The sequence below is a fragment of the Cupressus sempervirens genome, chromosome 5 (genome assembly GCF_028749045.1).
Source record: "Cupressus sempervirens isolate cs-2001-9-10 chromosome 5, ASM2874904v1, whole genome shotgun sequence".
Classification (NCBI taxonomy): domain Eukaryota; kingdom Viridiplantae; phylum Streptophyta; class Pinopsida; order Cupressales; family Cupressaceae; genus Cupressus; species Cupressus sempervirens.
In genome coordinates, this window is record NC_143122.1 from 217,025,108 (window position 1) to 217,169,286 (window position 144,179).

Here is a 144,179-nt window from a genome sequence, read left to right on the forward strand (position 1 = left end):
TTGATGAAACAATGCAAGTAAAATTCACCATACCACGCAAAAATGCAGGGCTCAGAGTTCAAGAGATGCCTCACAGAAGATGATAAGAGAATTGACTTCCAACAAGGCTATAGAGTCGTGGCTGAACGGCTATGAGTTGAAATTAGTGTCAAAGGTTCTAATACTGATGCATCTCAGCCACAGGTAAATAAGCTAAATGAAATTTATTTCAAATTGAATACTTTACCAATTAGTCTATTTGATGTTAAGTTCCAATATAAAGTGAGTATATCTATTTTAAGCAAGCAATGATAACAATGCGTAGGATGTTGGAATGCAGCTTGACAATCCTTCTACACAATCTGTGGATGTCGAAGGTTCGCATGATGTGCATCCCAGTGGTGGAGGTATACATTTGCTATTAAATTTTTTATATGTAATTGAAATTGGTGTTTGGATTAACGTAACATTTTGTATAGCAGCTGTAGAGGATCGAGGGGTCGATGTTCATGACCGTGTTGATGTTGAGTCCAGACAAAATGATGTGGTCAGATTAGGTAAAGAGACACAGTTATGTTATTTAAAATAATTAAATACTTGTAACAATTATAATAAATTATTTTTAATTTAACTCTTTTATTTGTTATTGCAGAGGACCCCCCTTTGCAACAGAATAGGAATTTGAGATCATCAAGAACAGAGAACAGAACAATTGATGAGGGGGGAATTGATGATGACACTGATGCTCCTCTTAGAGCTTACATAGAAAAAAGAAATAGAAAGAAAAAAAAGAAATGATTGTCACTACATACCTTAATTGATAATGGTTGTATTTTATGTCTCAATTAATTTAATTATGTGCTAATGAATGTTCATGAATTATGTGTTAATGCAGAATATTGATGAATGTTGCATGTTAACAAATCTAATGTGTTAATGAATGTTATCATGTGATATTGATTGAATGTTATCATGTGATATTGATTGAATGTTACATTTTATTAATGGTTGAAAGAATGAATGAATGTTAGATGTTAACGGGGAATGTAGAGTGATATTAGGGGGAGGGGGTGGGGCCAAATGAGCTTCCACCTTCACGTGGTTGGCCCTGTTTAGTAGAGAATATTAAACTATTCTCGAAACAAAGTGAAGCTCAATAAGATGTAAGTGAAGCTCAAATTGGCACAAATAGGGAGTCTATATGATGTAAGGGGTCATTTGAAGTCCTAGGTTGTCCTAGGAAGAGTTATGGGTGGATGGTAGTGTTTACATGATGTAATAGGCTATTAAAGCCCCTAAATGATGTAAAATGCACTCAAAGTGCAAGATCTGTTATTTCTTGCTCCTTCCCCAATATCAAATGCTTTAATTTTGATCTCCCTGAAGTCATGTCGGAGGCTCCCAATTACATCGATACATGGATGCAAGAACATTGGCAACAACCTCATGTGTTAATAGGATATGGCATAAAGCTGCACAAGATAGATATTTTTGTTCTGAATAAGATATCATAGATAGACTTGAGACTTGATACATATTCCAAATTGAAATAAGTCACCATCTTTTCCTGAAGTAACCAAATTGCATAAATATGTTACCTTGGATATTTTAGTCTTACAATTTATGTACATATTATTTTATAGTATGATTAAGTATTGTTAACTGCGTATATTTACTATTTAGTTGTATAGGATACTTAATGAAATAAATTAATGTAACTTTTATGTTTTTTTTTTTTTTGTATGGAGTTACCCAGCCCCAAAAAACATTGTTGTATTGGTATGTTGTATGCAACTACCCATTCCCAATTATGATTCCAATTTGGCAACTTAGGAGTTGTGAGAGCAGTTCAAATCACTCACTGGGGAAGATGGTTCATAATCATTTCCCCACTTGCTTCCTTGTATTGTCATAATTGGAACATAGGCATCTCTCTCTAATTAATGCTTACCTTTGATTTATTAACCATATTGTTACTATGGATATAACACAATTAAATTTAAATCTCTTGATATCTGGATCATCAATCCAAGCATGGCTGTAGAGAATCGTAGCTGTGTAGACACCAAATTTGAATAGTCCACTTACAATTGAGAAATAGATTATTGGTAGTGTCCTCATCTACTTGACAGATTGAGCATGCAGAAGCTTGGTAGGTGCCTCAAACCTAGCCCTAGTTTCATTGCCAACCATAAATTTGGTGTATACACGAAAGCTGTTTTGATCTTGTGAGCATTGAATACCAGGATCTCCATTTGACTTCTCGTTATTAATGCCTTGACTCGCTACTGCTGGATAAACAACCTAGTTGAAGTCCAGTGCAAAGAGGTTGCTGGCTACCAAAGATTTGATAAGTGTTACGAAAATATTCACTGTAACAATCTCCTTCTAAATTGAACTCCCAATGAATATTAATCTGGAATTCTTTTGGAACCATCTTTTTTATTTGTTTTTTAATATTCTAAATTCCTACTCTAGCCTCATTGTTCTATTTTTGTTTTTATTCTATTTAATTATATATGTAATATTACAATGTGAAATTCAATGTTTAGATATTTGTGGATGAAGTAATGGAACTTGTGGAGCTCACTTCTTTGAGAGGTACCTTGGTTGGGCTTCCTGGACTGAATGGCCTATCTACTGAATAGCGTAAGCGGTTAACAATAGCAGTAGAGCTTGTGGCTAATCCTTCAATTATATTCATGGATGAGCCAACTTCAGGCTTGGATGCTCGGGCAGCAGCTATAATTATGAGAATAGTAAGAAATATAGTTGACATGGGGAGAACTATTGTTTGCACAATCCATCAGCCTAGTATTGATATCTTTGAGGTATTTGACGAGGTAAAGATTTGGTTTTCTTAAAATAGCTTTGTGAAGCATTTGAAATTGGCATCTTCTTAAAGCTAAATGAAATATGTTGCAGCTATTCTTAATGAAGCGAGGAGGTCAGCTTATCTATGCAGGTCCACTTGGTCACAATTCTAACAAACTCATAGAATATTTTTCGGTAAGATGCCATCCACTACGGTTTTATTCTGTTGAGAGATTTAGATCTAAATTTGGTACCTTTTGATGAGAAGTTTGAATTTTGGAGTTGTAAGTAGTCATAGTTTATTGTACTAGAACCAATAGGAAGTTGATTTTATATACAAGGAATTGGTCATGCCGAATAGTGTTGACCACTAAGCTTTTAGCAAACATTCTCAATACGTTGAGCTTGAGCTAATTGAAAATGATTCATGTAGGCCATTGAGGGGGTTCCACAGATCAAGGAAGGTTATAATCCAGCTACGTGGATGCTGGAAGTAACTTCTATGTCAGAAGAGCACCGTCTAGGTGTCAACTTTAGTGAAATCTATAAATCATCAGACCAGCTTAAAGCATGAAATTTTTTTATTTTTTTTTGTTTTACTCCTTCTACCGTCACAATTGCGATGGTGTTTCCGTCGCACCTACAGTAACCCCGTCGTAATTGGAGGGGTTGGCGTCGCAATTGTGACGCGGTTGCCGTCACACATGCCCTCCAATTGTGATAGGGTAGCTATAGGTGCGACAAAAATCTCGTCGCAATTGCGACAAAAAACACAAGAATTGCGACGACGATGACGGGACAACATGGTGGCTACATAGCGATGGATAGGCATTGCAATTGCGACGGTGAGGGTAGACGTCGTAAATTGTGACTAAATAACTATGACGTCTATGTCTGTCATAGTGGCAACACATTGCTGTCGTACTTGTGACACATAGCCATTGCAAATCGATGCCAAATCTATTAGTGCTTGTTATCGTCATCCTCTAAAATGGTTATTGTGTGTCACTTTTTTCTCCTTGAGGTTGATCTATGGAAGAACATTGTATTTTTGTCTCACTCCTCCAACCATTAGACTCTAGATCTCTATTTCTAGAAGACTCCCTCCTTGTTCATGAGGGAGTTCCATTTGTGTTGACACTAGCTCTCATCCTATTGTTGCATAACCAAGGCTTCACTTAGCATGATTTGGTTTTGGAGCTCAACTAGCTTCTTTTCTATCTTCTACTCTTCTTTGAATAAATTTTTGAATGATGATTTACACATTCCTTAACCTCCTTTTGGATTTGCTCTAGTTTTCTAGCGATTCAGAAAATGGTCATTCCTTCCATTGAGTCCTTCCATGAATGAACAAAAAAGTCTCTAAAATCCTTATGCAAATGCCACATAATCTCATATTTTAAAGGCCTCCATCTACTTAAACTTTGTGACCATGAGAAAAGAATCCTAGAATGATCTAAGATGGTCCTAGGATAAAATTTTAGGTAAGTATATTGGAGAATGTTCCATCTAGCTGAGATAAGAGCCCTATCAAGCCTAACTTGGATCAGGTTTTCCCCAACTTTGTTGCTAGACTAGGTGAAGGTCAAACCCTAGAGATCAATATCTACGAGGTTGTTTCTTCTTATGAAATCCTCCAGATCCTACATATTGTCTAAAAAGTCCTCTAGGCCCCCTATCTTCTCTAAGGGGTACAAAGGGGTCTTAAAATCCCCCATACACAAGATATTTCCCAGTCTTATGGATTATGCAATAGTGGTTGCCTCATTCCAAATAGAAAGCCTACCATTATGACTATTAAGGGCATAAAAATTAAAAATAGACCAGCTTCTAGACTAGATGGTGAATTTAATGACCAATTAATGGGCATTGGTAGAAATATCCTCTCCCAACAACTTATCCATATACCACATCATGGAAATCCCTCCAGAAGCACCATTAGGCTCACAGTAAGTGTAGCTAGCATCAGGCTAGATATAACTGGCCACTCTTGAGAAGACCTCCATCATTTTAAGTTCTCGTGAAAGAATCATATCAACCACGAGTTCAATGATCCTTTATTTGATTTTGTACTATTTCATAGGACTATTCAGCCCCCTCACATTCTAGGTTATGACCTTCATCTTTTATGGTTCTAGATTTCTTTCAGGGTCCTTTGTTTCCCCTAAGCAATCTCCTTTTGTGTTTCCTTTTGGTGGATGATCCTAGTCAAAGGTTAGCTAACCCTCTTGGTTGATCCAATATCCACTTTATTCCGTCCTCTATTCTTTCCCCTCGGGACCATCCATCCCACATCTGGGTCCTCCAAAGTAGCTGAAAGAACTTCAATAATGTCTGGCAGGAAGACCACAAGAGTTCCATTTTTGAAAAGTGAACTAACTCCCACATCACGGAAAGGGCTACATGCATTCCCTTATCCCAACGAAATCATTTCTTTGCCTAATAGAACCTCACCCAGCTATGGCATTTCAACTGTTTGAATATTTAAAATCTCCCCCTATCTATGGATAACCATCACCAAAAGCTTAGTCAGCTTGCCTGTGTTCTCCTCTCCTTGCCTCTTATCCTAGGCTTTCACAGGGGTTTTGGATTTCCCCTCAACATCTAGGGTTACATTTATCTGGGGATCCCCTAAGCCAAATAGTTTCATACTTTTAAGGTTTCATTGGTAACAACCATCTCAATTCTTTTTAAATTTTTTACCACCTTGATACCTAGGGTTCAAACCTAATTCTTGAGTTTCTCACTTGTTGGGCAATCAACAAAGAGATGGCCAAAATTGTTACACTTTTAGTAGAAGGGCACAACATTCTCATAAACAAGTGATTATGACTAGGTACACCATTTAGATTTTAGGCCCACTATGGTGGGGAGGGATTTATTCAACCCTACATTAACACAAATTTTGGTGTATCCAAGCTTAACCTTTGAGGAAGTCATCGAATCAACTTTAATGAACTTCCCAAATGAGTTCCCAATTCATTTGAAAACCCACTCATCTAAATACTCCAAGGGCAACCTAGGGAGGCATATCTAGAATAGGCAAAACGTAAATAGATTGCAATTAGGATTAAATCCAAGTTTCCACTTGGCTAGCATCAGGTGGTGTTTTCCAAAACTCCAAGACCTAGCATGATCGAATCTCGATCCAACTTAGCCATAAATCGAAATAAAAAGAGGGCACCTGCCATCAATGAGATGGAAACAAAATCCATTAGTTTCCATCTAGTGGAGCACCATTTCCAAACCATGTCCACTATAGGCTAGAAAGAAGCAAACTTTCCAACAAGGCTTAGGGTGAATCCCAAGGAGATCAAATCTACCAGTGAATTTGGAGTAAAATTTGGGGTCCAGTGGGTCCTAAGAAAATTGTGGGTTTAGCATCAGAAACCACAGGGATCTTGGATCCCACAACAACCCCTAAACAATTTGGTTTGTGGATTGGCAATGAAGTGGTAGCAACAAAGGGGGACACATTGGGGTTTGGGGCCCAAGTAGGTGCAATCCTTAGGGATGGGGCTTGGGTCCACCAAGATAGCACCATCCTCAAGAAGAGGAAGGCAGCTATTAAGGGATTTTGCCACCTGTTCCAAGTTTGGGCAGGCAAGGTCATGATCCAAAGGGGAGCTGTGGGTTGGGGGGATCCATCCCTCTCAAGATTCAAAGGGCATGCAAGGATGATGAGGGAAACACATCAAAGTTGTAGGCAATAGAAAAGGTGGCAAGTTGCAAAGCACAAGTTGTAGTTATAAGTTTTGTTATCCAAACATTGTTAGTCCCTGCAAAGGTAAGGATTATATTTTTTAATGTGTTCATTAGTCTTAATTTCTATCTTGATAATTGTGCATGCATCTATATTTCTCTTTTATCCTATGGTCAGCCAAAATTATTTCATTAAAGAAAATTATTTCTTTTTATTTTTGATTTTTTGATCAACCATGTTGATTTTTCCTAGAAGTCTTTTTAATTTATAAGAAGGACAAATCAAACAATTGAAGACATCCTTTTGGTAGCTTGTTTTGTTCCACTTGTTATGTGCATGCTATGAATAGGTGACATTATTTTTCACAAACATATGTCTAAAAATACCAGATGTGTAGGATTGATGCTTGACTTCAATTATTTCATGTGGTCATTTCCTTCCTCACTATATTTTCTCTTTGAACTTTCTACTTTTCTTCTATGGACAACAACTCAGCAAAAAGTAACACCTTTAGTGGTAGGTTTTCTTTCAATTTATAAATATTGTTCTAATGGCGTGATACTAGGCTAATAAATTCTTCAATGTTTTTTTTGTTCCAATAGTTGAGTAAGTTTTAATCCCAAAAATTAGTTAATTTTTTTGGTCCTAAATCCATGGTAGTCTATGGACAAGGGCAAAGAAATGATTCAATAAGCTTTTTTTTTTCAATGGGTCAACGCTTTTTCATCGATGGCTCATTAGTATTTTTTTCCCAATGGCTTCATGGAAATGTGAATGAGGGAAGAATGCAAAGGAATGGCTCGATAAGTTATTTTTTCCTATGCAATTGTTTATTGCATTTGGAACAGTTGAAACTATTGTTGGTATGCCTAGAATTTGATGGCCACCCCTCCCTGTCATATAGTTTTTTAATGACAACTAAAAAAATTCCATGTCTTTCATTTTATTGTTTAAGAGAAAAATTGATTGTCAATTTTTTTGTTTTTAAGATAATTTAAGAAATCATTTTAAATTTAAATATTTTATAAATGAAAATAATAAATTATTATTAATAATATGTGTAAAATTCTTAATGAAGATCTTAAAATTATAAATTAGTAATATATATGAAAATCTCAAATAAAAAAAAAGTTTCTAAGTTCATATTACTTTAAGAGATTTTTAAATTAATAAAATTATGTAATAAGTAATATAAAAATACGTTTTCAAAATTCATTATATTCTTATTTCAACAAAGATTCTAAATTAATATAAATATACAATCATCAAAATAGAAACATATCTAAATAGAAATAGACAAATAATAGAAACATATATAAACCTAGCACTCGCATGCTAGCACTTGCATTCTTTTATACATGCAATGAGTGCACTGATAGGACATGTGATTTTAAATTAGAAAATTTAATGAGTATTAATAATGTAAATATGAATCTTATTTAAAGTTAAAATAAAAATAAAAGATTGAGATGAATTTTAAAATATTTTAGGAAATATAAATATTAATTTAGAAACATGTTTGAAATTTTTACAAATATTACTAATTTATGTCATGTTTTATTGTGTTTTATTCTAAGTAGAGTACTTTTATTGGGTAAAATATTTCTCCATTTTAACTCAAACCATTTTCCTTACGGAACCCACTAAACTTACAATGCCCAAACATAAAATCATGGATAACTCCATCAGCTGAACTGAGATGGTTGAGAAGCCCATATTTTAATACTCCTGACCATAAATTTTGATTAATTCCATCAAGTAAAAGGGATATGTAGCACAAATGCAATAAAATCTTGCTCACAACTTCACTGCAAAGTGTATCGATTGATGTACACATGCAAGAACCTCACAAAAACTAATGAACATTAGACTTCCCATAACTACCCTAGGAAAGTATTTTCCTTATATGCCATCATTGTCTAGATTGCATACATAAAACCATAAGCAGTGAATGAAAACTTATAACATACCACTAAACTGTTGACAAACATGAACATCATCTTTTTCTCTGTGGTAAGTTGTGAGCTCATTTCCCACATTATGCAAACAAAAAGAGATAGAAAGAAGGCTATGTAGTAGAAAATAATGAAAAGTTTAAAATAAGTGATGGCTATAAGAAGAGGGAAAGGCAAGGAAGTTTCCCAACACATTTAGAGTAAGAAGAGGAAGAGAAAAGTTTCCCAAAGTTATTTTAGAAACAACTAAATTCATATAGAATTTTCTCCTTTTAATAGCTTATCCACTAGTTACAGTGTTTAAAAAGTGTAAGATTAAATTGTAAAAGATTTTCTTATTTCTTATTTTTAATAAAAAAAAGTGACGAATAACTGGAAGAGATAATTATAAGGGAAGAGTCTTACAACTTTTTCGACAACAAAATATATTTTTATCATGCATGCTTTGCTATATTATTAAATATAATATTAAGTTACCTATAACAATTATTGATGGTTTACTAATAAATTTATTTGTCATATTGATAGTTCTCTGAAATTTTATCCTATCAATTCACATATGGTCAAAATGTGCAAAAAAACGGCCAATACGGCCATCAAATTCCAGGCCCGAGATTCATTGGTATCATCCTATGCAAGTATATATAGACATAGCCATTCCTAACTTTAACAAGTAGCTTTTTCTTCCCTATTCTTTCTCAGGTATTCCATTCCCCTGTGCTTTTCTTCTTTTTCTCTTTAGTGGAATTCACTTTCCCTAACCTTTGCTTTTGTATTTTTAGGTCCTCATGAAATAAAGAAAGCCGTCAAAACATTTATTTAAACCCAACTTTAATCTCCATGTCTCTTTTTTGTACATTGCAGCCTAAATGTTCTAACTTTCATCGTAACCCTATCTCTATTTTGCACATTGCAGGTCAAACTCAACACTTATATTTAAGTTTTTCTCATAAGATCATAGACTGCCTTGGATATCATTACACTTCTAGTGACATTTCTAGTGACACTTCTAGTGAATTATATTAATAAAACAGTTTTATTGGTATATTTATAGATTTTATTTTTCCCTAAGCCCATGTCCTATTTCAAAACTCTGCGTGGGGTATCTCTAGCCTTCGCTACTCAATAATTTCGCTACCAAAGGCACATCCAAGAGATGACACACTCTCAGCCAAAAAGAAAACCTGGAGAATTTTGAGACGGTCAACAAGGACACGCGTCACCTGTATTGCAATGCATATTACCCCTTCAGTAACAGCAATACAATGTGTCCAAAGTCTCTCTTGTACAGGCCGTTCCAACATAAGCAATATCGCCTCTATAATAAGTCTATAACTCAGAAGTAATAAGCAATCTACCATTCATTGCTATTCATGTGGGCTCGTCTCTCTATCTCATTAAGGTTATATGTCAGCAACTTTAATACCTTACAATGGTAAGATAGATTGGCCACAATTCATATAAGCTATTCCTTTCTAGGCCTATTTTTGTTTTTCTTAATCTTTTAATCATGGATTTCGGATGCATAAGATCTTATCCAAGAAGACCTTTATCAGAGGAGGTAGAAATTGGAGTTGAAATCAGTACAGAGAAAACCTCCTTTGGAAGAGACCTCGGAGATGGATGTTGAAGTATGGAGTAAGCTACCTAAAGATTTCATGATTAGTTGTAAATCGTGGAGAGGCGCTTGGCGCTACAAACAAGGCGTACATACACTACCCCCAGTGGAATTTGAACTTGTGACCTCTCTTTCAAGAGTACAAGTTCTCCACCACTAGACCAACTCAGTGAACCTAGTCTTTGTTTATGCCCAACTTTTCTTATTGAAGGTCCTATCCATCATTCATACTTACTTCAATCGATGCCAGCTTACCCTCTGTGCAAAGTATCATTAGATTTCATGGGGACCTGCGGCCATATAATGACCACCGTCAAGGGCCTCCTCGGCTATCGTCATTACCCCAGAGTTTTTAAGCCAGGTGGCAGTAAATCCAATTTGTTTTTCCATCTGCAATCAAATTACAAGGACACTAATAAGGCTGCCCCCTATCCAATTCTATCCCCACTTCATTGCCATGTCATTTGTGTTGGGATTTGAAGTCCAACAGTCACATGACTGATTTGAAGTCCAACAGTCACATGACTGTCCGTTCTCCCTCTTGACTTTTTGCATTTATAGAGTTCTATATAATGGTTGTGTGCAACCTCTGTAATGTATCAATTAATTAATACAAGTAATTCTCTGCTGGAGTATGAGCATAGACAAGTTTACTGAACCACAATAAAAAGTTGTGCCATTATATTTTATCTTCTTCATTGATTGATTTAATCTGCTCGTTTAATAATTTACAATTTGACCCTTGTGAAAAGAGATTCATGCTAGTTGTAGGGGTAAACAACAACGCAGGAGGCAACAGAAACCAGATGCTTATAGAGATCTTTGATTCACAAGTTTCTACATGGATCAAATTAGAAATGGATGTGCCCCTATCAGTTTTCCCAAAAGGAGAAGGTTTGTTTTCTAGAGGGAGCTTCTACTCGATTAATTACACCCCGTTCGATCAGAACAGCCAACCTAATTTCCGATTTGATGTTGTAGCATACGATGTTGCAGAAAAACGTTGGGATGTTGTTAGGAGACCAGAGAGAGGGACAGATATGCCTGAATTTGAGTACCATTGCTGCTGGAAATTAACTGGGTACGATGGGAACCTTGTTTTGGTGGATGAAATAGATATGTCTCTATGGAAGCTGAATATAGGAGGATGTGAAGGGCCCAGCTGGTCAGAATTGAAGGTGTTTCCGAGAAGCCCATATGAAGAAACAGTGAGGCTTGGAAATAAACGTAGAGAGAACGGGTGACCCAATTTCAGCTATACACATCCACATATAGTAATTAATAGTTGTGGGTGGGTTTCGCTGTGCCATTCTTCCAAACATTGGGCTGTTTTTGATAGAGAAGGAAGAATGATGAGAAGCATTGAAGGTAACCTGCTCAAAGCAATAAAACACGAGTCATCTCGACTTCTCGTATATGCGTATGAGATCAATAATGGTGGCCTTAAATCTGATTTTGTGCCGTCTTATAATCAGTGCTTCAAAATTACTCTTCAGTTACTTCTTTCGTGATGGAAGAATGTTAGTCCAAAAAATCGGGCATGCCTGAAATTGGAAACGTGATAGTAAGTCGGATGTTTTTTGCTTTGTGATATTACTCTGGAGTGTTTTGTCAACTGGTTAGTGTTTTTCGTTAATGGTTTTATCTTATTCTATTATTTATAATTATTTATTTTGGATTATCTTCATATTCACAACTCTTTCACAACTCTTTACACTAGACTATAAGGAGAAAATTACAAAACAAATCCTATTTTATTATAAGAAAAGATATTTGGTTTTCTATGAATGTATTTTATTATAAGAAAAGATATTTGGTTTTCTATGAATGTAGGTTGCCAACTTTTCTGTGAAAATTAATACTATTGCAGTCACTGATTCTTAATCTCTTATTCTAAATAATTATTAAACTACTGAAAATAAACTCTCAAATAATATAAAAAAAAGAACACAATTACAACTTCACTAATAAAATATGGAAAATAATTCAGATTACAAAGAACACAATATTTTCGAACAAATTGTCCCTAGATAAATCACTAAGGGAAAACTAGTTCTGCAGATGGAATATATATTAAATTTAGCAAATCAAGAGATACAAAATTTCTTGCCTCCTAATTTCTTCTATTGATATTCTCCACTACTATCCCCAGCACTATCATGGCACCCTTGCTAACACTCCAAGACTATTTTCTATCACTGCAAACTCATTTGCTAACACTGCAAATGCTTCTACAACTCTTTTTGTTCTCTATTATGTTGTGTTATCCATATGCCTCCCTTGAACCCCTTTTATACTACTTAACCAAGAGGTTTCTAGTTGCTTCTTGATCAAGACAATTCAACCAAGAAGTTTCTAGTTGCTTCTCGATTAAAACAACCTAACCAATAGAGTACTAGTAACTTCTAGATGGAGTCAATTAATTAATTAATATTTTTTGTAACTCTAACAATTATTTTCCAATTAATCACATATGGACAAATAGTTGTCCAAGCTACCTAAAACTAACATTTTTAGCTATCAATGGCATTTTTGGAAATCCTAATTTCACAAAAAAAGGACATAAAAAACAACATTATTTTGTGTTACCATTGAATGTCATGAATATGCTGATTAATAACATTGATGCTAGCTAGCACAGAAATAATTTGATAGATGATATCCATTGTAACCATATCTTTTTTGAATCACATGGCTTTAAATATGTATAAAGAGGACAACAAATTAGTATATTAATGATTGTGATCTTTAGGATAATGCATCCTCTCTTACAGCCCCTTGCACTTGTATATCATCAATCTTACTTTATATTATTTTGGATAGTTGAAATAGTACTTTCCTAAGAGAATTCACTAATATTAAACACTTAGTATAGTAAAGAATCTCTAAACTATAAGACCAATTCCACTATTCACTCTTCCTTTCGTCACCCTAGTTACTTCTCCATATCCATATTTTCTTTCCCCTCTCAAAGAAGAATCTATGGAGTTGGAATACATGCCTATTTTATAAACCTATCAAGAAGTCGTACATCTCTTGCTTTAAGATCCAACAAAAGTTAAAGGAAACATATAGGGTATTCTAAAGTCATATGAAACAAGATCAACCAAATGTAAGATTCTCTCAAGGAGTCATGAAAAGCATAACTTTATTGGCTAAAAAATTATGGAGATATTTTAAGGAAAATAATTAGTGACAAGAATTGCTTAAAGTAAATATATATTTTCTTAAGACACTTATAGATGCATGCATGTTTTACCATGTGGCACTTTATCTCTACCTCAAAATCTTTAGCTCAAAAGGTCTTTAAATAGGTTATGGAGATAGTTCTAATATCCAATTTTTGGATGATTGGGTTAGAGTGGATTACTTTCTTGCATGTTCCTCTTGGGAGGTGCACTTCAAAGGGATCTTCTTACAAAACTTTGGTTGTTCGGAGGAAAACTTTATTAGTGATAGAAAGTTAGTTAATTTGGTTTAGTTTGATCTACATCTCAAACCAATTTAGAAAATGCTTTCCAAAGTAAATATCCCTTGTACTCTTTTTGAAAATTATGTTTTTGGCTTGCTCCTTCAAATGATGAATTATACTAAGATTCCAAATATTTCTTGTCTTATTTTGGTTCAGTTTTGCCTTAGTTTCTATATGTCTTGGTCTAAAATGCTTGCATTGTTCCTAAGGTTAATATATTGTTTGGGTTGATTGCTCAAGATAAAGTTCTTGGCCTTGATAATTCAAGAAAAATATATGTTTTTCTTTGATATAGATTCTTTCTCTTTGACTCTAATGTCAAAAGTTCTTTTTACTACTTCTCTTGATCTTTCTCTTGGGATATTTATGTTTATTTTTTGGAAATTTTACAATTTTCATATGTTGTCCAAAACTTTCTCTCACAATGCATGCCCAAGTGGAAATCCTTTTCTAATTATTCTATTATCATCCTTTTGTAAATGGTAATGCCACATATACTATTAGAGATGTTCAAAATGAAAAATAATTGAATACTTCGACAAGATACTTACCATTCTAAAGTGATAGCCTTGAACACGCATTCTTCCATAAAGGTAAACTTCTTTATTTCTTGCCTAACTTTGTAGACTTAAGTTCATCCTTAAATTATTCTATTTTCATAAAGAAATTTATTCAATGGAAAATTTGATAAAACTTTTAAAGATATTTAAGTAAAAGTAAGAGAGCAAGAAGGGAAATTTTACTAAAAATACCTCCTTAGGCATGGATTAAATTCAAAAGAGATGGGGAGAAATAAGGGAATCATAAATTTATGGGTTGTACGGAGTGGTCCATAATCATCAAGGCAAGTTTGTCTCAGTAGTGGCGCTCACTTTTGGGAATTTACCAAATGCACCATGTGGTGGCATTTTGCACCATAGTGTAGTCTCATGTTAGTGGCATCAAAATGATTCATGAAGCCCAAGATGGAGACTAGCTCTATGAATATTTATGAATGGTCTTAACGTATATAAAAATCCTAGTTTGAATATTAAGAATATATTGTGACAATATTTCAAAAATATTATTTCTTTCAAATTGTTTAAAATTAAGCCATATTTATGGAGAAGGGAACTCTATGGTAGATGGATTTTTTGGCATGGGTGTCAACATTCCTAGGGAAAATCATTAGTGAATGAGTGAACCCATTCTTTATGATGTAAACTATCTAATCCAAAATGATGGAAAATCTATCAATTTGATGTTTTATTTGAAAAAGTATGATTGGCACATTTAGATTCATGTGATTTGAGCTTGCAAAAAGACCAATAATTAATGAGGCACCCTATTACATGCTCTACTATTTTCACTTTGGAAATTACTATTGGGTTTTTATTCTACTTTACATTTTTGAGATCTTTTTAAAAAAACATGGGGCATAAAAAATTAAAGTTGAACCCATCATCTATGATAGATAATAGAATGATGAAGATGTATGTAGTGACCTCTCTAGTGATGACTTTATCCATTTACTGAGAGGATTATTTAGAGTTACTTACAACCCATAGAGGTATTTGTGAATAACTAGGATGATGGTGTGATATAATTCTTCAACATTAACTTGTTTTTCCATAGAAATGTATTGTTAAAGTTTCACAAACTCTTATTAAAGAAAATAAATTCTTCAAAGATAAGAAGAGAATTGATAAAGAATTAAGTATTTTCTTCACTAGTGGGGAGATGGAGAAATTTAAGAGGAACTTAGATGATTTCTATGTTATAGACATAATTCTCTCCCTTTGGAATAAACTTACTAGAATCATCATTTGGTATCTTACTTTGGACGGTGAGGTCACTAGCCTAAAACACTACACATATTTTTATTTGAAATAACTTTAGGAAAAGTAAATGTTTTTCCATTCCAATATTTTTATTTTCCTTTTTATATCATAGTATCAAAGCCCATAGAAAAAACCTTCTTATCTTATACTTCATGAAGGACAAATCCTTGTCATTAAAGAATTTCTTAAAGTAGCTTTCATAGTATAACAATCTTGTATAACCAAAAAAGGGAGATGCCCATAACTTTCTAACTCTAAGGGGTCATGTTGTGGGGCCTAAAGTGGATTATAATGAAGATGTTTGGAGGATTTATAAAATTAAACTATTGACAACTAAGTGGGAATGTGAGGCCCATTCAATTTGTATTTTTTCTTTTAACAAACAATTTAACTACTCCCCCTTTGGTGAATGTAGTCTAAATTCTTTTAGCACTAATAGGGATACTAAAGATATAAGTAAAGTCAGGGCCTTCTCTTCAATCCAAACATAAGCCAAAGGCCTGATCTATTGCACATCATTACATGATAAAGAAACTTAAGAAAGGTCACATTACTAAAGGGAACTCCCCCAACACCCTCTTCCAACTAATGAGATGAATGTAGATTTGCATGTTTATATTCTTGATGAAAAATATAATCCATAAATATAGGGTCTTTAGTGTATTATAGTGATAATATTGAGAATATTTTCAAGTGTGCTATCAATGGTTATTGATCCATATTCATGTGGATTATATCCTATCTAAATAAAGCTAAAGGAAAAAGGAAGATGACTCCCCTATTATCAATCTTAGTGAGAGTGGGAGTGATTTAATAGAGGGTGAGATTGTAATCAAGACAAGATATGACTTGGTTGATATGATGGAAGATTTAACGGAGACTAGGGATCCCAAGAATTCTTGGAAAGATGATCCAAAGGGTATGGAAATTAACATTGAGTTAGAGGAGAAAGATGCCTATATTTCTTAGAGAATGGGTAAATGTACTTCACTTGTTAAGAAGACTACACCTCTAAAATGTAAGGAGGGGGAAACAATAAGCATATTCTAAAGAGTAAAAAAAAATCCCCCTCTTATTGATATTATTGATGACTTTGTTATTGGGTTTGAAGGAGATCACTCAGGTGGGTAAGTGTAGGATCATGGTGTACCAATAAGTGGCAATTTAAAAAAAATGTAGTTCTGAAATGCTTCAAAGCATTTCAAAATCTATTCAATTCTTTTTCCCACCAATCCTAATACCATGAAAAATATTAATACCTTTATAAAGCCTAGTATATATTTGGATGCCAACCCTACATGGTCAACTTTAAAAACATCCCAAACATGTATTTTGGCCAATTCTTATGTGTTATTTTTTATGAAAAACATGTAGCCGATGACTTTTTTCATCCAAATTTGATGAAATGAAAAGATTTTCTTAAGAATGTTCTTAGCTTTTTGTAAATATAAGTTTTGTCAAATTATGAGCTTAGTAGGTAATTATTACTTATTTTCCAATGGAGTTATGCATAAAGTGTTGATTGACACACTAATTGAAAAACAATTGTAACTTTAAAATAGAACAACATTTTCAAAATAAAAAAGATGCATCACATTATAAGCTTCTTCAATATAAGGGAATATGAATAAAAACTAAATTTTGTTGGGTTTTTAATTAGTTAAGATGATCAGACACAAGAGTTTTTTATTCCAAAAATACTATAGTAGAAAATTCATGTAATTAATCATTTATTTAGAATAAAAAATTTCAAAAAATATGTTTCACATCCAGACATGAGCCTACTTATTATATCTATAATATTATTTAAAAATATTATCATTTGGTTTTGATTAAGGTGGTTAGACATATGTCTACTTCTAATTTTTTTCCTAAAATTTTTGTACTATTGCATTAAAATTAAATAATATGACTGATTAATTTTATTTTATTTTCAACAAATGCCTAGTAGTTTAGAAAATAAATTTAGTTTTCTAGAGATTTATTTGTCTCAACATTTTTATATAAAGTTTATAACAAGTTGAAATTTGCATGTAAATTTGACATAACCGTAATTTGATGATTTTTATTGCCACTTAAGAGCATAATTTGGTTGACAATGATCCTACACATACCTTGGCCACAATAATGAAACCCATGCAATGGAGAAAGACAATGTCCAAAATAATTTTTCTCCTTCCTCCTTGGAATTATTGTATAATGCTAAAGAAAAAATGGATATATTTGTTGCTATGGATAGTTTCTATTAGAATTGTTTAGAATAACTAATAGGAGGGTGAATTAATTATCCAAGGATTTTCATAGCTTAGCAAACCCATATCCATAAAACATTTTCAGCATGCATGTATCCATTAGATTATGCAATCACTCAAACTTGTAGGTTACTATCGATTCAATTTGATGAAATGTAAACATGAAATATAACATATTTAATGACACATTTGATATAATCATTTAATAAATAAACCTAGCTTGGGAAAAGCCACAGTAACACGCTACCCATTTTCACTCTTCTAAAGTTATGCCTTATGAAAGGCCAACCCTATTAAAGGTTACACTTCACACTGACCTAGTTAAAGGATTTCAATCACCCTATTAGGAGTGAGCCTTGTTAGAGGACTTTTTCATTGACTTGGAATTTCACCCAATTAAAGGATTTACAAATAACTATTGGGTCAACCTTAATCCAAAATGATTTACCCTAGACTGATACAATGATTAGAGAGTGACAGTAAGGCTTGATTTGATAACAACTTACAACACACTTGAAGATTATAGATCCCTATTTTAGTCCTTCACTCTACTTGGCTATCACACTCTTCAACTCTGATAACTTGTTCACCCTTTAAGCATCCATGCCCTTAAGCCTTCTTTCTTTTCTTGCCAACGTAGTCTCTTCTCTTAGGTCACTGAATGGAGCATTACCCTGGACTCCTTGTCTTCCTTACATTCTCACACATGACAACCCTTGCTTCTAACTTGACATCTCTATAAATAGAGAATCAAGATATTTTGTCTTTCATCCTCCATCATTTGTTTTAGGGTTAGTTCTAAATAGGTAGGATTCAATGAATCTACCCCTTATTTCATTTCATTCCCTTCTAGAAATTTATCCTTAAATTCTCTTTGAATTCACCCTAAAAATGATTCACCATGAATTTTGTACCCCCATCTCATATACCTTATCTTCCACATGGTTTACATAATCCAAGAAATCAAACTTGCCAGCTCATATTCATTGAATTCTTGATCTTTCTCATAATATTGACACTTGGCATTAACTAACTTCATATGCTTGAAACATACTATGTTGCTCGACATGCATTATCAAAACATTTGGCACAAACTAAAGTTTACTACTGCTCAACATCAACTAAACTTTACTTAGGTTACACTGAAATTGACTTTGGTCAGCTCCAACTAATTTTTTGCTTGGCTTGCACTGGCTTTTCTTGGCACCTACTATCCACTCGGTCAAGCTTGAAAAAAAACTTTTTTTAACTTGTTCTTCTGAACTTACTTGTGTAACCAATCTTTGCAACCTTAAGTAGATTATCAATGCACTACAATATCATTGTCTTAACTGATTCTTGTACTCCTTTTCATATAAAACTTAACCTTTCCTCTAGGTGCTATTGTTACCTCATTTGATCAAATCCTCTTCATCAATCAAACAAATGATAGTACTTAAATTATATAACTAGTTATCCTACCAACAAATAGTAGGTTTGACATCAATGACAAAACAATGATTGAAACACATTTCCACAATTATATCAATTTATTTTCAATAGTTGTGTATATAATGAAATCAATGCCCTTAGAAATATGGTTAATGTTCTAGAGAAGAGGTTCAACGAAGAAATAAATATCATAAATAAGTTGGAAGAAATACTTAATAAATCCTAATCTACTTCAATGTCTACGAGGGTAATCTAAGGAGTATCCTTAAGAAGAGTAAAAAGAGGATTAATTCTTATGTTTAGAAATTATAGATATCACGAGCAAGGCCAATATGGAAGGTATTGAGCTTAATGTGTAATTGCAAAGGAATGACAAGGAGGTGATTTCTATTGAGAAACTAGGAAAGAGAGCTTGGGAAAGTCTTAACATGAAAGTGGTAGGTTTCTTGAAGGTCATGAAGTGGTTGAACAATACCATGGGTCAGGTGAGTGCAATGAGGATCCTAGTTTTAATGCTCATAAGGAAATGGTTTGATTTTAGGTTGTGTCTATTTCTATCTAGTTAGTCATTTGTTTTTTATTTTTTTGTTTTCTACAAGATGCAAGCTAGTTTTTTGGTCAATCTATCCTTGGACATTATCTCAAACTATAGTTTTATTTTCATTATCTTTTGTAATATTTTGGATTAGGCTTTTGAGTCCCCTTTAAAACCCATTTTTACCTTAATCCACCACAAAAAAGAGCAAAATCGAGGGTGATCTCTATAATGGAGAACTAGACAAAATCTTATGAAGACCTAAAATTTCTCATAGGGGATTTAGAAGCTTAAACATAATCATAAGAAAAAAACTAAATGCAAATAAGATGATATCATAAAAATAGCATGATAAACTTAATGTTGTGTATGTAATGATCCACTTGACCATGGACTATAGCACATATGGGATCAAATGATTGAATAAGGAAGCTAAAAGATGGCATGATTAACAAAAAGTACTTTTGGTTTTCCTAGTGAGATAAACAGGTCAAATACTTTTGTTGAAGAACATGATGCTAGAATTTATTAAATTCTTTGTCCTATTGTTAGTGTTTTTCAATTACCAAGTAACAAGATCCTTGATACCAAGAAGGTAAAGATCAAAACAACTTAAGACTTAGCTATTTCCCATGATTAGCTAGATGGTCTTTAGATCTAGACCCAACTTCAACAAGATCATAAAAGATTTTCTACTCTTTTAGCTCTACAAAACCAAGGTGGCTACACCTAAGGGATAAAAATATTTCAAAGCTTGATATTACATTAACATTTTATTCATTCCATGTCATTTAATTATAATATTTATCCCCTTACAAAATATTGGTACAATTCTTCATAGATCTACAAGTAATTCTAGGTAATTGCAGCTAACTAAAACATAGAGATAAAATGTAAACAAGCATTGACCAGCTCTATGATACTCTTCATACATTTAAGGTAAAATTGATTTTGATTTTAAGATTGTGCTTGATTATCATCTGTGATTTCTTCATATGCAAACTAAACTAATTGATCAATGCCTGATTCATTGGGATTCAAAATCTATCCAACCTTTTGACCTAATTGAGTATATTACAATCAATAATATCAGTAATTCTAACTAAAAATCATTCTTTATGCAAATCCTACTTCTTTCCTAGAGATCCTATCATATTCACTAAAGCACTTACTTAATCTTGATCCATTAAATTAAAGGCAATAGTGAACTCATATACAACCTATCCTAGTTGCACTCAATTGAGAAAGGCTTTACCTACACAACCTCAAAAAAACCTATCAATAAAAATGGAGACAAGATTCAAAGAGAAAATATATGGTGATAGTTCATCTTTGTATTAATTCTCTTTGAAAATTATGTAACATTGAAATAGAACTCAAAGCAACTCAAGACAAGATACCATGATTGTGGGAAATCAATGTATTCTCATATTTGTTGAGAAAATACATCATAAAACTTGCATCAAGTATTAGTCCAAATAAAATGTAGAAAACTAAAAGCTATACAATTACTTGGACCCTTTCTCTAGCCTTGGAACCTCACTTATGTAATGTTAGATAGAACAAGGTTTTGGCATAGAAAAAACAAAAAGCTATCATTAAGACAGAAAGATATTTACAAGGTTGCTATCATAAAAAATAAAATTGGTGCAATAGAATATTTTTGATCATGAATATTCTCTTGTAGGACTACTTCTACTGCACTTTTCATTGCTAAAGAGTCTATGATTGGCTTTTCTATTGTTGTTCTTCCTCAAAGTGTGTGACCATTGGACTTGCATGTGGTGGGCCTTGTTCTGGTACTTGAAAGATAAGATGAACCTAGGGTTCTCCATCCACGTCATCTTTGTACTAAAAGATTTATACTCACATTTGGTTGTCCTATTGCCAAGTCTATTTTGGTTTCTATGCTTGTAACTGTAATTGGTTTCTTACCTCTATCCTCTTCTACTTCTACTGGTGTGTTGATTATTTATACTTCATCTTGTTCTATTTCATCATCATCAATTTCATCAAGTTCCAACTATTTTTGCATTATCAAAATCTTCCATCCACTTATCAAAAAGTGTGTCATTTGAAAAATTATAATTTTAGAATCTCATGCTACTTCTTCATCACATATTCCCCTAATTCATCATTTTCAATTAAATCTATTCTCAAAGAATCATAAAATAATTGTACTTTTATGACTTCCTCAGTTTTATTTTTCCACATGCATTTCTCTTCTCATTTATGACCTTATTCATTCTAAGGAATAATAGGTCATCCAATTCATAGACTTATTCCTCTTTATTTTCAATTTATCCTTTTTATCTATGGCATGTGGGAAGATTTCAAAGTAAATGCTCTTATATTTGTCAATATAATTTATGATCCTCTTTTGCAATGCAATTCTTTTATCATCAAACTCTAATAGATCATTGTTCAAGTCATAAGTCTTTTCTATATACTCACAGGTTAAACTGATGACTGAATAACATAGAAGAGTAACATTTTTATCACTTCTACTCCATTTAATGACAATTAGCTTTAGGACATCATCGCTTTGATTCTCCTCATCCCATATGTTTACAATTTTTGCTAATTTCTCATAGAATTTTGGCCAATCAATTTTATCAACTAAATACATGATAGCTCTCCTTAGTCTATCCTCATACTAAATATCTAGTTCGACATGGAATGCATGCAATTTGCTCTTTTCTTCTTCAAAATCATCTACAGTGTAATACTGAGGTCTCTATGGTGTGTTTGGAATTTCAATAAGAGGGGTGGATTTAAAAGGCTCCACTAGTGGATAATGATAAGTGATTCTAGGCCTACTATATTTCCTTTAGTGCCCTATCAACTTATTCTCAAGTTCTATCCTCTTTTGGATATCTTTATTATATGTTGCTAGGACCTTCTCATACATTTCATGTAGCTCTAATCTGTCCCTTTTATCCCTTAGGGTTGTGGCTAGGGTGAAGTTGGATGTTTCAACACCTAGCTCTATAGCCTCTTCACTTGTAGTATCCTCTACCCTTTTTACAATCAAATTTCCTATCAATCTGATATCATTGGGATGGGAAGAGCTGGTTCTGGATCCTTTTCTCATTGACTAGATCACTAATGCAACATGATCCTCAATAAAACTTGGCACCTTTTAATTCTTTCTTCACCTTCTCATCTGCATTTAATATTTTGGTGCTAGAATTAAAAACTATTACATTAGCATTGTCCCAATTTGGTAGCAACAAGACCCTAAATGATTTTATCATTTTTCTTTCCTCTTCATGGGTCAAGCTTTTCAATTCTTTAATCATTTCCTCCTCTATTTAGTTCTATAGATCTTCCTTGTCCATCTCAAGAATCTTTGTTTTCATCTTATTACACCTTTCTTCAAAGAATTGAATATTAGTCCTCCATGCACACTAATAAAAGGCTCTACATTTAACAAAACTGTCATTAGAAATAAATTCATGGCTAGGTTGTTCTATAACAGGGTCTAACTCTATTCCTGTATAGTCAGCAATAGTTAACTCAAGGCTTGGCATGGGAGGTTCTCGAGGATTCCCCTCTTCTAATTCTGTGCTACTAATAAAGACTCCCCCTTGGGAACCCAATTGTTCCATCTACTCCTTGGTGAACTGTTCATCTCCTATATGTAGTGGACACTAAGTTGGTGAATACTCCTTTGTTTAAGACACATGTTTTTCTTCTATCTCCTACCTCTTAGGCATGGGCTCATCAGACCTCTCCTCTAAAATAGCACTGGTTGACCCAATTATTTGTTTTCCCTTGTCCACTATAGGCCTCTTATTCTGAATTATATTACATAACAATGTCTTCTTTGAATAACTATCTACCTTGATCCTACAATAGGAGTGAAAGACAATTTTCTCATGACCTCTTTGGCCTAATCTAGATTAGAATTAATAAAGAATAATTTCTTCTCATTGACAGTCTCAATAATCTCTAGAAAAGTGATCATTAATTTATTTAACTTGTCTTCCTCTATTTTGGCATCATTTAGAGGTATCCTTTATCCTCTACAAGGATATTGTTCTTATCCTTATGATTTCATTCCTCTTGCAATCATCATATCACACATACATTTGTCACTCTTTTATCTTTTCAAATTCTCAACTTGACCTTTTATTTATATCTTTCATTTTCTCAAGTTAGCTCATATACAACTTAGAATAATTAATATTCATCCTCTTAGTTCACTAGAACTAATAGGTAAATCAACTAAACTCAATATGCCATGATAAGAAAATCCTTCTTTGGCTGACCCTACTTGGTAGAAACTAATTTAGAAATGATTTCTTCTGTTAACCAAATAAAGCTCTATGAACAGTACATACTTGCACAAATCCTTTGGGAGCTGATTGATCTCAATTAACATTGGTTCCATCCAACATTTCCTTCATTAACCAAGTGAGCTTAGTTAACATTCATCTTCTGCAAACTTTCCTTTGACACTCAAGTGAACTTGATAGACACTCCCTTCTAAACTTGAAAAACTTGAGATTACTCAGTAGCAATAGAAAACTATCTTCAATGCCTATGTGAGCTCACAATATACTAACTAATAATGATATGACATTTGTGTAACATCAAAGATAATACACAATTAATCAATTGTATCCAACATTCACTATATATAACTTTACAGAAGTTTGAAATTTAAGATCATTCAACCTTACATCTAAATCCTTTTAAATTCTCATATCAAACTATTGTATAATTTAATAATAAAAATATTTTAGTAATGAATTGACCAAGATCATACTATACTAGGCACAACTAGTCCAATTTTTATAATATTCTCAATCCTCGTTGTATCTCAAACTATTTACCTTTTTACCATACTTTAAAAATCATTATAAGTCACAAGTAGCATCACTATAGAAATGGCGCATAGGAACTAGGCTATTTGCATTACTTCACTTGTGACAAAATACTTTAGGATATGGTAAATGAGAGAAAGTTATAACATTTATTGCAAAGGTTAAAATGAAAGTAGTCACACAATAATGAATGAGAGGTCAATTTTAGTAAGTGTATTTCACAATCTTGTGAATTTTAAAACATTTGTAGCTACTCCTTTACTAAAATGTCATGCTTTGATTTAAGAAAAGTACTAAAAGTGCACCTATTTTTGAAAACCAATGTATTCTTCCAATTGTGTAAGAATAAAGAATCCTCACATTTATTAAAGAAGATAAAAAGAAAGTAGTCACTTAAATCATGAGTGAGAAACTAGTTTCATGAAGAGGATTTTATGATCTTCAGGTAATCCCTAAAGAAAAACCAAATTAGTTAGGTTAAGTATTTAAGAGTGTGAGGCTTTAAAATTTGATATATATTCTTTTACTAAAATGTCAAGCTTTTGTCTAAGATCAACACTCAAACAGCACATAATTTAACAAATCTATATGCTCTTTCATTTTTTTAACTAGAACAATTAAAGAAAGATTATCTAACTTCTTCTACTTTTAAAAAAGATTACAAATTTCACTCATAAATGAAACACCAAAGAGAATCAATATCAAACTTTAAAATAAAAATATATATTAAAAAATGTCTTAATAAATATGAATAATTTGCATCAAGAATTTAAGAATGCACTCACCTTGATTAGGAAGTATTTTGCATCTAATTAGCAAACTAGAATAGAGACGTCCCTCTTCACAAATAAAATCAAAAGAACAATATCAATTTAACTTCATGCATAAAATATACAAATTTAAGAATAACATGCATAAAATATACAAATTTAAGAATAATCGAAACACGGTTAATCGAAACTTTGAAGGCCAATTTTTGCTACCTAAGGCACTTCGAAGAGAAAATGCTCGTACCAGCGAAAACTTATAAGTGAAACATAATACAAAGTGTGCTCCAACTCTCAACACGCCTTTTAGGGAAACTTCTTCGTACTTTCCTTCCTTTCCTCATCCTGCCTATACATAAATCCCACTGATATTCCTCTGCAATCAACATTCACATCTTTAACACTCTCAATATATCTACTTTTTACATTCGTGTCTTCCATTCCCAATGGTCCATCTTATTCTATGTATCCTCTTCAGCTTTGCAAATTTTATAATGACTTTGGCATCACATGGGGAAATGATCATACTAAAAATACTTGAAAATGGTCAAAATTTGCATCTTACTTTCGATCAATCCTTAGGTACTTCATCTCATTTGTTTACTGCTTGTGTATATATTTGTACCTTTTACAGTGAACTGAGAGCAGCAATTCTATCTCTGGTTTGACCCCACCGCAGACTTCCACACTTACTCCCACCTCTTGAACCCCCAAAAATCATCTAAGTTAATAATGTCCCTGCAACTTCAAATCAGATTGTAGGAGCCCTCTTCGACCTAGCCCTCTACTTTGAACAATAATGCCCAAACACTTTAGGATATGTTATATTAGAGAAGATTATTACATTCTTTACAGATGATAAAATGAAAGAAGATATTCAATATTTAATGAGAGGTTAATTTTAGGAAGGTTATTTCTTGATTTTTCTAAATTTCATATTTTTTTTCATTGTTTATTCAACAATGATCTTTGAAATTTAAAACACTTATTCTTTTATTTAAAAATAATAATGTATACTTTTAGTTGTGTAAGAATAAAGAATCCTCTTACATTTTTAAAGGTTAAAAAGAAAGTAGTCAAATTGGAGATGGATGTGCCCCAATCAGTTTTACCCAAAGGAGGTGGTCTATTTTCTAGAGGAAGGTTTTATTGGATTAATTGCACCCCATCTGATAAGGTTTTATTAGGAGACCAGAGAGAGGGATAGATATACCTGAGTTTGAGTACCATTGCTGCTGGAAATTAACTTGGTATGATGGGAACATTGTTTTGGTGGATGAAATAGATGTGTCTCTATGGAAGCTTAATATAGGAGGGTGCGAAGGGCCCAGCTCATTGTGAAATATTAAATCACAAGTTAAAAAATTTCACTCGGCACTAACTATTGCCGAGTGCCAATTTTGCTCGACACCTTAATGAGCCAAGTGGTAGGAGTGTGTCGAGTGAGCTCGACACATGAAGGAGCCAAGTAAGCTCAACACTCAAAGGGCAACTCGGCATCAATGGATGCTAAGTGAGCTCAGCCACCACTAAAGGATAGTGCTCGATAGAAGTAGATGCGGAGAAAGCTCTGCAATAACTATAGAGTTAAAACACAAACAAAGACCAATCCGACTGATAGAATTCAAACATGAATGTTACCACCACTAAAAACTAGAGATTGAAAACTTGAAACATTCAACAATAATCTTCTTAAATGGAATATATAAAGGAAAAACAATGGATTCACGTATGCCTGCTTGCTTACTATTTAACTTTGATTCAAACTATTACAAAATCTAGGAGCATTCAGCTTTAACCAGAAAACTCTAAAATAACTCTAAAATTTCAAACTAATAAACAACTTAAAATTTTGAAGTTGTAGCTCTAATGGCTACATACAATAACCCCTAGAGCAATCACTATTTCACAAGTTGAATCTAATAAACCATGAACTTATAGAATAATACAAAGAAGCATGTGCAACTACAGGCACTAAATAAACTTCCTTCTATCTTTGCACTTGACTTGATCTCCTGATCAACTTCTTTCTTCTTTAATCTTCTTTGCATTTTCTTAATCTACTCAATTGAGAGAGAGAGAGAGAGAGAGAGAGAGAGAGAGAGAGAGAGAGAGAGATATTCCATTTTTTCTTCTGCTAAATATTTTTTTCCCCTCATTTCCAAATTTGAAAACTCACCTACCCATATTAAATCTTCTAAATATTGTGTAAGTCATCAAAGGTGGTAGGTGGGCATTTGGCTCCAAGGAAAAACAAGCGATGCCTTAAATATTTCAACACTCCCCCTTTGTCCTGAGCCAAACAAATAAGGATCACTGTTGATCCAAATAAACTACACCAAGAAGCTCTCTTAGGTGTACAAAACTTCCAATGCCTAATGGCTTGGTAAAAATGTCTACTAGCTACTGCTCAGACTTACAAAATTCCATCTTGATATCCCCATTCTCCACCAACTCTCTAATGAATTGATATCTGATCTCAATATGCTTGCTTCTCCCATGGAAGACTGTATTCTTGGACAATGCAATTGAGGAGATGTTTTCATAATAAATTGTGGTTCCATCCTCTTGCATTTCATTCAAATCTATCTAGATCCTCCTTAACCAAATAGCTTGACATGCTGCTACATTTGCTACTATGTATTAAGCCTCTGTTGTAGCTTGAGCAACAATAGGTTGCTTCTTGGATGCCCATGAAATTGTACCTGATCCTATATGATATACATATCCGAAAGTGCTCTTCCTATCATCTATATTTCTAGCTCAATCACTATCTATATAACCTACCAACTTGAATTCATTTGCTATAGTATACAAAATTTCAAATCCCTTGATACCTTTCACATACCTTAGGATCCTCTTTCCCACTTGCTAATGGGAATCCTTTGGTGTTTTCATAAATCTAAAAGTCAAACTTACTGCATGCATTAGTTCTGGCCAAGTTGCAATCAAATACATTAAACTTCCAACCATACTCTTGTATAGTATTGGATCCACTCTCTTGCTAGATTCTTCCTTGCTCAACGTTAGACCTATTTTTGTTGGTGTAGGGGCTGACTTACTGTTCTACATTTTGAATCTCTCCAAGATCCGGCCTACATATTTTTGTTGAGAGATGAAGATGCCATCAGTATTTTTTTTACTTCTATGCCTAGAAAGTACTTCAAGAGACCAAGGTCTATCATCTCAAATTCATTTTTCATGGCCTCTTTGAACTCACCAATTAGAGCCTTTTTATTACCAGTAAAAATCAAATCATCTACATATAAGACAACAATCAACACATTTCCATTTGCTACCTTAACATAGAGAGTAGGCTCACCATTGCTTTTGCTAAAGCCATTTCTCATCAAATATGAGTCAATCCTACTGTGCCATGCCCTTGGAACTTGCTTGAGCCCATAAAGAGCTCTCTTCAATCTATATACTTTGTGTTCTTCACCTACAACTTCATAACTAGGTGGCTGCTTCATATAGGCTTCTTCCTTTAATACACCATTCACAAAAGCAGACTTCACATCCATTTTAAATACCTTCCATTTGTGCTAAGCTATAATTGCTATGATAGCACGCACAGTTTCCATTCTTACAACTACGGCATATGTCTTATCATAATCTCTGCCATACTATTGTTTGTAGCCCTTGACTACTAGCCTTACCTTATGCCTATCAACATTGCATTTAGTCTTGTAGACCCATTTCACTCCAATCACTTATTTTTTTGGAGGCAACTCAATTAGCTCCCATGTCTCATTCCTTTCTATAGCATCTATCTCCTCATCCATGGCTTGACACCATTTTTTCTCTTTAACAACTTCTTCAAAATATATTGGATCGCTATGAGAAAATGATGCAAAGTTACCACTCTCATCATAATCTTCATACCTTTTACCTTGGTATATCTCCCTAAGACTCTTGTTCTTTCTTGGTAATAGGGAGGAGAGTGTGGGATTAGAATCTTCACTTCTACTACTTTGCTGACTAGCTTGGTCTTTTGGGTCAGACAATCTCACACCTTTGTCTTCCAATTTTTTCCTTTGCTCTTTAGGCACATGTGCATATGCAACACATCCAAACACCCTTAGGTGTTCAACTGTCCATCTTCTTTGTGACCATGCCTCCATTGGAATTCTATCATGGACTGTCTTTGTAGGACACCTATTAATTGGGTAAACTACTATTGCCACAACTTCTCCTCAAAATTTAGTTCAGAGACCTTTCTCTTTCATCATGTTCCTTGCCATTTCAACAATGGTCCTATTCTTTCTTTCAACCACTTCATTTTGCTGTGGTGTATAACTGGTTGTGAGCTCTTTCTTTATGCCATGTTTCCTATAAAAATTTATAAAAGAAATTAGAGGTATACTCCCCTCCTCTATCTGATCTTAGGACCTTGATATAGTGTCCACATTCTCTTTCAGCTTAGGCTTTGACCTCAAGAAACTTATCAAATGCTTCAGATTTAGATTTCAATAAATAAACTCATATCCTACAATTGAAATCATTAATAAATGACATGAAATAAGTACTCCCCCCAATAGAAGTAACTTGCATAGGCCTGACTAGGTCAGTATGCACTAACTCTAATGGATATCTAGCCCTCCTAGAATTTTCAGAATTAAAGGGAAGCCTATGTTGCTTACCCAAAATACAAGCCTCGCACTTGTCACATGAATTTCCTATTCATGGAAAACCTTCTACCATTCTTTTATTTGACAACAAATTTTACCCAACATAGCCAAGATGACCATACCTGAGGTGCCATAGCCGTGAAGGGTCTTCAATCACACTCTTTAGAGCTGATTGTGTAGGAGGTGCAACACCAACTTGAGATGAGAAACATGTCTCTATCCTCAAGGGAAAAATTTTGTTCTTTTTCATTTAAACTGCTGCAAGTAAGTTCTTGTTGCCATCCTTTTCATGAATGACACAACTATCATTCTCCATCAGCAGTTTGTATCCATTTTGAATGAATTGACCAATGCTCATCAAATTGTGCTTCATATTAGGGGCAAAATACACATTTTTTTATTTCTTTCTTCTCACCTTGCTTGGTGTAGACCATAATAGATCCTTTGCCCACAACTGGTAGGGTTCCATTATTACCCATTTTAATCTCAGATTTGAAGCTCTTGTCAATAAATGAAAACAAGGTTTTATTAGCACTCATGTGGTTGCTACATCTACTGTCAAGGTACCAGACTTCAAGTCTTCCTTCTTCACCAACATTACAAATGATGAAGACAGTGGCATTGTTTCCACTTCCCATGTTCACATCAGCCACATTTGCTTGTCCTAATTGATCATTTTGCTTCTTCCAGGATTCACTTGCATAATGCCCATATTTAAGATAGTAGTAGCATTCTACATTTCTTCTATTTGAGTTGTAATTTTTCTTACCTCCTCTTGAAGTATTTTGTGAGCTTCTTGCTCTATCTACTCTTCCTAAGCTTTTTTTTTGTAGCATTTCTTTGTCCTCCATTACCTCAACCTCTACCTTTGGAGTTTCTACCTAAGCCATTTCTTTCTCTCTCCCTTCCTCTTGGATTTGACTGAGCCTTGAATGGTTGCTCTTAGAAAGAAAAAGAGGTAGATCTTTTGATCCTATGCTCATGGGTTTGAAGAATACCCATCAACTCATCCATTGTCAAAATAGTGAGGTCTTTTACTTGTTCTATGGTCATGACCAAATTGTCATATTTATGAGGTAAACTCCTCAATATCTTTTCTACTATCCTTTGCTCTTGATAGTCTTCTCCATTTTACTTCAGTTGGTTAATCACATTAGAGGTCCTTAAACTAAAATCTGCAACTAATTCATTTTCTTTCATCTGAAGGTTCTCAAAATCCCTCCTTATATTATGTAGCTTTACTATACAGACTTTATCAGTCCCCTTGAAGTTTGTCTCAAGGATATCCCATGCTTCCTTTGCATAATTTGTGCTACAATTTTGAGAAAAATTGTCTCTGTTATTGCTGCCTCAATCAAACTTAATGCCTTAACATCCTTTCTCCTTAACTCTTTTAGCCAAGTCTTCTATGCATTTGTGAGAGCAACATACTGAGTTGGGTCTGTCACATCATTGAACTTATTAATCACAAACTCCCATAAATCATTTGCAACCATTATGGTCTTCATCTTCTTTGCCCATGTATCATAATTTTGTCCATTGAAGGGTGGTGGTTCCTACCATATCTTTCCTACATCTCTTACCATGTTAATTATCCCAAGGAAAAAATGCCCTAACTCACTATGGATGTGGGGCCTCAAAGCTCCGATACCATATGAAATATTAAATCACAACTTTCAAAATTTCACTCGGCACTAACTATTACTGAGTGCTAGTTTTTCTTGGCACTTTAATGAGCCAAGTGGTAGGAGTGTGCTGAGTGAGCTCGATACATGAAGGAGCTGAGTGAGCTTGACACTCAAAGGGAAACTTGGCACCAATGGATGTTGAGTAAGCTCGGTCACCACTACAGGGTGGTTCTCTGTAGAAGTAGATGTCGAGCAAGCTTAGCAATAAATATAGAGTTAAAATACAAACAAAGACCAAGCCAAGTGACAAAATTCCAACATGAATGTTACCCACAATAAAAACCAAAGATTCAAAACTTGAAACATTCAACAATAATCTTCTTAAATTGAATATATAGACGAAAAATAATGGATTCATGTATGCCTTCTTGCTTACCATTTAACTTTGATTCAAACTATTATAAAATTTAGGAGCATTTGGCTTCAACCAAAAAATTCTAAAATAACCCTAAAATTTCAAACTAATAAACAACTTTGAACTTTGAACTTGTAGCTCTAATGGCTGCATACAATAACCCTTGGAGCAATCACTGCTTCACAGGTCGAATCCAATAAACCATGAACTTATAGAATAACTTGAAGAAGCACATGCAACTGCATGCACTAAATGAACTTCCTTCTATCTCTACACTCAACTTGATCTGCTAATCAGCTTCTTTCTTCTCTAATCTTCTCTACAACTTCTTAGTCTGCTCAACTGACTGATAGAGAGAGAGAGAGAGAGAGAGAGAGAGAGAGAGAGAGAGAGAGAGAGAGTCATTCCATTTTTGTCTTCTACCAAATATTTGTTCCCCCTCATTTCCAAATTTGAAAACTCACATACTCATATTAAATCTTCTAAACATTGTACAGGTCATCAAAAGTGGTAGGTGGGCATTTGGCTCTAGGGAAAGATAGGCTATGCATTAAATATTTCAACACTCATTAGAATTGGAAGCATATTCTCTAGTCAATGGTTGATTAATACTTTCAGTACTATCTAAATGGTATGGTGGACTCCTTCCACTCAAAGCCTGCCCTCGTCATGTGGAAAGCACCACTTAGAATTGTTAATAGGTTTTATTTAATTTATATTCTGAAAAACTCCTTAGCATATGGCTCATGAAAATCTTCCATAAATAGAAACATAATTGCAGCTTGTGATATACTGTAGTCACATATATTTTTCAATAAAATTAGTTCTATTTCTCTGTTCTATTCTTCTTCCCATTTAGCTCTATGATTCAATAGTGTATTATTTTATAAATTATTCCAACAAATAGTGAGGCTTGGAAATAAATGTAGAGAGAATGAGTGCCCCAATTTCAGCTATGTAAAACCACATATAGTAATTAATAGTTGTGGGTGGGTTTCAGTGTACCATTCTTCCAAACATTTGGCTGTTTTTTATCGAGAAGGACGAATAATGAGAGGCATTGAAGGTAATCTGCTCAATGCAATAAATGATGAACCATCTCGACTTCCAATATATGCATATGAGACCAACAATGTTTGGTCGCCTTAATCTGATTTTGTGACCTGTCTCATAATCAGTGCTTTGAAATTACTCTTCAGTTACTTTCGTGATGGAAAAATGTTAGTTTGAAAATCGGGCATGACTGAAATTGGAGACATTATAGTAAGTCGGATATTTTTTGCTTTGTGATATAATGTTTTATGTCGACTGGTTAGTGCTTTTCATTAATGTTTTTATCTTATTTGATTATTGATAATTTATTTCTATTGGATTATCTTCATATTTACAACTCATTACAGTAGAGTATAAGGAGAAAACTAAAAAACAAAATGTATTCCGTTATAGTAAAAGTTATTTGGTTTGCTATGAATGTAGGTTGCCAACTTGTCCGCTGTCAATGATATTTTAGAAAATCCTAATTTTACAAAACAAGGACATCAAAAATATCATCATTGGGTATTGCCATTGAATGCCACTAATATTGCTGATTAATAAGACTGATGCTAGCTAGCACACAAATAATTTGATGGATAATATCCACTCTCACATCTTTTTTGAATCACATGGTTTTAAATATGGATAAAGAGGACAATAGATTAGTAAATCTTAATGCAAATTTCGTAACTTCAATTAATGATTGTAATCCTTGGGATAATGCATCCTCTCTTTCACCCCTTTTCACTTGTATATAATCAATAGTACTTTATATTATAATGAAAGATTGAAATAATACTTTCATAATAGTTTCCTAAGCCTCTAGAGAATTCCCTTAGACTAAACACTTAGCATATTAAAGAATCTCTAAACTATAAGACCAATTCTACTATTCAATCTTCCTTTCTTCACCCTAGTGACTTCCTAATATCCACATCTTCTTTCCCCCCTCATGGAAGGATATATGGAGCTAGAGTAGGTGCCCTTTCTATAAACCTATCGAGAAGTAGTACATCTTGTGTATTACGATTCAACAAAAGTTGAAGGAAATATGCAAGGATTTCCAAAGTTATATTAAAGAAAATTAACGAACCATATGTAAGATGCTCTTAAGGAATGATGAAAAACATGACTTTATTGACTAAGCAATAATGAAGATCCTTTAAGGAAAGTAACTAGTGAAAAGAATTGCTCAAAGGAAATATATATTTTCTTAAGATGGCTATAGATGCATTTTTGCTCTATTATGTGGAACTTTACCTCTACCCCAAAATCCTTGCTTCAAAAAGTCTTTAAATGGCTTATGTAGATAGCAAGAAGATCCCTTTTTTGTATGATTGGGGGGTAGTGGATTATCCTTTTGCCTTTTCCTCTTGGGAGATGCACTCCAAAGAGATTTTTTAAGAGAGGTTTGGTTGTTGGGAGGAAAACTATATTAGCTATAGGAAGTAAGTACATTTGGTATAGATGAATGCATTTCTCAAAGGCCTTCAGGAAATTCTTTCCAAAGTGAATATCTATTGTACTCTTTTTGAATATTCATTTTTTGGGGCAATTAGAAATGATGGATTATACTTAGATTAAATATTTATTGTCTTATTTGTCCTTGTTATCTAAGGTTGGGACTAAAGTTTTTGAGTCTCCATTTTTCAATGTAGTTGCCACCTCGGTCACTATGGTTGTTGGTTCATGTTTATTAAATTATATTTTTTTCTCAAAAGTTCCTTTTTTTTCCCATTGATTCAACAGTTTTTTTTGGGCAATCTTTTTGATTTTTCACTTAGAAATTTAAGCATAAATTTGACTTGTAGAGTCATGGAAAATGTTGGATGTAGTAGCAAGTCATGGCAAGTAGGGGGAGAGTCATGTATAGTTTTCTCTCATGTCCACCTACTTAATATGAAAAAAATGTTGTTTGGTGGATTTCTAAAGCATGTGTACACATTCTTCTCAAAGTGTGTTTGGTGGCACTTCTAAAATACACAGAGTCTAAAATAATTTCTCCATTTCCCATCAAACTTCAGCCCCAAAATGAATGTAACAATTCTAAAAGAGGTTCAACAATGGTCTGAAATGGAATCATACACATTTAATCTATGGACCACTGCCATTATTGAGCAGATCATATTGGCTCCAATATAGAGTAGATTTTAGATGTGATTCTTGTGTAGGAGTGTCACTCAGAATTTTAGGGGAGGTGGAATGTGTATGCCTAAAATGTGAGCACACTTTTATGAGTCATTATATCCAAGATTGCTCAAGAATGAGGTCTCAAATGATAGCTAATAGCTCACTATTCATGGAGTGCAAAAGTTTGTAACTGATGCCTTCAATTTGACCTAGTTTGTACCCATGCAACTACACCATAAAATGAGAGATTCAAAGATGAAAATATGAATGCAAATGAAGATGAAAACTAATCTAAATGATTATAATGAAAAGCAATGCAAGAAAGGAAATTTAATCTATGAAAGGAAATAACAATGCAAGATTAATCTATGAAAGCAAATGTGGATATAAGCTAATATGAAAATGTAAGGAAGGACCATGATGATACAAGCCATGGGTGCATGAGAGAAGAAGACAAGAAGATAGAAGTTCTCCACAAAAAGCTTTAATGCTCAAACTCCTCCAAAAATTGCTCTCCAAACCTACATCATAACAATAGCGTAATTGTGGATGTCAAAAATGAGGGGAGGGCTCTCTTTTATAAAGAAGAATGGAGCTCTCCCTTATAAAGAAGAATGTACAATTAATATTTAATCAAGGGTGGAGAAAGAATGATCCATGTGAGACAAAAATTTCACCAATTAGAAAAGAGGAGGAAAATTAAATGGAATTCCACTTAGAAATATGTGCATTTAAGTGTAGAGGAAAAATGAATTTATTTAATGTTTATTTATTTGATTTCCTTTTTAAGAGGAATTTTATTTAATTGAAAGGGAGAAAGTTCTTTAAATTAAATAAAAAATTATTTAATTAAATTAAAAGAGGGTTTTTCCCTTAATTAATTAAATGTGGATTAATTATTTAATTAAAAGAGAGGTTTTATTTTAGTTAAATAAGACTTGGGATAAAATGATCAAACCTTAGGAAATGTTGAAATAATTTAATTAATTATAATTTGATCGAAGAAATTGAATTGAATGGATTTAATCAAATATTGCAAACCGTTAATTCAAGAATTTTGATAAATTTAATAATGGGGTCCCATAGTCTAAGCGACCATTTTAAGGTGCACACATTTGACCCTCTTTGACTAATGTGTGATCGATTTGGGAACACATGTAGTCAAAGAAAGAAATTGAAGTGTGAAATCGATTTGGGATCACAAAACAACCCAAATGTGTGGTCGATTTGGGAACACATTAGGATAAATAATACAAATAAATTTTGACTTTAAAAAGTCAAGGGTAAAATTGATAAAATAGAATCAAGGATTGAAGTTGATAAATGCTGCTCTCTCATGATCAAAATCAAAATTGAGATAGAGCAGAAACAACAAATTGATAAATTTGATCAAATCAAACAAAAGATAAAGTTCTTGATGTAAGATGAAATATATAAGAATCATAGAACCAAGGTAGATCATCAAGCATGAAATATTATGCCTCAAAGTTGAACTAGATGAAAAGAAGTGGGGTGATAGCAAATGGGAGGTAAAATTTTGGAATATATGGAATGAAATAGAAAGAAGAAAAGAAAATTTTCCATAAGAAATAGAATACCACAAAATGAATCAAAATTTTAAGATAGAAATTTTGATTGAGATCACAAAAGAAGATAAGGAAATGAAGATCAAAACATGACCAGAGTTGATTAAAAGTCCAAAAGAAAGATGAAGGGAAAACTCTCTCAAACTCATAATGTAGCCTAAACATGCAAACTAACATGAAGTCTAATAATGCAAGCTACATGAGAATGCAAAGGTGTACTTGCAATAGAGCAACTATAACATAGCATTTTGTGTTCATCATTTATTAGAAAATGTTAAGACTTATTTTCATCCCTAGACCATTATTAATGGACATCAAAAAGCCACACAATCATCACTATAAAGATATGAATGTGATTTATATTGGATTGAAAGTTGGAAAGATTCTAACATAAGCATCAAAGATATAAAGGTCAAGATGACTTCGATATTAGCTTACCCAATTTAATATAGAAACTATTAGAATTGGTCTAGAATAACTCAGAGGGGGGGTGAATTAGTTATTCAAGGTCCAAATGTCCTATTCAAACTTTTCACTAAGTGTATTGAACCAATTCAACCATTTATTCATCCAAGCTTTGACTTATCTTATCAGTAAGTTATCGTAAATACACATGCAAGTCTAACACATAAGAAATCAACACATGACATAGTGATTTACATGAAAACCTAATTTGAGAAAAACCACTAGTAACATGCTACTCAATTTTAACTCTTCTAAAGTGATGCCCTATGAAAGGCTTGCCTTGTCAAAGGCTTATAGCACACTATTAAATGTGACCTTGTTAGAGAATTTAACCACCTTGTAAGAAGTGGGCCTAGTTAGAGGACTTTAGAACATTCACTTTGAATACCACCTTGTCAAAGGATTTACAAATGGCTATTAGGCCAACCTAAGTCCATAAGATTTTAAGATCTAATACAATTGCTAGAGAGTATTAGGAAATCTTGACCTAACTACAACATACAACTTATCTTGTAGATCTCAGATCATTGCTCAACTCATACCCTTGCTTGGCCTTCAATCTCTACAACTCTTAATAGCTTGCCCTTTCTCTCAAGCTTTGTCTCCTTGAGTCACCATACTCAATGTATTAGTGAAATCATCTCTCCATGACCACTTGTAGAACTAGAGCCTATGTGCTCTTCCTTCTCCTAGATCTCTAATTCTTGACACCCTTTCAACTACTTCGTAGATTCGGTACTTTAGCAGCAACAATATTAGTGACTCTCTGCTTGTTGGTCTATGACTTCTTAAATAGAAGTCTTGGAGTACCTTTTCCCACTCGATTCTTCCATTTTTCAATTTCAATTTGCATGGATTAGGTAAGATTCATTGTATCTAACCCATATTCTATTTCCTCTAAAAAATTCTTGAGAAATCCTTTAGAATTTGCCCAAAAATAATTTACATAAGATTTTGGGCCAACAACTCATCGTTCTTATCTCCCAACTCATTCACAAAATTCAATGCAACCACTATGTCTGCTCAAATTTGGAAAATCTTTATCATTTAAAATAATGCAGTAGCTCGACACTATTGAAATATTGGTGTTCATCACGTACTATGTTACTTGGAATCAACTATGTTTTTCCTAATGCTCGGCACCGGAAGATCACTTGGCACCAACCAAAATTTTTTTGATGCTTAACACCTGATCTTTACTTAGCACTTGAAGATTACTCAACACACATTAGAAATGTTTGTTACTCGGCTTCTACTAAGAATTTTCTTGGCTTCAAATAACTTTCTCAACACTTACTGATAATCTTAGTTAAAGCTTTGTAGTCAACCTTATTACAATTTCTTCTTCCAATGTATCTAAGTGTGACAAACCTCTGTATCTTTGAGTATGTCATCAATACATTACTTAACCATTGTCTTAACTGATCCTTGCACTTCATTACAACATCATAGCTCAACCTTTCCTTTAGGTGCTCTTGTTACACCTTGTTGATAAAATCCTCTTCATCAATCAACTAAGTGATAGTTCTTGGATGTTATAAGAAAATATCATCTCTAGAAATACCAAGTTTGACATCAATGCCAAAAAAATGATTGAAAACATTCTTTTACAATAATCTCCCTCTTTGATCTTCAACAATAATGTGTTTTTTAATCAGATTTCCAACAATCTCCCTCTTTGGCATTGATGGCAAACCAAACTGATCAACCATTAGACTAAACTATTTTTCGAAAAGCTTACTAGGTTAGAACAATAAGTCAAATGCCAAAACGTAAGTTGTAACATCACAACTCCTACTACTATTCTAATTATTTCATTTCAATTCTCCCTCTTTTTTGTTGTATCCTTTATCTTTATCTTTCTCCCTCTATATTATTCATCTTCTATTGTTCTAATCAACCCCTGAAATCTCCCTCTAATTTTATTGTTGTATCCTTTATCTTCAACAGTTGTTGATCAGTTGTTCACTTCTCCCTCTTTGACAACAATGCCAAAGACACACTAGCATCTTAATATGCAAATGTATCTCTCAAAGGTTCATTTAATGTCTCCCTTTGTCACCTTACTTGTGACTAATTTTAAGTTTCATTACTTCTACTACTTTAGGCATGAATCCAAAAGTAAAAATCCTCTGCATCAATGTGTAAAATCTTCAACATTTTTCTTATTTGATGCAGGGCATACTTGTTTTTTTCATTCAAGTAGCCTTAGCTAGGGTTATCACCCCTAACTTACCTCTAAGATACTCAAAAGCATCTTTAGGTAGTGCTTTTGTGAGGATATTAGCAATCTATTCCTTTGAGTTGACATATTCCATCTTCACTTGTTTGTCTTCCACCAGCTCTCTTACATAGTGATACTTGATTGCAATATCCTTACTTTTAGCATGCATTACTGGGTTCTTTGATATATTGATAGCACTTGTATTCTCACAATAAAGTGTCATAGGCTCAATTACTTCTTCCTTCATACCTTGTAGCAAATGTTTGATCCATAAAATATTGGTACAATTTATAGTAGCTGCCACATATTCAACTTTAGTAGTAGACTATGAGGTGCAACTTTACTTTATGCTTGTCCATGTAATCAACCTCTTTCCTAAGAAAAGTGGGCCTCCACTAGTGCTTTTTCTATATCCAATGTTACCTCCCCAATCTACATTAGTGTAAGCTTTCAGTTCAAACTTCTCACTCTTTTTGAAGTATAAACCAAAGTCATCAGTTCCTTTTAGGTATCTCAGTATTCTTTTCAATGCCATTAAGTGATTTTCTCTTGAATTGGTAGAAAACCTTGCTCCTATTCCAATAGCTAATGCAATGTTTGGTCTACTATATACAACATATGTAGCTTTCCAATCATTGATCTATACAATGTCTGATTTACTTTAGCAGATTCATCATTCTTGGATAGTTTATGGCTTGTTGCCATTGGTGTGCTAACTAGTTTTGAGTCTTTTAGCCCAAATGTTTTGAGTACTTCCTTGATGTATTTGGATTGGGTCATAGATATGCCATGCTTCAACTGATGTACTTGTAATCCAACAAAGAATTTTATTTATTCAAACATTGACATCTCAAATTCATGCTTCATTTGATCAGAAAAATCTTTGCATAAGACATCTTTTCCTCCAAATATTATGTCATCAACAAAGATTTCTAATATCAAAATGCCTTTACCTTCCTCAAATTTGATGTACAAGTTGCTATTGTCATCTATTCTTTCAAATCCTATCTTCACAAGATATTTGTGCAACCTTTTATACCATGCTCTACGTGCTTGCTTCAATCCATAAAGTGCTTTATATAGCTTGCAGACCATGTCCATATTTTTCTCATCAACAAATCCCTCTGGTTGTTCTATGTAGACTTTCTCTTCTAGTATACCATTCAGAAAAATAGACTTGACATCGATCTGGTAGACTGTGAAACCTTTATATATAGCATATGCAAGTAATGTTCTTACTCCTTCCATTCTTGTAACAGGGGAAAATCTCTCTCCATAATCTAGTCCTTCTTATGCATAGCCTTTGCAAACTAATCTGGCTTGTTTCTTGTTATTTCACCTTTCTCATCAAGTTTGTTTCTAAACACCCATTAGGTACCAATCACATTCTTATCAGCTAGTCTGGGAACTAGAGACCAAGTTTTGTTCTTTTCAATCTGATCTATCTCTTCTTTCATGACCTTATACTAGTCATTATTTTGTAGTGCATCTTTGATTATTTTGGGTTCAACCTTGCTCAGTAGACATGATTCATTCCTTAGTCTATTCTTTGTCATTTTTCTTTCATCCTCATCACCAATGATTTGATCTGTAGGGTGATGTCTTCTTACATACTTGGCTAATCTGGGTTCAATCCTTCTTTCCACATTTGATCCTTAAGCTTTAGAGTCATTTCATTCTTCTTCATCTAGCATTTCATCATTTCTTTCTTGCATATTATTTTCAGAATTAGAATGTTCATTTTCTATATTCTGCAACTCGACTTTTGAATGCAACTTGGCATTCACTAGTTGAGACTTGGTAGATATTGAAGTTTGTTATTGATTCCCAAATTGATTTGCAGCATTGTCTTCCACTGTCATTCCTTCGTAGAAGTATACAAAGGATCTATATTCCTCTATTTTCTTTGACTTATAAACTTTAACTTCTGCATGCTCATCAAAATTTATATTTGCACTCCCCACAACTTTGTTAGTGTTAGTATTCAAACACTTATATGCCATACTTCTGGTGGAGTATCCAAGAAATATGCCTTCATCACTTTTTGCATCAAACTTTCCATTTTTAGTGTCTTTTAGAATATAGCATTTACAACCAAACACTTTGAAATATTTAACATTAAGTGAATGAACATACCAAAATTCAAAGGGTGTTGCATTTATACCTTTCTTGACTTGAACTCTATTAATTGTGTAGACTGTAGTACTTACAGCTTCTTTATAGTACTTTAGTACAACATTTTTCTCCATCATCAAGGTTCTAGCACAATCAATCACTGACCTATTTATCCTTTCAGCAATACCATTCTATTGTGGAGTTCTTGGTGCTGATGTTTTCCTTTTGATACCTTTTTCATTGCAAAATATTTCAAACTCTCTTGATGTGAACTCACCTCCTCTGTCTGACCTTAGGAATTTTAGGTTCTTTCTTGTTTCCTTCTCAACTGTAGCCAAATACCACTTGAACATTTGGAATGCATCTGATTTTTGCTTTAAGAACATATCAGTCATCATCCTAGAATAATCATCTACAAATAGAATTATGTAACTATCTCTTAGGTATCTTTGCACTTCTATTGGGCCACATAAGTCTGCATGAACTAACTCTAGTACTTCTTTGGAAGTGTATGCTTTTCTTTTCAAACTAGACTTAGTCATTTTCTCTAGTTAACATTGTTTACACATTGTGTTTTCAGGTTTCTTCAACTTGGGCAATCCTCTAACTTTCTTTTTCTTGTTGATGCTAATCAAATGATCAAAGTTAACATGACACAATCTTCTATGCAATAACCATACATCATCAAGTCTAACAACAAGACATGTTGCGTTTTCCATATCTAGGTAAAATAGATTACTCCTAGTTTGTTCACCGTTTCCTATCATATTTCCATTAGTGTCATAAATCTTGGTAGTTTTGTTTCCAAATTCAACTTTACAGCCTACATTGCCTAATTGTGATACACTTAACAAGATGTAGTTTAATCCTTCAACATAGTATGCATTATCACATGAAATTTTCTCTATAAGTTTGATAGATCCTTTTCCTTTGATTTGACATGGAGTATCATTACCAAATCTAACACTATTTCCATCATATTGAGTAAAACTAATGAACTTACTTTTAACTCCTATCACGTGATGTGAGCATCCACTATCTATGATCCACATGTCATTCTTGTTCACATAGGTAACTAATGTTGTCGCTTCATCTTTATCTTTGTCTGATTCATCCTTCATTTCTACATAGACTACCTCATCATCATTTTCATCAAAGTCTTCTTCAACAACATAGCATCTCTTGCCTTTCTCCTTGTAATCTTTGTTGTCATCTTCTCTTTTGTTCCTAAACTTGTTTTCCTTCTTTATAGTTTTTCTTCCATGGACATCTCGTAGCTATATGACCTACTTTATTCCAATTGAAACATATGATAGGGAGCTTACCTTTGAATTTTCCTTTACCTCTATGGAATCTCCTAGCCAGTAGTGCTTCTAACTATTCCACATCTTCCTCATCGATGTTGCTATCACTAGATGCATGTTTTTCTTTTCTTCTTCTCTTTCTTTATGTGTCCTCCTCAGTATCTTTTATTTTCATCTTGGCCTTGAAAGAAAATTCAAGGTTCTCAGGTCTGTAGTTGTCAAAATTGGATAGCTCAAATATAGTAAGTCTTCCAGCTATTTCTTCAAAGGTTAGTGTGTTCCCTTGTACACAACTTAGCTCTTGGATGGCTATAATCTTATAGCATAGATAGGGAGTAGAGTTCTTAAGTATTTTTTGATGGATGTTTCTTCTTCTAGATGTCCACCTAAACTTCTTATTGCACTCACCACTTCTTTTATTCTTGTAGGATACTGAGAAACATTTTCACCTTCCTCCATCTTCATATCATCAAACTTTCCTCTTAGGCTTTGTCTCTTTACTCCATGGAAATTCTAATCACCTCCATAAATATCTAATAATGTTTTTCACATTTTGAATGTAGTTTGATAGTCTTTAACATCATCATATTTAGCATATCTAAGTGTAGATGCAATCTCCAACATTACTTGGTTATGCTCCTTCTTTTTGTTTAAGTCATCTACAGTAAGAAGTCTTACTGGAGCTACATGCTCTATTCCAATTGAGGTTTCTGCATAATCACCTATTGATCCAAGGTGCAATTTTATCAAACTTTTCCATGTAGCAAACTTGTCTTTATTGAGCTGAGGAACTTCTCTCTTGGACATCCTGATTTTCCTACTTCTAGTACCTTGAAACTAAATCAGTAGATGGCTCTGATACCAATTGTTAGAATTGCTTTAGAATAACTCAGAGGGGGGATGAATCATTTATTCAAGGTCCAAATGTCCTACTCAAAATTTTCACTGAGTGTAGTGAACTAATTCAACCATTGATTCATCCAACCTTTCACTTATCTAATCAGCAAGTTATTATAAATCAACATGCAAGTATAACACATAAGAAATCAACACATGACATAGTGATTAACATGGAAACTCAATTTGGGAAAAACCTCTAGTAACATGCTACTCAATTTTCACCCTTTTGAAGTGATGCCTTGTGAAAGGCCTGCCCTATCAAAGGCTTACAACATACTATTAAATGTGACCTTATTAGAGGATTTAACCACCCTATTAGAAGTGGGCCTAGTTAGAGGACTTTAGAACATTCACTTAGAATGTTGCCCTATTATAGGATTTACAAATGCCTATTAGGCCAACCTAACTCCATAAGATTTTTAAATCTAATACAATTGCTAGAGAGTATTAGGAAATCTTTACCTGACTACAACATACAACTTATCTTGCATAACTTAGATCACTTCTCAGCTCATACCCTTGTCTGGCCTTCAATCTTTGCAACTCTTAACAGCTTGCCCTTTCTATCAAGATTTGTCTCCTTGAGTCTCCATACCTAATGTACTAGTGCAATCATCTCTCCATGACCACTTGTAGAAGTAGAGCCTCTATGCTCTTCCTTCTTGACACCCTTTCAATCACTTCACAAATTTGGCACTTTAGCAGCAACAATATCAACAACTCTCTACTTCTTGGTCTATGACTTCTTAAATAGAAGTCTTGGAGTGTTTTTTCCTACTTGATTCTTCGATTTTTTAATTTCAATTCACATGGATTAGGTAAGATTCATTGTATCTAACCCATATTCTATTTCCTCTTGAGACTTCTTGAATAATCCTTTAGAATTCACCCAAAAATAGTTTACATAAGATTCTATGCCAACAACTCATCATCCTTATCTTCCAACTCATTCACAAAATTCAATGCAACCACTATGTTGGCTCAAATTTGGTGAATCTTCATCATTTAAAATAATGCAGTAGTTCGGCACTATTGAAATACTAGTGCTGAGCACATACGGTGTTAGTCAGCATCAACTATGTTTTACCTAATGCTCAACACTTGAACATCACTCGGCACCAACTAAATTTTTTTTGATGCTCGGTACCTAATCTTTACTCAACACTTGAAGATCACTTAGTACACATTATAAATTTTTGTCACTTGGCTTCTACTAAAAATTTGCAAGGCTTCAAATAACTTGCTCAACACCTATTGATGATCTTAGTTAAAGCTTTGTCGTCAACCTTATTACAACTTCTTCTTCCAATATATCCAAGTGTGACCAACCTCTGTGTCTTTGAGTATGTCATCAATACATTACTTAACCATTGTCTTAACTAATCATTGTACTTCATTACAACATCATAACTCAACCTTTACTTTAGGTGCTCTTGTTACATCTTGTTGATCAAATCCTTTTCATTAATCAACTAAGTGATAGTGCTTGGATGTTATAGGAAAATATCATCCCTACAAATAGTAGGTTTGACATTAATGCAAAAAAAATGATTGAAAACATTCTTTTACAATAATCTCCCTCTTTGATCTTCAACAAAAATGATTTTTTCAATTAGATTTCCAACAGCAACACCATGCTTGCATCAAGTAATAGATTCTAGGATGACAGTAAGAATGTTTGTGCAAAAATAGTCATGGATGATGCCTCAAATCCCCTAAATATTTCAATGGGATAACAAGAGACACTCTAGAGTTTGAAGAGCACACCCACAAGAAAAAAATAAATAAAAAACATGCCCCATGCCCCAAGTCCTCTAACCTTGCATCCTAGAGAGACTTATTAGACAAGGACACTTAACAAAATCAATAACAATCAGCATACAAAGAAAAGATCATGACATAGGTCAAGCATTAAGTGTCTATGTTTAAAAGTTAAGTGTGCTAACTGATACTGAGTTCCAAGGATAAGGATCAAATTCTTGCAAGTAGGTAAGATCACATGACTAAACTGGGTATGACCAAACCAATAAGTGTTGAAATAAACTAGATGTCAAATGTTGTATTGAAAATAAAGTTGGGGTGGTGTTGAAAACCACCATTTGTGATGTGTCCTAAAAATTGGCACAGCCAAGGGACCAAAGCTAACATAGTTATGCCCCCTAGACAAAGACCAATTCCAAATCAAGGCAATAAGGACAATGCATGATAGAGAAAGGTCGACTGTCAAGGACACATGCTAAGAAATAGTGATGTAAAGGCCTCAAGTAGCACCAGTTTCTAGGTTTTCACCAGTTGGATTTTTTTTTTTTGGAATATATAATTGTTTTGGAGGTACATCAAAGTTCTTATTATGAAAATGATTATTTTTCCAAGACATTTTCGAATTTTGATAGTATATCATTTTTTTGTATTTTTGAAATATATCATTTTTTTTGTTTTTTGTTTTTTCAAGATCAATAAATATGTACAAAGATGCCCCTAGATAGAATGGGCATCATGGATAGAACTTCTTCAAGTGCAAGACATTGATAGGATTAGGGAGCTACTCTCCCTCTATTATAGATAGTAAATAGGCACCATACCCAAAAGTTGCTGTAATAATGTGGTCCAAGCCAATTAGGTTCATATTTACTCTTTTGATCTCTATTCTATTGATTCTTAAGATTTTCATGAAGGACAAGTTCTCCCATTTAGAATTCTTTAGGGTGAAACCTTTTGCTGAATGCTTTTGACATGCACTTTTGATAGACCCCCATATGGTCAAATGATGAAAGTTCTAACTCTTAAAGTCTCATGGCATGGTAGCCTTCATATATAACTAGATCTTTAAGGGAAACTTTGAGTGAAGGAATCATAACCTCTAAAGGTAACACTACTTCAAAACCATATGTAAGGGCAAAAGGAGTAGCCCTAGTAGGAGTACGAATACTCATTCTGTAGGCCCATAAAGCTAAGTTTACCTATAAGTACCAATCTCTACAATTATTATGAACTATTCTATGTAAGATTTTGAGAATAGTTTTAGTTGATGCTTCTACTTGACCATTTCCTTGTGGGAAGCGAATAGATGACCAATGTTTGTTTACCTTGAATTTCTTACAATGTTGTTTAAGGTCCTTATTTTTAAAATAGCCTCCATTGTTAGTAATAATCTTGGAAGGAACTCCATATCTACAAATAATATGATTCAAAATAAATAGAGAAGTTGTCTTACCAAAGGCAACAGAGAGTGGGATAGCTTCTACCATTTAGTGAAGTAATCAATAGTAGTGATAATAAAATTATACCTAGATGATGAGTTGGGATGAATTTTCCTAAAAGGTCAAAGGCCCAACACTGAAATGGCCAATGAGAGATAGAAGGAATGAGTTCCATATCTATAGCATGTATCAAGTTACCATGTTTTTGACACTTTTCAAATAACTTTGCGAAATCTATTGCATCAATCTACATCATGGACCAATAGTACCCCACCCTAAGCAATGATCAAGCCATGGAAAGACCATTGGAATGTCCCCCATAGATGCCCTAATTGATGTCAACTAATGCTTGATCAAATTCTTCCTTTTCTAAGCATATAAGAAGTATTCCATCTAGAACCCTCCTATACAAATCTCCAAAGATAAGGGAATGATGAGAGGCTTTTTGAATAAAGTTTCTATGTTCAGATCAATTAAAGGGGTCATGGATAATGCTATCACAAAGGTATGAATAAATGGCATCATAATGGAATGACTCATGACCAACAAGGGTAAAAATAACATGACTTTCTTGGGAATCATAGATAGGGTGATGTAGCTCTTCCACCAGGAATTCAAATCTTGATCCATGTTGCTCTAATTTAATAAGTATAGAAAGTGCAGCCATAGCATCAATGGCTTTGTTTTCTACTCTATGGATTTGCTAAAATGAGACAAATATGAAGTAATATCTGAAGGAATAAACCATTTTCTTATAAGGCACCAATTTCTCATTTTTTGTAAAATAACTACTCTTGGTTTGGTTGAGTATCAACTATGAATCCCCATAGATGTGTAACTTTTTAATTCTCCATTCTATATCCATCCTAAGTCCATTTGTTAAAGCTTCATCCATACCCAAATTGACTACTTGTGTTGGTTCAATGAGCACTAAAGATATATCTTGATAATAACTAGGGAGACAATCAAGTGCCTCATCCTTAGGCATCTTAGAGGGGTTTTCACCATTGGATATGTCCTTTCTTTTTTAGTTTTTCTTGGTTCTGACACCACCAAATAGTGTTTTTCATTGTCAAAAATCCTATTCTTTTAATTTTCTTTTCTTTTTATTTTGTGACTAAGGTACTTGATGTCTAGCTATGTCATTTTGGTAGCCGGTTCACTAATGGAAGGGACTACATGTTCAATGGAATTCAAATAGTGAGCTATCTCATAATCATTTTGAAATATTAAAAGATCAGGTTTGTGATTGCGTTCTGACCACTAAATCAAATAATGATCGCCAAGGGGTAAATAAATGATTGGTTCAAGGTTATGAATATGAATGATATCTCTAATGACTAAAGAGTCATAGTCTATTGAGAAAATTCTTAAACTACCCAAATCAGGATTCATCCTAACAAGAAAAGAATCATCCACTAAGGTAACATGTGAGTTCAAATCATCCGATCCTACACACAAATTGTCAACTAACTCAGGTTGAGAACTATATGTATGAACAACATCAATTTCCATATCAAGAATAGAAGGATTTGAGAGGGAGTTCCATTCATACTAATTGGAATCTATTTCTGAATCTTAACTAGGATGCTTAAACACCATGAAGGCTTGGGATGCCTAGATGTTGAAGCCTCACTATCATCAAGGATCATACTCTTTTTTTCTAAATTTTTAACTATCTCATAAGATACTAGACTATTTGAATCTCCCCAAAGGAGATTAGTAGAAAGGACCCAATCTTCACACATATATTGTTGCTTTTCCAAATTAGGTATGTACTCTTGTTCTTTTTCACTATCTAACTTTACAAGGATAGGAGAAACATTCTTATTGTGATTCACATATCCTAGGCCAACTAACTTCTTAGACTTACATCCAAAAAGACCATGATTAAGGGGTTTGGCTCTAGCATCCAATCTATTACTATGAGGGCCATTTCGAGGATAGCCCATCTTCTTGAAAAAATTATATCTTCTTCCATAAGCTTTAGGAGAGGGAGTGAAGTTCTCATTGTGCATACACTTCTCTTCTCTATAAATCCAATCTCTAACAGCCATGTCTTCTTTCTCATCTTGAATAGGAACTGATTACTGTACAAATGTGTTAAATAATGTCATAGCTAAAGAGAAAGATTTCATCTCTTGTGAAGGTTTACCATAATATCTAGGTGAAATTGGTAATGCTACAAGGGAGTTGAGTTGATATTCCCCCATACCAAAGTATATAGATTTGAACTTGTCTTTACATTCAGGTAAAGTTCCATCAAAATCATTTTCTTCTTTATTGAGGGGAACATGAGTACTTGGTGAAATCAAGTTAATAGACAAAGTATTATCCCCAAGTATGCAAATATATGTTCCATTACAAGGGAACTTAACACAATAATGATAGGTAGATGACATTGCTTGCATATCATGAATTCATGGTCTACCAAGTAAAATATTGTATGCAAGGGGTCCAATATCAACTATTTGGAATAAAACATCTTTTTCAAAAGGACCAATCCTAATAGGAAGGATGACCAACCCCTTTGAACTTCTCTTTGCCTCATCATGGGCTTTGATAATAACCTTCCTTCTAGTATCAATAACTTGTTCAAAATAACCTAATATCTTTAAAAAGACTCAAAGAACAAATATTATGCCCAACACCCCCATCTATCAACACATGCCTAACATGGGTTGTATGGATCATTACCTTGATGTGAAGGGAAATATTGTGTGGATGGCTCAAAGATTTATCATCTTCCTCCAAGGAAAGGTAATGAGGGCTAGCAATATGACTAACCATATTCTAGAATTCATCAACATCTATATTTTTGGAAACATTTGCCATGTGCAAAGCATCCTCAAGGACTTCTTTGTGTCCTGGAGACAACTATGAAAGATCAAAGATACAAATTCGAGTGGGGGTTCTTTGCAATTGATCAACAAGAATATAATTCACCTAGGATTAACCACTAGTTTTGGACTAACATACTTGGGTTGCACTTGTTTTTCTTACTTATTTGGTTTTAACTAGGTCCTTTGATGGTCTTGACTTTGTATAACAACATTAAGACTTTGTGAAGACACTTGCTTAGGTTTATTTGACTGGTTTGAATTGGGTCCTCTAACAACAAGGGACCTTGAGATGACTCTCTAGAGTGAGCACCCCTTACCACCAAAATAGCTTTTTCACCAAGGATAGGAGAGCTCAAATTTAAATCATAACCACTAGTATCTTTATCTTCCATCATGTTGACACTTTCATCTACAACCTCAAGCATACTGACAACATTTTCAGCATTTGCATAAGTGTAATTGATTGCATCTTTTCCATTCTTAGGCTGGGAAGCTTCCCCTTTTGCATACTTGGGCAAAGGCACTTTGAATGTTGTGTGATCAACATTAGTATTTAATCCATATATTTCAATTTTTCCATTCTCAATAAGATCTTGAACAATATGCTTAAATATCTCATAGTTTTCGATATCGTGTCCAATTCCATTGTGAAATTTGCAATAGGCCTTCTCATCCCACCACCATGGCTTAACTTTAGGTATATTGAACTTTGCAGCATCATAAGGGTGCAAAAGATTACGAGCAAGGAGCTTGATGAATATTTCTTCATATGACTCACCCAATTGTGTAAAGTTATGCTTCTCTCCTTTAGGGCTTTCTTGTTATCTTGGCTTGTTACTTTGTTAATTAGCACTAGCCAAATGGAGAATAGCTTGGTCTTTAGGATTAGAGGAATTTAGAGCTCCATCATTAAAAAATTGTTTTTTCTTATTAAAATATGTGTTCTTTCCTTTATTTGTGTTATTGTTGTTGTTATTTTGACCATTGTCATTGTTGCTTCCAATTTTTGTTAAAATACCTTGCTCTCTGAAAACATCTTCAATTCTAAATGCAGCTTCAACCATGGTATCAAAGGACTCAAAAACCATGTTCTTAACTTGATACTTCATCTCAAGAACCATTTTACTAATGAGGATTTCAATCTTTTCTTTCTTAGGAATGGTTTTAGAATAGTGAGAGAACTGTCATCTCCATCTTTTCAAGAAAGTAATCCAATAGCAAGACAGATCATGAAAGATTGTATGCAAAGTCTCCAAAAAATCTCTAAATTAATTAAGGGAACTTCTTAGCAAGAGGAGTTATATTGTTAAACAATTCCATTAATTGACACTTAAGACTCCTTCAAAATAATCTCATGAGTCCTCATGATGAAACTCAAAACTCATACTATAGAACTAATGCACATGATCATTCATATCCCCATTTCCATCATATTTTTCATATTGAGAGATCTCAAATTTTCTAGGAAAATCTTTCATGTCAACACTCTTATCTAAAGGATTAGGACAAATTGAATCAAGTAAAAAAGAACTCTTGGGTGTCGATATTTGCTTTAGCTATTTTTTCAACTAGTCAATTTTATAGAGGGATCATTCTTTTGAATATTTTTGTCTAAATCAAAGTTTTAAGGGACCTTAGAACCGTTGTTGATTAAATGTTGAAAGTATGCATCTCTGTTTTGGTCCATATATGCTTCTATATGTTGCTGAAAATGTGTTTCTAGTTGCATAGCCATGAAATCATAAGAATTAAAGTCAAAGTTTGAGCTACCATCTCCATATTTTGAAGCATGATGAGCTTGTTGTGAAGGTTGTATTGAAACTCTAGGAGGTGTTGGTCTCCTATAATCATCATGTCTTGAAGCTCTCCTTCGTCTAAGGCTAGGAGATCATGAAGGTGTTCTTGAATGTCTTCCACTTCATGGAGTCTTGGGAGGGGTGGATGGAAGAGAGTTGTTTCCACCACCAATGTGCACATAACTATCTCAATCATAACTTGCATTTCTTCCTCTAGGTGGCTAAATTGTTCTTCCTTCATAGGTTGTTCTTATAAAAGGGGTTTTCTCTCATGCTCAAGTACTTTGAGTCAACCACTCACATAACATAAAGGTATCATAAGTGGTGTACATGGTCTTGACTATCTAAACTAGTTACTAGTAAATGTTGCATTCACACAAGCAATAGAAAGCTCACTAATTTGATCATCGGATAGGGATTTATCTTCTTGATAGGCATAATGCTTACCTTTCTTAGCCCTTTGGTGTGCACCCAAATATCTATCTTCAATATGGGGTGAGGTTAGTCTATTTTCATGAGTGGGACCACCACTCAAAAGGTCAATATAGTGTTCATCACTTTGATTCTTCTTTTGTGAAGCTTTTGTAAAATCCATATCCATATCCAAGTGCAGAGATGCCAAGGGTGTACTCAACTAAATAAGATCACTATTAGCGTCAAAAAAAAATCTAGAATATTCTTAGGAAATTGAACAAACACAAGTTCTTTTCCCTTAGGTATTTGATGATTTTGAACTAAAGGTAATTGTTTAAAGATGACTTGAGGTCACTTTCCTTGATCTACTTGATATCTTGTTGTAATTGGCATGAAAGAAAAAGGTACTAGGTGATAGGATAACCCTAAGAAACATTGGTACCAAACTAGGATTGTAAAAATAATCACTTGTCCAAAAGAGATGTGATAAGATAGAATTTTGTAATAGGCATAAACCAACACTGCCATAGTGGTACCAACAACTTTGGGTGAATACCCTAGCACATATGGACTAGGAGGATGATTTACCCAAATTATAAATAATTAAAATTATTATTTTATGAAAGTGGATGGATAAGAAATTACCAAGACTCTCCAAGCATAATATCAAAGAATCCAAAGTTATATCTTTTTTAACAAGGATGGTCTCTAACTCATCAACTCCAAACAAGGTCACTTGTGAAATCAAAGATCACTAATTCAAGGGGTCAAAGCATAATAATGCAAGGTGCAGACAAGCTTCTAACAATGGGGTAAGTAGCCTAATCTAAACCAAATCAACCTAGGGAGATTGAAAACAATAGTATAGTTAAGCAATTTGATCATAAAGTCTTGATTCAGGAACATGAATTTTATTTGTTTTAAATATACAAGTAGGTGTGATAAATTTTGAATCATAAACTAGGCACGCAAGATAAAAATTAGGAATTTCAAGTAAACATCTTCAAATAATGAGCAAAGGACAAAGTAACCTTGCACTAGAACAAGAATAGTGTCGTAGTATCTGTCTAATCCCTAGAACCACCATTGTGTATGTTCTCAAAATATTTCCCAATCACGCACATAGTCTTAGAAAAGAAAATTTGTTAGTACTATGGTTCTTAGTAATATTCAACTCTATGGCTCTTGCAATCTAGAGTGGGTGAAATCCAATTCTGATGCACCATGGTTTGGCATATTCTGAGAATTCAATCAATTAGAGATACTAAAAAGATCCAACAACCCAACAAAAGACTACACTCATGAAGATTTCCCCTACAAGGATAGTTATATAGTGGTTGCTACTATCATGTCAAAAATAGCTATTTCCACTTGAGGTTTCATCCACATGTTTGACACAATAAAGGGAATGTTAGCTATGGTTAACCCTCTCTAATCAAAGAAGACTCACAAATTTGTACCACATGTGGACTTGGTTTGGATTTAAGGGTTCTAACATTTTGATGTGCCCAAAAGGGAACATAAAATACTCCTCTAGCCTCTTCACCTTACCCAAACATAGAAAACAAGATTCTTTGATATGCTAATTCAAAATCACATAACCAATTTTTTGGAAAAGCTGAAAACACACATTACCAATCTCAAAAGAAAAAGTACTAATGGATGTTGAGGACAAATTCAAGTGGAATAGTGAGATAATAACAAATATCCTTCCCTACCTACAAGGGGATCTATTGTCAAGAAGAGCTTCTCATTAAGGCAAAAAAATGATGCATATTCTCTCAAGAACTCCACAAATAGTGTTCATAGGGCCTATCTACTATGTGAAACACATATACATGAAAGTAAATCTAGATCCAATTTTAGAGCACCAAATGAAATGTGAATCTATAAAAGCATGTAAAAGCACTCAAGCCAAACACATGAGAGGGTTCATTTCATCTATAAATTCAAATATTATAGAGATCCAAAAAAGTACCTAGCAATACTTGCTATGCATCTTTTCTCTATTATACCTTTCATTTACGCTTGAATGCTCACCCACAATGAACAAAGTGACAAGCAAACACAAGCAAATACAAGATATGCAATATATATCCAACTTATCCAAAACTAGGATTTGATCTAAAATTATGATTTTCAAGAGTGATGATAACTAGAAAATGACCCAAATGAAGTCTCACATCATGCATTGATCTATGTGAAAATCAAATGCAAGCTATTCATTAAATGCCCTTTTTAAAATATTAGTTTTTAACCTAGTCAACAAGATTGGACCTATATGATATGACTTTGGCTCCAAAACCTTAAATATAGAACATAGGCTCCTAAAAAAATTAGAGAGCTTTTCAAAAAATTTAGAATTTTGAAAAGATCTTTTTATTTGTGCCCTAGAGAGCCATTTTGTCAAAACAAACTAATTTTTGCAAATTGAATTATTGAGACTTAGTATGATCTTTAAAATAAAAACATAAAGAACAAACCCTATTTATAATTCAGAGCCCATTTAAAAAATGTAGAATTCTTCAAAAAATTCACTAATTTACAGCCTAAAATATTTTTTCTTGAAAAATTAGGAAAAAATTATAAAAAATAGAAAATACCACAAACAAATTTGAAAATTTCACTAAAGCTTTTCTATTATATTACCACCCTAAAAAAAAGAATTCAAACCAAAACACAAAGCCATTTAGTAGATATGATCAAATCTTTTAGATCTAGAATTTTTTTGTCTGCAAACAAATCCGTATAAGGGGGTCAACTCAAAAAATATCTAAAACCAACAAGTAAAGGTGGGTTGGCCCATGTTGCACACCAAAGAATATATGCATAAAATGTGAGCACACTTCTATGAGTCATTATATCCAAGATTGCTCAAGAATGAGGTCTTGAATGATGACTCATAAAGGCCCTCAGTTTGACCTAGTTTGTGCCCATGCAAGTAGACCATAAAATGAGAGATTCAAAGATTAGAATATGAATGAAAATAAAGATGCAAACTAATCTAAATGATGTCAATGCAAAGCAATACAAGAAATAAAATCTAATCTATGAAAGGAAATAAGAATGCAAAATTAATCTATGAAAGCAAATATGGATCTAATCTAATATGAAAATGCAAGGATGGATCATGATGATGGAAGCCATGGATAAAAGAAGACAAGAAGATAGAAGTTCTCCAAAAAAATATTTAATTCTCAAACACCTTCAAAAATTGCTCTCCAAACCTGCAACATTGCAATAGCATAATCATGGATGTCAAAAATGAGGAGAGGGCTCTCCCTTCTAAAGAAGAATGGATGATAAAAATTAAGAGGCAATAAAATTTCATCAAGGGTGGAGAAAGAATTATTCATGGGAGACAAAATTCTACCAATGAGGAAAGATGAGGAAAATTAAAAGAAATTCCACTTAAAAATATGTACATTTAAGTGAAAGAAAAAAAATTTTATTTAACTTTTATTTCCTTTTTCAAGAAGGATTTTATTTAATTAAAAGAGAACAAGTTCTTTTAATTAGATAAGAAATATTTAATTCAATTAAAGGAGGGGGTTTTATTTTAATTAATTAAACGTGGATTAATTATTTAATTAAAAGAGAGGTTTTCTTTTAATTAAATAAGATTTAGGAAATGTTTAAATAATTGAATTAATTATAATTTGATCAAACAAATTGATATGATTGATTTAATAAAATATTGCAAACCATTGATTCAGGACTTTTGATAAATTGAATAATAAGGGCTCATAGTTTAGGCAACCATTTTAGGTTGCATATAGAATGAACATACACCTCACCTCACTTGTTGTCTTTCATGGCCTTACTTTTGTAGTATAGCTCAAATTCATCCATTTTCTAATTATATATTATGTGTTGTTAGTTGTTGGGAGAGGTGTTTAGTTATTGTGCATTTATATATTAAAGCTCAGTTTGTCATTCATTATTATAGGGGAAAATAAGGTTTTAGTGTTGTGTTAGTTTGTGCTTCATAATTGGAAATTTATATTTTCCACCACTCAAATTTACCAATTTAATCTCCTTTTCATTACTATGTAAATGTTTAACCCTCCTACCTATTCGAGCATGTACATGTTCTATTACAACTAGATTTTATTCCTTCTCATGCAGGGTAAACTTTAACAAATCCCCTCCACAAATTGGAGATTATTTTAGAATCATAATTTTTATGTAGATTACATTATATTTTAAAACAATAATGAAAACTAAATATTGCTCATTTATCCCTAAATAACTAATTATTATGATAATTATTTATGAATTAATTTTAATTTCTCCAATAATATATAATATTTAAATCTAATAAAAAAATCAAATATGATAACAATTAGCAATTTTTTTCTAAAATTGGTCAATTTAAAATTACCTTGTTCCTATATTTATTTTTCCAAATTCATTTTTGACCTCAAAATATGAATCTGGAAAGACTTCTTGGTCATGATGCATAGACAACATTCTTGGAAACTTTTTCGTGGTGAACGTTAAGGGCGCTGAAGAGTAGTCAACATAGACATATATCTTCAAGATAAAGTGTATGAAGTTGGGATCCAAACCAGACATATTTCAAATGGAGTAAATTCAGGTTAGCAATTATCACGCTAGAGTTATAAAAATAACTTTCGACTACATATATGGTGATAGACAAGACTTCATATGGGCTCAAGACCAATATTGAGGGGAAAATTGCCCAACTGTGGAGATTCTGGAGCTCTCCTAGTAGAGGAGGATGTGGTGCATTGAATTCTGCGAAGCAAAGGCTCCTTTAGTTTAGCAATATTATCAACGATGTTGAAAGTATGTACTTCTCTATTGATTTTCAAATAGGAAATTAGCTGCAATGTTCCACGTTGTTACGTCAATAATGATATTTGATGGTAGAATTGCTTTGGCTCACATTTTTTAATATTTTCGACGTTCTTAAATAGGGTAATTACCTACAGAGTATAAAGAGGCGAGATAAAATTGAAAGAGGCCCTGCAGTTTAAAGCATAAAATTCTGAAGCCATACAACAATATTTGGGATTTTCTCATGAACTTTAAAATATAGTGGCTTTCCAGAAATTTTATCCTACATCAGAAGTCCTTAAAAATATTCTCCTTAGAAATACTTGCATGGCTCTTGTTTCTTGAGACTCCTAGGCTTGATAACTATACAACCTTAATCATCATCTATTTTTGTTAATTTGATAACCTAAATGATCTCCTATTTCATGAGAGGATAGGCACAAAGAAGAAACGAAGAAGATAAAGCTTTTTGAATTTCGACAAAATTATAGCGATTGCTTTGCAATCTGTATCTATCTGGTATGTCTCCTGAGCTCTATTTTTGTCTCTCATAATGGCTCAATTTTAAATGTTAAAAATCCCAAGATTCATGATCATAGACTATAGATTAGATTTATTCAATGTCAATGACTATGAGAAACCTATCAAATGGGCAAATCAGAGTCAATGTAGCAATTGCAAATTCTTGCAATGGCACTAGCTCTGGCATGAAATGAAATATGGATAAGAGAAAGATAATCCTTTTGAAATATTTGATTCAATTAAACAGTTCAAAAGTTGTAATTCCTCAAGTACTCTCCTGAGACACTTACTATGCGATCTAATCTGTGCACTTCACTAGTAGAAATTCAAATCATTGATTCATCCTGAGTTGTCCATTTATGCAGGTTCCAATAAGAGAAATCTGAAAATGACGATAACAGTATGGAAAGTTGTCAAAATATAGTAAACATAGAGTCACAATATCTTCAAAATAATCATCTATATCTGAACATAATCATCTATTTATGAACTCAGAGATAATGGTCATGTAACATTTTGTGAAATCAGAACTGGTTGAGCAAAAAGAGCCTTCTTTGCCTCCAAGTGAATCAGTTTCATCATCTCTATGGTGTCTCTTAGTTAGTTGAATTGCAACCACATTTTTTGTTTCTATTATTTTCAAATCAGAGTAATATGCTGCACTTATTTCATTTCATTCTTTTCGGTGGCATCTGTTTGAGATTTTCAGTAAATTAATTAATTTGATTTTGATGTTCATCAATACTTTGCAATACATATGGATTAATCAATCAAATGGTTTAAGTGACGTTTGTGATTCCATGCGACATACACTGAGAATTGGGTGAAATATTTTATGGGTACTGTTTATGTTTCCACCTTTAACATGCATGTCCACCGGGACAAAATTCTCCCTTCTACCCTGTTTTGATTAATGCCAATAACCTTGCAGAGCAATTCCATGTTGCATGTTGTATACTTATTTACATACGTATAGCTCTAATATTTCTATTATATTTTTAATAATATACTTACTCTAATATTTTCAACTCACTATATTTTTGCGTTGGTATTTAGTCAAATTAGAAACAAATCCTGTTTATATTATAGTCTTAAGTCATATTTTTTCTTATTAACTGGATTTTTTTAATTTCAAATCTTGTTTTTGATTGATTTCCTTCTATTTGCCTTATAGTATTTTTAATTTATGCTTTAGAAAATTTGAACAAAAAATAGGGGATCGGCAACATATGTTTAATATGGACATGTCTAGTTTAAGCAATACTTACTAGAGTTTTTAATGTGGACATGTCTAGTTTAAGCAGTAGTAGGGTTTTTTCTCGGCAACTTGCAAAGACAGGATGCATTTTGAAAACATTTTCTGATGTATTTACTAGCTTTTGTACATTGTAGTATATTTTATTGGAAGGGCTTGATCAGACAACTGTCTAAGTTAAAAAAATCCAAGTGCCTCGCTTATGCTTCTAGATTTTGCATGAATTCGTTATAGAGTTAGTCACATAAGTGCTTTCTTAGATTGACTATACATACAACAAGAAATGATATTCTCTCAAAAGATCTCATATTTGCAAAACATCGTCTTGAAGCATTTCTAAAAGGGTTGGTCGGACAGCAGCAAATTTGGCCTATGTAATACCTCGTATGTAGTTCCACATTTTTCTTACATGTCTGGCAGGTAGTTGCATGGATAATATGACAATGCCTTGCAATAGTTGCCAAAAAGAATATAAAAATAATGATTATTCTTTATGTTGGCACTAGTGTCATAGCTATTTTTGGGCTAGTGGTAAGTGTTGTTTCGAGGTAAGTGCTGTTTCTAAGAGGGATGTATTTCTTGAATGTGAATTGTCTTTTTACAAACAACCTGAATTCTCCTTTAAATCCTATTCAATTCAAAAACCCTGACAAATTTCTCTGCGTTGACTTATCTCTATTCTTTTATCAATCTTTTGTTGTGAAGCTTTTCTTAGGAAAACAATGAACTAGAATAAATGCCCTCTATCTTAGCTATCTTTTGTCAATATTGTGTTGGTGGACGAAATAGATATGTCTCTATGGAACCTTGATGTAGGAGGGTGTGAAGGGCCTACCTGGTCAGAATTGAAGGTGTTTTGGAGGAGTACATATGAAGAAATAGCAAGCTAGGGTAATAAATTTAGGGTTTGTTTGGCTACGGGAATATAAAAATAGGAATAGGAATACTTATTTTCAAATAAAATTGATGCGGGATTCACAAACTTAAAAATTTATGTTTTCTAAAATCAAAACAATTTGAAAAGGTATCCGTATTTCAATTCCACCTATTTAGGTGGAATAGCAAATGCTCATTTTTGGGCCAAAATTGGAATACATACTCCAATTTTATTCCTATTCCAATTGATTTGGTGCATCCAAATAGAGAATTCAAAATTTTAAGAATATACATATGCCTATTTCACTTGTATTTTAGTTGCCAAATAGGCCCTTAGAGAAAACAAGAGCCCAAATGCTAGCTTTGGACATGTACATATAGTAATTAATAGTTGTGGCTGGGTTTCAGTGTACCATTATTCCAAACATTTGGTTGTTTTTGATCCAGAGGGAAGAATGATGAGAAGCATTGAAGGTAATCTACTCAAAGTAATTCAAGGTGAGGCATCTCAACTTTTGGTATATGGATATGAGATCATAAATCTTTGGTGGCCTTAATCTGATTTGGTGACCTATTTCCTATTCACTACTTCAAAATAAATCTTCAATTACCTCTTTCATGTTGGATGAATATTCATTGAAATAATAGGCATGACTTAAATTGGAAACATGATAACAAGAGTCTTTGTTGTAGTTGTGTGATATCATTTTTGAGTTTTCTATCGACTCTTTATTACTTTTCATAAATAAAAATTTTCATACTATTACTCATCATTTATTTCCATTTGATATAAACTTATTACAATGCAATCTCCTCCAATTGATATGATTTACTAATGATCTTATTGTTTTTCCTTTATCAAAATATCGACCTTTCATCCTTGAAAAAGAGAGAAACCCCACATATAAGTGTATCAATAAAATATACAGGTCCCTCTAAAAAAGGATTATTTATTTATTTATTTCATCTAATTTTAAGAGTGCATGTTGATTAAACTTCTTAGCAAATAGGCTTTAAGAGTAAGCTAATACTAATAAAATAAAATAATTAATAGATTTTCATAATAATACATAAAATTTACCATTTCTATATATATATATATATATATATATATATATATATATATATAAACCCGATATATAAGTGTATCAATAAGATATATAGGTCCCTCCAAAAAAAGCTTATTTATTTATTTATTTCATCTAATTTTAAGAGTACATGTTGATTAAACTTCTTAGCAAATAGGCTTTAAGAATAAGCTAATACTAATAAAATAAAATTATTAATAGATTTTCATAATAATGCATAAAATTTACCATTTCTAGCCCAAGCCTACAAAAGTGTGTTTCTATAAAAATAACCACAACACAAAGACACACACACACACACTTCTTTTAGTTGGTGACAAAATTTCTTGTAAATATAGTTATACTAATATGTTATAAAAAAAATTCCTATATGTAGTGAAAATATATGATTTATGCATAAATTTGTGCAACATAGGAAAACTGATAATATATTCAAATTACTAATCATGTAGTTGAATTCAATTATTTTTTAATTTAGTGTGTATCTAGTACACATCTAATTCATGTCATTGACAGCTAAACCATGTTACCTTTAAAACTAAGAATCTTACCCTCCATTTAGTGTAAGTAGATATTTATTATTTTGTTCAAGATGAATATTAAAAAGTTATTATATCATTCATAGAAGGAGGAGTGGTTTTAAAGTCTTTCTTGAATTGAGACTATTTGGATAATTATCTAAATGCTCAAGGATTCATGGGTAGAATGATCACTGGAATATGTTATGACTATGTTGTCATTAATGTGAAGGCATAAGAAGCCCACCCAATTTTTTTATGAAACCACAAATGGAAAGATGCATTAATCTTGTTTCTATACAAGTCTAGATCATGAAGGTGGTGAAATTAAGGTGAAGGGAAATCCTAACAGTGGTGATGGAAAAAGGATATCTACTTACATGGATTTTTACTACATTCAAAGTGAGAACATATAGAAGGCTATCATGTAAGAAAGGAAGTGAGAATGTCTAGTGAAGATATAGGACTTGACTTGACCAAGTTAGAAAGGAAAGCATGAAGAAGGATACCTATCACTACCACAATATGAAGTAGGTATAAGTATACTCATATTTACACTTAATTGTCACAGAGTTATCATATTGAAGAAAAATCAATGGAAATAAAATTTTAATTACCTCCAGCAATGATAGTTATGGAGGTAAGAAAATATCTATTACTCTCATATGACCATACTACATTTGACAAGACTAGTGCATGCCAACAATGAGATTTCAAGCAAAGATTCAACTTAATGATTAAAATTTTGAATTTATATACTTGGGTTTCAAAGCCCAATTAGAAGATATACTAAAAGGAGACAATGTCAAAAGAGAAAAGGTTAGATTGCTCAACATTTAGCCATAGAGCCAAGAGATTTTCAAAGTTAAGTTTAATCTTGAAGTGAGAATAAGTGATAGAGAAAAATTACAAATAAGGAGTTTGTGTTTTAAAGAGAAGCTGATGAGCCCAAACAACAAAAGTGCGATCATGTGCAAGAGTGAGCAATGCCAAGCATGCAAGTGATCATGTCTAAAATTGTAAACCTAAGAGGTGGAAAAACATAGTAGTAGACTAGCAAAAATAGGAGTTAAGTGATATATATTCAAACTAAATGTAGTAGCTATTTCTTTAGGTTCTTTTAAATAAATCCCCATTGAGGGTGGATACTAATAGGTTATTTTTAACTAAATCCCCTAATAGGGTGACACTTTAACTTGTGTTCTAAATTCCTTTCAATCAAGGATTCTCCCAACAAGGTAAGACTTGAATAGGTTTTATTCAAATATCTTAATTGAGTGGCACCTAAAAGTTTTTGGAATACTTTAGATTAACTGAGTCAGGGGTGAATTAATTATCCAAGGTCCTAATGTGCCAATAAAAAATTTCACCACTTAACAAAGCTCATACATATATGTCCTTATCATATATCTTGTATGCATCCAATAGATCATCCAATACTTAAAATTGTAGGTTATTGTCCTAGGTCAGAGTTACTTTATAGAAATGTAAACATGAAATATAATATAATCATTCACACATTTGACACAACGATTTACATGGAAACTCAATTTGGGAAAAACCACCAGTAACATGCTACTAATTCTCACTCTTCTGAAGTGATGCCCTATGAAAGGCCAACCCTCTTAAAAGTTGCAATACACACTATTAAATGTAACCTAGTTAAAGGATTTCAATCACCCTTTTAGGAGTGAGCCATGTTAGAAGACTTTAGAACATTCCATTAGAGTGTCACCTAGTTAAATGATTTACAAATGACTATTAGGTCAACCTTATTCCAAAGGATTTATCCTAAATTGATACAATGATTAGAAAGTAACAGTAGGACTTGATCTAATAATAAATTACAGATCACTTGCAAATTATAGATCTTAGTTTTAGTTCTCCATTTTGTTTGGCTTACACACTTCACCTTTGATAGCTTGTTCACCCTTCAAGAATTCATCCTCTTAAAGCTTCTTCATTTGAATGCCAATTGCAAACTCTTCTATTTGGCCACCATATGAAGCAACACCCTAGACTCCTTGTCTTCCTTGGGTTCTCATACATGCCAATGGTTGCTTTAGGCCTTGTATCCCCTTATAAAGAGAATTTAGCTTGATTTTTTCTCTAAGAAGAGTGGAGAAAAAATGAAGAAAGAACTAGAAGATTGCAAATAGTTTGAATATATTCCATTAAATGATATAGTAGAGATAGTAATTATTAGAGTAGAATTTTTACAAGAAGTTACCATCTTAATTTTTTTAGGCTTAAGTATAAAGAGAGAAATTACCAAAAGGGGAATCGATGTTAGTAAAGTATGTAGGAAGACACCAATCAACCAATTCTAGATAACTAGAGGTAAAGATGATAGAGTTGTGACAAGGAGAAAGGTGAGAGATATAGCATAACTAATCTCACACATAACAACCAAAGTTACAAGGGACACACTCAAGGATGAAGACTACATAAAGGTAATTAAGGAACAAATAGATTAAATAATAAAGAATTGCACATGAACCTTGGTAACCCCAATAGATTACAAGAAAATAGGAATTCTAGGAATCTCATTTTCACATCACAAGAAATAAAAAAATATCAATTAACATCAAGATTTAGTAAAGAAATTTTAAGAATTCATGCATTAAAGAAAGAATAATTTCATCAAGAATAGAAGGCATTAAAGATTCAAGGATACTTTGTAGGGTAGAAGCAAGAAGTTGGGTCTCAATTATGTTGAAGTCCAAGGATTGAGATCATGAAATTTTAGAAATAGGTACCCATTTTAAAAAAATGAGCACCCATATTAGGTTTAGATGCTTGATTTGAAATTCAAAAAATTGGCACATATTTCTTGAAAAATCAGGTGCTTGTTTAAAAAAATTCAATTTTAAATTTTTTTTTTTGGGGGATTTTAAATGAGTTTTAAATGCCAATTTCACTTTTTCAAAATGGACCTCCCTTTTTCAAATTTCAAATAGCAGATGTCCATTTCTTACAACATGGGGCGAGAGTTTTTGCTCCTACCTTATATTTTGGATCAGGATAAGCTTGGTGAGATCAAGCCTATGACTTGACCTCTCAAGTTTTGGCTATGGCATTGAACTAACAAATTCACATCTTTCCATAATGTTTAGAGTGTCTTCACGGTAAAATTCTTTTAGGGAAAAAAAACCATCAAAGTTCTCACTATCTTGATCTAAGAAATATATATTTTACAATTTTATGGTTTTATTTACTATTCTTTAATTATTTTTAAATCAAAGGTTAAATCAAAATGTAAAATACCAAGGTTCACTAAAACTTTAATAACTTTTTTTAAAAATATTTTTTCTTAAATTAATTTATATGTCATTACTCTACATACAATTATTTTGAAGTTAACAAAATATAAATTTGAAAAAAAATGTGATTTCAATCAAATTATGTTGTTTGTATGAGAGGTTTAAAAGTTACCATTATAGACAATTAAAAATAAAAAATAAAAAACTATTCAACAAAAAATTAAGGAAAATTAATATCATCAATCTTTGGTGTGTTAGGTAACTTCCTTTAAATGGATTTACAAAAAATCATTTATTTGTATCAAATTATGGTGTCCGTATAGTAGTGTGTTATGGTCCTCAAATAGGTATTTTGAGAAAGTGGTTTTTTAAAACAATTTATACCAAAAAAAATCTATTGAATATTTGTACACAAATAAATTACATATTAAAAAAGAAGATTTCAGACATCACAATTTTTATTTTGAGTTTCTTTTATATTCAATCTCTAAATGCCTCAAATTTTGACATCGATTAATGAGAAATTTCAAAAATATGAAAAATGCTTCCACTTTTTGCCCAAAAGTGAGACTTAACTTCTTGCACTTACCCTGTAAGCATTAATTTTTCAAGATCTAGTACTTTGATGTCCATTATGGTATGATGTCTACATTAAGGAATTCACTATCTTGTTAATTATAAAGAGTTAAAGTATCTAAAGGGGAACCAATGCTAGTAAAGTATGTAAGAAGACACCAATCAACCAATTAGATCATTGGAGTTAAAGATAATAGAGTGATGACAATGAGAAAGATGAGACATATAGCATGTTTGATCTCACACATAACATCCAAAGCTACAATTTAATCACTCAAGGGTGAAGACTAGAGAAAGGTCATGCAGGAAGAGATAGATCAAATAATAAAGAATGATACACGAAGCTTGGTGACGACACCACAAGACAAGAAAATAGGAACCCTAGGTACCTCATTTTAACATCACTAGAAATCAAAATATATCCATTAACATCAAGATACATCATATTAATTTTAAGAATGTGAACATTAAAGAAAGAATAAATTTATTAAGAATTGAAGGCATTCAAGATTCAAGGATCCTTTGTGAGAATTTATTTTTCAAGATCTAGTACTTCGCTATCCATTAAGGAAAGATATCTACATTAAAGAATTCACCATCTTCTTAATTTATGCACATCTACATCCATGGATCCATGATGTAGTTTAGTAGACCCATTGCATTTATTGATATTTCCTACATAGTCCATTGCAAATTCAACATCTATAACACACCAAAATTGTGAAATATCTATGTATTTTCTTCTCTTCAATTCAAATTTTACATTTCAACATCAAGGTTGATTCCTATATCTAGCATTTTACCAATGAAATCCCTCATAAAATGAAAAAAAAGGGTTTTACTATGTACATGAGTAGGATAACTAAATTGCAACCAAAGATCTAAAAACTAATTGTCAAAGAAATTTCAAAAGAAGCTGGGTCAAAATATACTTTTGTGTCTTGATAACATGTACATCTTCCAATTAAATGTTGAAACACTTTACCACAAGGTTAACATCTTCCTTGAATTTTGAGAAAAATAACATTTTTTTAGTTTTATAATGTGATAAAAAATTGATAGTTAGAAGTTCTAGCACAAGTTCAAATTCATTATCTTTAGAGTAAAATAAATATCCTCTTGCACATTTAGAGGTGAGTACTTTATCATTAATCTGAATTTTTTTTCTAGACCTATTTCCATATTTTACTTGGGTTGATTGCATATATTTAACACCTAGGTCTATCATACTCTTCACATTAAATACATTTGTTTGACTTCACATTTACATTTACTTATCCTTAATCAAACTTACATTTCATGAAATATGACATGTTTGCATGCATATTTGATATAATTTGGATTTAATATTAGCATGCTTCAACAATTTTTAATTATACTAATCTAACTCATATTATGTTGAGATTTATGTTTGGAAGCACCTCTTTCTATTGTATTTTGAAAGTTAGTGTGGAAGTGGTTAATTAATGAATACCTCTCAAATATTTTATATGTTAAATTAATTAGGCTCTATTTCAACCCTAAAAGACCCATTATTTGTTTCTAAAGTGAATAGAAACTTCATCAATGGGTAAATCCCTTAAGCAGGCAAATAAAAACTTTATTGATTTGGAACTTTAATGGAGTAAATAAAATTATTGGCTTCTAAAAATATTTAGGAGTTGATCAAATAACCATAAGAGTTAGGAATTGTTTAAAATAAATATACCTATATCATAAAAGAGATAATTTTTTTTATAAAAATGATCTATAACCTTATTTGTATGGATTGATCAATGAAACTAATTTTGGGAGTGAGAAACATTAGAATAAACAAATGACCAGATTTAAGGAAAGAAATCTTACAAAAAATCTAAAAAATCTATCTTTTAACGTATATAGTAATCTAGAGCTAAGATATGCAAACTAGAAGTACATATGAACAATATCAAACTAATATCTTCACTAGAATAGAATAACCCAAATTTAGGGTAATTAAGTGAACTAAGTTAGAACATGAATGTGGAAATATGTTCTTAATTTTGCATAGTATTATGAATGAAAATATTCGTGAGAATGCTTAACTGAAGTACATTCTCTAATACAATTGTATTTGAAATGAAGTAAATCCGCTTGTCACAAGGGATAGGAGATATATGAAAGATTTGAGCAATACAGATCTAAAGAGCCTCAAGAATACCTACATGTAAAAACCTATCAAGGAGAAGAAAATAATAAGAGGAGGCAAGGGTTTTGCTCTAAAAATATGCAAATTGTATTCCCAGAAATGAAAAAGATAAATTATAGTTACAAATGATCTATCCTTATAGAAGGAGATCAAAACCCGAAAAGGGTAACCTAACAGATAAAAGGGTAACCTAAAAGGTAAATGCTATTTAATAATTACTAATCAATTATTAAATGAGAATGAAAAAGGTACATAAAGTGAAATCTTAAGAAGTGAGAAAAGGTAATTTAATAAATAAAATAAAATAAACCTTTTTCTATAACAGCTTCCTTAAGATGAGCAACAATGCAAATACAAACAATGCAAAAGGAGTAGGGAAACTACAATGCAATGTAGAAAGAAAAATTAGGTCCTGGCAACAAGGCCTAATGAGGTACCCAATCACAATCAAATCTCTTTGAAATGAAGAAATAGGGAAAACCTAGTGGGAAAAAATCTACTAAAAAAAGAGATAGAGAAGAATGCACAAATGAAACATCTAAGGAGAATATCTCAAGAGAATAAGTATAATGAAAACCTCCATGATAGAATCTTGAGACTCCAGAGCCCCTCCAGAATGGCAAAACTGCTATGTTGATAAACATACCAATGTGGCTCCAATTTGAAGGAAACAAAGGAAGTGGTCAAGGATGATAAAACCCATATATGTAAGGTGCAACTCAAAGTCCTAGTAGATGCTCAAAGGAGAAATCATGAAGATACTAGAATGGAATCTCCAAGGATGTGGAATAATAGCTTTGTTCAATTTTTCATCTGAGAGGACATGTGTGTCCTCTAATATATCTTCAACAAATATAGTAGGTGGCTTAATGATTGAAGCTGCAATAGTAGACAATGCTAAAGAGTAATCCTATGCAAGAGATGGAATCTGAATAGAAGGTGGAGGCATAGATGGCACAACATTTTTTTGACAAACAACACACAAGTTTAAGTGACTTGACTTCACCTTAGTAAACTCTCTTGAAAAAAGAGAATGAGTGTCTAATAGTGGAGATAGTGGACCAAAATGTGAGAAAGAATATAAGTAGGAAGCATGATCAACAGTCCCTGTAGCAATACTATTACATGTCTCACTATGCTTAATGTGCATTGAATCATGTGTAAACTCAACTGTCTTACCTATCCCACTTTGTGTAATTTGATAAATAGAGAGAAGGTTAGAGGACAAAGATAGAACACAAAGTGCATCATGAAATGTATGATTATAAATGTCAATAGAACCTTTCCCACATATAGTAATAATTTTCTTGTTCCCTATCATAATGTGCCAAGTAGGAGAAGCCTCAAAAGAAGGAAAAAAATCCTAAGATGATGACATATGGTGTGAAGCACCTTAATCTAGTAACTATCTAGAAGAATGAGGAATAGTAGTTGCAAAGAGTACATGACCCTTTCCTGTATCTTTACCATTAGACTAAAATGATGATAATGAAGAAGCTCTATGAGAAGTAGAAGGAATATCATTGTTCCTCTCCTAAAGGAGAGCTGTCAAATTAGAAATTTTTTTTGCATAGCCATCTAACTTCTTCTCATAGAAATGTGACTCATCATGATTAGGCTTATTAAAATAAGCACACTTCATTCTTCTAGCTTTGATTTACCCCCCTTAGGAGGAGGTAACTTTGATGAACTGTGAGTGCTAGAATCAATCCGAGACTCTATAGAAAGATATTTTTGTGTCTTCTCCTTCATCCCTAAAGATGGTAAATATACCAATGCATAAGGCTATGAGCCTATGAGAGAATCCAACTAAGACAGATTAGCCTTCTCCTGAATCAAAAAATTATAGAAAACCTCAAAGGATGGCATGGTAAATTCGTTGTGCAAAGCATCTTTGGTAGACTAGAAGGTAGAAACAAAAATCTAAAAGTTTCCATGAAGCTTGGAAAGAATCAGATAGATACACTCAATGTCAATCTTGGTTTCCCACAACCCTACAATAAATATCTTAGTTGTTTGAATTTCATCAAGAAGTCATCAATGGAGAGAAAATAATCTAGTATAAGTGAAGTAAGCTCTACCTCAATTTGAGGTTCCATAAACTCATTCACTATACAAAACAAGCCTTCAAGCTTGGTCCACATAGCTAGAGAGGTATTGCACCCATCAAGATGAAACTGTAGATTATTGGAGACCTGGAAGTCAATCAATCCTATTGCCTCATCCATCTCGTTGCTATGTTCCATGACCTCAAAAGGCCTTTGTAAAATTGAGTGCACTACATCTAAACAAGACCACAATCCTTATGGCTAGAGAAACTGTGTCATGAAGGTCTTCCATCTGTGATAATTATGAGGGGTTAGAAGTTCTAGACAAGAAGAGGTCCTAGATATTGTTTTAAAACATGCTGAATTTTTTTTTAATGTAGTTCTAGTTTATGTAAGTAAATAATAGAAACAATATGAAAAAAGACCCCCCACAATGGAAAAATTTGAACCCCAACTACTAGAAGGAATGTGTAAATGAGAGAAGAACAAAAAAAATCAGATATAAATCAAAAATACCTATTTTTTTTAGGCCAAAAAATAACCAAATGCTGAAAGTACTCTATCCACTCAATATTGCTCCAAACTGATATGGGATCTAGAAAGTAGGCAACAAATCATGGACTTAAAAAAAATATAACACCTAAATATGTGTTCATATGAGCCTAAATAAATCCTTTGAAGTTGCAAAAATTAGGATTTGATATTTTTAGAAAAAATTAGAAATAAAGATCATAAACAACTCGTACAAATGTGTAGATCATGAAATTCTACCCTCAAACAAAAAAAATTGTTCAGAAAAAGGAGCCTATATGAGTGAGATATTTGAAGGGGAATGAGAGCACCTTAGAAAGTCATCTGAGATCAATATGTACATCTTGTATCCAATAGTTCCTTGAATAAATTCTAATAAGAAAATACAAGTGCATACTACTATGCCATAGAAGTAGAAACATACATAGTTGATTTCCCACAATTAAAACCTTAGAGGAAAGTGATTGCAATTTACCGATCTACATAAATTTTAGTAGCATTATGACATATAGACTATTATTATACAATCACGAAACTAAAAGAGTGTGATAGAATAGAAAACATAGATATATGCAAGGAAAACTTTTCTAGGTTAAAACCCCACCCTCCAAACCATTAAGATAGTGTATTATTTAGCAACAAGTTACAATACATTTTCAGCCTCCACATGGATATTTAAATCATGCTCCATTATAGAGAAAATTTGGTAGCATAGCCATGTGCAAATAACAATCTCTCTTGATTCTCTACAACAATGCTTTTTACTTATAGAGTTTTCATACAAGAGGAAACAGTTTCAAAAGCATCTACACTCAATGTATCCACAAATTATTTTACAAACTTCCTTATGCACAACCCTTGCATAAAACAAAGCATAAGAGAATAAATTTCCAAAAAACAAAAGCTTTCTATTTTTCTACTACAAGTGTTTTCTTGTGAAAGAATCTAGCTTCATTTAGTAACTTTCGAAAAAGCACAAATCAAGCAATAAATCATAGTAAGGCTAAGTCACCTTATCCCAACAATCTCCCACTTGATGAAGACCTTACAAGATTCAAAATGATGAAACTATATCATCACAACCATCCATGAAACAACATAATCATAACATATTCTCTTGTGGTCAAACTAGACACCTTTCTAAATAACACAAGCATAAGATCCATGTGATAACAAAGGATACACACTTCTGCTACCACTCCACTGTACTCATGAGCTACACAAAAGTATAAAAATGACATCAAATTCTTAGCCCAACAAAATTGTGAATTCTTCCTCTAGAAAACAAGATAAAACATCAGTTGGAACAATAACCAAATTGATTGGTCCAATCCAACTAATAAACCCACAAGATTGAAAATAACATCCACAAAAGATGCTAACCCACCCAATCACCCATACCTAAGAGGTATCCAACACTAGAAAACTCATGCCAAAAACATAACTAACCCATAAACTACAACCTCAAGCTCTATGTGCAAACTGGTCGATGAAGACCAAACACATACATAGGTAATGTGAAATCTAAGCAATAAAAAGCATATTGATTCTACTAAAAACAATGCAAAGAAAGTGCAACCATGTAGTACCAAGGACCATCCACAAACACATGAAAATCTTGTGTCAAAAACACTACAAGAAACATCTCTCTCATCCAATCTCCACAACTCTCTCGTGTTCTCCACATCCAACAAAGAAAAGAGATAAATGATCCACCTTGTTATCACAAAAAAAAATGAAGTACAAGTGATAAAAATGATCACAAAGGAGTGACCACCATAGCTCCAACAAATCTAAAATAAATGTTATGAGAACCAAAACATCCAAGAAGATAACCAAGACCAAAGAATGAAATTGTAAATCATAAGCATGTAGCATGTCCTTCTACAAACACTTCTAAATGTAAACTATACCAAGTGTGATCTCCTTCAAAACCCAAGGAGAATAGCCACAACAACATCCAAAATTTGTCAACCTCAAGAGATCAAACATAGCGTGAAATCATGAATCTACATGGATGTAAGCCTCTCAAAGAAGATCAAACAACTCCATTCCCATTTTAGGAAATCAGCACACTACCATCTCTTATTTTCATCATAAATGAAAATACACCTCAAGGAGATAATCATGTTATCCATCTCTCATAATGAATCCTCCAAAGCCATCTCACTACAACTCAAGATCCATGAATATGAAAGAAAAGATAAAGCACTTGAAAGTAACATTGGGAAATACCTCTCAAGTGATAAACTACAAAGTTGACCAAGAGTGGGGAATGAGAATGCTCCTCAAAGATATGCAAGTCACCCTGTGACTTATCCAAGAACAATCTCCTGATAAGTCTCTATTGAACTCATGTCCAACAAAGGTGTAGCCTCCTTAGAATTTCTATTGAAATCTCATCAAGAATATATATCTAAACAAGATGTCTCTCATCTCAAGAGAACTCTAGCCTCACTTAATTATCCAAGTATCCACAACCACCTATAATCAATCACTCCATGCAAAAATCCACTACAACATAGCATTTTCATGAAGTATCAAGCAAATGATCAAAGTACTCAATACCAAGGAACTAAAAAATGATCAATGTCAAAGCTCCAATGATGGAATTAGGAACATAAACATGACATCATGATCTAAACCATCTCCTCCAAAGAGATAACATGCTTCATGTGATCATATCAAATAACCATATCATGTCACATTTCTAAACTGGTAATAAAGAGAAAACAATGACATAAAAATGACCATAATAATAGATCAAATAAATGTGTAAAAAACATCGTTACCAAGGACTCCTTGAATCCTAAAGATGTCAACATCTCTAATCACATGAAGATACCATCTCGAACTAGTGAACCAACAACTATGAAAGACCCTTTTGCAACAATAGGATCTAAGGCATCCTTGAACATATGCAACACTAAAGTAGATCATCCATTACCATATTATTAAGAAAAAAGCCACTTCTAAAGCTCCCAGTAAAACATGATACCAAGCTATCTAAGCATATGATAGACCATCCTCCAAATCTAAAAATCATCTAGGCCCACACATCATAGTGAGTGAAACCAAGATGTCCACACTAAGGAAATTCACCATGCTATAGGACTCCATAACTGACCATTCAAGTACTCAAATATCATCCATCCTCTCATCCTAAAGCAATCACACAAATGCACAAATGACCACAAACAAGGCTAGCTAATTGGTCTGCACCAGCATTAAATCAAATCTGGTGGATATAGATAGTCCACATCCAAGTTATCCCACTATAATTAAATGGGTAGCCTACCCACCTAACTGCATAACTTGTAGATCTATTCATTGCAACATGGAAACCCACTATCACAATAGTTACATGTACAGATGAGATCAAAGAGAATTCATGTAGACAACATGACTCAAACACCAGATCAAGCACAAACCTAATTTTCCAATCATGTCCACCTCAAGCACCATAGTAAAGGAATTCAACAAAGAATCACAATAGAAATGATGAGTGACTGATCACATACCAACATCTACATGCATAGAAATAAAAACACCTCTGCATGCATGTAGAACTACAACTATCTCATTTGATACCACTCTAAAGGAACAAGAGTCAAGAAAATAGCTCTTCAGTAGATCCACAAAAAACCACAAGTCTTTATGTCAACATGCAAAACTTGAAAAAAACATTGTGTTTAAGAACACCCATGAACATCCACACCCACTTCTCATTTGGAAGACTCAAAGTCTGAAAAAAATACCAAACAATTGAACCAAAAATAATGGATTATCACAGATAAGCATCACCATATTGTTTTTATGGAAAATATATAAACCCCTTAGATCCAACAAACAATAATACAAGCCATGCATGTATAAGCATCCAAGAGGATAATGTAGTAGTGGAACTCTAGGTCCACTTGTCGACCAATTCCACAACAACTACTAGTACATGCATCTAAGAGAGATAGGCTATCCTGAAGCTTCTAGATCATCCAATGATCAACTCCATAACCTCTATTCATTATAGGTTACAAAAGAGACATCTTTTAATACCAATGCATTAGGAATAATTCTACTATCAACTAAGAGCTCTAAATCAACGTCATTTCAATATGACCAACTCTATTTTCTCTAGCTTTACCATCCTTCAAGAAATATCTTTTGTCTTCTAAAAAATAAATCAACTACAAGACTTCCATTTGTCCAAGGATAAATTATTAGCCAATTTCTTCAAAAATATCTTTAAGCTTGCAAAAGAAATACCTAGAACAAGAAACATTGTGAATCTTCACATGCAAGTAACATACAATTCATAAAACTGAGCTTTGATACCATCTAAAGGGAAATGAGAGCACCTTAGAAAGTCATATGAGATCATTATGCACATCTTATATCCAATATTTCCTTGAACAACATCTAATAACCAAATACAAGTGCACACTACTATGCCATAGAAGCAGAAACAAACATAGTTCATTTCCTACTATTAAAACCTTAAAGGAAAGTGATTGTAATTTACCAATCTACTTAAATTTCCTCTTTAATGTGACATATAGATTATTATTCTACAATCATGAAACTAGAAGAATGAGATAGAATAGAGAACAAAAATATATGTGGGGAAAACCTTTCTAGGTAAAAGTTGCACCCTCCAAACCATCAAGCTAATGTATTATTTAACAACAAGTTATAATAAATTTTCAGCCTTCACATCGAGATTTACTTCTTTTTCCATTCTAGAGAAAATTTGGTAGCATAACCTTGTACAAATAACTTCTAATCTTTCTTAATTCTGTACAACAATGCTTTGTACTTATAGAGTTTTCATATAAGAGAAAATAGTTTCTAAAACTTATACATTCAACACATCTACAAATTATTTTAGAAACTTCCTTTTGCACAACCCTTGCTTAAAACAAAGCATAAGAGAATAAAATTGCCAAAAAACAAAAGTTTTCTATTTTTCTACTCCAAGTCTTTTCTTGTCGAAGAATCCAACCTCAACAAGCAACTTTCCAAGAAAGCACAAATAAATAAATAAATTGTGGTAAGGCTAAGCGACCTTATCCCAACAATATCATTTTTTGAAATGAACCTCTATAATTATTTCTTTTAAATTGGTGTCCTTGCAACTCCAAAAATCAAATAAAAGTGCATGGAAAATGTTTGATCTATTCTATTAAATCTTCTTTCTCTATTTTCTCCAAATACTAAAGAACCTACAATAGATTTGGCTCTGGTACCATGAAGGATTCGAGCAATACAAATCTATAATGCCTGAAGAATACCTACATGTAAAAACTTGTAACAAAGAAGGAAAACACAAGAGGAGAAAATGGTTTTTTTTTGAAAATATACAAATTGTATTATTAGAAATGAAAAAGATAAATGATAATTACGAATGATCTATCCTTATACAAGGAGATCAAAACTTGAAAAGAGTAACCAAAACATAAATTCTATTTAATAATTACTAATTAATTATTAAATGGAAATGCAAAAGGTGCATAAAGTGAAATCTTAAGAAGAGAGAAAAGGTAATTTAATAAATAAAATAAAATAAACATTTTTCTCCAACAATATAGTGAAACTATAAGTCTCTTTTTTATTCAAAATGTTACTAAAAATATTTAGGGTGAATAATTTGTGTAGGACTAAAGATGAGAAAATGAATGGTTTATTCTACACATATTTATAGAAACAACATACGTGGACAAAAAAGAAAAAGAAACAAATGGTAGAAAATGACCAACTTCTGTGTTTTCAGTCAGAATTGGGTAGATTAGTTCTAAGGGTCATCTAGCCTTATGAACACTGGATGAAAATAAAAATTGTAAATATATGATCAAGATGTTCCTTAAAAATCTTCATTACAAGATGTTGATACTATATTTAATAGGATAAAATAGACTTTTCTTTTACAAATTTGTTACATTATGATAGGTAGGTCTCTATCTTCCTGATCTAAATTTAAAAGATTTTCTTTACATCATACTGATAGTAGACATAAATAGACAAAGTGATTAGGTTGATGGAGGTTTTCCAAGGTAAAATCTATCTTTTGGAATTAGGTATGAAATATAATTGAGGATAAAGTCTATTATAGTATAGAATATAATATCACTATAAATGAAGGTATTCTTGGTATTGCTTTGCTAGGGTTTCATTCACCCCCTATTTACAACTCTCTATCTAAGATTTTCTTATGTCATCTCAATCTATCAAAATTCATTTAGTGTGGGAGTTTTTAGGGCTAGTTTATAATGGCCCCAACTAGATGTGACCCAATAGTTGATACTTGTGTTCACATTGCTATTTTGGATGGCCATGACTCCTCCATTGAGTAAACATCCTCACAAGTTTGTCTTGAAGGTCTTCCATGAGGTAATCCTACTATTATCCCTCCTTTACAAGAATTTGATGTTGCATGTGAATGGTTAGAACAACATACGTTGATAGGGTATTTTGTGGGTAAGACTCCTCCTGAAGCCATGCTTAGAGAATGGGTTACCAAGAGCTAAACTCCTCACGTAGTCTACCTTGAAGTTGTGCAAAACCTTACCAAAGGTTTTTTTATTTTTCTTTACTAACATGTCATAGGCCAATGTGGTCTTTGGCAATGGCCCTTAGTCGATTCATTCCTCCTTGCTTGTGTTCCAAAGGTGGTTATGAGACTTTATAGTCTCTGATGACAAAAATCTTGGAGTTCCTATTTGGGTTGAGTTTTCTAGTCTTCCTATACCATGATGGCCTTTTATTGAGTCCATTGCCAACACTCTTGGAAAAGTTGTTACTAGGGAAGATGATAATTTTTTCAAAACTCGCCCTTAGAAACACATTTTCATTTAGGTTGATCTCTCCAAGGATCTCAAGGATTCTATGGAGATTTAGATTGGTTCCCACACATTCTCTTAGAAGGTGCTTTATTTGAACTTGTCAAACACTTGGTATAGATGTGAATCGATAGAACACAAGATCTAGAATTCTACTTTGGCGATTCAAAGGGTTAAATCCTCACCCATGAATGCTCCTATTGAGCTAGAAGAAGGGAAAAAAGAGGAATGGACCATAGTTGGGGGCAAGGAAAAGGTTTCCTCAGCCCCCAAATAGTCGAATGGTGCTTCAACTTCTGCTCCTTCTTTGTAGAATGGAGCACAAACCTCAACCATTACAAATTCTATGACTATTTTACTAGACTCAATTCTTATTATTTTACAAAATTCAAACCTTGTGTTTTACTAGGGATCAAGGAATATGCGAGGGATACCACTCCTATAGTGGTTCACACTCTTCTTTTTGCATCCTCCATTTAGATTCAAAATGTGTGGCATTCTCAAAGTCCTCTTGGATATGTAGAGAAACTAGGTGAAAAGTGGTGGCTCATCACTCCTAGAGGGTTTCCCTCTAGTTTCAACCCTATTTCTACATTTTTGCAAAATAGCTACTCCTCCCTTGAGGACGAAGAAGATATGGAAGAGTTTTCATGATTTTTTAATCATGGAATGTATGAGGTCTTACAAACCTCTTTAGATTTCCTTTGTTTGAATGAAGTTAAAATGTCTTGTTTCAAGCTTTCTTCTACATGTTTCCTCATTTGGCTAGATGACATTTTCTTTTCTTCTTAGCATGAAACTAGTAGAGGTGGTGTAGTTACTCTTCTATCAACTTGTCTTCATTTTTTTCTTATTTCACATGGTTCTAACCCCATGAATATAATTATTTAGATTTTTCATTCTATAAATAATCATTCCTTTAGTATAGTCAACATTTATGCTCCCAATGATGTTGTAGAAAGACCTCAACTTTGGTGTTGGATGGCTGACAACTTGCCTCTAGCTACTTGGGTTATGTGTGACAATTTTAAGATGGTCAAGTTGGCTTCTGACAAGGAAGGTATTTTTCTTTTTCACTTTATAGCTTGGGAAAGGAAAGCATGGTACTTTATATGTAATAAATTGGGCCTTTTTTAATCCCAATGCTAATAGCCACTAGAAGAGTGGGATCTAGCACACTTGGTCTAATTTTTGAGCTAGCTCTGACTACATTTTAAAATGTCTTGATTATGCTATAATTACCGCATTATATTGTTTCTCCTTTTTTGAAATTTGAGAGTTACATGTGATTCTTGGTTTGCCTCACAATAGGTGTATCATAGTCATTCTCTAGGTCGTGCTTAGGAATAATATATTCAAACTAAGGACTATTTTTCCCACCATGAGGTACATTTAATCTTGTCAACCAAAGGATGTATACTTGAAATGGTTGGCACAATATGTACACTAGGTCTCTTAATGAGTCACTAAGCTTATGCTATAGGAAAGTAAAATGCAAGGAAAATAACTTACACTATTGTTGCAAGAAACTAACACACTTAACTCTATGAATACTAGGAATAAAATAAAAAGATAAAAAATATTCCAACTCAGCTCATCCACTATAATTCTTCTCACATATGCTGGAAGAACATTCACAAAATGTGATGCTACAGGAAGGAATTTACAACTTCTACTTATGAAACTAAGAATGCTTGGAAATAAATCTATTCTATCCTAATCTAATCCAACTTCCAAGTGGTCCCCCTTGGTCAGCTTCACTAAACTACTAACACAAGATACAAGCCAAAAACAATTTCATTAGATTTTAGAAATTCATTACATAACACAAAACTAGGAAAACACAACTGTAAAAGTTAATAATTTGTTCTTATAAACTATTTCTTCTATTTTCTAAAAACTAACACACTTAGGTTGATTCCTATATATATATATATATATATATATATATATATATATATAGAGAGAGAGAGAGAGAGAGAGAGAGAGAGAGAGAGAGAGAGAGAGAGAGAGAGATCAACACTTATTTCATAACAGAAAAATAAATGCCCTAACTTTAAATTTGTAGGAGAGAAAATAGGAAGATAACAATTGAAGATAGGAAGAAGGAATAACGGCTTGAGGCAAGAATAATAAAATTTGAACATCTGCTTGCCATAGAATAAATGAAAAGAAGGGAATAAGTCTTCACAGCTCCTCCTTACTTATTGCTATGTCTTCTAGAATCATTGTGACTTCCCTCTAATGTGGCTACTCCTTAACATTCTCTTCTCCTGTGAATGTTGTTGGCACTCAACTTTTGAATTCTTCCAATCATCTTTTAGTCTTCATTAGTAGGTTAGTTTCAATACAAAGACATGTTTGCAAATAAACATTTATCAAAGTAAATTCAAATATAAGAATGCACATTTTAATAACTATATGAAATGTTGCATACTATATATAATACTAGCAAAAAGGTGACATAGTTTCTACCCATAGGTTTATCACAAGTTTGGTAAAAACAGGTCCACAAATTTTTTGACAAAGATAAAATAGAGTATCAACAAATTATCTTAAAACTATTATGAAATAAAGACAAATTTTGGTCTCATCATCTACCCCCTGCTAAACTACTGCTTGTCCTCAAGCATTGCACTTCCTTGACAATGACCTGAACTCTCCAATTTTTGTCTTACCTTTCTTATTGCTCTTGAAAGTGTAATAAAATCCCCTAGTTCTCTCCAACACTTCCCTTCTATGGTCTTTCTATAGCTTGTCAAGTCTATTGGCATTAATGTCATATAATGACCATAGAAGCATTAGAGGTTGCATGGTTAGGGGACACCACAATTTAGGTTTGATCTACTTTCCTAACTCTAAATATTTTGGAACCCTTTTAAGTGCTACTTCCAAGTTAATGGGATTGTGTGGTTCTAACTTTTTAAGAGATTTAAGCAATCTGGCCCATCTACTCCTTGCACCTGTCATGGCTCTCTAAAAAACAAAGCAGGGCAGATTTTTGTAATTAGCATAAACTTTAGCTCTAGTAGTAAAGATCCTATCCCTTACTTCTGGATTCTTCCTTCCATAGGTTAATGTGAACCAATCCCTAAGAAATTCATTTGGTTTGCTACTCTGTACTCTTAAAGGAAAAGGTTCTATCCTCTCCTCATCCCTATAATTATTCAGTTGCTTGTCATAATTTTCTTCATTACACATCAAGAACATGAGGGCTCTTAAGTGTATATCTCCTATGTAAAACAAGGGATTCCATTGAGTTTCTTAAGGGATACTAAAATTATGAACATATAATTCACAAAGTAAATTATGCTACTAAGGTGGTAGAGTCTGATATAGTCCATAAAATTCTTATGCTGATTTGAACTCTACATTAACATTCTTAAGAGTTAATATTATTTGAAACAAAAGGAATTTCTCTTTCAAATAGAGAGCATAAACTCTTGGTGGTGGTCTACAAGCAAGGGCCTAATCAGCCAGCTTGAAGGCATGGTCCATTCATTGTTTTTGGCTTGCTAACTATTCCTTTAAATCTGCAATTTCTTGACCTTGAGATACTATAACCTTTTTCATATTTTTCTTCTCCTCTTTCCACAAGGCTTTAGTAAATAGATGCTATCCATACAACTAAAAAAGGAGTTTCTGCAATGTGATAGAACCACTGACTTCTTCATAATCTCTTTTCCTTTTTCTCTTTTCCTACCATAAATGTTCTACAATACCTATAATCCATGTTTACTTATGAGGAACAAGAGTAGTGTTTGGATCAACATATTTAGGAACTAGTTCATCTCTATAGCTAGAAGTACCTAGTACGTTTGCTGGGGCATTATCTAGTCTTTCTTCAACTCCATCCCTACATTCCTTAGTAGGATTTTTGGGAATACTTGTAATCTCAGGATGGGGAGGAAAGTGATCTAAAATAATTTGCATGGGGGATTCCCTAGTAGATGTTTTAGATGGAGTGGAATCTTTAGAAACTTTCCCTCTCATCCTAGGGCTTCTGCTTATGGTGGTTTCTTCTTGCAACACAACCTTTTGCCTAATTTTTGCTTTGGGTGTCTCTACTATAGGAGTGGTTGCTACAAGACATTTCTTTGTTCTCTTTTGCCTTACAATTGTAGGGTTTGGCTCTTCCTTTTCCTAAATAGAGGTTTCTTCTAGCAATTTTAATTTCCTCTTGGCTTTGCTAGTAGTAGGAATTGTGGTCTCTTGCACAAGTGAAGGCACATTTTCTTGGGTCTTTTTGGCTTTAGCCTCTTGGGTATTTTGTTTAGCAAGCTCATTGGTAGGGACATTTTCCACGCTAGGTTGTTCACAGGGGTGGCTTGGGGTTGCAAATTTTTGGCTTGTACAAATTCATCCCATGTCATGGGAGACATATCCCTAAGTGACCTCTCTATCAATAACTTGATTAAAGCATGATGAGTAACATAATTATCTTTTCCTTTCTAAGTCTCTTCTACACTAATACAAACCATATTATACAAGAAATTTGGAATATTTACTGCAAGATTATGGCTTACACAACTAAGTAATTTGAAATGGTGTGCATGAAAGTATAAGAATTTTCCTTCACATGTAAAATACCTAATTTTGTCATGGATAATTCATTGTAGGGTGGTAGCAGTGACATTCTCTTGCAACCTTGCTTTGTTATGTCCATTTGAGGATCAGGTGGTCTAGTAAATTGAGCTCTTGTTGACCTCGCATCATGTGTGCTGGGGTAATGTTCTCCAACTATAGGCAACCCAATCACTTCAGCAATGCATTCTTCTATTGCAATTACTTTTAAACCCCAAATGGAAGCTTCACCCCTGTCAAATGCCCTTGTAAATTATGCAACTACCTCCTCATCAAATGTGATCAAACTCAAAAAATACTGTAGCCATTCGCATGTATTAGACCTTCTCATAGCTTCTATGTCTGAGAGTAACATAGTGTGTTCCATTGGTTCTCTCCTCTACAACTATCTACCCATTCTCTTAGCACTTCCTCTGTTTACTCTATTTGCCATTTTTCAATTCAAGTTTCAAACTGCTTCGTTATTTTACAAACTTAACTCACACTTCTTTGTTTAAAATAGGCAATTAATGTCATAACAAATTGTTATGAATAATATGAAATTTAATGAAGGAAAATCATGAATATGTGTGAGAATTATTTGAAAATGGGGTTCAGATCACTAAAATTTTAAACATAAGTCACATCACAACTTGACACAGAAAATTAATAAAAAATAGAAATTATGTCACCTCACTTGTGTACTTATCGAAATTAATTTTAATTAATGAAGGGAATGCAAAGATTTGGAAAAATATTAATGGGTAACTAAAAATGTGATTGGATATTAGTCACCTTCCCTACCCCCTGCTAAATTTGGACAAGTGTCCATACTTGTTAGGCATAGTATGGGTAAGGGACTAGCATAACATCGCCATCATATAAATTATGCAATATTAAATATATTTAATTAAATAAAAAGACTATAAGTGAATGATAATTTGAAAATGTTACACCTATCATTCTAATTATCAAACGTACCAAAAAAGTTGCAAAAGTGATATTAGGATTTGCAGTGTCCATCAACATCTCATAGGGCTTATTGAAAGAATGAAAAATTGATGACATGGAAAGTGGATGGATGGAAGATAAAGAAATGAGATGAGGTGGATGGGTGGAAGGTAGAGAGATGATATGGAAAGAAAGGTGAATAGAAAAGTGAACTTTATGTGAATATAAAGTCTTTCTTGTGAGTATGAACAAAGAAACTAATGTTGAAGGGTGTCAATTGGAAGGTTGACACCTTTAGCTCTAGGACGAGTTACTTGATTTATTTTTGAATCTGGCTATTGAAACTGCTATAGGAAGTCATCTTTTGTTTGAGGCCTTTTGTATAATTTTAATTGGTGACCATTGACTAACAACTTGAAAGGTACCAGATTAATGGTAGTTAGTTGAAAAACTCCATTAAATCAAAGACATGACTAATTTCATATGGTCCCATCCATATTTTCTATAGTTTTCTTGGTATATCTTTAAATCTAGAATCATATAGTAGTGCCCAATCACAAACTTGAAATTTTTTCCTAATAATATAAGAATCATGCCATTGTTTCCTTTTTTTTGTATTAGTTTAGTCTATTCCAAAGTAGCTTTGTGCATCTCATCCAGAGAATTAAGATGTGGAAGATGATCTCTTTGTGCTACAAGAAGTTCAATATCTAATGCTAATGCTATCCTTAGAGTTTTATGTTAAAATTTAATTGGAAGCATTGCTACCTTAGCATATTAGAGATCAAATGGTGCAAATCCTATAGTAGTCTTCCAGGTTGTTCTATAAGCCCAAACAACTTCTTGTAATCTACTGGTCCAATCCCTTTGGTGCAAATGGACTATTTTTGTTAAGATGTTCTCCAACTCATGGTTTGTGATCTCTAGTTGTCCATTAGCTTGAGGATGATAAGGACTGGATTTCTAGTGCCTAATGTTATATTGTTTCATCAATTTTGAGATTAGATCAGAGGTGAATTGTGCACCTTGGTCAGTGACTAGCTCTTTGAGTACACCATACTAAGAAAAGATATCTTCATATAGAAATTCAACAACTTTTTCATCACAAGCATGCTTCATAGCCTTAACTTCAACCCATTTTGTTAGATAATCAGTGCACAAAAGAATATAGGATTTTCTATTAGATGGAGGATCAATTAGACCAATGAAGTCCATTTCCCATTTGTCAAATGGTGCTAATGCCATCTGAGGATTAAGAGGCATCTCATCTATTCTTGTTGGATGGCCATCCTTTGACACTTGTCACATTTCCTTGTATAGTCGATTGCATCCTTGTGAAGTGTAGGCCAATAATAACCAATTGTCAAGATTTTGAAAGCTATTCTTTTTGATGCAAAATGTCCTCTGCATGGTGCATTATGACATGCATGTAGAATTTCATATGTCCCATCTTCTCTTACACATCTTTTCATAACTTGATTTGGTCCTGTGTAGAATAAGAGATATTCTGTCCATGAGAAACATAAACTTTTCTCCACAAGAAACTTATTTTCCTTGTACCAAACATGTTATAGTATATTATTGGCTACAATGTAGTTAGCAATGCCTGCATACCATGGAGTTTGAACAGCAATATGAAAAAAATGCTCATTCGGAAATGCATCATCTACCAAGGTAGTGCCAGTATCATCATGATGGATTCTTGATAAATAATCAGCTACAACATTGGCTTTTTCAAGCTTATCAATAATAGTTATATCAATTTCTTGCAACAATAGTAACCATCTTGCTAACCTACCTGTTATAGTAGGTTTGTTAATGAGATATTTAATTGCTACATGATCAATATGAACAAATATGGAATAGCCAGTTATGTAATGTTGAAATTTGTAGAGGGCATAAACTACTAATAACAATTCTTTTTTAGTCATAGTGTAGTTTAGCTCTGGTCCACGAAGGTTGTTACTAATAGAATATATTGTTGTGCTAAGATTGCACCTATGGCATAATCAGAGGCATATATATATATATATATATATATATATATATATATATATATATATATATATATATATATATATATATATATATATATATATATATATATATATATATATATATATATATATATATATATATATATATATATATATATATATATATATATATATATGAAAAGGTAAGTTCCAATTAGGCCTTGTAAGACTAGGGCTATAGTCAAAAGTTTCTTAAGCTACATGAAGGCTTCATTGCATTCAGATGTCCAACTAAATTTAGTTTTCTTTTGAGTAACTTATACAAGGGACTAGCTATTTTGATGAAATATTTTATAGAACATCTATAATATCTAGCATGACCTAGAAAAGATCTTACATCTTTTGACTTTGTAGGTATGGCCAATGTTTGGATTACCTCTATCTTAGCTAGATCCACTTGTATTCCTACAGTGAATATGAAATGACCAAGTACTACACCTTCCTACATGAGCATGAAATACTTTTCATTGTTAAGTGCCAAATTATGTTCTTGACATCTTACCAAAACCTTTTCAATATTCACCATTGCTTCTTCAAAAGTGACTCCAAATGTTGTGAAGTCATCTATGTAGATTTCCATACAATCATGTGCTATATTAGCAAAGATGCTAATGACTACTCTTTGAAATGTTGCAAGAGCATTACATAGACCAAATGGTAAAATGAAGTATGCAAAAGTACCCCATGGACACATAAATGTGGTTTTATATTGATCATTAGGAGCAATAATGATTTGGTTATAACCACTATATTCATATAGAAAAGAAAAATACTTCTTTCCAACTAGTGTGTCTAGAACTTGGTCTATGAATCATAAAGGAAAGTCATCCTTCTTCGTAGCTTTGTTCAACCCTCTGTAATCTACACAAATTTCCCATTTTCCTCCTTTTTTAGGCACTATGACTAGGGTTAACACCCATCTACTATTAGATAAAGGATAAATAAAACCAAAATCAAGCAATTTTTACAATTTAGTCTTAACTATCTCTCTAAGGGTTGGATTTATCCTTCTCTAAGGTTGACAGAGTGGTAGAAAACATTCATTGATATATATTCTATGAGCACACAATGTAGGACTCAATCATTTCATATCACTATAGTCCCATGCAAAGGCCTTTTCATGCCTTTGAAGCAACTCTTTAAATTTTTCTATCTGTGTGGGCATTAATTTGGGATTAACATGGAGATCATGACCTTTAGTCAGTTCAATAGTGGTGGTGGAGCCTATCATAGAAACTTTAGAGATTGGGCTTGCTTATAATTCACAAGGTAAAAGTGGATAAAGAATTTTAGGATCTTTGAGAAATGTACAATTCTTATCACACTCTTTATATGTGATTAATTCCAACATAGAATTTTTAGATACATCTTTTCCTACCACACAACTATTAGTGAGGATACTCTGAATTATTGAATCTTCCTCTTGCATTTTTAGAAAATAATATCTATGTAACATCATGAGCTATACTATGGAGTTTAACTCTTCTTCTTCATCTCCTAAATCTAGCCAAATAAATGTACTTAGATCTAGTAATAGTTGGGCTAGAGGATATAAATCAAATTTCTTTGTTGCTTGGCCATTTGAGATGGTCATATTCCCTGATCTACAACTTATGTTTGCATTAGTTGTGGCTAACCATGGTCTACCTAAGATGATGGGGTAATCAAATAGATTAACTTTGGGAGATAAAATCATGAAGTCTATAGGATATTCTAGAGAATCTAGGGTTACAACTATGTTTTCTATCATCCCATCAGGGATAATAGTAGAACTATCTGCAAGTTACAGAATTGTTAGCATAGCCCTTAGTCCTTCTATTTGTAAATTCTTTATGGTATCCTTGGTCATGACATTTATAGCAGCTATAATATCTATTAAAGCATTTTTAACAGACTAACCATTTATATTGGCATTCAATATTGAACTTCCTAGATCAGAATATTTTGGTGCAATCAATTTCCCTAGCATGATGTCAGCCAATTATCCCACAACATGGACTGTGCTGGGGTCCTTTTTCTTCCTTACAGGCTTCTTTAAGTAGGCTTCTATAATAGCTTTTCCATAAAATGGAACATCCCTAATGACTTGAAACAAGGGTATTTGGACATGTATATTTTTTAGCTGATCAACAATATTAAAAGGCTATTCCTTTGTTTGTTTAGGTTTCTTTTGTATTAGCTTTTCTAGAAAATGAGGTTCCACTACTGGTTGAGCTGGGGTTCGCATAGAAACATTGATTGAGTCAATAGTTCTAGCAACTAAGGCTTCTAATGATGTAGGAGAGTCTGGTATCTTATTTATAAGAGGAAGTTTAGGTGCTGGTAAAGTCATACCAGATCTTAGGTGTATATCTGCAACACCTAAAGCATAAGCAAAATACTTTTGAGCATCAACACTACACATGGGATGTTATGGCTATTGGCTATTTGGGTTTGGTTGAGGTTGTGTAGTTAATCGTGTTTGCATTTGAGGTCTAGGATTTGTAGGTGGTGGCATTGAAGCAGGTTGCTAAATTGGAGGTGGTAATTGTGGATCACCAGTATTTTGGTTAGGCCATTGTTGGGATCCCCTCCATTAGTTTATAGATTTCCAATTCCCTTGGGGTGGTTGCCATTGTTTCTGCTAGTTTTGCCAGTAGTTCTATTGGTTTTTCCATTGGTTACTCTATTGGTTAGGCCAAGATGGTTGGGAATTCTGAGGCCATTAGGATTGTTGTGAGTTATTTTTTCTAGCATTGTTCCAATTGGGTTGATTTTGTGGAGGACCTTGGGGATTATGGTTTTGTCATTGATTACCATATGAATTTGAATTTCGCAAGTGATCTTGAGGCATACCTTGATGTTGGGCCCATGATCAGCATTGAGAAATGAAGAATACTTGCTCTTCATCTCCATCTATCTTGATGTATTTAGTTGGAAGATGCTGGTTCTCCATGCTTGCAACCAGTTTACATTGGAAATCTTTCTTTTGCTTCTAGAAATGAGGGTAGTATTTAGCTAGTTGTAACTCAACTTCAGCTTTCTTTTTTTGTGTAGTCATTGTGTCCAAATGTGTAGTGACATCATTGATGATGTCTTGTTTGAAATCTAACAATAGGTTATATATCTTTAGCTTTGAAATGCCTTGACTGATTCCTTTAGTGACTATGGAATGAGGTCCTTCACCTTTCTTCATGGTTGACCTTGAATAGTTCTAATAGATCTTCTTGAGGTCATCCCAAGAAGCTTGATAGACATCACCACTAGCCATCAGGTCCAACGCTTCTAGACAGTCATCATTCACAGCTCTCAAAAAGGCTAGCTTTTTTGAATCCTTGGACAACACATGTTGAGGGTTCTTCTATAGTGTATACAAAAAATGAGAAACATAGTCTTCCAATGTTTCTTCTTCCTTCTAGATATGCTGTAGACATCATCTCCTCTTGAACTAGATGCTTTGCAATACTCTTTGTACTTATGCAAAAACATGGTTTGCATCTTGTCCCAACTTCCTACTGCATTGGCTCTTAAGCCCATGAACCATCATAGAGCTGATTCTTTCAATGTTGCTAGAAACAATTTAACTTGTGGGCATAAGTGTTTTTGTCAAAACTATGATAAAGTATGTCAAATTTGAACAAGAAAGTATCAAGGTCTTCAGTTGCAAGGCCATAGAACTTTGGAAGAGTAGCTCTAGGTATATTCTTGAGATTATCAGTAGTTACAAGGCTTGGAAGAGGAAATGGAAAAGTAGGTTGTTCCATAAGTGGAGGTATTATATTATTAGGTTGGTGTTGAAAAGGGACATTGGGTACTTGATGATTATCAACTAATGGATTTAGAGCAGTGTTATCAAGAAAACTAGCCAATACTTCAGTGAAAGGTTGAAGACCACTTGTATATATTGGTTCAAGTCTTGATGATGATTCTATGGGAAAAATAGGGTTTGCATCTTCAAAATGTAACTCAAATTCTTCTTCTTCAATTTCTTCATTCAAATTAATAGACTCCCATGGAATCTGCCATGTTCATCTTGTTGTCTTCCTCTTTGACGCATGCAATTAAATTTTTCACACTCGGTGTAAGAAACTTTAAATTGGGGATTTCTAAAATTTTTTTATCTAAGAACTATGACTCAAAAATTCTCCTAGCTTGACACCATCCCTGACAATGGCACCAAAAAAGGTCCACCTCACAATAGGTGTATCACAGTCATGCTCTAGGCCATGCTTAGGAATAATATATTCAAACTAAGGACTATTTCTCCAACCATGAGTTGCATTTAATTTTTTCAACCCAGGGATGTATACTTGAAATGGTTGGCATAGTATGTGCACTAGGTCTCTTAATGAGTCACTAAGCTTATGCTATAGGAAAGTGAAATTCAAGGAAAAGAACTTACACTATTGCTATTGGAAACTAACACACTTAACTCTATGAATACTAGGATTAAAATAAAAAGATAACAAATATTCCAACTCGGTTCATCCACTATAATTGTTCTCACATATGCTACATGAACATTCACAAAGTGTGATGCTATAGGAAGGAATTTACAACTTCTACTTACCAAACTAAGAATGCTTGGAAATAAATTTATTCTATCCTAATCTAATCCACCTTCCAAGTGGGTCCCCTTGGTTAGCTTCACTAAACTACTAACACAAGATAAAAGCCAAAAACTTTTTCATTAGATTTCAAAAATTTATTCCATAACACAAAACTAGAAAAACACAATTGTAAAAGTCAATAGTCTATTCTAAGAAACTATTTCTTCTATCTACTAAAAACTAACACACTTAGGTCAATTCCTATATATATAGGAGATCAACACTTATTTCATTATAGAAAAGTAAATGCTCTAACTTTAAATCCGTGGGAGAGAAAATAGGAAGATAACAACTAAAGGTGGGAAGAAGGAATACCGGCTTGAGGCGAGAATAATATTGTTTGAACATATGATTTTAATAGAATAAATGCAAATAAGGGAATAAGTCTTCATACCTCCTCCTTACTCATTGTCATGTCTTCTAGATTCATTTTAACTTCCCTCTATTGTGGTTGCTCCTTAGCATTCTCTTCTCCTTTGAATGTTGTTGGTGCTCAACTTTTGAATTGCTCCAATCATCTATTAGTCCTCATTAATTGGTTAGTTTAAAAAAAAAGACATGTTTGCAAATAAACGTTTATCAAATTAAATTCAAATATAAGAATACATATTTTGATAACTATATGAAATATTGCATACTATATAATACTAGCAAAAAGGTGACATAGTTTCTACCCATAGGTTTATCACAAGTTTGGTAAGCATAGGTCCACAAATGTTTTGACAAAGATAAAATAGAGTATCAACAAAGTATCTTAAAACTATTATGAAATAAAGACAAGTTTTAGTCCCATCAATTCCTCTGTTGGATGTGACATTATCAGACCAATATCCCATTTATTTTACAATTTCTTGGAAAATAGTTGTCCAATGATCTATTAGAACTCAAATTTTCCTAAACATGTCAATGTTGATAGATGCTTCCACTATTTCTCACATCTTACATTTCTAGAATTTGGAGCCATATCCCCATTCTCAAATACTACAGATTCAATGGTGGAATGATATTGTTCCTGGAACTGCTAGGTTACTTTACATCTATGGGTGAGAATTGGTTTTTTTTAGAAAAAGATCTTATGAAGCCAATACCAAGCTTGTTAGGAAGGCTTCTAAAGCTCTTACCCTAAACCCATTTGATTTTGATTTTCAAGTCCAACTTACCAAGCTTTGGTGTGAGAAATAGATTGCTGATAACTATTTTTCTTGAGGTGCCCAAATCAAAGCTCGACTCCACTAGTTGGAGGTTGGCGATAATGCTTCTAAATATTTCTTCTAGGCTCTTAGAGACCCTCATACCAAATTTGGGATTAAAAATATTAAATAGGGAAATTTTATTAGTTCCAATCTCCTTGATATTCTATAAGCCTTTATTCATCATTGTGAAAATGTATTTGCTTTGCAGGGAAATTTGGTTTCCTAGAACAAATCTCTATGAAAGTATATTTTTGTTACTCCAAACCACTTAGCGGTCAAGCAACAAGCTTTCTATGAACATCTTCTCATCATTAGGGACCTAAAGGAGGTTGAATTTTCTATGGTAGATGAAAAGTCCCCTAGGTGTGATGGATTTCCTTATGAATTTTACAAACACCTCTAGAAGCCTATTAGTCTAGACCTGTACAAAGCCTATCTTGAAGCCTACCACACTAAGAGTCTAGGATCCATCATTAACAAAGGAAAAATTAAATTCATACCTAAAGTTGGTGACCCTAGGGATATTCTCAATTAGTGGCCCATCACCTTGCTTAATGTGTCATACAAGATCATTGTTAAGGCTTTATCTCTCAAGAGTCAACATCTTCTTCCCTTAATTGTGTTCCCAAAATAAACAAGTTTTATCAAGTCTTGGTACATTCTTGAAAAAATCATTGTTTTTTGGGAAGGCATATAGTGGGCTAGCAAGTCCAATCAATAGACTATTTTTTAAAATTTGATTTTTCCAAAGCTTATGATTGAATTGAATGGTCCTTCATTTTGGCTATGCTCTAGGCTTTGGGTTTCAGCCCTAAATTTTTTCAATCTATGGAAAAAAAAATTTGTGATGCTAATTCTTGTATTATCATTAACAACTCACAATTTGAAGCCTTTGGGAATTTTTATCTATCAGATAGGTTTTCCCTTTGGCTCCAACTTTATATGTTCTTCCTACTAAAGGGTTTGGTTACTTACTTTCCCACTCTATTTTTTTTGGTTCAGTTCATGGAATTTTGTTTCACAATTCTTCTTCTTAGCTTATTAATGGCCACTTTGAAAATGGCTCTTTCCTCACTCTCTTGGATGCCAAGAAAAATATCACTAATGTCTTGCAATTGTTGTACGCTTTTTGTCAAGCTTCTAGTTTAGCTAGTCAATAGCACAAGACACTCTATTTTAGGTAAAATTTCCTTATGGTGTCAACTTGGCTTGCTCAATTCGAGTTGAAATGGGTTTCCCATAGTGAGATTTTCCACTTTCTAGGTATCCCCTTTGCCTTTCAAGCTTCTCTAATAGAATTATGGAATGGTGTGCTCATAAAAATGGAGAAAAAGCTTGATTATTTGATTAGTAAACCCCTTTCTCTTGCAAGGCAATTCAAAGTTTTATCTAAGGTGTTTATGACTACTCATGTGTATTACTCTTCTTGTTGGGCTCCTTCCAAAGTCTCCTATCTCAAGCTGGAGTATTTACTTCATGAATTTCTTTGGTATTTTTAGTCTAATCATCATGGTTTTTATAGGGTTGCTTAGAATTTTTGTTGTCTCCCCAAAGAGTCTAAAGACCTTGGTGTTCTTTCCACAAAGAAGCAAGGGCTTGGTCTTTGTGCTAAATGGATTATCCATGCTTTAACAGGTGATGAGGCTAATTAGAAAGTGATGGTTTATCATTGTATCTCTTCTGGTTTCCCTATTAACAGTCCTATACAGAAGGAGATTCATCTTTAGACCCTTTTAATCATGTAGTAACATATCCAGGGCTTCTTTTTTATCAAAAGCATGTGGAAAGCTTGGGAAGTTGTTTGGCGTTAGCTTCACTAGGATGGTGATAGTTTTCATGATGGAATTTATTTGAATTAGCATAACCTTTTGTGGTCACCATTATTTTCCATTAAGGGTGTTCTTCTAGTCAAGACCCAAGGTGCTAGTTCTCTGCATTTTTTCAAACATGGCATCAAGAATCCTAAGAATCTGTTTTCCAAGAAATTTATTAATCTTGGATCTTTGGAGGATATTTGGGTCTAGTTCTATCTTTCTCATCTAGATTGATAAAATTTTAATCTTTTTCTCTCTTCCCTTCTAGATAATTTGATCCACAAGGTGGGCATTTGGTCTATTCAACCCTGGTGGAAAGACTGGAATTGGTATCATGCTATGCCCTTCATCATTTACAAGCCTACCTTAGGATACCATTGTCTTTCTCACCATTTTCCTATGGTGGATACTCTAAACCAATGTAGGCATCTTTAGTCTTCTACTTATCATTGGAGAATGTGATTTGACACTATCTAGAGAAATGTCACTATGTTGAAGATTGCCCATACTTCCTACTGCTTTCTATTTTAGGGGCTTCCCCTTGGACCATGGCTCAAGCATCTTGGTGTTTTGGATCCTTGCTATCTTTTTTGTGGGCATACTAATCCTCCTTTGCATATTTATTGGTTTCTTAGGTGTGCTTAGAATTACTGGAATTAGGTTCATGATTTTTTCAAGCCCTTCAGGCTATAACCATTTTCTTGGCACATGATAGTGTTGGATGATTGCCCCAGGATCCCAAGGAATTTTTTTTGCAGATCTAGCATACTTTTAGGATGGAGATTTTGTTTAATTTATGGAAGGATAAGAATGTTTTTCTTTTCACTCATGGATTTCTTGATATCAATGTTGACCTATGTACACTAAAGCATGCATTTGTAAAAATGTCATGTTGTAGATACAGGTCCAAGCCAACCAGGTGGCTCTAGAGGTGGCCCATCTTTAGGAGCTACTCAAACACCTAAGTAATACACCTTGCATATTCACTAGAGTGTCTCTTAATTCCTCAACTAACCATACTCGATGTAAAGACCATCATCAGGATCATAGTTCTTTTGCTCACTACATGCATATGCCCCAGTTATAGGCTTCGTGCCACAAATCTCCTAGTGGTGATGATGACTTTTAGCAGTGCCAATTGGCTTCTCTATTTCATCACAGCTTTGGCTGGTCCCCAGTTCCTGTGGCTTTCCCTCCTATTGCTCTTCCTAGTGATGTTAGCTCCAAATGGCCTTTCCTCCTAAATCTATCTATTTCTCCACCATAGGTGGAGGGGAAAGACAAAGAACAAGATGGTGATGATGTTGCTGATGGATGGACCATTCCTAGTCCACCTTCCTATCCAAGGGATAGTTGAGGTTTTAATGATCATGATGAACCACCTTCCTCAGCTACAACTACTCTCGTGGCCTAAGGCAATAATCAAATGCCAAGATCTAAAAACTCAAGAGATAGCACAATAGAGACAAGATATGATCAAATGAAAATGGATTAATTAGATAATTGTATGAATACATCATAGAAGTGCCTTGTATATAAAGGAAATCAAGATGACTAGGAGTCATGCAAAGAGATAAGAAACAACTAAGCACATGTTCACCAACAGTGGATTATGATCCATTGTGCATGAATTTATGTGCAACAATGAGAGCATAAGAATATAAAGGTATATCTCATAAAGAGATGTAGTAGAAAACATGTGCTCAATTAGAGTGCAAACTACAATATCTACATGACAACTAATATGAAAATGCATTAACCTAAGTAAACTTAAGTAAATTGTAAATAGTAAATAGTCTTTAACACCAACACCTCCCCTTAAGTGCAACTTTACAAAATGTACTAAAGCTCAAAAAAGCTATATAATAATGCAATATGGGTCCTAGCTACTAGGCCATATTAGGTACCCATGCACAATATGCAAGTGCAAAAGATAGATGCAATGCAATCTCTCATAAAGAAAAGAAAGAGGGAAAAGCACATGGGAAACACCCCCCCCCCCTGAAAAAGAGATATTAGTACAATACAAGAAAATGAGAGAGAAGAAGACCTCATGTGAGGAAAAGATCCCCCCATAAGAGAGAATAAGAGAAAGATAGACCAACTAACCTCCCCTCAATGTAGAATGTATGTCTATTGTAGATGTAAAAGGCTCAATATAGAAACTCCTCCATGAGTGTAGAATAACATTCCTCCACTTAGGAAGAAACAAAAGTATGTATCAATGAAGCCTCTCCCATATGTAGGAAGAAACCTCAAAATGTATGGAATCTTTGAAACCTACTCAAGTGTCCCCATGTAAATACTAAAAGGTGCCTCCTATAAATCATGTGTACTATGTCAGTCTGGTAAAAAAGACAAATCAAGATCAACTAAGGATGAATGTAGAACATGTATCAAAGGCTCAAATGTCTCCTTTGAAGATAAAGTGAGCTCCTCTAACTACTTTACCAAAGTATCCACCATCATGTCAACCTCAGAAGACTGATCATGTAGAGAATTAAGATGGGGGTCAGAGTGTTCCCTCACAACAATTGAAAAAGGATCATCTTCACCAAAGAGAAGATAAATGTCATCAATGATGTCTCCCAAATCTACAATGTAGGACTCCATAAACAAACTTGCAATGCTTTTCAAGTAGTCATCTCATGGAAGTGATTCTAGAAGACAATGAATATCCTACTACACTAAATCATGTGAATCCACAAATGCATGAATACAAGAATCATCAGGAATAGCAGTAGATGAAATATCAATATGAGAATTAGTAATTGTAGGTAGAGTCTTTAGATCATCAAGCCTCTCAATATCAACAAAATTTTGAATCTTCCATAAGGTATCCTCATCATAGTGAATGTTATCAATGTCATCAAGTGGAAGGAGACAATCTACAACTAGAGCTTTTGGTAATGGAAGAACATGAGGATCTCCAAAGTGTTCCCAAATAATACTCCAATGTGTGCATAGGCACTTAATACCTTCTATCTTACTATCAACTTCAAAGAAGAAAGATGGACCAAGGCTATAAGCAATTAATCCCCTTCTATGCATATTCCTATCACACCAAGCTAACTTTTTGAACTTTGACATGGGCTTAGGAATACATCCATAAAGATTAGGAGAGAATTTTAATCCATCTACAATATGTAATGATTCCATTTTCCCATGATGCATAATTATCCTAGTAAAAAGTACAACTCTAAAAAATGCAACGAAAGAACCTCCCCCCACCCAAAAAAAAATAAAAATGCTTTGGCACTTTATAGTTAGTGTATGTACATTTTCCACTTGCAAAAATGAATGAAAGCGGACTTCTTAATTTGATTTTTACAACAATTATGAAGCTATGTATGACTCCACAAGATAAGACAAAAGACTTCTCAAGGATCTACTTAATTACAAGTGCCAAAATAGACCAAAATGACCACATGTTAAAACTATTATGTCTACTCAAAATTACTCCAAACTAAAACCAAATTTGGAAAGTACACAAAAAATCATGCACTTTCAAAACAAATAGCACCTAAATATGTGTCCAGATGAGCTCAAACTAAGCCTTTGAAGTTGCAAAAATTAGGATTTGCAAATTTCGAAAAAAATCAAGAATAGGAATTACAAACAACCTACATCAATGTATAGATCATGAAATTCTATCTCAAAAGAAAAAAAAAATTCTCAAAAAAAGGAGTCCATATGAGGGAGATATCGTTGTTTAAAAATCACCTCTATAATTATTTTTCCTGAATCACTACCATCACACCTCCAAAAATCAAATGACTCTATATTTCAACTTAGATGTCCAATTTTGATGAAACAAAAGTTGATTTAGGGTGTTTCTTGACCTTCTAAATGTGATGCCAACATCTAATTTGCACTAGCAAGCTCCAATCTTGACCTGCAAATGTTTTTTCTCTCCAACTGCTTTTTAATGACACTCCTATGGCTTTGATACCATTTAAGAAGTTGGTATAGCTCTGATACCATATAACAATTTTCCTAAGGAAAGAATGAAATGCCAAGATCTAGAAGCTCAAGAGATAGCACAAGAGAGACAAGATATAATCAAATAAAAATGGATTAATTAGATAATTGGATGAATACATCATAGAAGTGCCTTCTGTATAAAGGCAATCAAGATGACTAGGAGTTAGGCAAAGAGATAAGCAACAACTAAAAACATGTCCACTAAGAGTTGATTATTCTCCATTGTGCATGAATTTATGTGCAAAAATGAGAGGATAAGAATGCTAAGGTATATCTCATAAAAAGATGTAGTAGACAACATGTGCTCAATTAGAGTGCAAACCACTATAATGTCTACATGAAAACTGATATGAATATGAAAACTCCTAGGTGTCTACATGACAACTAATATGAAATTGCATTAACCTAAGTAAACTTAAGTAAAGTGTAAATAGTAAATACTTATTTACACCAACAATTTTTTTTGATGAATATATTTTGATTCTAGATTCAATAGTGTGAACTCTATGGGGTGATCTTGTATCCCCTGACCCCATTTTTGTGAATTTGTAACTTGTATATTAATTTATGAATAGAAAGGAACTATTCGTCAAAAGATATAAACTTTGTACCTTTTCCAATTTAATTCCCTCTCAATGTTAAAATAAATCATGAAGATATGCTTGCAAGGATATTTGTTTAGCTTTTGAAAATGATTTAAATGCAATAACATGGTGAGATAAAATTACCTTTTGAGTGACCACATCCTACCACACCAAATGGGGTGCATGACTAGAGTTTTAAACTTGACAAAAATGTGAGCACTTGAAAACTTGAGTATGATACTATTAGAATAAATTCTTATGGAATTTCTTTGGGGAGTATCATAATCATTGGAGAGTATTGACATGTTGATTTCATGATTGTGTTTGTCATTTGTGTCAACATAGCTATAATTTTGTGAAGGCCATAGAGTACCAAACAAAGATCTTAGTTGTACAGACAATGTTTTAATTATTTGGTGATACACAGTCATGGACATGTTCTATACTATGTCTTAATGTCATAGTTCAATGCATAGCAAGTAATTCAAACACAAATGGAAGATATGCCTAGTTTATAGAGAGTAGTGTAGGGACAGAGTACCTAAGAAGTAGTTTCTAGTGTTTATATTATATCTTCTAATACAGATATAATCTAGAGTTGCACAGTCAGTCAGTGACATAAGACAACTTGAGGATGATATCATCAAATGCACAAGGCCTAATTTCATATGTATGAGAAGTTGTATAGATTGTGAGCTGACAGTGCTATTATAATTGTAAATGAGTTAATTATCTTATTATAATTAATTGGGAAAGACTAAAGGGAGACTTAAGGATTTATTTTGAAGATACGGTATAAAGGAAATATGTTTTCCTTTTTTTTATAAAGTGTATCAAATGTATTGATCAAGTATCAAGTATGAAAAGGAATAGAGTGTTTCATAAATACAAGTAAGCAATCCAAGTGATTATTGGATGTGACATTCTAATCTAATTATAAGATTAGAAGGAACAAAAATCTAGTTGACAGGATAGAAAAGATGAAGAAGTAGTAGTATGAAATTATATTATTCTATAATGAATAATACAAAGATCATTTGGATAGTGGATTCATTGGTCTTTCCCTTGAAGTTATTTTTACAATGGGTCCATCTATCTTCTACAACTCCTAATAGGTTTGGAACAACTCTAAAAGCATTGGAATCTCCTAAAAGGGTTTCAAAGTCTCCTTATAGGGACTGATATGTATTGAATGTTGTTATAGACTCCTAATAGGGTCCATCCTCTAACAAGGAATATTAATATTAGTGCATCATCTTATGGGTACCATCCCCACTAGGGTTTTTGCTGTAATCAAGGTTGTCCCTAGTTAACACACTTGGCGTATTGTGCATGAGTACCTTATAGTGGTTTCTAATTATATTGCTCATATATTTAAAGTTTATTAAGGTTGAAGATTGTGATATTAGCTAGAAAACTAATTCACCCCCTCCCACTCTCATTTATATTGGTTGATTATGTATTATAAGAATTGGTATCAAAGCATCAGGTCCTTGAAGGAAAATCTTAACAACATTGGGAGATCAATGACAAATATTTTTAGAAAGGATAGTCCTAGATGTGATGGGGCCAATTGTGAATGTTGGAAGGAGGAGATGAAGACTCATCTACTATGTATGGGTCTAAGTTAGTGGCTTCTAGGAAAAAGTGAAAAGGAAATTGTAAAAGAAGAGAAAATTGATGAATGCAGTGAAGCATAGAGATATATTCATGTCTAACATGAGAGCCAGAGAAGCTTTACTATCAACTCTTCCTAAGATCAAATATTGTAAGGTAAAGTCACTTTAAACATCTCATAAGATTTGGATAGCATTGAAGTCTATTTTTGAAGTTAACACACACACACAAGGGCAAGACTATAGAACTGGATATGTTCATTTTAAGATGTTGAAATGATGGAATATGAATGCATAAGAAGCTATAGTTATAGAATATCATATATTGTTACAAGAATTAAATTTTATGGTGGAACCAAAGAAGAAGATGAAGTTGTATGGAAGATCCTAAAAGCTTTAACACCACCATTCAAGCAAGTAGCTCAGTTGATTGAACTACTTATACCCTATACTAAGGAGTTTCCAAGAGAAACATTTCTTTAAAATTTTGAAGTAGTAGAAGGAGGTCTAAGATAGTTTAGAGATCTAACAAGAGTCAAGACAATTTTTTGAGTCTTAAATGTTTGGCAAATCTTATCTAGAAGTGTGAGAAAACATGGAGATTCTACTAATAGTAGTATAACCAGATCTGATGATGATAAGAAGATTGAAGAAGGTATGTCACTTCTTATTAGAAGAGAAAAAGATGGCAATATTATCTTTAAATGTTAGACTTGTAATGAGTTTTGTTATTGTGCATCTAAATTTCCTAAAAGAGAGAAAATGTATAAAGGAAAGTTTAATCCTAGGAGACCTAGGAATTGTTTGTATGTAAATTGAGAAGAAGAATCCAGTGAAAAAGCTGAAAGTGAAAGTGGTGATGAGCTAGGATTCATAGCTATTAAAGAAGATGATCTTGGCAAAGAAATTAGAGAAGAAAAAGCTCTAGTTTCCCAAGTTGAAAAGAAATCTGATTGAATAATAGATAGTGGATGTTCACATCACATGAATGATGATATGAACAAGTTTGTTAAATTTAGGAATCATGATGGAGGGATTGTTAGTGTTGGTAATAATGTAGCCTATCACATTACATGAGTATGATTCATTACTTTAGATTGAAAGACTAACACTAATGATGTTTACTTTGCTGATGGATTAAAGCATAATTTTTTGAGTGTTGGACGATTGGTAGACAAAGGGTATCAATTGCAATTCAGAAAAAATACTTGCACTATCAAGGATAAAGATTGTAAGATGATTACAACAAGGTCTAGATGTAATGTATTTCAGTTCAATCCCACTAAAATGACATGTCTACTTGCAAAAGTGGATAACAATTGGTTATGCCATTGGAGATTTTAGTAGATAAAACTTTTATAATATTGTGAAAGTCAGTAGTATGTTTGTAGTTGGAGACTTGCCTAAAATAATAAAGCCTACTAATGTTGTTTACAAAATGTATCTTGGCTAAGAAGAATAAGGTATCATTTCCAAGCAAGAAGTTCACTAAAATAGGAAGCTAGAAATTGTTCACATAGATTTGAGTTGTCCTACAAGACAAGATGATTCTATGGTGAAAGGTATTTTATGATTCATGTTGATGATTTCACTATAATGATGTGGGTAGCATTTCTTAAAGGAAAATTTGGAGCATTTGAGAAGTTTAAGATATTTAAGAATAGAGTTAAGAATGAATCTAGTGTTGAGATATAATGTTTGAGATCAGATAGAGGAGGAGAGTTCACCTCTAGAGAGTTTAACATGTTTTTTTGAAGAGAATGGAATTATGAGAGAACTATTTTCACCCAAGAATTTTGAGTAAAATGGTATTATAGAAAGAAGAAACAAATCAGTTTCGTAGGAAACAAGAGCAATTTTTTTTGAAAATTATGTGTCCAAAACATTTTGGATAGAAATAGTCAATACATTACTATACACTATGAATAGAGTAAAAATTAGGAAAGGTATGAACAAAACCCTTCATGAATTGTGGTTTGGTCATTCACCATTAGTTAAATATTTTAGAATATTTGGAAGCAAGTGTTACATTAAGAGAGATAATGGTATTATTAACTTTAATCCAAGAAGTGGTCAAGGTATGTTTCTTAGTTATTCATTGAAAACAAAATCATATGGATATTTTAATCATAGAACCAAGACAATAGTTGAATGCACAAATCTAAAGATTCATGAAAATTTTAGAACTAAGGAAAAAATGTTAGATTACAATTCTGATGAAGAAGATTATACTAAAATTTTTAGAAATGATGTTGAATTTTTCTTTCAAACATCTACTACCATTGTCAAATTACAGATGTGGGCATCTAGAATATTATAAACAATCTAATTTTTTCTAACATCCCATCTTAAGATTGGCCAGAATAATACAAAAGAGGAGGACTGTTAGTCTTAGAATGGTTTTGACATTTCAGTGCCAACACACTTAACCACTTTCTACATTGAAGCCGAGTACACTATGTATGCCGAGCCAAAGCTTGTGCTGAGTCAAGAAATCCATCAAGTGTCGAGTGATCTTCAAGTGCCGAGTAAAGATCAAGTGTCAAGTGACTTCATTTGTCGAGCATGATACAAGTTCCAAGTAATATTAGGTTTTGAGTCATAAATGATGCCAAGAAAAATAGAAACACAACAAGAAGCCGAGTGAGCCAATTTTTAATATGTGTCGAGCATCAGGAATTAGTACATGCTGAGTAACACAGAATGCACATATGAGTTTGTAACTTCACTAATTCAGATTTAAACTATTTTCATGGTCAACATATGATGAATCTTGAAGGATTTAAGTGATAGGATCAAATCTTTTATATTTCCTATGCAATCTACATGCAGCCAATAAGAAAAATGGAGAAGGAATGTAACCAATAATAAATGTGCAAGGTATGAGTGGGAAACAAAGATTCAATATAGATCATAGATCCATTTCTAACCCTAAGTCTTCAAATGTCTTTATAAGGAAGACAAAATCTCATTGAATCATGTGGATGGAAAAAGGAGTGAAAGGAAAACTCTAGTGGAGTTTAGAGTGAAGAGTAAAAGACTTAGAGGAAGAGAGCAGTAGTTAAATATTTAGTTGATCAGAACTAAGCAAGGAATATGAATAGACATCAGATCTCAGAAGATCAAGATTAGAAGAAAGTAGATCAAGTGCCTATATTCAACAATCAAGGATTGTAAGCTATCAGGTTTATTATACCTAATACTCTTTAGCCATTGTATTAGAAAGGAAATCCTATGATGATAAGATAGCTTAATAGCTATTTTTCATATCCTTTAAATAGGTGATTAAATCCTTTAACAGGGTAACACTTCATGTACATTGTTTGCAAATCCTTTAACCAGGTCACTATTGATACAATGTAAAGCCTTTAACAGGGTAGACCATCAGAAGTGGTCAAACATTATTGCTATAGTGATTTTGTGGGTATCATCCCCACCCTAGTTTTACCTTCTTATTCCTGGAGGGTTTTTGGGTTACGAAAATATCAAGTGTTATGTGGTGATGCATATTTGTTTCTCATGATTGCTTAATGTTCATATGCATGCATGTTCATTTCAAAGATATGTTATTAAGGATTTAAAAATAGCTCAAAAGCTAGTACTTCTAATTCACCTCGCCCTCTCAGAAGCATTCTTTCCATTAAGATATTTCAACAATTGGTATCAGAGCTAAGTTCTCTTAAGAAGAAGCCTAACAGCTTGGAGGAAAAGATCTAAAGATGGAAGTTTTAAAATTGTGAAAGATCATTGAGAACCAGGTGATAGATGTGCATCTTGCTCTACACAAGGTAGAGGAAGCTAGAGAGGAATTAAGAAAATTCTTGAAAAGAAGAAAGGAGATAGCCATAGCTGAAAATGATATAAACTACAAGGATATTGATACCACACTAGTATTTTCCAATGGAGACACCAAAGAGTTTGATGCAGCAATAGTAGAACTGATGGAGAAAAACAAAGTTCAAGTAGATGAGATAAGATCTCTCAAGATGGAACATGAATCATAGGCCATAATGTTATGTGAAATCACTGAACAAAAGAAAAGAGCAGTTGAGGATAGAGTCATGATGGAAGATGACAAAAGAAAACTTACAAACAGACTTGAGGAAAAATGTACCGAATTGACAAGGATCTCAAACATGTAGATGGATACACTTGCCCAAATGATGAACCTTCATCATGAACTTAATATGAAAGATATTGAGATCTCTACTTTTAAGATGTAGAATGAATTGAATAGAGAAAAAGAGATAGCAAAAAATCTCAACAAGTCAAGTGAAGCCATCAAGTACTTTGAACAATTAATGAAATTCCCAAGATTAGCCCATGATAGATCAAGACTTGGATACAACAGCACTAGAGTAGGAGAATCATCAAAGAGTGTTGAGCAAAGAAGTGACAAAGGTAAGGATTCTAAACCCACTTGTCATTACTATAATAAAAAGGGGCATACTGCTAATGTTTGCAGGACTAGAAGAATGAATAAGCTAAACACACCCAAAAGCAAGAGTTACTATCAAAAGTGCCACGTGCAAGGACATATGACACAAGATTGTAGGTCCAAAGTCACGAGGACACAAATATTTGATGGACATTGCCGTAATTGTCAAAAATATGGACATAGAGCATTTGAATGTAGATCAAAGCCTATGTGGACATTAAATCAACCAACAAAAACAAAAGGGAATGAAAGTCACTACCACTGGGATTATAACACTAGGTATAGTTGTCATTATTGTTAGGAATATGGACATATACCCAAAACTATAGAAGAACACATTTCAAAGCGAACTATAAAAGATGGTTGAGCCAAACCACATGTTTCAATTTCTTGAAAACTAGTTATATCAGCAGAAACTATCCTACAAGGTCCAAAGCATTGAATGCTGAAGCCAACAAAGGAAAAAAAAAGATTGATGTCAAGAAAATAAGAGGACAAATCAATAAGACTTGGAAGAAGAAAGATGAGTGCAGCACATCAAGTAAAGGGATCACTTCACCCAATGGGTCAAGTGATCACACTTCATCAAACTAAGCATAAGAGAGGTGTATGGGACTAAGATACAAAGTTACATCATACATCAGTCCCAAGACAAATAAGTACTAAAAAGAAGAAATAAGCATGAGACAAGATGCCAAGACAAAATTTTAAATGATGATGCTAAGTTGTCCTCATATGACAAGTAGACCTCTAATACATGTTGAGTTCCTAATAGCGACTGAGTTGATAACTGATGCCGAGTTGGTTAACTTCAATGAAAGCTAAGTGAGCTGGAAATGTAGTGCAAGCCGAGTAATGTTGAAAATCCTTAAGAAGCCAAGTGTGTAGTTGAGCATTTAATGCAATGGAAATAGGGTATATTATCACAATTTTAATCACTTTTCTTCATCGTGAACCAGAAGCAAAGGAGAAGAAAAGAGCAAAGTGACTTCATAGTGGAGAATCCAATGTTACAAATAGATTTCAACTTCTTTCAACAATGATTAAGCATAAATCTCATTGATCAAAGGTATTTCATTCAAGTGCCAAGCTACGTAAAGTTTGAAAGCTTGTTTATATTTTAAACCCTAGTTTGGAAACAATAGCATCTGGCTCAAGAACCACTAAAGGGAAGGAAAGTCATGAAGTACAACTGGTTAGTAATGAAGTTGAACAACCTGAATTCAAGCCCATTCCAAAAGTCGCCTACAAAAAAGACCCTGTCGGTGCATTATCCATTATTCCATCCAAAGTAGCTATGGTATAGGATGTAACGAAGTGTTATAAATGTAAAATTGGTGCCATAGGTGATCTTGAAATTTTCCAAGCCTATGAAAAATTGTGCAAGAATAAGATTTTGAAGGATGAATACAAGATAGTCGAGAAAAAGGGTTTGACCAATGCCCTAGTTTATCCTATAGTATTCAAAATTGAATAGATATGGATTATTTTAAGCAGAATCCATAATGGATGTTTATGGTTGGAAACAGGTCCAATTAAGATTACAAAAGGGATAGTACATAGGGTTATGGGTTTCCCAACCCTAGATCAGACTAAGACCCTATGCAGTGATTCCAAAGAGATCATTGAAAGAAATACAGGGGCAAAATGGAATAAGAGGGGTATGACTATTGATACCATCACTGATTGTCAGCTAGATTTTTCTGTGAGAATAATATCCCACAAATTCTATCAATCTAGTTGATTGAACAGTGTGCCATGCATAGTTGTTGATGTAGCATAGAAACTGGTAAAGAAAGATCACACATATGATTTGTCAGAACTTATGTTGGAATAGATAAATAAAAACCTAGGAGCTATAAGGAAATCAAAAGGTGCTCAATGCAAATTTGGTTCAGTTCTTATGTGTATGTTCTTTTATGTTATGGAAGAGTTTCCTTCTATAGGAAAGGTGAATTGGGACCCTAAAAAAATTGCAATAACACAAATCAATGAGTTCATTGATCAGATGGGTGATCGCTTTGAAGCCCAAATGACAAGTTATTTTGAGGATTTCAAGAAATCCATGAAGCAAAGGGTAAGAATACCAGTTTCCTTAGTGGAAAAGCACATCACTGACATATGTTTCCTAGTTGATATTGATTTCACCTATATCCAAGAAGCAGTTCCAAGGGTGAGATGGCTAAGGCCATTTGGTTATGAACTAAATGTGGATGAAGCATCTACAACTATCACTGCTTTGCTTGTAGAGGAAATAGACAAGTCTGCCAAGTCTTTTGGCACATATGATATGGTTAAATCCAAGATTGAAACAGAGTTGTAGACTCCCTTTGTAATTAAGAAGAAAGATAAAATGGTGAAGAAAATAAAGAAGAAATTTGGTAAAGGAATTGAGGCAGAAGAAGAAGAAGATGAAGAAGATGATGATGATAATGATGATAAACAAGAACAAGGCCCAATGGAATTAACTCAAGGTCTGGGTGAGGAGAAGGAGGAAGGTGCTGAGGAAGAAGAAGCCAAGGAAGCACCATCTCAAGCCGATCCAAAGAAAAGAAAGGAAATAGTATAGCCTCCAGCCCAACCTAAACCAAAGAAAACTCCCATGCCATCACCCCAAAAGCCAACAACCATAGCTACAACAAGAGCCTCCACACAAAAAACTAAAGAGGAAGATACAAAGAAGAAAACAATCAAGAAGGCACAAGAAGAGCCAAGGAAAAGAAGAAAATATGTGGCTCAACTTGATACTGATGAGGAAGATCAATCTGAAAAGGTAAGCCATTCTCCTAAGTCTTTAGTTAATACATTATGTGAAAAGATTGGAAATGGAGACTTAAGTAACATGAATAAAGTTGATTTCAATAAGCTCACTAAAGAGGAACAAAATAGAATAGAAGAGTCAGTTTATGAAATAATGGCACAATTCAAGTATACTCCTCTTGAATTAGATGGACGATTGCCAAAGGGACTGTCTAAAATTGTAGAAGACATATGGCATTTTTGTTTGAAAATGGAGAAGGAGATGAGAGAATCAACCCTAGCAAGCATACTACCTAATTTGACTAAGGAGCAAATAGCTAAAGTAGTCAAAAGGCATAACACTAGGTTTACACCTAAGTACAAGGCATTCTTCATTCTCCAAAACAAAATTGAAGAAATTGTACAAAGAACAACAAAATCATGGAAGAATTTGTACAAAAAGGTTGAATATGTTCTTGAAGAAGAATACAAGGAAGAAGCTACTACTAATCCTAAAGAGAGAAGAAAATGGAGAGAAGAGAAGATAGAAGTAGAGAAAAAGATTGAAGAGGAGGAAGGAAAAGATGAAGATAGGGGAACTGATGAGCACCAAGAAGATCAAAGTGTGCAAGACACACAACTTCCACCTCCTAGTCCTCCTCACTCTACTACCACACCTAAAAAATTCATAAAAAATTAAGGATGTTGTTGACACCTCATGTCAAAACATCAACTCATTAACTGTAGAAGATCTCACTAAGATCCTTGACCAAACAACTCTACAAGCAAAATTTTGTACAAGTCCAATTTTGGTTAGAGTGGATGAATTGAAAAAGTTAGTAGAAGACATAGTTAAAGATAAGTTGAATACACAATAACCACCTTCCATCATCTCTATAGCTACTAGTGGTCAACTTCAAATGCCAATAGAAGTTACATCAGGAATAGTTGACACTACAGTGTAGAAGCCGAGTGTAGAAGGAGACAAAAATATAGCACAAATAGGATAGACTGTTGCTTCTGATCCTACAACACAAACACAAGGTGCACCTCCTCACATTCTTACTATTGATCAAAGTAGAAAATAGGAGGAGAAGGAAGTAGAGAAAACCCCCAAAGAGCAAGATACTATACAAGCATTGATAAATTTTCCTACCTCAAGGACTCCTCCTAAACAACCTAGAAATGTTGCAATGCCATTATAGATGTCAGTACCAAGATCAAGTACTACAAAAGTTGCAAGGGTGCTTTACTATGGAGACCCTAAATTAGATGAGGAGATAGTCATACCAAGTTACGACTCAAAAACAATAAGCATTGATCAAATCAATGAGGTGTAGGAGGCATTGAATAGAAGAAAGAGGCAGGAGATACACAGGAAGGAGTATAAACAAAAGAAAACATTACATGAAATTAAAGACATCTCTATGGATGCCTTTAGTTTGTAGTCACCAGATGAGTCAAAGAATATAATGGAACAATTATCAGATATTGTTGACCGGGTGACAAATGTAGACCAAGAGACAAATGTAAAACTTATGGAATGGTCTGAAAGGAAATTCCAGGGGAAAGTAAATGAGAAAATATCTAGTCAAATTGCACTTTGCCAGGTTGAATTGGCAAAGGTAATAGACAAAATGAAAAAGGTACTTGAGAATATATTCTCATTGTACAAAAAGTTGTATGACTTTTCATACTTCACACAGGAGACAAGCCAAAGAATAATGAGCATGGAGAGGAATCTGAATATTTCAAGCATGCAACTACCAAAAGATCCAACTCAAAGTGAGAAGCATTTTGCTCAAATGCTTCACACCCAAAGGGAAATAGTTGTATTAATAGTAGAAGAGGCCACCATCAAGGCCAAATTGATGCAGCTCCAATCATTCATTACTCCACATTTGGAAGTACTCCATAAAGAACAGGTCTATGCTGAAACTATTGTCAAGAAAGATCCTAACCTTTCTACCTTAGATGGACTTGTTCACCTTGCTAAAAAGACTACCATCTAGCATAAGTCATTAGAAATTGCTTTGAATAATTGGGATGTAGCTCTCAAGATGATTATGGATGTGAATAGTACATTTTTGGCAAAATATGGTCTTAACTCTTAGTGCCCTTTGACATTTGTGTCAAAAAGAGGGATATATATATATAAGTAAGGGAGAGATATAAAGTTGTAAAAGGGGAGATAGTGATAAAAAAGGGAGATATAATATTTTGGGGAGCTATAAACAGAGGATAGACAAAGAATATCAGTTATATCAGTATAAGAGACATATTCAACACATAATTTTGGTCACAAAGATAGAATAGATAATGGCTCAATCAATTCAGGGGGAGTTATAATAATTTTGAGGTATATATTATAAGTTACAATATTTTGATCAAGTTTTAAAAACCTCTATATGTATACCAAGCAGATTAGTGAATGTACTCATAAGATCCGATAAATAATGCTTAGTTAAGTGTTTTTGCCACTCATGTCAAAGGGGGAGATTGTTAGTCTCAAAATGGTTTTGACATTTGAGTGCCAACATACTTAACCACTTTCTACTTTGAAGCTAAGTACACTATGTATACCGAACCATAGCTTGTGCCGAGTCAAGAAATCCATCAGGTGCCGAGTGATCTTCAAGTGCCGAGCAGCCTTCAGGTGCCGAGTGAAGATCAAGTGCCGAGTGACTTCAGCTTCTGAGCATGATACACGTTCTGAGTAATATTTAGGTGCTGAGTCATAAATGATGCTGAGAAAAATAGAAATGCAACAAGAAGTCGAGTGAGCTAGTTTGTTATATGTGCCGAGCATTAGGAATCAGTAACTACCGAGTAACACAAAATGCACATATGAGTTTGTAACTTCACTAATTTAGATGTAAACTATTTTCATGGCTAACATATGATGAATCTTAAAGAATTTATGTGATAAGATCAAATCTTTTATATTTCCTATGCAATCTACATGCAGCCAATAAGAAAAATGGAGAAGGCATGCAACCAATAATAAATGTGCAAAGTATGAGCGGGAAATAGAGATTCAATATGGATCATAGATCCATGTCTAACCCTAACTCTTCAAATATCTTTATAAGGAAGATGAAATCTCATTGAATCATGTAGATGGAAAAATGAGTGAAAGGAAAACTCTAGTGGAGTTTAGAGTGAAGAGTAAAAGACTTAGAGGAAGAGAGAAACAATTAAATATTTAGTTGATTGGAACTAAGCAAGGAATACGAACAGACATCAGATCTTAGAGGATCAAGATTAGAAGAAAGCATATCAAGTGTTTGTATTCAAAAATCAAGGATTCTAAGCTATCAGGTTTATTATACCTAATACTCTTTAGCCATTGTATTATAAAGGAAATCCTATGATGATAGGTTAGCTTAACAACTATTTTGTAGATCCTTTAAATAGGTGATTAAATCCTTTGATAAGGTAACACTTCATGTAAAGTGTTTGCAAATCCTTTAACCAGGTCACTATTGATACAGTGTAAAGCCTTTAACAAGCTAGGCCTTTAACATGGAAGACCATCAGAAGTGGTCAAACTTTATTGCTGCAGTGATTTTGTGGGTATCATCACCACCCTAGTTTTACCTTCTTATTTCTGGAGGGTTTCTAGGTTACCAAAATCTCAAGTGTTATGTGGTGATGCATATTTGTTTCTCATGATTTCTTAATGTTCATATGCATGCATGTTCATTTCAAAGATATGTTATTAAGGATTTAAAAATAGGTCAAAAGCTAGTACTTTTGAATCACCCCCCCTCTCAGAAGCATTCTTTCCATTAAGATATTCCAATAGAGGACAACACTATATTACTATTCCCCCTTAATATTCAGATCAACTAAGCCCAACATATATCATAACTTCAAAGATTTAGCCTAAATGATACTCTTAGTAAATATATCAATTATTTGATCTTGCCTTGGAAAAAATTGGAGTTTAACAATATTTCATTGAACAGGATTCTTGATATTGTTAAGATCAATCTCAATATGCTTTGTTTTAGCATGAAAAATAGGATTTTTTGCATCATATATTGCACTTTGATTGTCAAAATACAATTTATTAGTTGAACATTATGCAAACTACCTCTTTTGCCACTTCCTTTACTGCTTTACATAATGCTTCACATGAATATAATGATGTAGTTGCTTCTTTTTTTTCTACTCCATGTAATTGGACCTTATAAAAGATGAAAAATATAGACCATAGTAGATTTTTGGTCATCAATATTATCACTGAGTTTGATTTTCTTAAGTTAATCAAAGAAGTTGAGGACTTGTAGCTATAATGTATGTCGTAGTAAATGAGTCCATGAATATATTGCAAAATCCTCCTTGCAGCAATCCAATGTGTTTCTTTAGGTTCCTGTATAAATTTGAATACCATATTCATTGCAAAACAAGTATCTTGTCTAGAATGAGTTAGATAAACCAAGCTACTCATAAGTTGTCTATATAATTTTGGATCTAGTTTCTTGTAGGTACATTCGTTAGTAATCTTAACTCATGACTCCATCATTTTCTTTCCTCTAGCTTTTTTGTATGATTTTGGGTCATTTACTTGTAATGCTTTGGCCACAACTAAACAACCACTCCTCCCTTGGATATTTAAGCCTTGTCCATCAATTTCTTAAATATTCCTTATCTTTTTTCCAGCTATAAAAATATTTTCTTTATCATCACCAACACCTAGCACTCATCCTTGACAAACTTCTTCAGATGGTGAAATTTTTGTTAGTCCTCTAACCATGTACCTTCTAACCATATCTTGTAATTTTCTATAATTTATATGTCCAAGTCTACCATGCCATGTTTTTGACATATAATTAGCTTGAGAAATATAAGCATGAGAGTATGAAAATTCATCCTCAAAAAATTCTAAAAATTTAAATAGACTCTTTTCATGACCATATCTACCAATGAAAATTATATCACATGGATAATTTTTATCTTTAATAATAACTTGATTAGTGGTAACAACAACCTCATATTTAGCTTGAACTATTTTCTATACAAAAATTAGATTCACCCCTAATCCTTTAAGACCCATTTGTTACATTAGTGGTTCTTGTCCCTATAATCCAAAGTTTCATTTTATTTCCAATATTAATTTCTTTATCATAATTCTTTCCTTCATGAAAATCAATAAGAAAAGATCTATCTCCAATCATGTCAAATCTTGATCTTATTGGAATTCTCTAGAATAATTGGGTGAGTGGGGGGGCAGGGCTGAATCAGCTATACAAGGTCCAAATGTACAAATAATTCACAACTTAGTGAACCCATCTCCATAAAACATTTTCATCATGCATACATCCATTAGATTATGCAATAACTTAAAGTTGTATGTTACTATCAAATTATTTTGTAGAAATGTAAACATGAAACATAACATAGTCAATAACACATTTGAAACAATGACTTAATGTGGAAACCCAATTTGAGAAAAACCTCTAGTAACATGCTACTCATTCTCATCTTCTAAAGTGATGTCCTATGAAAGACCAATTTTGTTAAAGGTTACAATGTACACTATTAAATGTGACCTGGTTAAAGGATTTCAATCACCCTATTAGAAGTGAGCCTTGTTAGTAGACTTTAGATCATTCACTTGGAATGTCACCTAGTTAAAAGATTTACAAATGTCAGTTAGGTTACAATTCAAATTGAATTATATGCCATCAAATCATCAATATTATCTTCCACATGGTTCACACAATCCAAGAAATTAAACTTGTGAGCTTAGATTCATTAAATTCATGATCTTTCTCATAATATTGTGTTAGATTGTGGTGACTGATCAGGAAAGTACTATACATGGTAGCTGACATATTATGACCGACATATGGCCGACATGTTATAACCCTAAATTGGTCTAATACTTGTATAAAAGGGCTTAGGGTTGGGTATTTTTCATAATGTTGTGATACGAAATTGGTTCTTGCGGCGGTATTGAGCTGTAAGGGATTACGGATTGTAATCAGGTTGTAATCACTAGATTGTAATAAGATCAGACTTGCTATTTGGTGGACGTAGCCCAAGGATTGGGTGAACCACGTTAAATCTTGATGCCTTGTGTTCATTTCTGTGTGTTCTATTATTTTCTGTTATTCCTTATATTTGCATGTAGTTTTTATTTCTGTCCGTGGTTTGTCCTAACAAGTGGTATCAGAGCAAGGTTGTCTTTTAGTTATCCTCTGCAAGAAAGTCTCACGGTTAAGTGGGAGTCTCACAATTGAGTGGGAGCGATGGCAGATGAGGGTAAGTTGAGGGTTGACAGGTTTAATGGGCAGAACTTCCAGTTATGGAAGATGAAAATGGAAGACTATTTATATCAGAAGGATTTATGGAAGCCATTGGAAGGAAAAGCCAAGAATCAGGGAACTATGTCAGAGGCTGAATGGGATCTTTTGGATAGAAAGGCACTCGGAAGCACTCGGTTATGCTTGGCACCATCAGTGGCATTTAATATTACAAAAGCAAAGATGATAGAAGATTTGATGAAAACCCTAGCGACACTATATGAAAAGCCCTCCGCTTCAAATAAGGTATTTCTCATGAAGCATTTATTTAATATGAAAATTGCAGAAGGTGGATCTATTGCAGATCATTTAAATGAGTTTAATACTATTACTAGTCAATTATTTTCTATGGGTATCAATTTTGATGAAGAAATTAGGGCTCTCTTGATTTTGTGTTCTTTGCCTGAAAGCTGGAATGGCTTGGTAATGGTGATGAGTAATTCTGTTCCTGGATCTAGTACCCTAAAATATGATGATGTGATCAGTGTTATTTTAAGTGAGGAAACTTGTAGAAAATCCTTAGGTGGATCTACATCAGGAAGTGCTTTAAATGCACAAAGCAGGGGCAGAATGACTGAAAGAGGAAGTAACTCTGGAAATCGTGGGAAATCAAGAGGAAAGTCAAAGGGGAGGAGGTCTCAATCGAGAGGACCAAATGATTGCTGGTACTGTGGGAAACCAGGGCACAAAAAGAAAGATTGCTGGAATCAAAAGAAAATTGAAGGAGATAAATCAGATGGAGACAAGGAGGCAAATGTGGTAAGTAACAAATCCGAAGAGGATGCTTTGCTTCTGTCTTTAGAGAGTGTTGATGATTCTTGGGTTTTAGATTATGGTGCTTCATTTCATGCTACACCTCATAGAGGTTATTTCATTGATTATGTCCAAGGGAATTTTGGGCTTGTTTATTTGGGGGATAATGAACCCTGTCAGATTATTGGAAAGGGAAAAATTAAGATTAAGTTGCAGAATGGGAATCATTGGCTACTACATGAGGTAAGACATGTTCCAAAACTAAGTAGAAATTTAATTTCAGCAGGGCAACTCGGTGATGAGGGTTGTGTAGTTACTTTTAATGATAAAAATTGGAAGGTTTCAAAAGGTTCCCTTGTAGTAGCAAAAGGTGTGAAAGTAGGCACCTTATATCTTTGTACAGGTCATATTGTTCCTTCTACTTTGATTGTTTCAGAGAAAAATGAATATTCAGGAACAATTATTGTAGTTGAGCAAGGAGAACAAATAGCTGCTGTAGATTCTGATACAACACTGTGGCACAATAGAATTGGGCACATGAGTGAGAAAGGTATGAAAGTACTTCATTCAAGGAAAGTTTTACCAGGTCTAAAATGTGTGAATATGGATTTCTGTGAAAGTTGTGTGTATGGAAAACAAAAGAGAGTGAGTTTTGTAAAGACAGGGAAGGAAAACAAAAAGGAGAAATTAGAGCTTGTGCATACAGATGTATGGGGACCAACCCAGGTATCTTCCCTTGGTGGCTCTCATTATTATGTTACATATATTGATGACGCAACAAGAAAAGTATGGGTTTATTTCCTTAGACAGAAATTTGATGTATTTCAAACTTTTAAGAAATGGAAATGCTTGGTTGAAAATGAGACTAGTAAGAAATTAAAATGTCTTAGATTTGATAATGGTGGTGAGTATTGCAGTCATGAATTTGAAGATTATTGCTCCACTAATGGTATTTGTAGACAAAAAATTGTTCCAAGGACTCCACAGGAAAATGGAGTGGGTGAACGCATGAATAGGACTATAATGGAGCATGCAAGGAGCATGAGGTTTCATGCTGGGTTGCCCTTACACATGTGGGTGGAGGTTATTAATACTACAGTATATTTGATTAATAGAGGTCCCTCTACTCCTTTGGGCTGTGGTATTCCAGAGGAAGCATGGCATGGTAAGAAGGCGAGTTATTCTTTTCTCAAGACCTTCCATTGTGAAGCTTTTGCTCATATAGACTCTGAAAATAGAACCAAGCTAGAAGCTAAATCAAAGAAATGTGTCTTTGTTGGATATGGCATTAATGAATTTGGTTATAGGCTTTGAGATTTTGAAAATCTTAAAATTGTTAGAAGTCGGGATGTCATATTCAATGAGAAAGTGTTGTACAAAGATCTGTTGCAGCAACATGAGAAGAAAGAAGATGATTATGTAGTGTTGGATGATACTCCAAAAGATGATGTTCCAGCCATTCCTCATGATGTGCAACAACTGTAACAACAAATACCACACACACCAGTGAATGTTAGATGGTCAACAAGGAAAATTAGACCTCCACAAAGGTTTTCTCCCTCTTTGTATTCTATTTTACTTACTGATGCTGGTGAACCTCAAAGTTATGATGAAGCTGTGCAGGTGGATACTAAGATTCAGTGGGAGTCTGCAATGAAAGATGAAATGGACTCTTTGCTGAAAAATAAGACACGGGATTTGTGCAAGTTGTCTGCAGGTAAAAAGGCTTTACAGAATAAATGGGTTTACAGGTTGAAAGAAGAGGAAGGAGGTAAGAAAAGATTTAAGGCCAGGTTAGTTGTAAAAGGATTTGCACAGAAAAAGGGAATTGATTTTGATGAGATATTTTCTCCTGTTGTTAAAATGACTTCTATTCGTACTGTTTTAAGTCTTGTGGCTACTGAAGATTTGCATTTAGAGTAGATGGATGTTAAAACAACCTTTCTTCATGGTGATTTGGATGAAGAAATATATATGGCTCAGCCACAGGGTTTTGAGGTCAAAGGTAAGGAGAACTTAGTGTGCAAATTGAAGAAAAGTTTATATGGCTTGAAGCAAGCACCTCGGCAATGGTATCTGAAATTTGACAGTTTTATGCATGAGCATGGATATAATAGGTGTCATTCAGATTACTATGTTTATTTTAAGAGGTTGGATGATGATAGCTACATTATTTTATGTTTGTATGTTGATGATATGCTTGTAGCTGGGTCTAAAATGGATCATATTAAGGGGCTGAAATGCCAATTAGCACATGCATTTTCTATGAAGGATTTGGGGGCAGCAAAAAAAATCCTTGGTATGAAGATTTGTAGAGATAGGAAGAACAGAAAGTTGACGCTATCTCAGGCTGATTATGTTGAGAAGGTGTTGCAACATTTCTGTATGGAGAATGCTAAATCTGTCAGTACACCTTTACCTAGTCATTTGAAATTGACTAAGGAGATGTGTCTTAAGACATAGGAAGAGGAGGATAAGATGTCCAAGGTACCCTATGCTTCAGCTATAGGAAGTTTGATGTATGCTATGGTATGCACTAGGCTAGATATTGCACATGCAGTAGGAGTCGTTAGCAGGTATATGAGTCATCCAGGATTTGAGCATTGGAATGCTGTCAAGTGGATTCTTAGATATTTGAGAGGAACATCCAATAATTTTTTACACTTTGGGGGCTCTACTACTGATTTACAAGGCTATGTTGACTCAGATTTGGCTGGGGATATTGATACCAGGCGGAGTACTACAGGTTATGTCTTTACTGTTGGTGAGGTAGCCGTGAGCTGGGTTTCTAGGTTATAGAAGATTAATGCTCTCCCCAATACAGAGGCAGAGTATGTTGCTGCTATAGAGGCAGCCAAGGAGATGATATAGCTTTAGTTCTTCTTGGAAGAATTGGGACATCCTCAGAAGGATAATTATTTGTTCACAGATAGTCAAAGTGCCATTCATCTTGCTAAGAATTCAACTCTGCATTCTAAGACCAAACACATACAGTTGCGGTACCATTTCATTCGGTCAGTTTTGGAGGATGGGCAGTTAAAGCTGGAGAAGATACATACCCATGACAATTTAGCAAATATGTTGACAAAGGTTGTAACAAGGGAGAAGCTCAACTCCTCTTTAGCTTCGGTTGGTCTTTTAGACTAAACATGAATAAAAGAACAATAGAGTCCAGGATGGTTTGATCTAGTGGGAGCCCCATGTGGTAGTGGTATTGCTACAAGATCAGTCTCCAAGTGGGAGATTGTTATTTAGTGTGGATCCTAATCAGTCCCCAAGTGGGATATTGTTAGATTGTGGTGACTGATCAGGAAAGTACTGTACATGGTAGCTGACATATTATGGCCGACATATGACCGACATGTTATAACCCTAAAGTGGTTTAATACTTGTACAAAAGGGCTTAGGTTTGGGTATTTTTCATAATGTTGTGATACGAAATTGGTTCTTGCGGCGGTATTGAGTTGTAAGGGATTACAGATTGTAATCAGGTTGTAATCACTGGATTGTAAGAAGATCGGACTTGCTATTTGGTGGACGTAGCCCAGGGATTGGGTGAACCACGTTAAATCTTGGTGCCTTGTGTTCATTTTTGTGTGTTCTATTATTTTCTGTTATTGGTTATATTTGCATGTAGTTTTTATTTCTATCTGTGGTTTATCCTAACATATTGACACTCGACATTAATTGCCTTCTAATGCTGGACACATACTATATTGTTCGACATCCACTATCTGAACACTTAGCATGAACCAAAGTTTATTTGTGCTTGACATGAACTAAAATTTACTTGGCCTACACTATTTCACTCAACTTACACTAAAATTGACTTTCTTGGCTCCAACTGATTTTCTGCTCAACTTGCACTAACTTTTCTTGGCACCCACTATGCAAAATGTTAATCTTGACAAGAAAATTTTGTTTACCTTATTCTTTTGAGCTTAATTAGTGTATCCATCCTTTGCGACCTTAAGTAGATTATGAATGTACTCTAATATCATTGTCTTAACTTATTCTTGTACACCTTTTCATATCATAACTCAACCTTTCATCTAGGTGCTATTGTTACCTCATCTAATCAAATCCTCTTCAGTAATCAAATATAAATGATAGTACTTAAATCATATAAGAAATTTTCTTACCAGCAACTACCAGGTTTAACATTAGTGAAAAAAAAAAATTGGAACACATTTATCATATTTGTATCAATCCATTTTCAACAATTTCCCTCTTTTGAATTGATGACAAACCAAACTAACCAAACTTGATTAGTATGACAATTCAGAATACAAAAAAGAAAACAATTCCTTGTATTGAAATCTCTCCCTCTATCAACAACATTCATCTTTTGAATAGGTTACAAAATTCTATTATGACCAACAAAAAATCACTCAACTCATCCCATGACTCCCTCTTGATTACTTCTTATTTATCCCTCAACATTATCTCCCTCTTACTAGGTAGATGTAATCAACAAGTACACTTTCTCCCCTAGCACACTTACTCACTCAGTAGGATTAGATAGATTAGGATTTCTCCTTCATCTCCCTCATCTTTCATCTCTTAGTATAGTTTAATTCTTAGTAAATTTGCTTTCCATATGTAGATATGAATATTTTTAGCTTCTCCCTTAGTCAACTATCTTTTGATTAATTTGTAGAACTCTAGCTCTTTTATTACTTTAGGTAACTCCTAAAGTAAGATCCATTGCATCAATGAATACCATATGCCAATCAACTTGTTTAATTCAAGACACTCTCATACTTCTTAGATAGCCTTTGATGGGGGTATCACCCCTAATTTACCTCTTAGATATTCATGAGCACCCTTAGGTAATCCTTTTGTGAAGTTATCAACAATTTGTTCTTTTGTGTTAACATATTCCATCTTCACCTCTTTATCTTGAGCTAATTCTCTCAAGTAATGATACTTGATTGCAATGTTCTTAGTCTTTGTATGGATCATAGGATTTCTGGATACATTTATAGTACTTTATTATCACAATAAAGTATCACAAGATCGGTGATTTCCTCCTTCATACCTTTGAGTAGTTGTTTGATCCATACAATGCTTGTACAATTTACAACAACAACATATTCAGCTTTAGTAGTAGATTGAGATATATAGTTTTGTTTTTTGCTAGTCCATGAAACCAACCTTTTACCTAAATAAAATTCTCCTCCACTGGTGCTCTTTCTGTCATCAATATTTTTAGCCCAATTAACATTATTATAGGCCTTCAATTCAAATTTCTCATTTTTCTTGTAGTATAGATCGTACTCCTTTGTTCTTTTTAGATATCTCATTATTCTCTTTACTATCATCAAGTGATTCTCCCTAGGATTAGTAGAGAATCTTGCAATTATACTTATAAATAATAAAATATCAGGTCTGCTATGTACTACATAATTTAATTTTCTAATCATAGACTTGCATAATGTTTGATTCACCTCAGCTGAATCATCATTGTTTGACAATTTATGTCCTATCACCGTAGGTCTACCTACTTGAATGCAATCCTCCAATCCAAAAAAAATTAGTGTCTCCTTAACATACATTGACTGAGTGATGTATATACCATATTTTGTTTTATGTACTTGGAAACCCACAAAGAACTTGATCTCTCCAAACATAGACATCTCAAATTCTTGCTTAATTCCAGTCAGAAAACCCTTACATAAAGTATCTTGACCTCCAAATATGATATCATCAACAAAATTTTCAAATAACAAAATACCTTTTCCTTTCTTTATCTTTAAGTATATATATTTTTTATCATCAGTCCTCTCATATCCAATCTTTACAAGATAATTATGAAGCATCTCATACCATGTTGTTGGTGCTTGCTTTAAACCATATTAGACTTTTTTGAGTCTACATACCATGTTTTTATTGTTAGTATGAAAAAATCCTTCTAGTTGTTATATAGAAACCTTTTCCTCCAATATACTATTTAGAAATGTGGACTTATCATCTATTTGATAAACTTTGAAAGCTTTGTATGTAGAATAAGCAAGTAGAGTTCTTACTCCTTCCAACCTTGCAATAGGATTTAATGTCTCTCCATAGTCTATCCCTTCTTCTTGTGCATATTCTTTATAAACTAATCTTTTCTTGTTCCTTGTGACTTCACCATTTTCATCTAACTTATTTTTGTATGCCCACTTGGTGCCTATTACATTTTTGTCATCTGGTCTAGGAACTAGAATCCATGTCTTAATTTTTTCAAATTGTTCAATCTCTTCTTCCATGGCTTTACTCTAGTCCACATCTTCTAAGACATATTTCATTTTTTTAGGTTATTATATTCTCAAAAAACATGTATCATTTCTCAACTTGGTCCTTGTCTTTGGTCTAGCATCTTTATCTCCAATGATTTGTGCAGTAGGATGATGTCTCTTCACAGACTTAGACAATCTTGGTTTAGTTCTAGCTTCTACATTTGGTCTCTCAACTTCTAAATCACTATGTACCTCTCTATTAGGTAGTTCAACATCTCTTTCAAGTACACTAATATTAGAATAATATTGTGCCTCAACTTCATTATATAATGTGACACTTGAAGGTAGCTTGGTTCTTGAATTCAACTTGGTATTCATAGTATGTGAGTTGGTAGTCACTAAAACCTATTGTTGGTGTGCAACTTGATTTACAACAATTTCTTCAGCATGCATACCTTCATAAAAGTATATGAATGATTTTTATTCTTTTGGTTCCTTCATAGCTTTAGCCTCATATACTTATGTATATTCATCAAATTTCACATTTGCACTCTCCACAACTTTGTTAGTGTTAGTATTTAAACACTTATAAGCTTTACTTCTTGTGGAATAACCAAGAAATATACTTTCTTCACTTTTTGCATCTAGTTTATCATTCCTAAAATCTTTGAGAATATACCACTTGCTTCCAAATACCTTAAAATATTTTACATTGGGTGAGTATCCATACCATAGTTAAAAAGGTGTTGCATGAGTGCCTTTCTTGACATGTACATGGTTCAAGGTATAGACAACTATACTTATAGCCTCACTCTGGTATATCAAACACAAGAGTGTCCTAGCATAGTCCAATATAGATATGTTCCTCCTTTCAAAAATTCCATTTTGTGAAGGGGTTTGAGGAGAATATTTTTTTCTTTTGATTCCTCTATCATTACAAAATATCTCAAACTCATTTAATATAAATTCTCCTCCTCTATCAAATACCATACATTTTAGAGTTTTACCTATTTCCTTCTTAACTCTTGCTAAGTACTAATGAGACTAGAATATGGTCTATTTTATTATTTCACTTTCAATTTAATTTGCAAAATTCCTAAGACTTTGATGTTTAAGAACATGATGCTTATAATAATTTCATACAGCTGTGTGCATAATTTCTTTCCAGGACCAAAATGAACATGCCATGAAATGATATGTCATTTGATTACAAAATAGTCAGTCATATACTTTGGGGAAACCATTTCAAGTTTACGTCCTTGGTTGATAAATTAAATGCATCCAAATGAGTTGACTTAGAAACATTGAGGATGTCCAATCTTGGATTAAGTAGTCCATTTTTGTATTATTTTGATCCCTTTCTTTGGCCAAGCATTTTTTGCACCATTGCTAGGGATGGTGTTACCAATTTTTTTAGTTGTATTTTTATTCCTTGTAGAATAGAGTTTAGTGTTAAATAAGCATGTTATGCATAGAAGAAGAGACTACCTTAGGAGATTCCTTCCTCATGATAATCAAGAAGAACCATCCAATGATTTTCATCCTAAACTAGATGAACTCCAAGGAGAGAATGGTGAAGATGAACCTTTTGAAAATTTATTTGTTGATATTCAAACTAAAATACCTTCATCATCTTTAGAAGAATCACTCCACTTGAATGAATATTTTGCTAAGCTAACATATCAAGATAATCCACCACCCATTATTACATATCAAGCACCATCTCTTCCTCCAAGAATGGCTATGCCCACCTTAGCAAGGGAATCAAAATTTGAAAAACATACATACTACTATACTTCAAAAATTCTATGGCCTTACTATAGAAGACCCTGAACCCTTTTTCTTTGAGTTTTAGATTCTCTCTAAGAGCTATGACTACACAAATGATGCCCATAATTTGAAGTTGTTTCCCTCTACTTTGAAGGAGGCTACTCTAAGATGGTTCATGGGGTTGGGTGCAAATGCTATAGCAAACTAGATTGAAATGAGTAATTTGTTTCCTCAAAAATATAAATAATATTGTAGAGGTCAAGAGATAAAGTGGGATGACATTTTCAGAAAGTCACAAAAGGAGGGTGAAACCTTGGAAGACTTTTTTTCTAGATTCTTGTTCAATGTGTAGTGGAATACACAACATAACTTAAATGAAGAATCTAAGAAACATGTTTTTCTAAGAGAAGTGCAAGAAGAAAGCATGGAAGCCTTCGACCTAATGGTTAGAGGAGATGTTACACAATGGACTTGGAATGAAATCAAGGAGATATGTTAGAACTATTCAAGAGCTACTGTGAAGAAAGGTAGAGGACTAAGGAACCTACCACATAAGACCTATGGTGGGTCAAGACTATCTAAGATGGAGTTATCTAACCTACTCTCTAACTTCAAGTAAGATATCATTCATGATGTCATTTCTTAGTTGGATACCACAGAAGCCCAAAGGAAAAATGATGAAGCTGATGCTATCCTAACTGAATTCTACTCTCATTACAAAGAAATGAAGAAGAATTGCACATGCAAGACCATTACAGCCATGAATTCACATCTAATTCCCACTGAGTTCAAAGCAATTGATGGGGATATGGATGAAGTGATTTATGTTTCTCAAAGAAAACCATGGGCCTAGAGATATGATATGCCTCAAGACACTCTAAATAATTTTGGTTATAATAATAATTAGTGGTAGGGCACTATTCTTCAAAATTATGTTCCTGAAGGATAGAATTGAAACAATAATTGGCCTGACTAATAGCCATAGTATAATCAAGCCTACCAACAACCTTCTTAGTATCCCCAAAAAAATAACAAGTATCCTTAGTGGGGCCCTAACCAACAACCTCTGTACCAAGGGAATTGACAGCAACCACCTCAATGGGGGCCTAACCAACCACCTCAATAGTAAGCCTTGATACCTCTGCCTTAATAGCAAGCCTTAATGCCTTTGACTCTTGTAGCCAATGCTAGCTCATAGAAACAACAACAACTTCCTACCTAACCAACACCAAATCCCAAAAATAAGCAATAGGCTTATTCTTTGTAGATAAAATATATTTATCGAAGATCCAAAACCAAGTTGCCTACACCTAAAGGACCTATAATAACTAAGTTCACTAATACTGAAAATGTTCCAATAATTCAACAAGTTGATGCTTTGATTCCCCCATCTGTACAACTATCTACTCCTCCATATCCACAAAGATTAGTTCTTGTAGCTCCATCCAAATCAAATCTTGTAGCAACTGATCTCTTAGACCAACTTAAGCAAATGAATATCTAGATTTCCTTGCTGGATGTGCTTAAGGAGATTCTATTTTATAATAAATCTTTAAAGGAAGCATGTGTCAAGCAGTCTGGTAGAAAGAAAAAGGTTCCTCCTACTATCCATGTCTTGGGACAACCTTTTTATTTATTGTTGAGTAAAGCCCTGACACCTAAGTATTCTAACCCAGGAAGTCTTGTGGTTACCATACACATAAATGGCATCTAAATTTAGAATGTTTTGATTGATTTGGGAGCATCAATTAATGTCATAACTAGGGAAGTCTTGTTAAGACTTAGCATTATTAGATTAAGGGACACTCTTACAACACTTCAGTTAGCAAACAACTCAACTATCAAGCCTAATGGTACGATAGGAGATATCATTGTAACCTTGGATTCCCTAGATTTTCCTTTAGACTTTGTTTTTCTATCACCTAGAGACACCCTTAGAAGATATCCATTAATCTTTGGAAGAACTTGGTTGGCTACTATAGTTGCATGCATTGCATGTCAATCAGGAAAAATGACAATATTAGATGGTCCCAAGACTGAAAAGTTAATTTTGTACTCTCTTTCACAACCACAACTAGATCTTGGCCAAACCTTGGTGATGATCCTTCAAAAATTAATGCTATCCAATAGCTCATGATGCTTGAGAGAAACCCATTTATTGAAAACCAGGAAGAAGATGATATACTGGCAACAATCATTACTAATCAGTATGATTCAGAGGAGTCAACTTCTAAAAATTCTAGTAGACCCTTACAAATTGTATTACTTAAATGTGATGCACCTCAATCTCTTGTAGCACCTAATTACCTTCACACATTATTACCCCATGAAACTAAATCACCATCAATAGTAGAGTTTTTAATGATGGACAAGGTAAAGAGAGCTAAAATTGTTGTAGGAAAAGAGTTGAATATCAATAATGACCTTATTACATCTCAGATGCAAGTCTCATTAAACTATTGCAAGATAGTCAACAAGCATTTGCATGGGACTATACTGACATGAATGGCTTAGATCCTAGTCTTTGTACACATAGGATATTTATTAACTTAGAATGTAAGCTAGTGAGACAACCATGGAGGAGAGTAAATCCAAAACTAAAAGATATAGTCAAAGTAGAGTTACAAAAACTTCTTAGTGCTGGATTTATTTATCTTATTTCTGATAGCCAGTTGGTGTCACCTCTAGTTATTGTTCCAAAGAAGGGATAAAAATGGAGAGTATGTGTAGTTTCATTTCTAGATGGTTTCTATGGATATAATCAAATCTAAATCTCTCTAGAAGATTAGAATAAGAAAACATTCACCTATCCATGGGGAATGTTTACTTCATCTTATCATTTGGATTATGTAATGTACCAACAAATTTTCAATGAGTGGTACTTAGCATATTTTCTGACATAGCTATTGATTATGCAACTAAATGGGTTGAAGCATAAGCTATGACACATGCCAAAGATCAAAAAGTAGAAAATTTTCTATATGAATGCATATTTACTAGATTTGGAGCACCTAGAGAAATTGTCATAGATCAAGGAGCTCAATTCACATCTAACTTGATTGTAGAACTCATGAAGAAGTACATGATCCATCATGGCACATCTTCCAAATACCATCCTCAAGCTGATGGTCAAGTAGAAATCACAAATAGAGAGATAGAATCAATCCTCATCAAAACAATTGCTATTAAAAAATGTGACTGGGTTACCCAGCTTCTTGAAGCAATTTGGGCTTATAAGACTACATGGAAGAGCACCACTAGATTTACCCCATTTTAAATTAATTTATGGAAAATCTACTTCCATGCCTATAGAATTTGAGAACAAGAATTTAAAAACTACTTTAGAATTAGATGTTGATCTTTCAAAGGCCTAATAAGATAGGTTACTATAGTTGAATGCCCTTGATGAATACCACAAATTTTCCCTACATAATACTGAGATAATCCAATAGTAGAAAAAGAAATAGCATGATATGTTCATCTATGACAAGAAGTTTTCTATTGGAGACTGGGCCCAGCTATATGATTTGGGCATTATAAGAAAACTCTAGGAAAATTCCAAATGTATTGGCTTGTACCCTATGAAATCATTTCTATGTTTGAGAATGGTGTAATCCAGCTCTCTTTTATTGATCTTGTTCACTTTGAACTACTTATTAATGGGCACCACTTAAAACTCTACCATAACCTGTCTAGTCATGAAGAGTTACTACAACCATTCTAGCCATCTACTAATCCTAAAATTCCTATAGCAAATATATATGAGTTTCCCACTCATTTTTTGTCCTTTCTCTATGCACATTTCACTCATCATAATAAACAATTTTCTGTAATGCTCTGCCAAGGGATCCAAAGAATTAACCTAGAATTTCACTAAGTTTGGTAGCCTTTTTTTCTTTTTTTTTTTTTTTCTAACATGAAAGTAAATACCACATATAACTTATGCACAATAACAGAAGCAATAGAAAAATCCATCTGAAAGTGAACATAACATACATAATAGATTACATTCTTTAAAGATCCCTTAATGCTGAATTACATCTAAAACACTTAACATACATGAATCCATCTAGTACAACATCCACATGAAATAATAATGATAAGTCCAATGTTTATACATTACATTTCCAAATGCTCAATCATCCATTGTACATGCCATAGGGTATGAAAAGTTCAAAAGAATATACATATGTAGAATAATGGTACATCATCCTATTCTAATCCATGATACATCAAAATAAAGATAATCACATGATATACATGATACATCCTCATAGAAGCTCAAACATAATAAACTAAGTGCACGGTTCCTCCCAACCATTAATAGCATCATTAGACCATCATGGATCCTAGCCATCCCTCCGTGCATAACATTCCAAATCACTGAAGAGATCATCGGTATTAACATAGTAGGAATGTCACTCCTGACATATACTATATCGTATGCAGAAAGTAATCTAACATGCAAATAAAAGCATAAGATAACATCATCTAACATATGCTAATCATCAATGAAAGGATACATATCCACCATCATGAAGGACGCATCAGCCATAATGTCTCAATGAATCTCAAATGTACCTAAGTGGTCCACTCCCACTATGCTGAGGAGATAATCTCAAGTCCCAATAGGCTATCCAAAACACATAACACAAATCTCCATAAGTCCAGGAATCCTAAAAGTATACTAACTCAAAGGTTCCAAACACAAAATTGACATCTAATCCTAGAGGCACACAATGACATGTAGGAACCTACTATGCAAGCGGGAAAGTGTCATTACATTTATCACGTATAAGTTACCTTGGCAGTTAGCTAAACTCCACAGGTCCATACTGATCTCATGCGGCCACTAGTAGCCTCTCATACTGATGAGGCATCCTATGGAATGCAAGGTCGCAACCATGTGTTCTCACTACTCCCATCCTATCTTGTACAAGCACTCAAGGCATGGGCGAGAACCAAAACTCTTATCTTTTTAGATTCATTTAGTTAGTATTAGGTGTGAATGTTATAACTTATTAATCCAACTTACAATGAGTTACCCTGGTAGCCTCTTAGGGCCTCGGCCCCCATTGCAAGCCACTTCCCGACATTGCATGTAGATATCCTACCCTAAGCTCATGGAATCATAAATCTCAAAATCACAAAAGATAATCCATAATAAAATCATCAAATATGCATAAATTCATCAAATCTCCATGAGCAAGCATCCATAGAAAATCATGACCACATCAGCTCTCTATTGGCAACTGAAGTATCATTGATAATCAAAAGTATCCAATGGTTCTCAATAACAAAAATATATCTCATTCATACTGATCAAAGACTCCAAAAATGGTTGAGTCAAACATGTCACAATATGACATCATCAAGAATAAATCCACATTACAGTCCCATCATGACGACTAGAAAATAACCCAAGATAACTGATCGATGACCAAAAATGGTTAAGTTAACTGCCTCATACATAAGAACCTCAACTATAACAATCAGTAATTACAACCAATACATAGAGAATTCCATCACATAACCATGGTTGGGTTTACAAAGATCAAAATTAAAACATCATCATGACATCACAATCACATAACCCCCAAGCCTCTAGTAGATGTCCTATAATTGGTCAACACTAGTCAACCCAAAACCCAAAACAATAGCATAAAGAATACAAAATGCAAACACATGTTTTGGTTTTGCTAAGTTCACAAACTTGAATTTAAATGTCAAAGTCTCAGTTTACGTTTTCTAATTTAAATATCAACTGGAGAAATTTCACGTTTTACCTAACCCATGTAATGTATTGATAGATAAAAGTTTCTCCCCAAAAACCATCAGACTCAATTCTCTAAATGTTCTAAATGTCTTTTATATACACATTTTGATGATAATGACCCCCATCATTTTCCAAATAATAATAGAAAATTCTTTTCATATTCATCTTTCCAAATTAAGAGGTTATATTGAACCTATATTGCTCAATAATATAAAATAACTTGTTATTAAAGAATTACTCTTTAAAATTCCAATCATATATTAATCTATTGATTATTTATTATTAATAATGTATATATACTTATACATATATATATATTAATATATATATATAAATACATATACATATATAATTATTAACTTACAAAATGATTTACATAAAAATCGAATCAATAAAACATTATATTTGACAACACACGGCGAGTTTAATAACTGCTGATACAACATTGTTTATATATATAACCTGCGGATCGCAGGGTACACTGCAGTCGTAGGTACACTGCAGACCACAAGTACTCTGTAGTACCGCAATCCGCATTAACATGGTTGTCGGTGGGGGTGAGAAAATATGTTCCCCCATGCCCATTCATATTTATCATTTTTTTTTAAATACCGCGTTTTATTAAAACGCTTCCCTCCAGTGTAAATTGTGATGCGACATTTGCTCGCTGAAAAATATATATGTCATTCGACTTAAATATATATATGTATATATACATATGTATGTATGTATATATATATATATATATATATATATATATATAATTATATATATATAATTATATATGTATATATATGTGTGTGTGTGTGTGTGTGTGTGTGTGTGTATACAAAGAATAATCAAATATCACAACATATAGACATATATATATATATATAATTATATATATATATATATATATATATATATATATATATATATATATATATATAAATATATATATATATTCAGATTTAAAAATATATACACAATATATAAATTCCAACTCTCAGAATTTTCCTATAAGTCTTGATCTCAAAATTTTTCCAATAATTACTCTAATGGGTTTGACTATGAATCTAAACCCTAGCCCCGAGTTTTTTTTTTTTCAGATCTATGCATATAAAATTCTCAAATAAATTAATTACCCATATTGAGAATGCATACAATAAAAATATGAAATTCCTCAGAAGACATATGGAAGACACGAAGAAGATAGGGAATGCAAGATGCAGAAATAGCATAAGTAAAATTACAAGAATCTACCCAGATTCTAATGCTAATTCGCTCTTCCTCAAAAAATCCATAGAGCAAGCTCCTCCCTTCTTCAGAGTTCTCAAGTCCTCCAATGCTCCAATTGCTCTCAAAATGCTATGTCTAAGCTTCTAGGAATGCCTGAATATAAAGAGCTCTCAGGAAACATCTAGAATGCTACTAGAAATAGCTAGAAGGTGTCACCAACTAAGCATGTGTCTTTTCCAACCTTCTAGATGAATCATAGGGTTGTAGATACCATGTGCTTAATTGATGCACTAACTCCCATGTTGTTGACATATGAGAAATGAAAAGGTGCGTTAACTCCCATGCAGGCTTATAACTCCAATTTACTTTTTATATAATTTCTATTTAAATATTTATAACTTTCATTTTAATTTTTATAACTTTTATTATTATTATTAATTTATTACTTTATTATTATTTTATTATTATTATTAATTTTAATTTCTAATTTTCTTTTATTTAAACCTTTTTCCTCAATTAATTCTCATTTAATAAATTATAATCAAAATATCAAAGATTATGATATTTTTATATTAATTTCCTCAAATAATTAATTAATTAATTAAATCTATTTGTTAAGACTTAATTAATAGAAAATTCACCATAGACCTCCAAGATAAAATATGAAAACCCATCATAGAGCAATTCACACAAAACTAGTCTAAAGGGTTAAAAATCATGAATTATGTCATCTGACACATTCGGTGGGTAAAATATCCAGATACTTGTCCTACCTCACTAGGACAAATGGTTTAAGGGTTTGGAATTGGGACTTGAGAATTTATCTCCCTTCTCTTATCATTGAGATTGTATAATAGGGTACGCTCATCCTGGCAATTCAGGGAAGTCAATACCCAGTACCTGCAGCTTGAAGAAAAACCATGTATGTACATACAATATATATAATGCTAAGCTAAATAGACGATGGCAGGAAGTGGTGCATCGTGTAGATCCCAACTAAGTAGGTGACTACGACTCCCTTCCTTAACCACATCAGAAATGCCATACAATAAGAAAAACACGCACACCATACACATGCAAGTATGGGGTAAGTATCTATAATAAAACACATGAGATAGTAAACCATCTAACTAATCATCAACAATAACTGAAAGTAATGTAATGATCATCATGCATACATGAAATGTAAAGTCTAAATGATCTCATCATATACCACTGAATCCATAACATAATGTCTGATAGTCTCAAAAAAAAACCACTAATCCATCAACCTAAAACTAGTCTAACAGTCTAATAATAGCAACATTATGTCCAGAAAAAGATGTGAACAAGGGTACGCACTACAATTTCCTAGTGAAAGTATTTGCTCCATAATAATTCAACCTCACTTCACTCTTTCTCCTCTTCCACCTCACCTCATCCTTCATCAACCTACATGATGGTATCATGTGACAACACTAATTACAAGGTCCATACACATACCCAAGTTAAATCTTTTTCTTAATGTGTTGTTTTGTTTTTAGTTACTTTTGTCAGTAACAATTGTAGGAGCTATTGCCTAATTTAGTTTGGGGGAGGGGTATTATATTTCATTCTCTTTTTTTTTGCATGCTATTCTTTATATACCACCACACGATAAAAAGAATGATGTGATGTGGAAATTACCTTTATCTCACACATTTTTGCAAATTAGTAAGTACAAGTTCCAACTAAGATACTTAATGCAGAATTAAGTGATCTTAAATGCTAAAATGTTAGTTACTTAAAAAGTACTATCACTTGTCTTCTCATCTCATTCCAAGCTTTTCTATTTTTGAAATTACTCCTCTAATCACTCTAGAAGAAGAATGGGGGGTGATTTGAGAAGAAGAGAACTAGATGACCATGCACCATTGTTGGGACACCTAGTTTGCCTACCTATATTTCAAGCCATAGGGTGGACGAATTACATGTTCAAACTATCTGCATGGGATGAGGAGCTTACCTTAGATTTTTTTTAGATGTTGAGGGATGGTTTTGCCATAGTTAGAGGAATAAGGGTTCTATTTCCACCTAAAATTATAGCCAAGATAATGGAATTGCCTCTGATAGAAGAGGATTTTTTAAATGCACTTGACCTAGTTTTGGCAAGAGCCCAATTTATAGTGCACACAAACCCATGACTTTAGATAGACTAGAAACAAGGTACAATCTGCACATCTTTACTAGAACCATTTAACCAATGTGTTCTCTATATTGTAAGATATTTTAGTTGTGAGGGGAGGCATTCATATTTGCATGTCATGCATTTCAAAATTTTGAGCTGATTATGACATGATGACTACCCTTTAAATGTTCCTCATCTTGTTAAAAAGAGATATTGTAGTGTAAAAAGGAACCTCAAAAGATATTTCACACCATTTTTTTATTAAACTCATCATAGAAAAATCCCTCAGGGAACAACTTGGGACATCTTAGAATGATTTTATTTCAAACAATGTACAAAACATGTTAGGCAATATGTAGAGAAAATTGAGAAGGAAAAAGAACCTCAGGAAAATCTTGTAAATCCAAAAAAAGGTTCTTCCTTGTCCAGACCTAGGAGGTCATAGAGAACCCCAATTTCCACTCCTATAGCTTCAACCTCTAGGTAGGGTCTAGCATTTGATAAGGGTAAAAGGAAAATTAAATTTTCCCCAAATACTAGCTCTCCTATAGTTCCTAGTGTTTATAAGAAGAAAAAGGGGAATGCCTAGGAAACATCTCTTGACCTTCTTGCAACTTCAAAGGTAGTAGAAGTACCCCACAGGCGTAGAACTTGAAGGTACCAACTATCCATAAAATCCAATGAGGGTGTGTCTTTTAAATCCCCTGTTTATAAAAATATAACAATTGAAAAAGAGAAATCAACTTCTAACGAGGATAAGATCATCATTGAAGATGGTTCAAATGAAGAAATTGTAGAATGTATGCTTGCAATAGTAGGAACATTCTCTATCTAGCCACCCATCATTTCCATAGATTTAGACAATGATGACAATGTATCTATAAGAGTTTCACTCTCCTACTATTATTTAGAGGGGAAATTTTCATGAAAAATATATTGCAATAAATTTGGATGCAATTAACGCTATTGCTAAATAGATTCTTTCGCGAGGACTTGATGCTTTAGCATCCACAACGCAGAAGGTTGTTCCTCTTCGTCCTTCACCTATGTCACATGTTATTTACCATCCTAGTTCTACTGTTTCATTATTAAGAATTATTTCACAGTTATATAATAAGTTAATTTAGGAGAGGGAATAATGGAAAATAGAAAGAGAGAGCCTCGACAAAACAATCTTCAATGAAACTCAAGATTTGATTGAAAAGGATGTAGAGATTGAACAATTAAGTGATAAACATACAAAAGTCACTGTCATGGTTCCTATATTGATGTCTTGTCACTCTCCTTCTACTATTTATGCTCTCTCTTTCAAAGAATAATTTGTCAACTATTAGATGACCTATGTAATGCAAGGTAAAATTTTAACATTCAATACTCCTTAAGAATTCTTTCAAGATTTTCATGTTACCCTTGTAGCCATAAAAAATTTACTCTTTGGACTCTTTTTATATAATTTAGTAGTCCCTAATAATAGAGATTGGAACTCTTTGCTTTATGTGTGTGGTATTCAACTAAGGGTATTTATGTCTTGGATCGAAAATGAAGTTAGCAAAGAAAACTAGGCCTGCGAGTACAGAGAATTAGAGTATGAGATTCTAATTTTTCTCAAGCGTAAAGCCAAGGATTCTAGAATATTGTACTATGATTGGTGGAAAGTTGCTAAATCAAAATCTAGAAATTGGATTATTTATCCTTTAAGGGAGGCAGGCTATCAAGAATATATAGGTATAGCATAAATAGATCTTCCTACAACAAAGCAAGGAAACCAATGGTGCTAGATAGGATTGAGTGAAGACCTGAAGAAGAAGGAACCTCATTCTCCATTGAATCTTATCATAGCTACTCGAAAGGAACCTTGATACGTTAAGCTAGGGGAAGAAAAAAAAAGTGATTGGCTCCCTTTAACTTTTCAACCTCCACTACTATTGTCCCCATTTGTTGCTAATAAGCAAGATTTAGAGAAATTTGATATGACAAAAGAGCTTTGTAGATGGGAAGGGAATAGGAAGAGTAAAGGTTTTTATTGGAACTATGCTATAGGAGGTAAAGGACATAGTGCTCCCTTAGATTTTAGGATGGACGTGAGGGTAAAAAATTTCATGTTTCATTGAGGACAAGTAAAATTTTTAGTTGGAGGGAAGGATAAGACCAGAATATGGTCTATTTTATCATTTCATTTACAGTTGAATTTGAAAACTTTCTAAAGAAATTGATGTTTAAGAACATCATGTTTATGATAATTTTAGACAGATGTGTGCATAATTACTTTCCAAGACTAAAATGAATATGCTATGAAATGATATGTCATTTGATTACAAAATAGTGAGAATGATGTTTTTCTTCCTTAGCTAGGTTCGGTAGTTCTCTTGCAGCAATGTGACATAGGGTAAACTAATTTAGATTATATATTTTGAATTAGTCTTGATGTATGTTATTACTTTGGAGGTAGTAATATTTTGTAGATTTAAAGGTGAATTCAACTTAGTTAAGTGGAGTTAGCACCCTGAGAAAATAGTGGTAGATTTCATTAATGACCTTCCACATCACCAACCATTTCATCCATAACAGCTAGTACCTATTTTTAGGAAAATGGGAGTCAAAGCGAGAAATGTAGGGGTTGTGGGCTCCTAAATTCTTGTTGCATTTTTTGACAAACTTAATTCATAAATTGTAATATTCAATGTTGTTCGTTCTTTTAGCAATTGATGCAGTCTAAAATCTAGGAATGTTGTTCCTAGTTTATTCTTAAATAACTAGAAGTCTATGTTCTGAAGATATAATTAATTAGTGGTTTTTAGTATAAAGAAGCTTTTGAGTTTTTGAGTACTGAATGTAATCTTATCATTTATCAGTATATACATTTACTATTGTTATGAATAAAAAGATCATTTCAAGTTTCCATCTCTAATTAGTTCTACTTCACTTATCTATGGGAGCCCACACATGGAGTGAACTAATTAGTTAGCATATGATTCACCATTAGTTCATTGAACTAGACTAAACTTTTTTATTTCTGCAACCATTGATAGAAAAACTAGTGGACCATTTCTATAGCATATGAAGTTGATGTTATTCTCAACTATATTCTCATGCTTTGTTGAAATAAATTTGATTCTTAGCTTTAGTGTAGATTTCCTCTAGCATAATCATTTGAATTTTTGTAGAGTAATTCTTAAGTTGAGAGAAGTTTGAAGCATATACTTTGGAGACATCATTTCAAGTTTACTTCCCTAGTTGATAAATTAAATGAGTGCAAATGAGTTGCGTTAGAAACACTTGAGATCTCTAATCATAGATTAAGTAGTCCATTTCTATATTAGTTTGATTCCTTTCTTTAGCCAAGTACCACTAAAACATTTGGAAAGCATTAGAATTTTGTTTTAGAAATGTACCTCTTATCATCCTAGAATAATCATCAACAAGTAGCATAATGTACTTATCTCCTTTGTAGCCTTGCACTTCAATTGGTCCACACAAGTTAGTATGAACAATCTCTAATATTCCTTTAGAAGTATTAGTCTTACTCTTAAAACTTGACTTTGTCATTTTGTCTAACTGACATCATTTGTAAATTATAATTCAAGCTTCTTTAATTTATGCAAACATCCTACTCTTCTCATGTTACCAATACTAAACAATTTATCAAAATCAATATGACATGTAACACCCCACCAAAGGAATCTAAAGAATTAACCTAAAGTTTCACTAAGTTTGGTAACATTTTTTTTTGTAAAACATGAAAGTAAAACCATTCATAACACTAGATGCCCAACTATCCTTGGCATACTCTGCCAAGATCAACTCTCTCCAATCATCCATGATTATCCCAACAGTAAGCAAATGAGGCCTTCTAGATAAAGCATTTGTGATAATATTTTTCTTCCCTTTGACATAGACTATGTCAAAATCATAGGCCTGTAACTTACCCATTTTTGTTGCCTGTCATTAAGATCCTTCTGTCGAAGGAAATGTTTCAAGCTATTATGATCTATTTTTACTGTGAATTGGCTCCCTACTAAGTATTGGTTGAACTTATCTAGCATGTGCATGATTGCTAGCATTTCTTTGTCATAGATGCTATAAGTTCTCTCAACACCTCATAATTTTCTGCTCTCATATGCGATGGGATGTTTTTCCTGCATGAGGAAAACTCCTACACCCTCTCTCGATGCATCGCACTATAGCTCAAAAGACCTAGTGAAATATGGAATGGCTAAAATAGGACATGTATTCATCAGCTCCTTGAACCTGTCAAAACAATCCTGAGCCCTCTCTGACCACTTGAAATTGTCTCTCCGTATCAAATCTATAAGTGGTGCTGCTATCTATGAAAATCCCTTCACAAATCTGTGGTAGAACTTGCAAAGCCCAAGAAATCCCTTGAGTTGTGAAGTGTTCCTTGGTGGTGGCCAATCCAAAATGGCCCTGATCTTGTCTGGGTCAACCTGAACACTTCCTGCACTAATAATATGCCCTAGATAGAGCAACTCTATCATCCCGAACTTGCATTTACTCATCTTGGCATATAATGACTCCCTCTCTAGAATGTTGAGCACTGCATCAATATGCTTCAAATGTTCCTCCCAAGTATGGCTATATATCAGTATATCAAAAAAAAAAATCAACACAAACTTCCTCAACTAATCTTTGAATACTCTATTCATATAGGACTGGAAAGTGGCAGCGGCATTAGAAAACCCAAAGGGTATGACTAAGAACTCAAAATGTCCGTAGTGGCATCTAAAAGCTATCTTCTCCACATCCACCTCTCTAACCCATATTTGGTGGTAGCCAGATCTCAAATCAATCTTAGAGAAGCAGCATGCCATGCAATTCACCAATAAGCTCATCGATGCACGAAATAGGGTATCAGTTCTTGATTGTCTTCTTGTTTAGCTCCCTATAATCAATGCACATCCTCATTGTACTAGCCTTCTTCTTCACCAATACCACTAAAGAAGCTAAAGGGCTCTTTCTTGGTCATATGTGCCCCATGTCAATCAACTCCTTGATTGCCTTTTCTATTTCATTCTTATATCTCTTTGGGTGGCAGTAGGGTGTGATGATGATTGGCTTAGCCCCTTCCTCTAACTTAATAACATGCTTTATTCCCCTATTCGAGGATCTCCCTGGAGGTATATCACCAAACACCTTAGTATGTTTGGTTACTATTTTTTGTACATCAGGTGGATACTCCTGTTTATGTTGCTTTGTCACCTCAGGCATTACTCTAAACTTTGCTGTCCACTACACCTGGTCATGTCTGAAGAGACATTGCATCTACTTGAGTGACACCACTTGAAGTCTCCCATCTGACAGACCTCTGAGCACTATCTTCTTACCATTTTCCTCAAACCTCATTTCCATTTTCTAGAGGTTAAATGTAAACTCTTCTAGAGATTTCATCCAATTCATCCAAAGCACCATATCCTAATCACCAATGTTGACCACAAAGAAATCTCCCACCATGTCATAATCTCCCAAATGAAGCTGGAAGTTGGAGATTTTCTTGGTACAGTCAATTTTGAAGCCATCGGCAACCATCACCTTAAATCCTTTATGCTCCTCTATATGTAGCCCTTTGCGTGACACAAACTTCTCACCAATGAAGTTATGTGTTGCCCCTATATCAATGAGTGCCACAAATCTCTATCCATCCAAAGTTCCCCTAACTCTAAAAGTGATAGCCTCCTATATACTGGACATCTAAGCTATTGTGCTATCACTACGTGCTTCCTCATGTGAAGAATTATGTGACACTTATGTGACAAATCCCAAGGCTCCTTGTAATGAAAAAAAAGCTTCTTCTTCTTGAGATCATTAAGTGTCTCATTGTCCAACCTCTTACTTTCCTTCTTAGGTGGCTAAGCCTCTCTATGAAAAGGTTTACTATCCTTATCTTTCCTCAAAGGGAAACTCTTTGCCTAGAATTCATTTTTAGAAGCTAAAGAGGAATCCATGTCACAAGTTTTCTTAATGGCTTCCTGCAAAGTAGAAGGGTTGAGAGCTTTAATCCACCTTCTCAACGGATCAGCTAACCCATCCATAAATAGAACCAATATCCTCCATTTAGATACATTTGTTACTAACACTGCAAGTTTTTGAATCTCTGAAATGTATGTTTCCAATGATCCCCACTATTTAAGCTAAGCTAACTCCTTGAAATGGAGTTCCAGATCCTTCCTGTCAAAATTTTCAATCAATCTCTTTGTAAACTCCACATATGAGGTAATGTCTACATGACCCATAGTGACCATACTATGATGCTACCACTCGTGTGCTAACCCATCCAGATGAATTATTGCATACTTAATAGCTTCTTCCTCAAGCATAGGGTTTAATTCAAAGTATGTGTCAAGCTTTTGAACCCAAGCTCTTGCTGTAGACTTCCCCAAGCCATCATAATATGGTAACTAAAGTTTCTCTACTTTCTTCCATAGCTCATAGCTTTGGTTCCTGTCATGTCCACGTGGCATATGCTTCTTCCGCACATCCATATACTCCCTAAAGTTAATTGCAGCAGTAAAATCTGGACCTTTGGCTTCCCAATCTCTCCTCAACTGGTCCTGTATATCAGTGATTTGGGGCTTTGGTACGGGCTGCTCTAGAGCTCTAGGAGGAAACGTGGGAATCATGGGCCTCGAAATCACTATCCTAGTTTGTTGGGGTACATGACCGAAATTGTTCCCAACCTGTTCACCTCCATTATGTGTCCCATCTTGAGTATTTCCTCCACCCACATTAACATTCAACCCCATTTGATGAACCATCATCTGCATCATAAGCTCCAATCTCTGACTCTATTCTTGTGCTCTTTTCTTTGCTAATCGTTGTCCCTATGCCAAGGTGTCTAATAACTGTAAAAATATTTCCTCTCCCTGATCTGGATTGGCATTCCCACCTCTACCTAATCCTATATTCCTATCATCTTGATCACCCATATTGCTGTCTTGATCAAAGAATACCTCCTTTGTGTCTATATGACTGGATTCTATGTCCACCTACATGGATGAACTAGAATGTTTGCTCTGCAGGTCTGAAATCCTATTTTTTCTTGCTCTGGTATTGCAAAAATTATAAAGCCCCTATCGCTGTAGTATTTTTGCAGATGTAGTTGGCTGCCTTCCAAACCTTCAAATCAGCAAGAATAAACAATAAACTTGTCGCAAATACTGTTCATGCACTGTAGAAAATTCACTATTCATTTGCACTATAGAAAAACACTATTCATCCACACTATAGCAAAAACAATATTCACGCACACTGTAGCAAAACACTATTCATCTGCACTGTAGCAAAAACACTAAATAATACCCAGTGTGTTTGGAAACACCGTTAATCCTCCTGACTATGTCTTTCAATAGTGAAGAGAATGCTAGCAAAGAGGGATTCCATCCTCCAAGCCTGAGAATCAGATATCCAGCAACATAACATTAATCTTCATCCAAGCATACTTAGAAGAAGCTCTTCCATTTCTTTTATAGTGTTCTCACAAGAGCTCAATCTTTCGTTTTCTCAATGTGGGATAAAACATAACTCCCTTTATGTAACTTATGTCTCCAATGTGTTATAAAATAAAGGGGAATCTTTTAATTTAAATATTTCCCACAAACTATAGTATATGCATTAATAAAGTTAAATATTTAAATTTAACTTTATCAAATAGCTTTATTAATGCATAACAAATCTTATCAATGATATACAAGTCTTCTTGTTGATTTTCAACAATTACCATCAACATACTGCTGCCATTGGATGTCCGACCATGTCCAAGATGACTTACTATAAATAATAAGTGTGCCCAAACTTGCCTCAAACCCCTCAAAAAGACCTGCAACTGAAACTATCTAGGCCAAATGGCCTCTAAGTCCCTTTAATGTCCTGGTTAGCCTACGGGACTGTGGGGAAATAGGCTAATGACAACATCATGCTATGAATGCTAAAAAGGGGACATTACATGGGATGGGATGAGCTTGGGGCTAGGGTTTACCTAGCCACCTAGAGTTAATGGAATATATAGTTTGATCCCATGATGAATGGTGGGACAAATATGAGCAAGATATATATGTGTAGGCCACTTTGTGCAAGATATGAGCAAGAGTTGCTAATTAGGAAAAATTGAGTCTTTTTGAGTTTTTGGTCAAGATAGCATAGGATTAGGTGCTTTTAGTTATTTCTTAATAGTTTGGAACCTTTTCCAAGTGTTAGAAGTGAAATCTTGTGAACTTTGCATTAGTTGCACTTTTTGTGCAAAATTGCAAAAGTTGTAAAAGTTGCTTAAAAATGAAAATCTGACAAGAAACTTTCTAACCTTTGAAAAATGTTTCCCATGCTCATATACCCAATCATAGATAGTTGTAACTTCGTAAACTTCCATTTGCAATTTTTTTGCAAAAATTGCAAAAATTGCTCAAGCAACTTTTTGAAACTTTGCATTTATAGGACTTGGGAAGCTGGGATACTCCAGTTGAGCATGATCCCTCAAATTTCTTATCAAAATATATTAATGATCTTAATAGAACAACAAAAAGCTCATTGCCACCTTTAAATGGACACTTCAATGTAAATGGAGATTGTTAATTCCTAAACATGTCCAAGTCAAGTAGAGGACAGGTTTACAAAGAAACCAATACAAAATGGGATCATGGAAATCAACTCAATGCTTAGGAATATTTGGCAATGCTAAAATAACTTATTTCCAAATGCTCAGCCCTTCACCAATTTGCAAATTCTTACCATTCACAAATCAACATGCTACAAGAGATCAAATCCTTGATGGTACTTGACCTAGGGCTTGATTGGAAAAATCTCAAAACACATGCTCTAGTCTTGAAACCTTGGAATCATAAAAAAGACCCTAATAACTACCATTTCCCAATTGGGAATGAGATTTCAACCAAGGATTTTGTAGTTAGAGGCCCATTTTTGCTGTGTGCACCAAAATGCTATCCTCAAAACCTAGTTTCACTAAAAATGCAATAACTTGAGTTAGAAAATACGTAGAATGATGAGACTAGAAGAAAAAGAAAGATGATTCAAAGCTCTATCTCAAAAATCCATCACATCTAGTTTGAAAGTTTGTACATTTTATGCAGCATGCAAACAACAATAAAAATGACTCAAAAATTGAATTTCCTTCTTTGCAACTTCTTCCAATCCCTATATTAATGACCACCAGACCTCACAAATGAGTTTTATATATATATATATATATATTAAAGTTGCAAATTTTAGCAACTTTTACAACTTTTGACAATGCAACTTTGTAAAAAAAATGCAATTTTTACATTTTTCACTTGATTCCACTTCTAGGACTTGGAAAAGGTTCCAAAATACCTAAAACCAACTAGAAAAAACTTAGTCCTAGGATTTCTTGAACCAAAACATTAAAAATCTTAAATTTTCTTAATGAGCAACTTTTTCTTATAAATTATATAAAGTGCCTTAAGCATACAAAATGGTGTCTTTCTTTGACAACCATGGACTTCTTATCCAAGGGTTGTTTATTCTAGCCTATGTAGGTAAAAAAATCATGAAAACCAAATATAAACCAAGTTCCTTGGTGCTCTTTATAAGGGACATACCCCCAAACATGAATGAAAAGAGAACAATGAGATTGGACATAGTGAGATTGGTGAAATGCAACAATAAAACTCTTTATGTTTATAAGTTTACAATAAATTGCATCCAATACCCATACTAATACACCTAGGTCCAAATTGAAGTTTTCATTTATTTAGATGAAGTTCTATAGATAGTCATTTTCACATTATTTCTGATGTAGAGATTACCACTTTGTTTCACCAAAAGCTTCTTAAGTGTCCAGTAGCACCCAACCAACTACAAGATGCCAATCAGGCTTACTAGCCTTTACCCAATGCTGATCGCTATCTCTCCAAGTGGAATCCACTTTTCTAAGGTCTTTCCCCTTCTCTAGGACTCTTAGCAAACTTGGGTCAATTATAGGTTTTAGGAACACTAGCCCTCAATTAGGCCAAATAAGGAAAAATGTGAAATATGTTTTCCAAACACCAAACATAGGATAGGATCAACATCACTAGGCTAATACCATAGAGACCCATGCACTTTTAGGGTACTAATACCCCCAAAATACCAAATTCCCAAAATCTAGCCTAGAAATCCTAGTAGGTCAATTTTCAATTTTCTATGGCTAACTTCCAAACTTTCAAAATGAGGTATCAACAATATTACCTTTTAAAATACCCTGTACTAGGTTCTTGAAGACTCCAAAATATCTTGGGCTTAACCTACTCTAGCATGTCCTAACTCCCACTTGGTTCACAAACCTAAAATGCCTAATTAAGATGGCTTTCCAAAGAAAGTGTTAGGATATGGATTCATAGAACTAGCACAACTACATGGAACTCTTCCTCTGCATGCCACATCTCCATTTCACCCTTTTCCAAGGTCAAATCAGTTTTTTTGGAAGTCTAATCACCACTTCTCCTACAAATCTAGGCTGAACACATAGGGATGTTTAGCCTAGGGCCAGCTGGTGAAAATATGAAAATTTCTCCTCTGGGCCTAAAACTCTACCATATCAAAGTACACTCCCCTAACTTGTATGTCTCCAAGTGGTATTAAATTCCAACTGTGTGATTGCAAGTTAGAGGCACATGTTTTCCAAAACCCTCGAATTTAGTACCAAACAAGAAACTTGAACAATAAATGTAATAACTAGAACAAATGGAAAGATAAATCCTTCAAACCAAAATAAAATGAAATATAGTTCATCAGGCTATTTTTCCACGTCAACTGATCCATTCTTCTAATTCGTATAGTTTCATACAATATAGGAAAATAATGAAAATGGTAGAAAATTAGAGTTTTATTCATGCAAATTTTCACCAGTCCGTACCATCATGTTGTCCTCTCCATGTACGACATATTTAAACATGTCCTCTATGTCTTCAATAGTCATAACTATAATTCAAATGGTTATGTCAATGTACAATCCTTTTTGCAACCATATTGCAAAGTTGTCAGCATTTTTAAAATTTTGCTTGACAATTTTTGTAATTTTCCTATACACCTATAACTTGACCAAATAACCCTAAGGACCATTAAAACCTTCTAAGGATCAAAAAAATCCTGATTGCATTTAAAAACCACCAAAATTGCTTGACCCATTGGTACAATTTGGCACTATGTCTTATAATGGCACCTAGAGCCCAATCGACCTTACATTTTGGTCTTATTACAACATTCTTATTAATGTTTCAAATCCAAAATTTGGACCACTATCCATTTTCCTTGGCACCCTGCACCAATTTCCTTCAAGAAAAATGATGTAACCATCCCCTTTTTGTTCTAACTATGAATTGGGGATGGATTATTACCATGTATCACATATAATTATGCATAATAATCTAGGAAATTCTTAGAATATGCAGATGATCATCCAACTGGACAAGTTTGGAGTGCTTGGATGTATGAAAATGCATTAAATTTGATGCCATAGGTATAGTAGCAGGAGATCTGCCTAGAGGAGGCCATGGTTCTATGTAAAATAGTCAAACTAATCGTCATTAGCATGGTTTAGAATCAACTAATAGGTCTTGGAAGTGATTTCTTAGTTAGATTTGAAGAGGCCCTAGTTTTTTGCCTTGTTTGGTGAGGGTTTAATAAAAAGAACATATAGATAGTTGATGGATTCAATCCAATTGAATAATCCTCACTTTAGGATCATATTAAGATACTTTACCAAGTTTTATGATTGGGGGATAATTATTCCATATAGTTCCTTCGTAAATGGAGCGATTTTTATGCCTAAAAAGTGGCTCATAGTGTAACAGTAGAGAATTGGTCCAAAAAAACCATACCTCATCTTTTGATATATTATAGAGAAGCCAAATAGGTCTCCTAATCTTCAATTTATTTTTTTGATGTTATGGAAGCATTTGAAGGCTAATTAGGGCTTGTAGGCCTAGTAGGTTGGGATGATTGGTTTACCTTAGAGATAGGCTCTTAGTATTTGGTAAACTAGTTATTTTGGGTGTATTATGGTCTTCAAAACCATTATATTACTAAGAATTCTTTGAATAATTCATTTACCTAATTTGGGAAACTTAAGCCTTAAGGTTGCATTCAAAAACCTTTGGGAAAACACATTGGAGTATTTTGTCATAGAACTTGGAAGGGTCCATCTTGCTTTGCATCACTTTGGCTACAAGTATCTATAAAGAAGATATGTAATCACACCCTAAAGAGTTGATTGCAAGTGTAGAAGAGATACAATATTTAATTGGGTCCTAAAGCTACATTACAAGTTGTAAGTTCAATACATGTGGACATGTAGTCAAGTCTCAAATACTTAACTATGATCATGTTAAGAGGGTGATATGCAATTAGGTCTTCAAGAATAGATTGTAGCGATAAAAGACTTAACCCAATGACATATGAAGATTCTTGAAGAGCTTGTAATCAATTCCTAGAGACTTGATTACAATACGTTCCTATCAACATAGAAGGATGACTTATTGGTTGGGTCTTAAGGCCTAACAACCACTTAGGAATGAGAAAACTTGCACTCAAGTTTGTGAGACCCAATTGAATTTTGTTAATGCATGTAACTAATGACTTTTAATTATGTCAAGGACCTTGACTATATATGAGAACTAAGAAAAACTATTCATATGTTGAGATTCAAATATTGACCTATACACTTGCAACTATGAGGATAATGCAAGGGCATTCAAAGGCATAAAAAAAGGGCCTGAGTGATGCAAGTGGCAGGATATTAACAAGGTAGATTGGGAGAGTACAACCTACAAGGCTACATTTACAAAGGAGGTACCATTTAAACACATGCTAAAAACATGAGACCAATTGGAGATGTTGAGGAATGATCCAAATATGTTACTTACCAAGTTATAGACCATAATATGGGGTTTTGAGGCCTCAAAATGCTAGGACAGTAGATTTGTGTATTGATGCATACAGGGTATATGCATATAGGGCATCATGTTTATTTCTTCTCCCTACATCTTATCACTTGAAACAAAAATCATCTTAAAGTGCATTAAAAATACAAGGATTCTACTAAAGTCCATACTTTTCCTATGGTGGAATCTCACATTATATCTTGATTTCATTCAAAACCCTTGAAACCCTTGAATTTTGGGTTGTCAGCACTAAAATAGGAATAAATTGTGTTCTAAATTTTTTAAAGACCTCAAACCAATTCCATTAGAAATTTTATTCAAATATCTATCCAACCATACCAAGGATAGATCCCTAGGCATCTGTACATGAACGTACCATGCATAAAAATAGCCTAGAATGCAGAAAACAAGGTTCTTTTTATTGATTTCAATGCCAAAAATGTACATTTTACCTTCTACCCTCCTAAAAGTGCTATATAGAGATCTTCCCCAACTTATCCAACCATATTTGAAAGGTTGTGACCATTGGAGGAAAGATTAGAAGCATTTTTGCTTAGTTATGCAAAAAGTTGCAAAGTTGCATAGCAACTTTTACACTTTTAATGTATTTTTTACATTTTAGTGCATAAAAGTCATTTTAAACATTCAAATGAGTCTAGATTGACCAAAAAAACTACTAGAATATAGATTATAATTATATTCATTCAAATTAAATAAATTGTGCCCTTGTGACCTCATTGAGAAACGAGTTCATAATATACCCAAATTTAAAATGGGCCACACAAAAGGATTAAAGGTGAACCTAAGAGGACCAAACACCCTTATTTCATCATTTTTATGTGAGAAGGCTCCTGCACCACTAAGAGACATGAGCCACAATGTAAATGAATTTTTCTGTAGATTTATACTTAATTCTTGCCAAGCAAAAATGAAGAGCAACATATTGAAAGGTTATGTTAAACAAAAATAATGTTGATGATGGCCTTCAATCTACCTTTGAACCCTTTTAAAGAATGTCAATTCTCAATATACTTCATTGTTTAAGATGAAACAATATGTGTATTGTTCAATTCACTTTCTTTATATGTTCTTTACTCTTTTCTATCCCTACCTATATAATTCAAACTTCTACTACATGCAAAATACTTTCTAGCACTTCCAACTTGTTAAATGGGCTATCCCTTAGCAATTCCATGCTAGGGACCCTTCCCTAAGCTAGAGACTTATCACTTAAGTTTCTCATTTCCCTATGGTAATCTATGCCTTGAATTTTAGGCCAATTAATGACTCTTCTAAATACATTGTGACGTACCCTAGCTATTACACCTAGGTCTAATGACCATTATTGATGTAGAGCACACAACCTAGTTTTGCCACTTGATTCTTAAACCTTTGAGGGTACCCAAACCAACTTTAGGATGATGTCTTGGTTACCAATTTTTCCCAACTGATTAAATTTACTTATCCAAGTGGACTCCACTTTCCTAAGGTTCTCCCCTTTTCATAGGGCTCTTGGCAAACTTGGAATACGGCTTTAGGGACACTTGCCCTCAACTAGGCCAAATAAGGCAAAACAAGTAAAAATGTTTCAAGACTCAAACTTAGACTTGATTCAGAATTTTTAGGACTAAACCACTATGATTCATGCACTTTCAAGGCCCCAATGCCTCTAAAGGATCAATATCCCTAACTTAGGCCTAGAAATCCTAATAGGTCAAAATTTAGTTTTCCTTGGAAAACTTCCAAACTTTCCAAAGGACAAGGCCAAATTATCATATTTTCAAATAACTATTATCTAGTTCATGAATACTCCAAAGTATTAAGGCCTAACTCCATTCTAGCATACCCAAACTCCACTTTAGTCTATAGATCTAATAGGCCTAATTAGGTTGGGTTTCCAAAGCAAGTGCTTGAAGATGGGTTCATAAAATCAACTCAACCCCATGGAAATCTTCCTCTACTTCCTAAAACTCCATTTCACATTTTAGTTGGATTCAAAAAATCAATTTGGAAGCCTAAATTCCACTTCTTCTTCAATTCTTGGCTAAACATATAGGGATGTTTAGCCTAGGGTTGGTTGGTAAAAATATCAAACCAATTCCTCTAGGTCTGAAACTCTACCATATCAAAGTACACTCCACTAACTTACATCTCCCAAAGAGGCATTAAATTACAATTGTGGGTTTCCAAGTTAGAGGCACATGTTTGCCAAAACCCTTCAA

At 33.5% G+C, this 144,179-nt stretch overlaps 1 pseudogene; it reads left to right on the plus strand.

The window, feature by feature from the left end:
• Positions 1-1,367: 1,367 nt before the first annotated feature.
• LOC149555201 (ABC transporter G family member 32-like) lies at positions 1,368-3,367 on the plus strand (annotated as a pseudogene).
• Positions 3,368-144,179: the final 140,812 nt, after the last annotated feature.